The sequence below is a fragment of the Lissotriton helveticus genome, chromosome 9 (genome assembly GCF_964261635.1).
Source record: "Lissotriton helveticus chromosome 9, aLisHel1.1, whole genome shotgun sequence".
In the NCBI taxonomy this organism is placed as follows: domain Eukaryota; kingdom Metazoa; phylum Chordata; class Amphibia; order Caudata; family Salamandridae; genus Lissotriton; species Lissotriton helveticus.
In genome coordinates this window covers 147,411,874-147,556,052 of record NC_136070.1, presented here as the reverse complement: position 1 = coordinate 147,556,052, position 144,179 = coordinate 147,411,874, and the positions used below count along the sequence as shown (strand labels likewise).

Genomic DNA, 144,179 nt, shown 5'->3' with positions numbered 1-144,179 from the left:
ACCTAACTCGTTTCAAGATTGGGCAGCGGGTGAGTGTCGTACGGTAGCAGACCTCTTCGCAGAAGAGACTTTTAAAACATTTGACCAATGTAGACAGGACTACCATCTTCCCCCTAGGGCACACTTTCAGTATTATCAAATTAGGCACTGGCTACACACCCTGAAATACACTGGGAGCCACACGCACCATGACCCCTTGTGACCTGATCTCTCGTACCTACAAGATCTTGCAGAGCTCCCACTCCCTGCCTCTGAGGAAAATTGAATTTTGCCCTGCTATGTCTCCCTACGTGTTCCCCAACATGTAATATATATATGCATGATTTCTATGCATTTCCCCTCCTTGGCCGATAATAAAGACGCATTTACAGTTGCGTCCAACGTTAGTATGTCAGTTATCCAGTCCTCCGTGAAAGCAACGTGAATTAGGCTTCCAGGCCTATGTTGCCAACGTCTTTACATGGTGCACATTAAATCATCGAGATGCACCCGTTCTAAGGCCCCACAGGGCCCGGACACCAGACCCAGGCCTCAAGTCTCCTGTAACGCTCCTAGAGATGCAGCCCCGCCCGCATCCCTGACCCTTCCCTTACTTCTTGCCAAGCAACGCGGTGCCCGGCTCGGCCTGGCCTGCCTGCCAAGAATATGTTATGCCTACAGTTATCTGTTCAGCTCCCCGGATTCACATTCCTAGCTAACGAACAGCATAAACATATCCATCTACAGTCTAGTCTTTCTGTCTTCATACAAGTAAAATTACTGAATTAGTATCCATAGAAGATCCATAGCCCACGCAATACATAAAGAAATATATGCATACACTAGCATACACTAGCCTTTAGTGACAAGTAGCTTTTGCCCTGATGACTTTTAGAATCAAGCAACATGTTCTCTAAACACAAGATATCAGATACGCTATAGGTACAGGTCGTTCTGACATCCCAGACTTTAGTCTCCTCTACTAGTGCTAGAAGTCAGCGCCCCCCAGCTCTCCCCAGTTACACGTCATGACTCGTTTTGCGCGCACCAGTAGGTTAAAGGTTCCAGCTGCCCATGAAGCCCCCTCCATGTGTCCACCTACTTATGACACTTCTGTGACGTCTACATCACATGCCTCCGTGTACGCCCTGTGCACGCCTTCTTTCACGCCCATATGTTCTTATCTTTCGTTTGTCACTTGTTACGCCTACTGTATTCAATACAACTGTACGGTTTTACTATATATATTGTATGATGTTAAAGAAATGTTGAATGTCCCTTCCTGAACCTTAGTAGGTGATGGAACACGATGTCCATTGGCTCGAGCCACTTAATTAAAGCCCGTATGACTCAGATACCACGGACTCTGCCTCTCATTTATTGAGCTATCCCTTTCATTTAATGCATAGAAAAATAGTACAGGTAATTTATTTATTTACCACATAATGGCGCCCGAATAGGGACGAGCCCCTTCCCCACGCGCCGGCGATGTAACGCAGGCCCCCTGACCCCTTCTACAGCCGTGACGGACCCCTACTGTGCACCTGCAGGTTTTCCTGCTAAAACTCCCTCAGGCCCACGGAGGAGACGGAGACTGCGGTCCAGCATCCAGACGAGGCGGTGAGGAAGGCGGAGAGTCCCGACCAGAGCCCAAGCCGAGAGAGCAAGGTCCGAGGTATCCGGAGGTCCACCTGTTTCCGAAGCCCGAAGCGCATGCGTAGTGCGTAGCAGTAACCAGACGTCGTAGCAGTTCAGTCCAGTCCAGTCCGAGGCCTTCAGTTTTGCTTCCCGGTGAGTACCATTGCTGGGAACGCATCTAGACGGGTTCATTAATTTGTGCCCGGTCCAGACGGGGTTGGGTACACAGATCCGGTCCGACGTGTCCACCTAGGTGGATACGGTATGACGTGTCTCTTTATGAGACCGGTATGTTCTGTACTGTTTTAGCAGTGCATCCAGTAATTCTGTTTTCTAGTATAGTCTCTCGAGATTTCCAGTATTGTTTTCAGGGTACTAGGTAGTATCTGTTCGAACTGTTTTTAATGTGTTTTGATGTCGTGGTATGAATGATTTGTTTGCTATTCATTACTGTGTTCATTATGTTCAAGTTCATTGTACGTTCAAATATGCCTCTGTTCTCAAAGTTACGTCAGATAGGAACCAGAAAAGGGATACTCGAAGAATCAGTTCCTGTCCCACCTAGGGACAGTCCTGGACATTTCATGTATCATAAACATGGCTTAGATGCCATACTGTACTTAGACTTATGGGTAGATTATACCAAACATCTAGAAGAGAAATATAGATGGCCTGTTTCAGGAACTTGGGATGCTGAGTGCATCATGAGAGTAGAGGAAGCATTATGGAAAAAGAAAGCCCGACAATCCCAGAAAGATGCCATAGAATTGTGGCGTAAAGAATCGCATAAAAGAACAGAAAAAGAATTCAGAAAAGCAGAACTAAGTAGGGAATCATCAGAAAAAGCCCAAGAAAGGGAACTACGAGAAGAAGGTGAACGAGTTAGAGCAGAACAATTAGACAGACAAAGAAATGCCCTTATTAAAGGCATGTATCCCCTTCTCGCCGAGGGCCTGCCTAAGGCGACCCCGGAAGCACCCTGTAATTTACCGCCACCATTGGTCCCGACTAAGCTACGTCATAAACCGACCGCAGCTGAAATTTTCCTTTCTTCCTATTTGGACGACACTGTCCCAGAATATGCTAATACGAATCCTACCCCGCCTGCTCAACCTCACAACCCGGTTAATAACGCGATTCCTCCAGCCACTGGTCCCGGGAATCCTTTTAATCCGCCAGTAACCCAGGACCAACCCACATTACGCTTGCCTACTTTACCAGTCACATTACCAGCAACGGCGCATCCAGTATTAGTTGCCGATTCTAGTTCAGGAGGAGCAGGGGGAGGTATCCCTATCACCCCGCCTCAAGTAAAACGAATGACGCTGAGAGACGCAGCATTACAGCGTACGCCAAAAGTGGCTACATACTCAGCCCTCAAACAATACCTTACTGATTGTAGATATGATCCAGTGCCAGGCGAAGAACAGATGATATTATATTCCGTACGTTTACGACGAGTTACAAACTATTTGACTATCATGCCAGAAATGAGGGAACATTTAGACAGAATATATCATTTCATCAGAACAGGAGAAGGACCAGAAAGTATTCACGAGGCTATGGCACACAGGAAAGTCGAGACTCAAAATATGATCTTGCAGTTTTTGATAAACTGTTTAATAAGAGAACAAGACCAGCCTGGTAAAAACAAAGACGAGATGATGGCCCTGATAAAATGGAGTGACAACATAGCAGACGGAAAACACAGTAAACAAGGTTGTATAGAATCCATGTATAGAAAGATTCGTAAAGAAATTCTAGGCATACACGAAAGGGAGAAAGCAACAAGAGAAACCGAGAAAGAGAATGACACCTCAGACGATGATGCAGACATAGAGAATCCAGATAGAATAGCGTACATAGGTAGGACGAGACCTTTTGACAGACACACACGCCTAGAATGCAAGAAACCTTTTCTTCCTCCCGTACCAGAACAGTGTTCTCTTGAGCATTTATTCCAAGCTACCGATAGAGTTTTGAAACAACGAATAGGTTACAGTGAGCTTAGTACCATGCATGAACAGGAACTAGCCCGATCAGCAGTTCAATGGACTAGTGATTCTAGCACATTTTCAGATGAAGTAGTGGCCCAAACGTTTCTGAAACTTTCCCCAGACGAACAGCGACTGGTGGGTATGTACATGATCCAGCACCTCATTACACTATATGAAAATCAGCATTCTGATCCAGGTCCCCTATATAATGTATTGGACGAGTTACTCCTAAACAGATGGAAAGGCCTAGGTACCGATTTGATAAATGTCATTTTAGAACAACGCCATAAATACAGAACGTTCCTGACTCCACATTTCGTTCCTGTTCCACCCCCAGTAAGGAAGACATTTTACATAGACAGACAGAATCCCTTGCGAGAAGTCCATCCTGTTAAGGGAACGGGAGGTACCCTCGAACGAGTATTTGTTTATACCCCTTTAACGAAAATAGAACTACTGGAAATGAAAAAGTTAGTGCCCTGTCACGATAAAGATCCAGCAGGGTTCCACCGTGAATTAAAAGACATGCTCCGTATGGGAGAATACACGTATCCCAATATCATTAAAATGTTAAAGGTCCTGTTGCCTGCGGGCATATATGAAAAACTTAAAGAAAAAGAATGGGAGGTGGGAGAGAAAAAGATTGACTGGGCAGAATTAGAAGACGAAGATAAAACACGAGTTCCTGGTACGGGTCTCGGGGAAAAAGCTAAAGCATTGCCCGAGTTGTTAATACAAGTTTTGCCAAGATTGCTAGCCACGAAAAAGGAAGACTGGGATGCCATCTCAGCCTGTAAACAGAAACAAGACGAAGACACTAGTGATTTTTATTCCAGATTTGAGAAATGTTTCATTATTAATAGCGGCTTGAAAACAAGTAGTGAGTCGTATCCACATCTTTTTGTTACCAAATTAGTAGAGAATTCTTTACCACAAGTTAAAAATCGAGTACTGAAAGTTGAGAGTACCTGGCAAGCTAATACCCCGTCCCAAATGTTACAAATGTTACAGTACCACCAGAACCGAATCAGAGAAGAGCAAGAACACGAAAGGAGACGTATGAAAGACACGAAAATGAAAGTACTAGTGGCACAGTCTGTTCCGGTGGATAGTCAGAAGAGGGGTACGACTCAAACCAGTCATTCTGCGGCTCCCGTTAAAGGGACATGCAATTACTGTAAACAGCCAGGTCACTATATAAACGAATGTGCAGTTCTGAAACACAACATAGCTACTGGTAAGACGAAAGAAAGACCACGTCCTCCTAGACAGGAACATGTTCCACAGAATACGCAACCACCGCAGAACGCACAACGGACAGTAACAGTACCGCAGCCTATAGCTGCCACACAACACGTTACACAGCAGATGTACCAGTACGCACAGTCAGATTATCCAGAATATCAGCAGTATTCATGAAACAGCCTAGAGAGGGAGGTTGGCTTGCCTCTCATCGAAGTTCCTGTAGATCAAGAGGGTCCCTATGTACACAGTCAGGTATTAGGGAAAGACAGAAAATTTCTGATTGATACAGGGGCAAGTAGGACTACCATCAGTCATGACGAGGTTCCAGGGGCTCCTCTCTCAGGCTCAAGAAATGTTTCCCTGGGATTTTCAGGAAAGCCTATTGTTAATGAAATATCGAAGCCAGTTTCCCTGGAAGTTGGTCCATTGTCCCGAACTACAGACTTGTTACTTACGAAGTCATGTCCAGAAAACTTACTTGGTATTAAAACATTGAAAGTACTGGGTGCAGTGATTTGTTGTTCTCCGGAAGGAGTGAGTTTGTTTTTACGTGATTTTAAAGGACATTATGTGTTAAAGAAATGTTGAATGTCCCTTCCTGAACCTTAGTAGGTGATGGAACACGAGGTCCATTGGCTCGAGCCACTTAATTAAAGCCCGTATGACTCAGATACCACGGACTCTGCCTCTCATTTATTGAGCTATCCCTTTCATTTAATGCATAGAAAAATAGTACCGGTAATTTATTTATTTACCACATAATGGCGCCCGAACAGGTGTTAAGAGATTTTGATCCAAGATTATTGAATGTACCACAGCATTTATGGGCGCAAGGTCCAACTGATGTAGGTTGTATGCACATTACACCATACCGTGTCACTCTGAAACAAGGAGTTGTATTACCACGAATCCGACAATACAAGTTGCCACCTGAGGCTGTTGCAGCCTTATCGAAAATCATTGACGAGCTCATTGCTCAAGGAGTGGTTGTAGAAACTGACTCCAATGTATGTAATTCTCCGATCATTCCGATCCTTAAACGTACTGACCCAAATGCACCTCCAGTTTATCGACTAGTGATTGACCTTCGAGAACTTAATAAATGTATCATACCCCAGTACCCAGTAGTTCCAGATATCTCTTCCCTATTGACTGCCATTGATTCCGAAGCAGCGTTCTTTACTGTTATCGATCTCAAGAACGCCTTCTTTAGTGTACCCATCCATCCAGACAGCCAGTTCCTTTTCGGATTCTGTTTAAATGGAAGAAGCTATAAATTTACACGTGCACCTCAAGGGTTCACAGAAAGTCCTAGTATTTACAGTCAAGCACTGAAACGACAACTAGATAGTATTCACATGCCAACTGACACTGCCCTGCTCCAGTATGTTGATGATCTATTAATTACAGCCCGTACAGAACGTGACTGCGAACGTGCGTCACTGACAGTCTTGTATTTTCTGGCAGAAATGGGGCACAAGGTGTCCCCTTCGAAACTGCAATTCTGTGTCCAGCAAGTGGTATACCTTGGACACTTGCTGTCCAAGAGGGGTAGACAGTTGACACCTGACCGTATCCAGTTAATTGCACATCTTCCAAAGCCCAAGACACAGAAGGAGGTACGAGCTTTTATCGGCCTCACTTCTTACTGTAGACAATGGATCCCTCAATACGCATATCTAGCCAAGCCACTGATACAGTTGACAACACAGGAGGCAGCGACATCGACTGTCCTCCCTTGGACCCAGGAACATACACTTGTTTTCGACGAATTAAAGAAAGCTTTATGCCAAGCACCTGTCTTAGCGACGCCAAACTACAGCAAACCTTTTACACTTTTCGTCACTGAACGTGATGGTACGGCATTATCTGTTCTCACTCAAGATCAAGCAGGACAACACAAGCCTTGTGCTTATTTTTCTAGTACATTAGATCCAGTAGCCCAGGCTTTGCCTGCGTGCCTCAAATCAGTTGCCGCCACAGCTTTAGCTATCAGACAAAGTGATTCCATAGTGTTAGGACACTCCTTGACAGTACAGGTTCCACACTCCGTGGAAGTTCTTTTTAACCGAACACAGACTCAGCACTTGACAATTGCACGATTGACAGGATATGAATTGACACTGTTTCAGCCACACATAGAGATAAGACGTTGTAACATATTAAATCCTGCTACACTGTTACCCTCGATTACCCCAAATCCTACAACACATGACTGTGTGGAAGTTATTAACACCATGACGAAGCCAAGACAAGACTTGACGGACATTGCATTACCTGATCCAGACCTGACACTCTATGTGGATGGCTCATGTATGAGAACAAGTACAGGAGAGTTAGTGGCAGCATATGCAGTGACTACTGAAACTGAAGTTATAGAAACACATCGTATTGACACCCTGTCTGCTCAAGCAGCAGAGCTCATCGCTCTGACCCAAGCCTGCATACGAGCCAAGAACCTGAAAGTAAACATATATACAGATTCACGTTATGCATTCGGAGTCGTTCACGACTTTGGAGTCCTCTGGCAAGAAAGAGGTTTTATGACCTCTCATGGAGCCAAGATTCAGCATGGCCCCCTCATTCAAGCTCTGTTAGAAGCAATACATTTACCTACAGCTATAGCGATTATGAAGTGCAAAGCACATACGAGAGTTACTGACACCATTTCCCAGGGTAACGACCTGGCAGATCGAACAGCCAAGCTTACAGCTCAGACTCTAGACATTCCAGCTGACACGACAAAAACAGACGTTTTAGTCCTGACGACTTGTATGACAGTCAAGGACCCTACACAAGATGTACTAGACATACAGACACATGCTACTCCAGACGAAATCAAGAAATGGACTGAACAAGGAGGGGTCCTGACAGATCAGGGATGGTTGACGAAGGGAAAAGCCACATGGTTTCTCCCCGACTCTATGGTTCAAGTCATTATTAATACAGCACATAGTCCAGCACATTTAGGAGAAAAAGCCATGTTAGACAGCATCCAGAACCTCTGGTTTAACAAGCATTTACGAGCAGCAGCGAAGCAGAAAGTGCGTACCTGCATGATCTGTTGTCAGTTCAATCCAGGTAAAGGTGTTCCCGTGGAACAAGGTGGATTTCATCCTCCTGACTATCCTTTTGAAGTCCTCCAGATGGATTATATCCAGATGGATCGATGTCGAGGATTCAAGTATGTCCTCGTAGTTGTATGCGCTCTGTCCAGATGGACAGAAGCATATCCAGTCCCAGATTATACTGCCGCGACCACTGCCAAGCAGTTGGTTCGTGAGTTCTTCCCTCGATATGGTTTGCCCCGGGTCGTGTATTCAGATAATGGACAGCCATTCTCGTCCGAACTCATGAAACAGGTATCATTTCTGTTAGGGTACCAGTGGAAATTCCACTGCGTACGACACCCCGAGGCAGCTGGCCTCGTCGAGCGACACAATCAAACTCTGAAAATACGAATAGCGAAGGTCTGTGCAGAAAAAGGTGTAGATTGGATGGTAGCCCTGCCGGTTGCCCTCTTCTATATGCGAATGGTCGCTCATTCCAGATCTGGTTTGTCACCCTATGAAGTAGTTTTTGGTCGTCCCCCAAACATGTGGGGTACACCTATGCCTCGTAAAATCACCGATGTTGACAGTAACATGCTGACAGATTACCTGGCTTCCTTGATGTCTGCACTACTCTCTTGTCGTTCACAGGTCGCGGCTGCCTTTCCGGACAACACCCAGGTGAAACCGCACGAGGTCGTTCCCGGTGATCTCGTTCTGGTTCGAAATTTTGATCGCTCAAGCCCTCTGGAGCCCCGCTGGAAGGAGCCAAAACTCGTTCTGATGACCACAAGGACCGCCGTAAAGCTAGAAGGAAGAAAAGGCTGGCTCCATTCCAGTCACATCAAGCGTTTCCATGGACCGTGTCCAAAGACTTTTTTCAAGGACTGCCCCGATACTGACTCTAAACTTCCCCTGTTAGAGAAAACTCCGCAGCAGGAGTATAAAATGAAACTAAGGTCTAGTAAGTCAGACAGCTTTTAATTGTTTAAGTCCCCCTCGGGTGAAGCGGTTAGACAGGTTTCTGACATGTATAAGATAGACCCACATAGTGAGAGAGATAGACGAAACTTCAAGAAAATGAAATATTGTAAAAGTCTCCGAAGCAGATGCATCGTTACATTATTGTTTATGTTTATTCTGAGTCTTACGATCACATGTATAAGTTGTATGTTACACATATTTCTTCCTCCTCTCGGTTCGCATTCACACCTTTCCTCTAATGATACTGTAGAGCACACATTTAGTGAACTACCCCCTCACGAGTTATCCTATCGACTTGCAATGCGCAACAATACTTTTATTCGTATGTTACACTATACGCATCAGACCATCAATGCCACTAATTGCTGGGTATGTGGTCGACTCCCCCCTTACCAGACAGTGAAGGGAGTTCTGCCACTCTTTCCCTATCCATTTTCACACAATGGTTCGTGTGGAGCATGGTTTACATTGACGTCATCTTTAGACGATAAATCCACAGTTTCCCTTCTGAATACAGTTATGAATGAAACCTGTTTCCCAGACAAGGACGGTCTTCCCCATAGGACAGGGATAGATCTAGAAAATGAAGTATATGATCTAGGTAATTTCTCTTCTAACCTCATGGTTCTGAATGTTCAGTCCGAGACCAATCCAGACTTGCCTTCTATAACAGTTCTACCAGTAAAAGGCGAATTATGTGTTAGAAAGAATGGTTCAGTACACCTAGGACACAGTGATTGTACTACTGCGGTCGAGTACAGTGACAGTGGGAAGTCTACTTTCAAAGCCTCACGTCATTCCTATTTTATATGTGGTCAGACCGCTTATGTACGTTTGCCCCTAGATTGGGATGGAACCTGTTACATTGCATTCCTATTGCCACCAGTTTTCCTAGCCCCATCCGATTATCACCGAAATACCCATCTAGTACACGTTAGACATAGAAGGGAGATCGAGTCCCCAATTGTCGATCAGACTGAAACTGCATTGGAACAGTATACGGATTTCAATAAAGGTTTCTTTTTCTTCATAGGTCCTGTCCAGAATAGTAAATTAATACGCAGGTTAACCAGAACCCTTGAAGCAGTAGTGAATGAGACTACTTCCGCCCTAGGTAACTTAACAGAAGAGCAGTCTGCTATGAGATTTGTTGTTCTTCAGAACCGCCTTGTCCTTGACGTCATTCTGGCCGATAGGGGCGGAGCTTATAGAGTCATCGGATCTAGTTGTTGCGTTTTCATTCCTAATAACGCACCGTCTGTGTATTCAGCAATAACTAGACTTCATAAGATAGCTCATCAGCTACACCAGAATCCAGGCACCTGGACTTGGTCCGGCTGGCTCTGGAGTATAATATCCGCATGGGGATGGAAAGTACTGTCATTCCTGGGAGTGATAGTAATGATCATATTCAGTTGTTGTCTCTGTTTACAATGTGGCCCAGCGATTTGCGGCTTGTGCGCTACATCTTGTATTCCACATTCACAATCCCATTCCCGAATGAAAAAAGACGAGCAAATGATGCTGTATGAACAGATAGATGGTCTCATGAATATTGATGTTTCCTGAAGGGAACGTAGGGAACAAGGAGGGAATGAGGAAAATTGAATTTTGCCCTGCTATGTCTCCCTACGTGTTCCCCAACATGTAATATATATATGCATGATTTCTATGCATTTCCCCTCCTTGGCCGATAATAAAGACGCATTTACAGTTGCGTCCAACGTTAGTATGTCAGTTATCCAGTCCTCCATGAAAGCAACGTGAATTAGGCTTCCAGGCCTATGTTGCCAACGTCTTTACATGGTGCACGTTAAATCATCGAGATGCACCCGTTCTAAGGCCCCACAGGGCCCGGACACCAGACCCAGGCCTCAAGTCTCCTGTAACGCTCCTAGAGATGCAGCCCCGCCCGCATCCCTGACCCTTCCCTTACTTCTTGCCAAGCAACGCGGTGCCCGGCTCGGCCTGGCCTGCCTGCCAAGAATATGTTATGCCTACAGTTATCTGTTCAGCTCCCCGGATTCACATTCCTAGCTAACGAACAGCATAAACATATCCATCTACAGTCTAGTCTTTCTGTCTTCATACAAGTAAAATTACTGAATTAGTATCCATAGAAGACCCATAGCCCACGCAATACATAAAGAAATATATGCATACACTAGCATACACTAGCCTTTAGTGACAAGTAGCTTTTGCCCTGATGACTTTTAGAATCAAGCAACATGTTCTCTAAACACAAGATATCAGATACGCTATAGGTACAGGTCGTTCTGACATCCCAGACTTTAGTCTCCTCTACTAGTGCTAGAAGTCAGCGCCCCCCAGCTCTCCCCAGTTACACGTCATGACTCGTTTTGCGCGCACCAGTAGGTTAAAGGTTCCAGCTGCCCATGAAGCCCCCTCCATGTGTCCACCTACTTATGACACTTCTGTGACGTCTACATCACATGCCTCCGTGTACGCCCTGTGCACGCCTTCTTTCACGCCCATATGTTCTTATCTTTCGTTTGTCACTTGTTACGCCTACTGCATTCAATACAACTGTACGGTTTTACTATATATATTGTATGATGTTAAAGAAATGTTGAATGTCCCTTCCTGAACCTTAGTAGGTGATGGAACACGATGTCCATTGCCTCGAGCCACTTAATTAAAGCCCGTATGACTCAGATACCACGGACTCTGCCTCTCATTTATTGAGCTATCCCTTTCATTTAATGCATAGAAAAATAGTACCGGTAATTTATTTATTTACCACACCTCCCCACCCATACCAACGGAAGTGGCATATAGATATTGCAGAGGATACCCCTCTGAACACTGCGACCAGCTATGGAGAGACATCCTTTACACTTTTAAAAGTATCACACAACAAGAATCTGCCTACAAAGTGATGACAGTGGAATTACCCCTCTTAGGGCCATATGTATCAAGCTAATTAGCATTCGCAAAGGCCAAAATTCTGCGAATTTCGGCCTTTGCGAATGCTAATTAGCAAAATGGTATGTATGTAACATGTTTGATGCAAAATAAGGAATCGCAAAATTTGCTATTCCTTATTTTGCGATTGCACTTAAGGAATCGCAAATTTTGCGATTCCTTAAATGCAATGTATCAAAGAAAAAATATTCAAAAATGCCCGTAAGGATTCGTAAATTACCACCAACTTCTAGTTGGTGGTAAGTTGCGAATTCTTTTAAAAAAGCTTTTTCAAAAAACCCAAAGGTGCCATATGACGCTCATACATGCCCTTAGGGAATGTATGTGCGCCATATGCCCCCAAATGTCATTTTCAGGGGTGCAGCAGGGTGTTCTTGAGACACCCCTGCACCCTTGAAAAATTCCTAATTTGCGATTAGCAGTTTGCTAATCGCAAATTGCCCCTTCATTCCTATGGACCTCCTGGCCCATAGAAATGAATGGGTAATTTGCGATTAGCAATTTGCTAATCGCAAATTAGGAATGGCAAGGAATCCCTATAAAAAAGCGATTTTGTACATACATACCGTTTTGCGAATTCTAAATAGCGATTCCTTAAAAATCGCTATTTGGAATTCGCAAAACGGAACTATGATGCATATGACCCTTAGTCTCCAGAAAATTGTTCCGCACTTCCATGGCACTGTGTTGACGATGGAGGGCAGACACGGGTCGTTCGTTCACATATGGTGGTCCTGTCCACTCCTGATGATCTTTTGGAAAGAGATGCTGAGCCACATTAAGGATGTAATAGAGTTTCCCATTCCGAATACTCCTGGGGTGGTGGTTCTGGGACTTCAACATCAGTCTCTTAAGGCCATGACTCATTCAGATTGGCGTTTAATACTTCATATGTTAGGAACAGCAAAACAGATCATCGCACTCCACTGGGAAAAGGCCTTACCCTCCCCCTGTCCGCGGTGTGGGTCACCTGCCTCGGGCATGTAATGGCGATGGAGCTTTTCTCCAGCTGCCTTGTGAACGCTGATGCCAAATTCACACATATCTGGCAACCCCTGGTACAACATCTATCTAAATTAGAACACGCTTGCTCTGTTGCCAAGACTCATGGGGAACATCTTGAGAGAGATCCCTGGCGTCCTATTCTACCAGGATGATGTGCTAGTATTCGCTAAAGACCATGAGGAACACAACAAGAGGTTGAGACAAGTGCTGACCAGGTTTAGGTCGCAAGGATTAACCGTGAGAAGAGAAAAGTGTGTGTTTGCCTGCAAAGAACTAAATGTTTTGGGACATAGGGTAACAGCAGAGGGGATCCGTCCGAAAGAGGAGCTCCAGAACACCATTACGAACTTGGTGCCCCCGAAGAGCAAAGACGAAATCAAGTCCTTCATGGGAATGCTGGAATTCTACAGCAAATTCATACGGAACTTTGCAGGAAGGACATTTGCAATGCGACAGCTACTAAAAAAAAAACACAGTGTTCGAATGGTGTGACGAGTGCCAAAGAGAGTTTGAAGAAGTGAAGAATGCACTCGCAGAAGCTCCCAGCCTGAAATCATTCATACCTGATCGTGTGACTGTAGTCACCACCGACGCACGTGCCAAGGGGCTAGGGGCGGTCCTCACCCAAGTAGGAACAGGCAGAGAAGAAACTATAGCTTTCGCCTCAAGATCTCTACAGAAGTCAGAGAGCAATTACTCTGTGATTGAGAAAGAGGCCTTGGCGGTGTTCTGGGCATTGGGCAAATTCAGAGACTTCCTATGGGGCACAAAGTTCATTCTTCGAATGGACCACAAGCCATTGGTGGAGGTTTTCGGCAAGAAGGGCCTGGATGCGATCTCTAGCAGGATTAGACGTTGGGTTGTAAGTCTCCAAGAATACACATTCCGTGTCGAATATGTCCCTGGAACACAAAATCTTGCAGCAGACTGCTTGTCACGACTGGTGAGGGAAAATGATGGGAACGAAACGAAGGGAAAAGTGGAAGAGGAAATGGAAGACTACCAAGAGGAAAATGTGTGTGCAATAGTTCAGAGAGCCATAGGAGAAGAAACTTGGAAAGAAGCACTAAAGTCAGACGAGGTCTTGGATGTGGTGTGCAAAAGAGTAAAAAGCAGATGGAAACCTGAAGATAAGCGGGACCACGCTCTACGGCCATTCTGGATGGTCAAAGATGAGCTGTCTGTGGTCGAGGAATGTCTGTACAGGGGGACGAGGTTGCTACCTTCCACGGCTGTGAGGGAAAATCTGGTGGATATGCCTCATGATGGCCACCTAGGCATCACCAAGACCAAACAAAGATTGAGAGAAGACTACTGGTGGCCGCGCATGGACCTCGCCATTGAAAGAAAAGTAAGAGACTGCATCTCATGCAGCATCAGCGACAAGGTACTGAAACAACTCACGCCTCCAATGGTGTGTAGGCCACCCCCATCAGGACCTTGGGAAGAGTTGGCGTTGGACATCGTGGGCCCGCTGACAGGAGAAGTGCGCACGCCGTACATTCTGGTGCTCATGGATCTCTACTCCAGATGGCCGGAAGTGAAGTTTGTAAGCGAAATCACAACGAAGATCGTCATTGAGTTCCTTCAAGAGTTATTCAGTAGGGAGGGACTACCTAGAAGTCTACTCACGGACAATGGAGTGCAACTGTGTTCGAAAGAGATGGAAGACTTCCTTGAGGAGAGGGGGATCACACACAAACATTGTGCTTTGTACCACACCGAGACCAATGGCATGGTCGAGCGCTTCAATAAGACTCTCAAAGAGAGCATTCAGTTGGCCAAAACCAGTGGCATGAACTGGAAGGAAGAAGTGTGGAGACGGGTAGAAGCATACAGGTTCACCCCCCACCAAACAACAGGCGTCACCCCTTTTGAGTTGCTCCGAGCAAGAATACCCAACACAAAACTATCGCCAGGCTGGATGGGGTGGCACAAGGGATGGTCGGACCACTCCAAAGAAGCGAAGGGACTAGAGAGACAGAGGGAAGCAGTAGTTGAGAGGAAAGAAAGGTTTGACAGACTCCACTCTACACAAGAGGCAGGGTTCAAAGTCGGAGACGATATCAAGATCAGGACACCCACTGGCAGGGCAAGTTGGTCCGAATACAGTAGGCCCACTAAGATTACTAAATTGTTTAGGAATGCCGTAAAGACCCAGGAAGGAAAGATCTGGAACCTGGGAAGAGTTGTGAGGTATCACCCCCCGGGCAGGATTCCTGTAGAGAGGGAGGGCGTGAAAGCAATTCTGAGAAGAGTATGGGTTCCCCTCCCAGGGAACAGGGGACGGTCCCACACCCGGGTGGTAGGACAAGCCGGAGAGTGACCCGACCACCCAGACATTTAGAGCAATATGTGATGATGTAACTTTTTGTTGTACACCTGTTTTATAATGTTTCATTTCTGATGTCTCATTCAGTAGGGAAGGGGGATGTGTGGTATCTCCCACCCGCCTTTCCCCCCCCCTCCCGGGCAGCTCAGCATGGAATGGAACTGCTCGCGGTGACATCACTTAGAATGTCACCGTGACCAGGGTTCCAAGGCGAGCGCCGCGGAGGCAGAGTTTAGCTGTCACCTGCTGTGGCTGGGGTCGTTTCATCTTACGCTGACAATTGTGAATAAACTTTGGTTTACCTTTCATCCCACGGTGTCCCCCATCCGTTATTACCAATGTTACAGTAGGCTTCTGTGGTACATACTTTAAAACTCTGGTCTCCATGTGTTTGAAAGGTAGCTTGACGGGCGCCACTTTACCCAGTTTCTGGGTAAACATTTACAAATCCCTAAGCAGTCGAGTTTTCTGTAAACATGCGGATAGTGAGGGAGAAGTCCAGTTCTATTAGGTTCAGGTGCCATGACTGCTTCCACTGAAAAAGCCAGAGAACCTCACCTGGAATTCATTGAAGTGGAAACTCGAGGGCCACACTTAGTCAAAAGTGACAAAAGCTCCAGGCTCGGACAGTGTACCAACTGATGTTTATCGAGATGACTTGTCTGCTTGGGCACCTGTCCTAACAACGGCGTTCAATATAGTTGGTGACCACGAGGTGGTACCTGCATTCTGGATACCACAATTAGAGTTCACCTTCACAAAAAAGGTCCTTGCAATGACCTGGCGGACTATCGTCCAATCTCCTAACTAATATGGGAAACACTTACAGTAAAATAGTACTCACAAGTTTAGAAGCAGGACAACAACAAATAGATCCTGTCACCTCTACACGCCAGTTTTAGAGAAGCTCAAGGCACAATCAATCATGCCATGAGGTGTACAATAGAAGCTTGAAATATGTACGTATTATAAAATGTGACTCTGTTTAGGACTTTTAGTGGCCGAAAAAGAGCCTTTGGCTGGGGTCAATAGAACTATTTCGTGGCAGAATTTACTCAGCGTAGGCCTCACATATAAGCGCGCACCTATCCTAAAGCAACTTCATCTTGGAAATAGAGTTTCAGTCAAAGGGGCGATCACCCCCAGGTTTTAAATAAATCCCGGTGTATGGTAAGGTTATGTCCTTGCGCTTCTCTTATTTAATCTTTATTTTATTGACGTGGACAGAAGTCTTTTAGATTCGAACCTGGACGCCCTAACAACTGGGGGAGAAAGAATACCGATTCTGTTAGCCTATGATGGTTTTCTCTTGTCCTGCAGTACATTGGTGATGCACAAGCTACTCAGAGGAGTTGAGGAATAACGCTTGAAGTGGAACTTTACAATGAACAAATAAAGAAAACATATTTACATTTTAAATGCACAGTGATATTTGAAGAATACATTCAAAACCCTTATCTCCTTGTATAGCGTTGAATATTATGACTAGCTGGGGATTAGATTCAACGAGAAATTGTCTTGGGAAAGGAGCTAGTAAAAAGTGAAGTCAGTATCAGCCATTACGCTAATTCTGAATTCCGGCTGGAGATTAATCGATCCCAGTATTCAAGTCTAAATGAAACCAGTGGCTGAAAGCGCGTATACGTTACACAAAACAGGGTTAGACCCACTAGAGTCAAAGGGACCTGGGTAATTATGTGGTACAAAGGGAAGGGGTCCCAGACAAAGAACAAGTAATTTAAATTTGATACAATTATTTCAAGAAACAAAATTACTAAATGCAAAAGAGTTTATTTCAAATTTGCATATATTACCTTGCATTGGTTAAAACACATCACAAAGTTTCAACACACTTTTTGTACATGTGCCCACATACACAACGGGGAGGGGAAGTGAAGTGAGGGAAAGTGTCAAGGATAAAGTAGGATGGGGGGGATAGTCTGAATCACTCAGTGACAAATATTGCTCACAATTTCAAAAAACTAAGTAAATGTGGTTCCTTGAACCAAGGGCCACAGCATAAGGCTCATAAAGAGTCCTAACCGAACTGATGTAGACAACCTAACTCGCCTTCAGCCGCTAAAGTCTAGCTTGGGGTAGGAGTTGGTGATAGTTGTGTGGTCTACGTTTCGACCCAAGATACGTGTAGGATGGTAGTCCTTACAAAGCGGGTCTTCTTCAGGACAGAATAGTTGTGGGTGGGCGACTTCCTATCGCAGAGGGCGAGAGGAACAGAATAACCAGGGGGTGATGATATCTCCCGGAACTTGTAGTACGATCCTTACGAGCGCTTGTGTGTTGTCTGGAAGCACGAATCAATCATATGTGGCATGGACCTGAATGCTGTCTCTCAAAATGTTCAAACCTCACATGTGCTTCTATAAAATCCGGAAGCGCGTATATTTCATGTGTAATATGGACCTGAATACCGTTTCTCTTGAACCTCAAAGTTAATTCGTATTTGTCCGCTCGTAAGGCTTGGTAAAAAACGCCTCTGAACACAAGGGGTTCTGGAGGCGTCTTGCCTAAAGATGAATTTTGATTGATCACAAGATCTTCTGCCTCAACATCTACGTTGTAGCGGTAAGATGAAATGAATTGGACACCGTCACCTATTTCGGCAGCCAAGCGCGATGTACTCTGCGTCAAAGCCCCGGGACCTTAAAGGCTTACTCGAGGGATATGTCTGACTGCATGGTTGCACGTATTATTCCAGCAGAACCTCTTCTTAAACGCTTGAACAGACGTCGGTTTGTTTTGCCACACACCGCTCGAGAGACTTAGTTTTTTTAAATTGTGAACAATATTTGTCACTGAGTGATTCAGACTATCCCCCCATCCTACTTTATCCTTGACACTTTCCCTCACTTCACTTCCCCTCCCCGTTGTGTATGTGGGCACATATACAAAAAGTGTGTAGAAACTTTGTGATGTGTTTTAACCAATGCAAGGTAATATATGCAAATTTGAAATAAACTCTTTTGCATTTAGTAATTTTGTTTCTTGAAATAATTGTATCAAATTGGAAAGCGCGTATACAGCAGAACTCTCTGGGCTTATAAAGGCCACCAGAATGGGTTAAGTTGAAAACAGATTTGTGTGTAGTTTATTACACTTAGGATAAGGGACACCCAGGGCCCCATTAAGCATGGAACTGGGCATGAAGAGTGTGGAGACCTCTTTAGCTTTTAAACCAATCCTGCATTGGTTGCAAATTTGGAAAAAATCCAGAGCGGACTTTATTTGAAAGCCCTGTGTGAAATCTGGCTAAGCGAGAGTTGTAGTAAACTGCCTTGGTTCAGCCACATTGCGATTGCTCTAGTGGCTTTGGGTTGCACTGAATTTTGTACCAAGCATGAGATAAGGACCCCCTAAGAATGCATTTAATCAAAGGCAAATACCGGACTTGTATAAAAGCGAGGCTCGGGTGGGTGGGCGGTGCGGATTGTTGGTAGCGAACTAATGTCACTTTTTTAAATTTTAAACCAAGCTCACAGTTTAAACACTATGGGCCAGATGTAGGTAAATTCAATTTAGCGAGTCCTTAATAGCGATTTTTACCGAATCGCTATTAAGGACTCGCTAAATTGAATGTAGGTAGGAATCGCTAAAATATTAGCGATTCCTTAATAACGAATCGGTAATTGAGATTCGTTATTAAGGAATACCTAGCCATTCATTCCTATGGGCTAGGAGGCCCATAGGAATGAATGGGAAGATATTCACTATTTGCGATTCGGTATTACAGAATCGCAAATAGCAGGAGCTATTTCAAGGGTGCCAGGGTGTCCAAAGGACACACTGTTGCACCCCTGAAATGTGCACTTGTGCATATGTGGCGCACGTAATGCCACATGGCCCTTTTAAAAAAGCAAAAAAGTGCTTTTTTTAAAGGAAATCACTAGTTACTACCAACTTGAAGTTGGTGGTAATTAGCAATTCCTTAAGGCTGGAGTGCACTTTTTTTAGTGCTACTTACATTGCATTTAAGGAATCTGTATTCCCGAATCCTTAAAAGCAAGAGCAAAATAAGGAATCGCAATTTTGCGATTCCTTATTTTGCAAGTAGGTTTAAACTCACCTACATTGCTCTCAGCCAAATACCGGTCGGTAACGCAGAAATTCTGCGCATTTCTGCATTACCGCTCAGTATTTTGCCCACCTACATCTGGCCCCAAATGGACAGGTTATTTCCAGAAATGAAACGGTTCTGTGCATAAGGTTTAGTTTAAGTTCTCAACCAGTAAAGTCCCATATTAATAACTGGTCTAATAAAGTGTTAGAACCAATGACTTGCAAATGTAAACAAGGAAGTGACAAAACCATTTTGCACTTCATGCAACTTTGCACCAACTCCTTGCACACAAAGAGGCTTTATCTACGGATCTTCTTTATTAAATACAACATAAGACACCTCAAAGATGCACGGTCTCTATGCCTCCGAGCAGATGCCAATGCATTTTTTTAGTCCGTTGGTTTCATACATCTCTACTGCTTGGAAAGTTACCAGATAGCCAACCAGGAAATATGCAGATTTGAAGACAGCACTAACATAACATAATACAACTCGTCTAAAATGCATACTTCTTAGCAAAGCTGGGAGTTTTGTTCGATGGGACAATGGAATGTTACACCTCGTTTATAGGGCTGTGCTTATTCTCTAGTAGAAGGAAATGAATGAGTAGATCTGGCATATGAGACCTTACTGTATTTAGCCTAGAAGGGGAAACAGCAATAATGTTTTCAGTATTTGATAAGAAGCACTTTATATTAGCTCATATACACACCAATTGTTTTTCCAACAGCAGGGAGGAAATATTAGATCCATTATCTGAGACGATTTCATACTCAGCCTCTCAGGGGTGAGATCTAAAATGGAAAACGAGCAAGTAGATTCAGCACTTTAGATCGATCATATTGCACACAGCCTCGCTGGGTGACACATAATATTTTTTAGCATTTGACAGAAGCACTTTATGTCAGCTCATTGGAACTCTGACTTTTTTTTTAATCACAAGCCGTTCATAATCATTTACATAGTCTGGTGTATAATTGTCCAATTTTACCTGAGGAGAAATGTTGTATTTATTGCAAACCTGGGGCCTCATTTATGAGAAATGACGCATCGCTGCCTGAAAGTAGCGATGCGTCACTTCTCAGTGCGCACTCCTTGCGACATACCTGATGCGTCATATTTAATGTTTGACGCATCATGTCGCAAGGAGTTACAGATACGTCAGTATTTCTGACGTATCTGTAAGCGCAAAAGTGACGCATTGCTGGAGTGTGTCACAAAAGTGACGCAACTCCAGCAATGCTTCCTTTCACATGGGGCAAGCCCCATGTGAAAGGGCTTGCGTCATTCTTACGCCTGCTGTGAGGCAGGCGCAAGATTTTGACGCAACAGTGTCCTAGAAGTGACGCAGTGAAATCTCAGAGATTTCACTGCGTCACTTCTACGCCCCCCCCCTGCAAACATTACACCTGACGCAGGTATAATGTAGCGGAGGGGCTTACAAAGTGACACATCTGCTTAGATGCGTCACTTTGTAAATAGAGCGCAACAGGAGGCATGTTTTACGCCGCCGTGCGTCACAAAAAGTGACGCATCGGAAGCGCAAAACTGACGCAAGGCCTCATAAATGAGGCCCCTGGTTTTACGTTCTGGCGTAAGAACTGCTTATTTTTTATGAGGAAGAGTCGCAATTTGCATGTTTTTGTTGTTTGCTATGTCAATCCTGCGCAGGTTTAGCAATCTGTTTAACACCACTGGTTAGCTAGCAGGTATAAGATTCAAAAGGTGACAGCATCTTCTGAAATTATAGTCATTATTTTCTTTGTTGAATGATTTAGTATTGATGAGTAGTTGTTTTTTTGAATATGGATAGGACTCATAGTAATTTTATATGTTATGGTAATTCACTTATTATTTTTTTTTAAAACATCTTTATTGCATTTTGTCTTTTTCCGATACATATAATCTAAGCATCGGTACATGTTGCACTTATAACAAAATTATTATTGCTATGTCGCTGGGTACATAAATCAAGGTACTTCCATCTTACAATCATAGCATACGTTGCATCTGCAGAGCAGGGTTTGACGTGCATTTGTAAAATAACATTGGCTTCAACAGCCCACACATACTGTCATCTCTAATTGAGGAGCAGGATGCGTCCACCATGTGCACCTCTTCCCAACAGTGGTTATCAATGTGCAAGTATATCAATGTTCACAGAGGTGCATGGCCCATACGCAGCTCAACTTTGGAATCACAATATACAATGTTTCATGGGCAAAAAAAATGTGTAAAAGCCATAACTGATTGCTAGATATTCTCATTTTTTTTTTTATTCAAATCTTTTTTATTGAAGAGTAAAGATGAAAATAAAGACAATACAATAAGTCTTACAGTGTACAAATGGACAAAAATGTTGGCATAAGGACGCTTACACTAATAAAAAGCAAATCAAAGAGAAGGATAAGAAGAAAAGGGGGGAGAGAGAAAGAGGGAAGAGAGGAGAGAAGAGGCGAGAGAGAGAGAGAAGAAAAGAGGACAGGTGTATCCATAGAGCAATAGCAACTGGTTTACCCAGACCTAACACGTTGCATGCGTAACAGGAAATATACAGTAGGCATATATAATCAAACACACCAAATTCTATATAGATCCTATATTGGGAAGCTAGCTATTGGGATGCGCTTCACGGGGGTTCAAAGTGGGAGGATGACGCATCCAGGGATGACCAGAGTTTGGAGTTCGAGGGCTTCCAAGTGGCTGACTGTAGTGCAGGATTGTCCGCCCCTCTTAAGAAGGAGATCCATTCTAGCCACATTTTGAAGCTGACTCCAGCAAAATCTTTCCATTTGTAAAGTATGACCTTGCACGCCAATGTCAGCATAATATCAAGCAGTTGTCTGTCATGAATGTCCGGCAATTGCGCTTCCAGAGGGCCCAAAATGACGTATATAAATTCTTGGGTAGGTGTGATTCCAAGCACTTGTTGTATATACGTAAATATTTTACTCCAAAATGGTCGCAATAGGGAACAATTAAAAAGCATGTGTGCCAAGTCACCAGGTGCTTCCTGACAGTTCCAACAGTTAGGCGTATCCCTCAGTTTACATTTAAACAATCTCTGAGGGGTCCAGAACACTCTATTTAACAACATATATTTCGTTTGACATAGGATCGGGGATACCTTGTTTGTTAGCGCAGTGTTGTGTATCACCTCCCAGTCTAACACAATGCCTGTGGAGTTAGGCTCCGACTCCCACTTACTTTCGGTTAACCTATGTGGTTTCTTGGGCAGGGGGAGGAGTAGTTTATATATTCTGGAAACAAAATGATCAGCATGGTACAGTATTCGGAGGCGGGTCACCAGCCAGGGCGAGTCTTTATTGAGGGAGCATTTGGAGATAGCAGCTTTTAGTTTCAAGAACTGGTAGAATTCTATGGGTGGTAAATCAAATTTTTTTTTGCAATGTCGAAAAGGGTAGGGGCCTACCATTATCATAGAGGTCATTCACTATGTGTATACCTTTTGCAGCCCATAGTTCCCAGAAAAGGGTCTTCCCTTCTATCCGGAGCATAGGATTATGCCATAATGAGAGCAGGGTGGATCTCTTGACCACCAAAGCAGTTTTATGGGACTGGTCGAGTCGGAGAAGTGCTCTTCTGGTATTAAGTAGGATGTATTTAGAGTGGGGTACATGGGCCAAGTCCATGGTGAGGAGAGCCGAGAGGGGTGCATGTGCCATTAGCGAACGTTCAATAGTTAGCCATACTGGAGTGTAGGATGTACCATCAACCAGCCAGAGGGCTCCCTGTTTACAGAGGAAGGCTGTTTGGTAGTTCCTGAACGAGGGCAGGCCCAGGCCGCCCTTTTCTTTTGCTAGTTGCAGCTTTTTTTGTGATATCCTGGCTTTTTTCCCTCGCCACAGGAACTCTCCGAACAACCTGTCTACCTTCTTGATGAATTCTTCTGAGAAAGTCATGGGGAGCATGCAAGCTAGGTAGTTGACTAGAGGCGTGCACATCATTTTAAGAGTCTCAACCCTACCCCACCAGGACAAAAATGTAGGTGACCAGCTGTCTAGCAGCGTGGATATCTTTTTTTAACGTTAAGTCTTCATTTAATTTCAGAGTTGTAATCAAGTCCTTCTCAAAATCTAGCCCCAAATATTTAAAAGCTTTTGGTTGCCAAGTAAGACCGGATGATCCCAGGATTTCCTTACCCCCGATGTTGTTTAGTAACGTAACTTCTGTTTTATCTTTATTCAGTTTATATCCTGATACTCTAGAAAAACCCTCAATTGTGTTCATCAAGGCCGGGATAGCCTCGTCAGCTTTTTCCGTTAGTATCAGCACATCATCAGCGTATGCAGTCAATTTCACAGTACAGTCATCAAATGGGACCCCAGCAATGGCGTCATTATGTCTAATATGCCACAGTAAGGGTTCTATTGCTAGTAAGAACAGAGATGGTGATAACGGGCAACCTTGTCTCGTCCCTTGTTTTAAACAAAAGGAGGAAGAGAAGGAACCACCCGCTCTGACCTTAGCATTAGGGCCGGCATACAGAGCCATTACAAGTTTAGTAAACGTCTTTCCTAGATTAAAGTTGTGTAAAACTGCCTCAAGGAAGGACCAATCTACCTTGTCGAAGGCTTTCTCTGCATCTAGTGTAACAGCTACCGTGGGAGTTTTCAAGAGTTTTGCTTTCTCTAGGGCATGGGCTAGTACTCTAGTGTTGTCACTAGACAGTCTATATTTTAAGAAACCCGCTTGAGACGGGTGTACGAGGGTAGGGAGGACTTTTTGCAACCGGGTTGACAAGATCATGGCTAGCACTTTACAATCCAGATTAATCAGGGAAATCGGCCTATAATTCTTTGGTAATGACGGGTCTTTGCCGTCCTTAGGCAAAACTGCAATAGTCGCTTCTGCCAACGTGCCCTTCACCTCCCCCGACTCCGTAAACTCATGAAAGAGGTTCAAAAGAGGATCAACCAAATCTGCTGCGAAGCTTTTATAAAATTTAGCCGTAAAGCCATCCGGCCCCGGTGCTTTCCCACATTTCAATCCCCTGATCGCTGTTTGCACCTCTTTGGCTGAGATCGGTTCATTAAGACTAAGTTGCTGTTCAGGTTTTAACTTTGGTAATTCACACTCCTGTAGGTATTCCTGAATCTTATCTCCAGCTACCAATTCGTTTTTAGCATATAAGTCCTCGTAGAAGTCTTTAAAGACCTCAGTAATTTTTTGGGGGTCCGAGTGAGCAACTCCCGCCGAATCCCTGATAACATTAATAGCATTCTTTTGCACTTTGAATTTTAAGTATGCCGCCAGGCTCTTACCGGCTTTATTAGATTCACATAGCTTAAACCTTCGCTTCCTATCCAGCCATACCCCCGCTCTTTCGCTCACTAGTTTGTTATATTCGTACTTCCTGTTGGTCATGATATTTAGCGTTTCCCGGTCCCTTGTCATTTGGTGTTTGTTCTCTAGGGCAGCTATCTCAGCCTCCAGCCCTTCCAGCTTTACATTACAATTTCTGTTCATTGCTGAACGGATTTTGATGCACACCCCCCTTATTGTACTTTTTAGAGCCTCCCATCGCACTAGGTCTGAAGTGTCCCCTCTCGCATTAATCTCCAAATAAGATCTAATAGCTGCCAGAATCTCAGCTCTATATTGTTCTTTGTGTAGGATTTCTTCATTGAATCTCCAAGACGTTTGTTTAGGTGATGGTTTAGTGTTACTGATGGATAGAGAAATGCACGAATGGTCCGACAGTACCCTTGGTTCAATTGATGTATCCTCTATCCTTGCGACGCCATTTTGTGTAATGAAAATGTAGTCAATGCGGGAGAATGAGTCATGAGGGGAAGAGTAAAATGTGTAATCCCTATCTGTAGGGTTTTGAATTCTCCAAGCATCAATTAAATGAAATTGTTGACATAATTTAATGAAGGCATTATGCGACTTGTTGGGTTTGAATGCACACTTAGAATCCCTATCTAAGGCTGGGTCAAGTGGAAGATTAAAATCACCCCCAATTATATGTACCGCCGTATCGGGTATCGTTGCAATCTGCTTTACTAAATCCTGCCAAAATTCTAAATCATTAGTGTTAGGTGCGTAAACATTAGTGACAAAGAATTCAGTGTTATCCCTAGAGAGTTTCACCGTGACCCAGCGACCTTTTTCATCTGATGAGGATGACAGTAATTCTACCTTGGACTTTTTTGACAATAAAACCAGAACTCCATTCTTTTTACCGAGTGCACTAGATCCTACAACCTCCGAATAAAACTTGTTGCGCAGAGTGTAGAATTGTTTAACATCTAATTTGGTCTCTTGCAGCAGAACAATGTCCCCCTTCTGCCTACACAGATAGTCTAATATCTTTTGTTTTTTAACGGGCTGATTCAGACCCTTAACATTCATGGACAGAATTTTCAACCGGTCAAGTGAGGTTGTACCAAGTGGAGTGGACAGTGGTGGATGTGACATTTACAGTAGTATATGTATCATGGTTATTCCATGAGAACCAAGGAAAGACATCTTACACGGTGTATTATGTAAAGAACACATTGTTTTGCTCCATATGATGGAAAACGGTTGACAGTCATGAATACACATTCGGGTGCCTAGGGATATATCACGAGTGGCCTGAGTACAAGTATACAAACACATCATATGCATGATACAACTTGTCCAATCAAGAATGAAGAGACAGACCAGAAGAGAAGGAAGAGAAAGAAGAGATAGAAAAGAGAGAAGTGGCACAGAAATTAGAAGAAGAAGAGTGGAATAGAATGAAGGAAAAAGAAGAGAAAATAATACGGACCATAAAACACAACACCCATCCCCCCCAATCCCCCACAGCCCCCCACCCGACCCACCCCAACTGTAGTACAGAAGCATGGCGACGTGAGGAAAACCGCAGTAACCCTCCCGTCTAAACTAGTCATGTACAGACATTGGAACTACTATGCATAACACAAAGTGCATACAAACATTACACAAGTGGAACGATGAAATGGTATGGCTGAGCCAACATGCAATGAATAGCACGCTTCCACTGTATATTCCTTATAAATCGGAAAAATTCCTGAGCGCCCACTAAGCTATGGTTATTGAACAGAAATTTGATAATACAACAACATGGCCCATTGTAAGATATTATAGCATCATATCCTTCATAAAAGGCTCGTAATGGTTAGCAGTTTCTAAGTCAACGCATCAGCGGTGAGCAACCTAAGCAAAAACAGTAGATCATTAACAATCATTCCCTTAAACAGAGAGTTTTCAATGCTGCCGGAGCGTAATCCGGTCTACTCCGAGTAACCTGCCAGTGTACCGGAGTCTGGAGTTAAGCAACACGTTGGAATTTATATCTTACCATCCACCACCTCAGTGGAGTCAATGAGGCGAGTCTGCTCAATTCAAAACGAGAGAAGTAAAGTGAAGAAACTTCCTGAGCTTTAATTCAACCCCTTACGCCATATTTCAGTGTATCATAAATTTCCCAGTGCAAGAGGGCTTCCGTAAACTTTATGCCTCATCATGTAGTAACCTAGCAACAGATAGGACCATTAAACTTTAACATGAACAGAGCATAGAGAGCTTGATGGGAGTACTAAAGCCCAGACGTGTTCATTTGTATCCTGAAGCTGAAGCCGAGGTTGCTAGACCATTCGGGTTGTTAGTCTCCATGTCGCGTTCCATATCTCGTTCTTCCACGTCTTCAAGCATACGTTTGAGCTTCATGGGGTCCGTGAAGTAGTGAGACGACCCTCGTATTGTCACCCTGTACTTCGCTGGGCCCACAAACCCAAATTGGTATCCCTTCACTGACAGTTGTGGACGTAGGGCAAGGAAAGCCTTCCTTATTTCCACGGTCTCCTTACTGTAGTCTTGAGAAATGTATACCTTGGAGTCTTTCCACAGAATATGGTTGTGCTTTCGCACGAAGGCTAGGATTTGCTCCACGTGCTGGTAGCGTAATGGTTTGCATACGATGGGCCTTGGTCCTCTCTGCGTTTTAGTGATTCTTCCTGGGACTCTATGCGCTCTGTCAAATTCAAGAGGGTTTGTAAAGGTCATGTTCGTGGCTTTAGTGAACCAGGATTCCAAGAACTTAATGCATGAACTTTCCGATTCTTCTGACCCTTCCGGAATTCCAAAAATGCGTAAGTTCCCCCTCCTGTTCCTGTCTTCCAACTCCGCCAGTCGTCTAGTTGTCTGGTCAGAGGAGATGTGTAGGTGTTTCAGAGCCGTTGAAGTTTTAGCCTCTATGTCTACAATTATCCTCCTCAGTTATTCCCTCCTTTTTTAGGACAAGGCCGTGGATCTTGGCGACCCCCACGAGGAAGAGGCAATTCATGGCCCCGTGGTCAGAACCAACGTGGCTCCCAGCAGCAACAAACCAACTGGAGTGGAGGTCAAGGACAGCCGTCCAAACAAGTCCAATTTCAACCAGAACCTCACGGCGAGAGGACCACTCGCAACAAGACGTACCGTTGGTAGACCCATCGGAGCCCGATGCAACATTAAATCCCATTGTCAATATCTCAAAGCAACAACTAAGTGACACTGAAGTTCAAGTACTCAGCAAGGGACTATCATATGTCCCCACACACAACCCTGACCACTTCGTGGTAAGAACTGAACTGATCAAATTTTTTCGGAAAATCCGGTTAAAGTACTTTTTTCGCAATTCCGACACACAGTCAAAAACATCCGTAACAGGCTTACGACCACCTTCCACATTTGTCCCCTATGCCAGCACGATGTCCAACCAAATCCTAGCCTATGAAACGGTAGTTTGGCGTGATGTACAACGGGCCTTACAAGACAAAACCTTTGTTCGTTACAACATTAGCAGATCTCAGAAAACTGCTCTACAGACACTGGCTAAGAATACCCAAGTTGTCATCAAACCGGCCGACAAGGGCGGGGCGATTGTGATCCAGGATCAATCTGCGTATAAAACTGAAATTTTGCGCCAACTACAAGACACCAGTTGTTATCAAGTACTAAGATCGGACCCCACCAGATCCATTGCTACAGAGATTCTAGAGATCACACAAGAGGGATTGGATCTTGGTTTCCTCTCTGAGAATGAATTCCTTTTTCTTAACAATAAACATCCACGCCTGGCAACAATTTACACCCTACCCAAACTCCACAAAAGCATGACTAATCCACCCGGCCGACCCATCGTGTCAGGGTGCGGCTCCATCTTGGAACCATTGGGAAAGTATATCGACTTTTTTATTAAACCACTAGCAGAGGCCACTCCATCCTACCTCAGAGATACAATGCATACCATCAATATAACTGAAAGTATACCATATGATCCATCTCAGCAAATACTAGCTACCTGTGACGTCGTCTCCCTTTATACCTGCATCCCCCAAGAGGAAGCCTTGACGGTTATTGACCGCTGCCTTCGGACACGTCCAGCACCTGTTCAAGTGCCATCTGAGTTCATTGTAGCCTTACTCAAAATTGCGATGACCCGGAATTTTTTTCTATTTGATACCAACTTCTACTTGCAAACCTCTGGAGTGGCTATGGGGGCTCCATTTGCACCTGACGTAGCTATATTATACATGGCAGCATTTGAAGAGGACACTGTTCTCAGCCAACATAACCCATTCAGAGATCAAGTCGGCCTTTGGGTACGGTACATCGACGACATCCTTTTGATATGGAATGGTAACCAAGACCAATTGAACATTTTCTTTACGTGGCTCAATGAGCAATCCCAGCACGTTAAATTCACCATCACATCAGACAGCAACTCTATCGACTTTTTGGATGTCACAATATATCATGAATCTGGTAGACTTTGCACCAAATTGTTTCGCAAACAAGCTGAGAGGAACTCCTTATTGGCTTACAGCAGCCATCATCCGCGTGCCCTCAGGGATAACCTCCCCTTTGGGCAATTCCTCAGGATACGCCGCAACTGCTCCACCAAGGATGATTATTTCTCTGAGTCCCAGGATCTATCGAACCGTCTACTGAGCCGTGGCTATCCTAGACGTTTGATTAAAAAGGCCCGTAAACGAGCTTGGTTCTACCCCCGAGATGAACTACTTGTACCCAAAAACAGAATGGAAGAGCAAGAAAACCGAATTGTCTGTGTGACGACGTTCAGCACTAAGAGCAATAGCATCAAAAAAATTATCAATAAACACTGGCATTTGGTTGCCGATGACATTAAACAACCCCAGACTCCTCTTCATGCATTCAAGAAAGCCAAATGCATCAGGGATCATGTCGTAAATTCATTCCTATCTCCTGAGAGTCAACCCACGCTCAACACTCTGTGGAACTTACCACCTGTAACGGGTCACTCCAAATGCGGCCACTGCAAGGCCTGCGATCTGACGATACAGACCAAAGACTTCATTTACCTTCATCTAACTGTGAAATTGAAATGTTTCAGTAATTGCAACTCCAACAACGTCATTTATGCCATTCTATGTCCATGCCAGAAGATCTACATTGGGCAGACCCAACAGAAAATCAAGGCACGCATATTGCAACATATGAGCCGCATTCGTTGTGAGGTCGAAGGGGCACCACTGGTGGAACATTTCAAAGTGAGCAACCACCCACCTGAGAGCCTACGATGGTTGGTCCTTGAAAAAGTCACACTGGGACCACGTGGAGGAAACATTTCCAACATTCTCAATATACGAGAAATAAAGTGGATGTACTTTTTCAACTCCATTGAAACTGGCCTTAATGAATCCGATAGTTCATTCTCCCAATTGGCAACATTACCTTAGTTAATCTGATTTTTATTACAAGCTGTCTGCCTTGCTTTACCTTCCATGATTGGTCCACGCTTCAGCCATTTCATTGTCATATATTGCTGATCATATGCTACATCTGCTCACGTACAGAGCCTATACCCTCATGTCTGAGAGGTACGCTCTGTTAACCACAGCAACTGACTTGAGGTTACTTTGAATTAATCGCTGAATACTTTTTAACATGTTGCCCTTCTGTTACCAATGCCAAATGTTGAGCCTTTGTTTATATGTCTGTTTACATAATTTGCAATTCATTTCGTATTTTTTCACAATGTTGACCATTCGACAACATCTGCCTTTTGGTTCAGTCTCACCGGGAACATGCCTGACCTGTTAGTCTTTTCACTAGCTTCATTCCCCCCATCTGACCCGTTTCCATGACTCCCATATCTAACCAGGAAACGCGGCACTCTTACTGCATCTCGCTCACGGATTAACACAGAGCCATTCACCGAGTAAGTCACTTTCCTTTGCCAGCCCGCTCCCGTTTCCCTCTGATAAACAATACGATTTATCATCCTTTCCCGTCTCATTTCCCACAGACTCAACTCGCTTAGAAGTCGCCGACCCAGAATATTAACGATCACTGTGCAACTCTGTTGCCGCCCAAATCGGTAAGCCGCCCGTTTCATTTTATTTTATTTCACATGGGGGATGATTCCGTCTACCGGCCCCGCAGCTTCTTCCAGATAGCCGCGACCGGCCCCAATTACTTTATTTAATATTTTTATCCCTTAGACCCACCCTGCAGAGCATTAAGCCTGCCATTGACGACTGTGTAATCCTGTTCAGTGTCATCCGATGGACCGCCGCTAAATGGTAAGGTGCCGCCTTTTCCATTTAAATGCAATCGTTCACCTAAGCGTTGAGCTTATAATCGCAAAGTGGGTGAATTGGATGTTCCAATCAGCCACTTTCGGACCTTAGTTTACAATGCTTGCTCTCTTACAGATGCGGTTTTCATCCACCTGTTTCCAACCCACTATATTCGCCGTCTGAGAGCCAAGCAACACGCAGACTTGCGGTAAGCGTCTCCCAGTTGGCCCTGTATAGCCATCAGCTATTCTCCCATGTGCACAATATAGACTATGTTCCTAGTTAAACCAACTCGGCGGCTCCACCACGCGCTGCCTTTTGTAGCAATCCATGTTTTAATTTAAACGTTAATTATTCATGCGGACTCCCGGCCTCATATACAGGTCCCTACGACACATCTGCTTGTTTCTAATCAACTCCCTTGCACTCAATTTTGTGTCAATTTTGTGTCATGGCTGTCTGCTAATGCAATTGTAGCGGCGCACGTGGTTTTCTGTTCCACAAGGATTATGTCGTTTTTATTGCATGGTGATGTACATACATATCCCCCAGACATGTTGGATGGTCTCAATTGGGGTGCCATTGTCTGCAAATGCTGTTGTAGCGGTTCGTACAGTTTCCCATTTCCAGGCTCATTCTTAAATCTGGTTTAACTGCATACGTAACGGTTATTTTTCAACTAATGATACAAGTCGGTCAACTTTTGGCTCGACTTAATTATGTCTCTACCTATGTGTTAATTCAGAGGTTGATTACCACCCTCTAATTTGGAATTACCATATCCCCATTAGGTCCTTTGCCCCCACCCCCTGGTCCTGATGAAGACCCTACAGCAAGGTTAAAACGATCCTGCAACTTCAAGAGGGTCGAAACGTCGACTGTTTGGTTTTATTGTGGCAACTACACACCAATATTGTATATATGTTGTACCTGGTGTAGTATGCCTGTTTTCAAACGAGTTATTTTGTGATATACAAGTTGTTGCCACCACATTGGTGTCACGTATATATGCCTAAACAACTGATTTTACTGTCACCTAATCCCTTCACTTCACGCTATCCTCACCATCACGTTCCCTTTCCTATTTTGGGGCACTGTATGACGTTAATACAGTTTATTGCATTCTATTATGTGTATATGATACTCTATCCCACTGTGAATTAAACCGTGTGGATCTGAATACATTTGTCTTTTGAATGATTACGTTTCAATTATTTAATTAGTTCCCTTGATACACTGGGACCCCTTCCTTCTAGTATCTATGTCTTCCAGGCGACTGATCCGGGATTCTGTTTCTGTTAGGCGTGCATTAGTATCTCGGATATCTTGACGGATCGCCACCACTTCCTCCTTAGTGGCCTTGGCTAGATCCTTCACTTCGTCTAGCCTATTCAATATCATGTCTAGTGCGTCTGTAGGAACATTCCTTGGTTTGTCTGGTGATCCCGGGTTCGAATTGTTTGTTTTAAGTCTCTTAAGGGTTCCCTGATCTTTGGTACCCATTGCGACCACTTGATCCTTTCCTGGGATGCTTAAAAGGTTGGGCAGCGCTTTGAAAGCTCCCCTTCGGCACTCACGCGGCGCAAAATAGACAGCACTAGCCTAAATAGGAGATTGGTCAGCCAGAAACCAGGTCACTGATAGTAATAACACTTCGCAAAAGGCATCTGAGGAACAGAGCGTCCCATCCATTCATTCATTAAGTGCACGTGGTGATTGTTGAAACTGGAGCATTAGGGAGCCCACTGTGATTTGATGTCAAGCAATCCATGTGATCGTTTCAGCAGACTTAAGCCTTCATGGACATATCATCAGCATTGCATTGTAGCCTTTAGATTAATGGTATGCACTCCAGGTACACAGCGTGGCAACATTCATCTCCCCCTGGCCAGATCTGGAATGTGTGACTAATGTGTGACTAATTTCTTCCCCATATGTCGGATTGGGTTACAGCAATGCTCGTCTGGCATCAAAACCGGCTGATTTGGGCAGAGTTAATGAGGGGAGATACTTTGCCTCAGTCTTCCAGGCATTACCGAGTGGCGGCCGCCATCTTGGTAAAGGTTAGGGAAGTCTCAGCATGGCCGATCGCACTGTACTCACGCGATCGGTAAATTCAGCTGTCCGCCCCGGTGCGCCAATTTCTGTAGACGTGCCCACCTACTTCAGTCCCTCTTATGATGTCGGGTTTTTCGCTGCGCTCCGCAGGAGCTCACTTCGCGCTCCGTCTTCCTTCCTTCAGTCACGCTGCCGCCATGGACGTCCGGAGCCTCACTCGGTGTAGCTCTAGATCCGCTGCAGCCCCGGACACGCAGGTCAGCTCATTACAGTCAGGGAGTGATCCGATGCTTGAATCTTCGGTCACATCCCAGCTGTGAGCACATAAAGGCGTTCCAAATTCAGGTGAAGACGCTCGTGACGGGAGGAGAGACGCTCTAAACCGCCATCTTCCTCGGCGTCCAAGCCACGCCCCCCTAGATATTCTCATTTTTAACATTTTAACCACAACTACTGAAAACAAATACAATCAAAAGAAAAGGAGATATCAATCAAGTAAAGGAAGAGGTATTCAGTATACAGAGTGCCGTTCGAGTTTCGTCGTGCCTAGGCTTGTGTGCTCGAAGTGGATGTGAGCTGCTTTTTCTGTACTAAGGGGTCGATTAGGATCGCGGACGGACTTTAGTCTGTCCGCGACCCCTGAGGAGGAGGGAACGTCCGCATGGGCTGCGGCGTTCCCTCCGAGCTGATTAGGATGTGACCGCCAGGGTGGCGGTCACATCCTCTATCTTTAACATTGCGGCGGGTGCAGCTTCAAGCTGCACCCGCCGCAATGTTAAAAATGCATGCCATGCATTTGCATGCACAAAGCGGCAGGCACCGCGCGGTGCCTGCCGCTTTGTGCACGCAAATGCAGGAGGGTACCATAGGTACCCCCCATGTGCATCCCGCACCCCCCCTTCACCCAGGGGCCCGCAACGGGCCCCCGAAGTGAAACTCCGTATGCTCTTCCACGGCGGAAAATCCACCGCGGATAGACACCGCCAGCCATGTTAGAGCCTTTCCGCCGCGGTCGGAAGGCGACCGCGGCGGAAAGGCTGCGGACGGAATCCCAGACCCACCGCCATCCTAATATGGCGGTGGGTCTTTTGAGGCTCCGCAGCGGTTTTTCCGCATCCTCCGGGCCAGCGGTGGCTTCCCCCGGCCCGGAGGATGCGGAAAAACCGCTATCATAATCGGCTCCTATGTACGGTTGCATGGACGCTATGGCATCCATCTTGTGAATAAAGTTGTGTCTATGAAATGTTATTAAGAAATGTGGGGTCATTGCCTAACCAGACAGCTATAGCTGAGTTGTCCTGTGATTGAAGCGTATCTGTTTCACCCAGGCGACATGCTAGGCATTATCCAAATGTTATGGTAATTCATATGTTAGGATTTATGCCTTAGATTTGTGAAGCGAAAACAATAACATTGAAAGATGCAAGATTTGACATTTTCCTTGACCAATGATTTAGACTCTCTAATCGTTTTATTGTTCCTTGATTGTGATGATACAAATGGAAGACAGCTCAATGTGTTAATTTTTAATGGAGCATTTGGCAAGTGAGCTCAATCCAGACAGGGCAACTTCTTAGCTTTACCGTCCTTTTAAAGTCGATGCATTTTACTACCATTAAGATGGGTAATAACAGCATGCATTACTGAAATCTCTAGAAATGTACTGTGTAAAAATAAGGTTTTATTTATGGTTTTCCAAAGATTCAATTTTATTAACGTCACAAACGATTACGTTATTTAATTAAAGCAAACAATACTACATCTGCAATGCAGAAACAACCAGCTGATAATGATCATCTATTTATTTAATATAAAAGGACTAGCCGGGGTCACTTAAAACACATAGGTGGTAAAAATACTTTTTTTTGGTTGATTTTAATAAAATAACATCAAGAACTTTTGCATGACGAAACAATCTGGCATTGTCATTATGTAATAGCAATAAATTGAAATGGCAGTGGTGAGGACATAAGGAAACACTCTTTTTGGATACATAGAAGTCCACAGTACTGGCGGGCATGACGCTTCGCTCCGCGGCACCGCATAATTGAAAAAACAGCCAATAAGATCAGGATTACCAAATAATGTATTAGCCATTGTTCCCCAAAACTCCTTCCCCTGTGAGGTACCTGCAACTGCAAGTTAAGTTAAAACTTGAACAGAAAAGAACACAGGAAAAAGAGAGAAGGGGGGGATATAAAAGAAATGGGGGAAAAAAAGAGGAAACTAAAACTGATCTCTTTGTGGAATCGCAGTCATGGGTATGTCTGACAAATAAGTGGAGCAATGAGTAACATTTATGTGGTTGCAGAGATGGGTTAGGTCATGCACTAATGTATATCACAATATGTATATGGTGCTGGTGCGGCCAGGAGAAGAAGGGAAGCGACGGGAGGAGGGATGTACAGTTGGAATGAGTCTATGAGGGAGTGGGGATGTACAGCTAATTTAGTCTCAATCACGGTCAAATATTTCGCCATTGTATAGGGGTCTGTCGTGGAGGTGCTGAAGCACGTGCCATAGTCTCCAGCTGATTGGTGTACTCAGAGAGTAACGCCCTACGAAGGTCATGCATCCATGCGTTGACATTGGGGCCCGTTTGCGCTTTCCAGGCCATAGCAATCTTACGTTTGGCCAGGCCTAGAGCAAGGTATAGGTGGTAAAAATACTTAAAACAGAATTTAGAGGCAAATGAAACCAGTTATGAACATAGAAAATTTAATTTAAAAATAATATACAGATTTAGCTAAAACAATTTTTACATTTCGTGTTAACATGCTTAAACATTCTAATTTTCGAATCCTAGAACATTCAAAGCTGAGAAAGTAAATAGTCAATATTTCTTCACCCCGAGATAGCAATTATTCCAATACTTTTTAAATAAATTAAGGATCCACGTTCCGACTATTTCTCTTTAATTGGTTTACCAAAATCATCTGTTGTTTTCCCAACAAGGTATTGCTGCAAACCAACTTTTGTAATACTGCTCTTCATATATCTTAGGTTTTATGCTTTAGATTTGAAAAGCTAAAACAATAACGTTGAGAGATGCAATATTTGACAATTCCCTTGACCTTTGATTCAGACTTTCTAATTGTTTGATTGTTTCTTGATTGCGATGATACAAATGGAAGACAGCTCAATTAGTTAATTTTTAATGGTGCATTTGGCAAGTGAGCTCAATCCAGACAGGGTAACTTCTCATCTGGCCATCCTTTTAAAGTCTATACACTTTACTTCCATTTAGATGGGTAATAACAGCACCCATTACTGACACCTCTTGGAATGTACTGTGTAAAATCAAGTTATTAATTATTATTTTCCAAAGATTCCTTTTTATTAACGCCACAAACAATTAAGTTACTAAAGCAAACAATACTAAGGGCCAGATGTAGGAAGCCTAATACCGGCCGGTAACGGCCGAGATTACTGAATTTCGGCCGTTATCGACCGGTATTAGGCTTTTCAGATGTAGGGGCCTAATTTAAGGATTCGGTAATTTGCCGAATCATTAATTTAAGGAATCGGTAAATTACCGAATTCTTAAATACAGATTCGGTAAATTACTGAATCCTTAAGGTAGGAAGCACTCAAGTGAGTGCTTTTCACTTGTAAGGATTCGTTATTTACCACCAACTACAAGTTGGTGGTAAATAACGAAAACCGTTAAAAAAGCAATTTTGTGCTTTTTTAACAGTGCCATGTGGCAGACATACATGCCCTATTCAGGGGTGCAACTGAGTGCCACCCTTGAATGTGTTCCCCATTTTACTGAATCTGTATTTACTGATTCGGTAATTCCCATTCATTCCTATGGGCCTGGAGGCCCATAGGGATGAATGGGTACAATCCATTTAGCTACATATCATTTACCGATTCTAAAATACCAAATCTGTAAAATTCGGTATTTTGGAATCGGTAAATGATATTTACCTACATCTGGCCCTTAATCTTTAATGCATGAACAACAAGCTAATTACGATCCCCCATGTATTTAATATGAAAGGACTAGCCGGGGTGACTTAAAACACATGTGATAAAAATACAACAAAATTTAGAGGCAAATGAAACCAGCTACGAACGTAGACATTTTTATTTCAAAATAATATACAGGCTCTGACTATTTCTCTTTAATTGGTTTACCAAAATCCTCACATAATAAGCATCCATTGTTTTCCCAACGAGGTAGTGCTGCAAACCTGTTTTTGTAATACTGCTATTCATATTCCACAAGAAGGCTGGCTGCAAACAAAAGGGCATAAGTAACAAAACTCATTTTAGGGCTAGTGTTTATAGCACTGTGTTGGCACAGTTTGGCCTTGACAGCTAGAAGACATTGTGCCAGTGGCTTCTGAGCTCATTGCTTCAAAATGGATGTCTGCACAGCAAGCTAAAAGGCCTGACAAAAAACACATGCTTACGAGCATGTGTGGTGGTTGTTCATGCACATAAAAGCAAATGCATATATACGTAAAATATAAATTTATCAATATGTACATATACCCGTAAACCTGTGAACTCGACTGTACAATCTATTCCCTATCCTCTCCACCTTTTGACTGACAAAATGTCCTAGAATCAATTTTAGCCTTGTTGAACTATTAATAGAGGATCAATGCATAAAACAATCCAGTTTCCCCACCGAAAACCACTACTGGATTATAAATGAATTCCTGTTGTTGGTTACCTTTCCATAAACAAGAGAAGGGATTCTATGATTTTAAATAATCAAAAGAGAAAAAAGTAACAGTATTTTAATTTGCTTATTAATGCCATAAGAATCCATGCACAATTATGCAAATTGTAGGTAGGAAATATTGGTTTAGAATTTCTTATGACCGTATTTAAAGGAAAATAAATTGATGTTAATAAAATATTGGTAAAAACGCCTCAGGATTCAAGGAATCATGGTGATAATACTGGGAGGAAAGCTTTGGAGGCCATCCACTTTTTTGAATACATGAAATAGGACTTTGATCGAAGAAAAGTATCTGATATGGGCTATGGGTATTATTATGCTGTCTACACTAATTAACCTTGATGTGGGTGCCAGGTAGGTGAACAAGACTATAAACTAGGATACAAAAGGGGGAACGATGGCAAGGTATCCCAGTAGAGTATTACACGCACTAGGCCTCTGCATTCTCAGTGATATTCTTGGTGACATTACATTAAGAGGTGGACATTAAACAGAGGTCTGCAGCAGAGCTAATACTGCAAGGCAGTGACAAAATGAAGCCATGTCTCAGACAAATGTGAATAGGAGTCAGAAAGTTGACATTACATAAAACTGGGGAAGATGTTGGAGGCCTCATATAGTACACAGCTCTTGAAGTTATTTCACCTAGCTATACCAAGGTTTCCAAACAGTAGCTCAAGGCTGTGTTGAGACAAAGGAATGATGAGTTGCATAGCCAGTTCTCAAGAGGAAGCCATGTTTACACTTAAGTTGTTTATATTGACTAGAAGGGGGGGGGGAGTATATGCCATGCAGTGCACTATTTGTGTAAACAACGTGTCAGGGCCCTTATCAAGACACAACTACTAACCATTACACACCTACAAGAGCGATAATTCAGACTATAACAGGTCACCCAGAGCTACAAGAATGGTATAGGTGGCAGCTGTAGGGAGGTGGGATCCTTCTGCGTGGTTATCTCCACTTTTTGCCTGGTGCTATGCTGGTTTTGGACTAGTCTGACCTGTGATCCTGCTAATCAGGACCACAGTCTATCTGCTTTCTCCTTTAAATTGTTATGTTCAGTACTTCGCTACATCCCAGAATGGATACTGGGGTACCCTTATATGTCCCTAGTATATGGTACTAGGGTACCTAGGGCATAGGTACCCCAAAGGTCCCCCATGGGCTGAAGCATGCATTATGCCACCCATGGGAGACCATTCAAAATGGAACTATAGGCCTGCCATTGCAGCCTGGGTAAGCTGGCGCTAGCACCACTTACTAAAGATATAGGTTTCCTATATCTGGGGTCACAGCACTTAAAACCTAGAAGTCACCCCATAGCAGACCTTATCAATCCTGAAGGCAGGGTGCTTGGTTCTAAGTGTGAGGGTGCCCCTGCATGAGCAGGACACCCCTACAGCATCCATTCTCCCGGGTTGTAAGTGAAGCAGCCATATACTATATAGAGGGGCACGGTGTAAATACGCAATGACCATCTCGAAACTGGCTGCAATGATTCCTATCATGTTTGGTATCAAACTGGTTGGAATCATAACCCCACACAGTAAACTGTGTGGGAGGTATGATTCCAACCACTGGAAGAGTCCTCCGTTAGGCTCTCAGTGTTCCCGGTACCAGAATTCTTGAGCCGGACAGCACAAAAAGGTTTCTGCTGACCAGAGACACGATTCTGCCCCCATGCTGTTGAGCCAAGCTCGAGCAGGGGAAGGCAGAACAATAGGTATCCAGTCACTGGGAGATGTGACCACTTCCCAGACAGGATTTAGTGTATTGGGGTAGGGTGGGTGTGCTTGCCAGTGCCACTCAATCTGCATGTGAGGGGCACATTTGGTGTCCCCATGCATAGTCAAGCTCAAACCAGTCCTGAAAGCCGTTGAACAAAGGACATGGTAACGTCCCCCCTATCCAGACCCTCCCCTTGGAGGGTCCCCTGAATCGTCCCAACCCTTTCCCTAGGGTACTGAAGGGATTACCAGGGTGAGTCCTTAGATTCGTCGTGGGACAAGATTCAGACCGGACACCACTTCTACTTCTACCGTCTGGGCACACTGGACTTCGTTTAGGCTCGACTTTCCAGTCTGCTGCATCGTCTGGGCCTGTGCACCATACAGGAACCTTCCAAGGCCTATGGGCATCAAAGACACCTGAAGGAATCTCCCTTGGAGTCAAGGAGTCACTCCCCTGCATTTGCAGGCACCGCAACTAGGTGGACCGGTCTGCTGATCCGAGCTCCTCCGGACTCCGTAAGGTTCTGCAACACAGGTGGTGGTTCTCCACAGCTCCAGAGGCCTGCCCTGCCCTCTCAGCAAGTTTGAGGCCAGTTTCCCTCCTGGGGTTGCAATAACCAAACCCCTGTGCACCATGTCAACTTGCAATTGCAGAGGCTTGTTGGCTTCCTTCCAAGTAGATCTTCGGGCTCCAAGTAGCCCCAACCTCGAGCACCTCCAGTGACCAGAATCTACAGCCACACCGCATTGTGGCCTGCATCTTTTGGTTAGCTGCTTGATGTCCTCGCGAGACTCCAGTGCCTCCAGCCTGTGGGTCCATTTGAGGGTCACAGTAGTTTCTTTTGGGCTCCCCTGATTGCTTGGGACCTGCCCTAACTCCCCTGCTTGTGGTGAGTCCCCTGGACCTTGCTGGTCGCCCGGTCCTTACAGCTGCAGAGTCAAGGTCATTGTCACCCATTTGCAACACAGACATCGGAGGGCATTTGTCTTCCAAGTCTTCTGGTCACCAGAGAGACACAGACTCTGTACCCTCTGCTTGCAGGTACCTCTCATCTAGAATCCACCTTCGGATTCCACCCAACACTTACTCCTTCACCAGCGGCACTTTCCTGAACTCCTCCATTGGGTTCGACTGCGGTTTCAGACACCACTTCACACATATGCACCCGGCTTCCCTGGGGTAGGTAACGTGGGTACTAGAGTATCCGCGGGTGGGGTGGCTCTCCAACCTTCTGTCTTCCACGGGGTTTCTTCAGGGTACAATGGGAAGAGTCCTTAATCTTTAAAAATCCAACCGCTACTTACACGTAGAGTTGAATGGAGCATGCAGTCGTGTTTCCACATTGCACACGCTCTCAATGGGGTCCCCATCTACTCAACTTAGGTGGTTCCTTGGGTCCCCAGCACTTCTACGTCCTCTCGACCTTGTCTTGACCCGAGTTGTGGTTCTTATACCACTTTCTTAGTATATGGTATGCCCCCCCCCAGGGGTCCACTGTTTATTACGTGCTATTTACTCTGTTTCTTTGCTAAAGTATTGTGTGCATTGTGTTTATTTCTGTGTAGGAGATATCTAAACATGTCAGAGAGTATATTATAATAAATACATATTTTTATAAATACCTTGTGTGGTTCTTTTTACTTAATCTATTCTATAAGATTGCATTCTGGTAAAACAAGCTGCTTTACACTCCTTCTGGACTAAGCCCGAAAGCTGCTCTCCACAGCTACCACTTAGAGGGCTTTCTAAGGTTGTCTAGGACTTCTTAAATCACCACAAGGATTGTCAGGACTGGTGTTAGGTGTCCATTTACATGAGTCTACATAAAATTCCAGGCCAGCTTCTCACAGCAAGTATAATTAATATTTAATGTATATTAAAGTATTTACACTGTTAAGAATTAAGTGCTGGTGCCAAACACTGGAAACCACTAGCCCAAATTAAGCACTGATGACAACTAATCCAATAGTACAGTGTTGTGAGGAGGAAACACATTTATTAAGGATGTCTAAACTGCCTACCAGCAGGAGTAACAAGGGGACAACATCAGTGACGGAATAACAATAAATGGGCAACTATTGGACTATTCAGTGTATGATTAAGCTTTGCCTCTATGGTGCTGAGTTAAACAGTGAAAATATGCAACAGGAAAATAACTTAAATCAATGTCATGAAAGAATCAGATTCGACACGCTGCATGTTGTACAAAAGCAATGTATGTTAGAAACTGTCTCCATTGTGTTACAATAGCATCCAAGTTCTCCGAACTCTAACAGTTTGCTTGGAAAGTAAATAAAGCATATCGATCATTTCTTTGCCCCCAATAGTGGCGTTTACCATTCAGGAGCAAAGAAACGTATATTAATACAAGCCCAATTATAGTTTACTGGGTAAAGGTTCCTTATCCAAATGTTTTCGGAAAAAGGCTTGTATTTTCTTCCAAGCCCCCTCCTGTGCGCGAGAATGGGCTCCCGGTTCTCCTCCCCACACGACCGGCATGCCCACAAACAAATGCATTGAGGCAGCACACATTGGAAAATATGGAGGTTCAATGTAATGCCCCGCCCCGGGGTAGACAACAACCTCTGGTCTTTCCTTTCCATGTGCCTCTACAATGTCAGCAGCTGCATTAGCCATGAACTCACTCTTCCAATTCTGGTCATCCTCTCCGACAATGAAAAGGAATTTCCCTTCAGCCTTCTCGACTGGAATCAAACTTTTGCGGTTCTCTGGTGCCAAAGGGTCGTCCAAGCAATTTACGACGTTTGCAATACCAGGCTGTGGTAAAGTGATGCGTTTTTCATCTGTGCCGATTGGGGGTAGAACTAGATCTTTGTAATGTAGCGCAGCACCGACAGTGGTGATACCACCATTAATAGTGGCAGCTGCAGTTATTCCTTCCAGGAGAGATGCCATGGTGAGGACAAGGTCACCTCCTTTGGAGTGTCCGAGAAGCCCGATTCCTGGACCCTTGACCTGGAAGGAAGACAAAAAGATTATACAACATTTGGAACAAGAAATATTATTGAAGCAAAAATAAAGGTTGGGTGAGCAGGGGTTTAAAGACACTACGGGTGCCAGAAGTATCTTGTAGGAAAAAGGGGCCATGTCATTTATACATACTAGGCACTACCGGTCTGCCCTTCTCACAATTTCTAACATGCAGCAGTTAACAGGGCAATTAATGTGTTGTGGCTGTCGGGTCAGGTTGTGCCGCTGAAGCATTAGGTATTACATCTTTTTCTCACCTTTGGGAACAGCTGTCGGTTAGTTTCCTGACCCTATAAAGCGGCTCTACCTCAGACCCAGACAGACTGCTCAAGCGTGTCCATACTTCATCACGCAATACCAGATTCTAATTCACCATTGAATAACACTGCTTAGAAAATGAGGGACCTGAGACGACAGGCCAAAATAGGTAAACACAGAGGTTAACTATTGATACTGGACATTAGGTTAGTGCAGGTAGAATCGAGGAACCAAACCACCAAATTATATTTCAATGACACAGAGGATATACATATGTAGGGAACTACAACAAAAACTGCAGTTGGGAAAGAGATACATTAAATACACAATTTGACCGATGGACAATACATAGGGCCTGATTTAGAGTTTGGTGGTTATCACATCCTCCTTATTTCAAGTGTATTAGGATACAATGCACTTGTAACTGGCGATGGAATATCTGCCACATATGTGACGGAGTCCTCTTCCACCAAACATTAAATCAAGAACTTACGTTTGATAAACTGAGCACAAAATATGCAAATTATTAATTACTGTTTACGTGAGGCTGACAAGACACAAGCAGTCTCTCAAGCTTGATGAAGAGATATATACAAGACTTTATGTACCCCATTCTGTTTTTAGGTCTCACTGAGTCAGCAAGCATGCGCTGCTCGGAGAAACATTTAGTAGGGGAGTTTTGAAAGTGCTGCTGGCTGGCCTAGTGCTTGCGTTCACGCAAGCGTGCAAACGCGAACCGCAAGACTTCAGCGCCATCTGTCTTTCCTCTCGCTTGCTCCCTGCCTCCGCCCTTCCCCCTCCCCCTCACTTTTCTCTCGCTTCCATGCCTCCTCCGACGATCCACACTAGCAGCGCGGAGATCACAACAGCAACCTTGCTAATACTTTCGATGATTGCCAAGGTAGAGAGACACACCCACACACACACACACACATACAACCACACATACACACACAACCACACACACACACAGCCACACAACCACACACAAACAACACACACAACACATACACCACAACACATACACAACCATACCCACAAACACAACCACACACAACCACACCTACAATCACACCCACACAACATCACACAACCACACAAAATCACACACAACCACACCAACAGCCACACACACACTACACACAACCACTCACACAACCATAGCCACAACCACACAAAACACCACACACAACAACAAAACCCACACCCAAAATCACAAACAGCCACACACACCAACCACACACACACACACCCACACACAACCACAGCCACACACAACCACAGCCACACACACTCAACCACGTACGCACACCCACACACAACCACACACACCATACCCACAAACACAACCACACACATAACACACACAACCACCCACACCACACACATACAACCACACACCACCCACCCACCCACATACACAACCACAACCACACCCACACCCACATACGCACACAGAACCACACACACACAACCACACACACACAACCACAGCCACACACACCCACAATCACACACAACCAAAAACAACCACACAAAACCACAACCACCGACAACCACTGGCAACCACACACACACAACCAAACACACACAACCACACATACACCAAACACACAACCACACACCCACACACCCACAACCACACCCCACAAACACAACCAAATCCACACAACCATACCCACACAACCACACAAAACCACAACTACACAAAACCAGAACCACACCCACAACCACCCACAACCACACACACACAACCACACACAAAAAAAATCACACAACTACACAGACACACACAACCACACACACACAACACAACCACACACCCACAACCACACACCCTCAACCACACCCTCAACCACACACCCTCAACCACACACCCTCAACCACACACCCTCAACCACACACCCTCAACCACACACCCTCAACCACACACCCTCAACCACACACCCTCACCCACAACCACACAACCACAACCACACAACCACAACCATACCCACACACACACAACCACACACAAACCCACAACCCCACACACACAACCACACACACATGACACACCCACCCATGCAACCACACACACACAACCACACACACACACCACCACACACAACACCACCACACACATACAACCACACCCACACAACCACACCACCACACCTACTCAACCACACATACACACAACCACACACACAAAATCCACAACCACACACACAAAACCAACAACCACACACAACCACACAACCACACAGACACAAAACCACACAACCCTACAGACAAAACCACACACGCACACAAAACCACACACGCACACAAAACCACGCAACCACACAAAAACCACACAAAAACCACGCAACCACAACACAAACAACCACACAAAACCACACAACCACACACAAAACCACACAACCACAACACACACAAAACCACAAACACAACCACAAACACAACCCCACACACACAACCACGCACACAAACACAACCACACCCACACAACCACACCCACACAACCACACCCACACAACCACACAACCACACCCACACAACCACACCCACAACCGACAACCACACCCACACACAACCACACACAACCCAAAACACAACCATACCCACACCCACAACCACACCCGCACACACCACACAACCACACACACAACCACACACACAACCACACCCACACTACCACAACCACACAACCACACACACACACACCACAACCAAACAACCACACACAACCAAACACCCACAACCACACACACACACACACACACAACCACACCCAAATACGCACACACAACCACACACACAACCACAAACACAACTACACACACAAACACACACACACAACCACACACACACACACACACACAACCACACACACAACCAACGACAACCACACCCACAACCACACAAACGCCACACACCCACACAAACACACAAACACACACCCACAACCACACACACAACACAACCACACACAACCACAGCAGTCACAACCACACACAAACCACACACAACCCACAACCACACACAACCACACACCCACACACCCACACACCCACACACAACCACACAACCACACAGACCAAACCACATAAACAACCACAGCCACAAAACCACAAACGCACACAAAACCACACACGCACATAAAACCGCACAAAACCACACAACCACACACAACACACACAGCCACAACCACACACACAACCAAACAATCATACACAACCACACACAACCAACCAAACACATCCACATACACACACAGCCACACACACAAAACCACAAACACAACCACAAACCACACACACACACCCATACACAACCACAACAGCCACAACCACATCCACACAACCATACCCACACAATCACACACACAACCACAACCACACACACACCCAAACACCACGAACAACCACAAACCACATACAGAACCACAACCACAACAGCCACAACCACACCCACACAACTAAACACACACACACACACACCACAACCACACACACACACAACCACACACACCCACAGACACAACCACACACACACAACCACCACACACACCACACCCACTCACACAACCACACCCAACCACAACCACACAAAACCATACCCACACCCACACCCACCACACCCACAACCACACCCACACACAACACATAACCACACCCACACACAACACATAACCATACCCACACACAACCACACCCACTGTCACAACCACAACCACACACACAACCAGAACCACACACAACCACACACACACACCCAAACACAACCCCAACCACACACAACCACACACACAACCAAACACACAACCACACGCACACACCACAACCACATACACCACAACCACACACAGCCACACACACACATAACCACACACACCACACCCACACAACCACAACCACACACAACCAAATACACACAACCCCACACACAACCACACCCACACACAACCACACGCACACACAACCACACGCACACACAACCACAATCACAACCACACACGCAACCATACCCACACACAACCACACACACAACCACCGACAAGCACTCACACACCCACACAAACACCACACACCCACACAATCACACACAAACACCACACACCCACACACAAACACACACCCACATAAACACCCACACCCACACAACCACACTCAGACCCACACAACCACACAAACACAACCACACCCACACACCCAACCACACACACACAACACAACCACACACACAACCCACAACCACACACCCACACACAACCACACACAACTACACAGACAAAACCACACAACCAACCACAGCCACAAAACCACAAACGCACAAAAAACCACACACGCACATAAAAGCACACAACCACACACAACACACACACACACACAACCAAACAATCATACACAACCACACACAACCAACCAAACACAACCACATACACACAGCCACACACACAAAACCACACACACACAACCACAAACCACACACACGCCCATACACAACCACAACAGCCACAACCACATCCACACACACACACCCACACTACCACACTACCACACACAAATACCACGAACAACCACAAACCACATACAGAACCACAACCACAACAGCCACAACCACACCCACACAACCACAACCAAACACACACACACACACACACCACAACCACACCCAGCCACAACCACACACAACCAAACACACACAACCAACACACACCACACCCACAACCACACCCACAACCACACCCAACCACAACCACAACCACACCCAACACACAACCGTACCCACACACAACCACACACAACCACAGCCACAACCACGCACACAACCACAACCACACACAACCACACACACACCCACACCCAAACACAACCCCAACCACACACAACCACACACACAACCCCAACCACACACAACCACACACACAACCGAACACACAACCACATACACACACCACAACCACACACACCACAACCACACACCACACCCACACACAACCAAACACACACACACAACCACACCCACACACAACCACACCCACATACGCACACACAACCACACACACAACCATACACAACCACACACACAACCATACCCACACACAACCACACACACAACCACCCACAACCACCGACAACCACACACACCCACACAAACACAACACACGCACACAACCACACCCACATACACAACCACACACACAACCACACCCAGACCCACACAACCACACCCACACACCCAAACACACACACACACACAACACAACCATACATACAACCACACACACACACAACCACAACAGCCACACAACCACACCCACACACAACCACACACACAACCACACAAACCACACACACAACCATACCCACACACACAACCACACACACATGACACACCCACCCATGCAACCACACACACACAACCACACACACACAACCACACACAACCACACACACACAACACCACCACACACACAACCACACAAACCACACACACAACCATACCCACACACAACCACCCACAACCACTGACAACCACACACACCCCCACACAAACACCCACAAACACACAACCCCACACACACAACCACACACACATGACACACCCACCCATGCAACCACACACACACAACCACACACACACAACCACACACAACCACACACACACAACACCACCACACACATACAACCACACAACCACACCACCACACCTACTCAACCACACATACACACAACCACACAAACACAACCACACACACAAAACCCACAACCACACACACAAAACCAACAACCACACACCCACAACCACACAGACACAAAACCACACAACCCTACAGACAAAACCACACACGCACACAAAACCACACACGCACACAAAACCACGCAACCACACAAAAACCACGCAACCACAACACACACAACCACACAAAACCACACAACCACACACAAAACCACACAACCACAACACACACAAAACCACAAACACAACCACAAACACAACCCCACACACACAACCACGCACACAAACACAACCACACCCACACAACCACACCCACACAACCACACACACACAAAACCACACACACAACCGACAACCACACCCACACACAACCACACACAACCCAAAACACAACCATACCCACACCCACAACCATACCCGCACACACCACACAACCACACACACAACCACACACACACAACCACACACACACAACCACAACCACACACACACCACAACCAAACAACCACACACAACCAAACACACACAACCACACACACACACACAACCACACCCAAATACGCACACAACCACACACACAACCACAAACACAACCACACACACAACCACACACAACCAAACAACCACACAACCAAACACCCACAACCACACACACACACACACAACCACACCCAAATACGCACACACAACCACACACACAACCACAAACACAACTACACACACAACCACACACACACAACCACACACACAACCAACGACAACCACACCCACAACCACACAAACGCCACACACCCACACAAACACACACCCACAACCACACACACCCACACACACCCACACACACAACACAACCACACACACAACACAACCACAGCAGTCACAACCACACACAAAACCACACATACACAACCACACAAACCACACACCCACACACAACCACACACCCACACATAACCACACAGACCAAACCACATAAACAACCACAGCCACAAAACCACAAACGCACACAAAACCACACACGCACATAAAACCGCACAAAACCACACAACCACACACAACACACACAGCCACAACCACACACACAACCAAACAATCATACACAACCACACACAACCAACCAAACACATCCACATACACACACAGCCACACACACAAAACCACAAACACAACCACAAACCACACACACACACACCCATACACAACCACAACAGCCACAACCACATCCACACAACCATACCCACACAATCACACACACAACCACAACCACACACACACACACCCAAACACCACAAACAACCACAAACCACATACAGAACCACAACCACAACAGCCACAACCACACCCACACAACTAAACACACACCCACAGACACAACCACACACAACCACCACACACACCACACCCACTCACACAACCACACCCAACCACAACCACACAAAACCATACCCACACCCACACCCACACCCACCACACCCACAACCACACCCACACACAACACATAACCATACCCACACACCACACCCACTGCCACAACCACAACCACACACACAACCAGAACCACACACAACCACACACACACCCACACCCAAACACAACCCCAACCACACACAACCACACACACAACCAAACACACAACCACACGCACACACCACAACCACACACACCACAACCACACACACAGCCACACCCACACATAACCACACACACATAACCACACACACCACACCCACACAACCACAACCACACACAACCAAACACACACAACCCCACACACAACCACACCCACACACAACCACACGCACACACAACCACAAGCACAACCACACACGCAACCATACCCACACACAACCACACACACAACCATCGACAAGCACTCACATACCCACACAAACACCACACACCCACACAATCACACACAAACACCACACACCCACACAACCACACACAAACACACACCCACATAAACACCCACACCCACACAACCACACTCAGACCCACACAACCACACAAACACAACCACACCCACACACCCAACCACACACACACAACACAACCACACACACACAACCCACAAACACACACCCACATACAACCACACCCACACACAACTACACAGACAAAACCACACAACCAACCACCGCCACAAAACCACAAACGCACAAAAAACCACACACGCACACAAAAGCACACAACCACACACAACACACAACACACACACAACCAAACAATCATACACAACCACACACAACCAACCAAACACAACCACATACACACAGCCACACACACAAAACCACACACACACAACCACAAACCACACACACGCCCATACACAACCACAACAGCCACAACCACATCCACACAACCATACCCACACAACCACACACACAACCACACACACAACCACAACCACACACACACCCACACTACCACACTACCACACACAAATACCACGAACAACCACAAACCACATACAGAACCACAACCACACCCACACAACCACAACCAAACACACACACACACACCACAACCGCACCCAGCCACAACCACACACACACAACCACACACAACCACCACACACCACACCCACAACCACACCCACAACCACACCCAACCACAACCACACCCACACCCAACACACAACCGTACCCACACACAACCACACACAACCACAGCCACAACCACGCACACAACCACAACCACACACAACCACACACACACCCACACCCAAACACAACCCCAACCACACACAACCACACACACAACCGAACACACAACCACATACACACACACACACCACAACCACACACACCACAACCACACACCACACCACCACAACCACACACACCACAACCACACACCACACCCACACAACCACACACAACCAAACACACACAACCACACCCACATACGCACACACAACCACACACACAACCACAAACACAACCATACACAACCACACACACAACCACAAACACAACCACACCCACAACCACACCCACACACAACCACACACACAACCACCCACACACCCACACAAACACAACACACGCACACAACCACACCCACATACACAACCACACACACAACCACACCCAGACCCACACAACCACACCCACACACCCAAACACACACACACACACACAACACAACCATACATACAACCACACACACACAACCACACACACAACCACAACAGCCACACAACCACACCCACACACAACCACAAACAACCACACACAACCACACACACAACCACCCACAACCACTGACAACCACCCCCACCCCCACACAAACACCCACAAACACACACCCACATACACAACCACACACACAACCACACACACACCCACACAAACACAACCACACAAACACAACCACACACACAACCACACACACACAACACAACCATAAATACAACCACACACACACAACCACACACACACAACCACACACAAAACCACACACTAAACCACACACTAAACCACACATACACAACCACACACACACACACAACCCACAACCACACACCCACACACAACCACACAGACAAAACCACACAACCAACCACAGCCACAAAACCACAAACGCACACAAAACCACACACGCACACAAAAGCACACAAAACCATACAACCACAATACACACAACCACACACAACCAAACAACCATACACAACCACACACAACCAACCAAACACACAAAACCACACACACAACCGACAACCACACCCACACACAACCCAAAACACAACCATACCCACACCCACAACCATACCCGCACACACCACACAACCACACACACAACCACACACACACAACCACACACACACAACCACAACCACACACACACCACAACCAAACAACCACACACAACCAAACACACACAACCACACACACACACAACCACACCCAAATACGCACACAACCACACACACAACCACAAACACAACCACACACACAACCACACACAACCAAACAACCACACAACCAAACACCCACAACCACACACACACACACACAACCACACCCAAATACGCACACACAACCACACACACACACAACCACACCCAAATACGCACACAACCACACACACAACCACAAACACAACCACACACACAACCACACACACAACCACACACACCCACACAACCAAACACCCACAACCACACACACACACAACCACACCCAAATACGCACACACAACCACACACACAACCACAAACACAACTACACACACAACCACACACACACAACCAACGACAACCACACCCACAACCACACAAACGCCACACACCCACACAAACACACACCCACAACCACACACACCCACACACACAACACAACCACACACACAACACAACCACAGCAGTCACAACCACACACAAAACCACACATACACAACCACACAAACCACACACCCACACACAACCACACACCCACACATAACCACACAGACCAAACCACATAAACAACCACAGCCACAAAACCACAAACGCACACAAAACCACACACGCACATAAAACCGCACAAAACCACACAACCACACACAACACACACAGCCACAACCACACACAACCAAACAATCATACACAACCACACACAACCAACCAAACACATCCAAATACACACACAGCCACACACACAAAACCACAAACACAACCACAAACCACACACACACACACCCATACACAACCACAACAGCCACAACCACATCCACACAACCATACCCACACAATCACACACACAACCACAACCACACACACCCAAACACCACAAACAACCACAAACCACATACAGAACCACAACCACAACAGCCACAACCACACCCACACAACTAAACACACACACACACCACAACCACACACACCACAACCACACACACACACAACCACACACACCACACAACCACACCCAACCACAACCACACAAAACCATACCCACACCCACACCCACCACACCCACAACCACACCCACACACAACACATAACCATACCCACACACAACCACACCCACTGCCACAACCACAACCACACACACAACCAGAACCACACACAACCACACACACACCCACACCCAAACACAACCCCAACCACACACAACCACACACACAACCAAACACACAACCACACGCACACACCACAACCACACACACCACAACCACACACACAGCCACACACACACATAACCACACACACATAACCACACACACCACACCCACACAACCACAACCACACACAACCAAACACACACAACCCCACACACCACACCCACACACAACCACACGCACACACAACCACAAGCACAACCACACACGCAACCATACCCACACACAACCACACACACAACCATCGACAAGCACTCACATACCCACACAAACACCACACACCCACACAATCACACACAAACACCACACACCCACACAACCACACACAAACACACACCCACATAAACACCCACACCCACACAACCACACTCAGACCCACACAACCACACAAACACAACCACACCCACACCCAACCACACACACACAACACAACCACACACACACAACCCACAAACACACACCCACATACAACCACACCCACACACAACTACACAGACAAAACCACACAACCAACCACAGCCACAAAACCACAAACGCACAAAAAACCACACACGCACACAAAAGCACACAACCACACACAACACACAACACACACACACACACAACCAAACAATCATACACAACCACACACAACCAACCAAACACAACCACATACACACAGCCACACACACAAAACCACACACACACAACCACAAACCACACACACGCCCATACACAACCACAACAGCCACAACCACATCCACACAACCATACCCACACAACCACACACACAACCACAACCACACACACACCCACACTACCACACTACCACACACAAATACCACGAACAACCACAAACCACATACAGAACCACAACCACACCCACACAACCACAACCAAACACACACACACACACCACAACCGCACCCAGCCACAACCACACACACACAACCACACACAACCACCACACACCACACCCACAACCACACCCACAACCACACCCAACCACAACCACACCCACACCCAACACACAACCGTACCCACACACAACCACACACAACCACAGCCACAACCACGCACACAACCACAACCACACACAACCACACACACACCCACACCCAAACACAACCCCAACCACACACAACCACACACACAACCGAACACACAACCACATACACACACACACACCACAACCACACACACCACAACCACACACCACACCCACACAACCACACACAACCAAACACACACAACCACACCCACATACGCACACACAACCACACACACAACCACAACCATACACAACCACACCCACAACCACACCCACACACAACCACACACACAACCACCCACAACCACCGACAACCACACACACACCCACACAAACACAACACACGCACACAACCACACCCACATACACAACCACACACACAACCACACCCAGACCCACACAACCACACCCACACACCCAAACACACACACACACAACACAACCATACATACAACCACACACACACAACCACACACACAACCACAACAGCCACACAACCACACCCACACACAACCACAAACAACCACACACAACCACACACACAACCACCCACAACCACTGACAACCACCCCCACCCCCACACAAACACCCACAAACACACACCCACATACACAACCACACACACAACCACACACACACCCACACAAACACAACCACACACACAACCACACACACACAACACAACCATAAATACAACCACACACACACAACCACACACACACAACCACACACACACAACCACACACAAAACCACACATACACACACAACCACACACCCACACACAACCACACAGACAAAACCACACAACCAACCACAGCCACAAAACCACAAACGCACACAAAACCACACACGCACACAAAAGCACACAAAACCACACAACCACAATACACACAACCACACACAACCAAACAACCATACACAACCACACACAACCAACCAAACACAACCACATACACACACACACACAACCATACACACAAAACCACACACACACACACACACACACACACACACACAACCACAAACCACATCCACACACCCACATACACAACCACAACAGCCACAACCACATCCACACAACCATACCCACACAACCATACCCACACAACCACAACCATGCCCACACCCACACAACCACACACACAAAACACCACACACAACCACAAACCACATACAGAACCACAACCACAACAGCCACAACCACACCCACTCAACCACAACCAAACACACACACACCACAACTACACACACACAACCACACACCCACAACCACACACACCCACAACCACCCACAGACACAACCACACACACATACAACCACCACACACACCACAACCGCACACATCACACCCACTCACACAACCACACCCAACCACCACACAAAACTACACCCACACCCACACACAACCACACCCACACACCCACACCACCACACCCACAACCACCCACAACCACACAACACTCACAACCACACACACAACACTCACAACTACACCCAACCACAACCACACAAAACCACACCCACAACCACACCCACACACACACCACAACACACACACCACAACACACACACCACAACACACACAACCAGAGCCACAACCACAGCACCACACACACACACACACACACAACAATACACACACAACACACACAGCCACAAACACAACCACACACACACAACACACACACCAACACAACACACCACACAACACAACACACAACACAACACACAACACAACACACACAACACAACACACGCAACCACACACCCAACCACACACCCACACGCAACCACACACCCACACGCAACCACACACCCACACGCAACCACACACCCACACGCAACCACACACCCACACGCAACCACACACCCACACGCAACCACACACACACCCACACACAACCACACCCACACACAACCAAACCCACACACAGAACCATACCCAACCACAACACAACCACACACACAACCACACACACAACCACACACACAACCACACCCAAACAACCACAACCACACCCACAGAACCACAAACAACCACACACACACACAACCACAACCACACCCATCCACACACAACCACACCCATAACCACACACAACCACACAGACACAAAACCACACAACCACACAAAAACCACACACAGACTGAAAACCACACAGACAGGAAACTATACAAGCACACAAAACCACACAACCACAACACACCCAACACACACAACCACACACACAACCACACACAACACAACCACACAACTACAACCACACACACACAACCACACACAACCACTCACAACCACACCCACGTATGCACACACAACCACACACAAAACCACCTACAACCACAAAACCACCCACAACACGCACCACACACAACTACAACACACACCACACCCAACCACACACACAACACCACACACACCACCCACACAACCACCAAACCATACAACCACACACACAACCACACAACCAACCACACAACCAACCAACCACACAACCAACCACTCAACCACACACAACCACACACACAACCACATAACCCCCCACACACACAACCACACACACCCACATACGCACACAACCACACACACAACCACACACACAACCACACACACAACCACACACACAACCACACACACAACCACACACACAACCACCGACAACCACACAACCACACAACCACACACACACCCACAACCACCAAACCACACCACACACAACCAACCACACATGCACAATCACACACACACACACCACACACACAATCACACACAACCAACCACACAACCAAATAACCCCCCACACAACCACACACACACAACCACCGACAACCACACAACCACACACAACCACACACACAACTACACACACCCACAACCACCAAACCACACCACACACACCCACACACAACCAACCACACATGCACAATCACACACAATCACAAACAACCACACACACAACCACACACACAACCACACACACAACCACACACACAACCACCGACAACCACACAACCACACACAACCACACACACAACTACACACACCCACAACCACCAAACCACACCACCACACACAACCAACCACACAACCACACATGCACAATCACACACAAACACACCCACAACCAAACCCACAAACACAACCACACACACACAACCACACCCACCGCCAACCACACAACCACAACACGCACCACACACCACACCACACACCACACAACCACCCACACACAACCACACATACACAACCACACACACACCAACACACACAACCACAACCACACACATACAACCACACACAACCACAAAACCACACACAACCACACAACCAACCACACAACCACAAAACCACCCACACACACACCCACACACACACTCACAAACATAACCCACACAACAACACAACCACACACAACACAACTACACCCACTCCCACACCAACCGAAACCACACACACACCCACAACTACACAACCACACACCCACACACCCAACCACACACAACACACACACCCACACACACAACCAAAACCACACACATAACCAAACACACAACCACAACCGCCACTACCACAACCACACCCACACAACCATACACCACAACCACACACACACCCACACCCACACACACAACCACACACACCACCACACCCACATCCACACCCACAACCACATCCACACCCACAACCACACCCACATCCATACACACAACAACTGTTAGAAATGGGATTTCCAGTTGGCTAAGGCTTGCGCCAAAGCCAGGCAGAAACCACCACTCTAGTCAGGGCAAGGGAATTACACGCCAAGGATAACCCCTGCTCACCCTCTAGGTAACGTGACACGAGCAGTAAGGCTAATCCCGGAGGCAATGTAGGTTAAGTATTTGCGCACGCACCCAGCAACAACACCCAAGGCCCACCACAAAGGAAACTCCACACAAGGTTATATATAGAAATAGCATTTGTATTATACCAAACACATTAGATGATTAACACACCATTTACAATGTGCGAGAGGCACGGGCATAATTTACAGGTGATTATATACATGGGACAGGGCCACATGTACCACTGTCAGGAATATGCACTTTTTGAACTAGCCCTTGGTAGAATTAGCACTTTGTAGGAATAACACTTAGAACATAGAACATATAATAACTGTAGCACCAAATAGCAAATGTAGCACACAACCAGTAGTCACAGGTAAAAGGTAAGTACCACCTACGCAATCCTAACCACCTTAGGAAAATATCACGCAGGGAACAATGAGCTCACTAGCATAACTATACTAGGAAAAACAACCTCCTAAGCATAAAAACACATTCAGAGGTATAGGCAAGCAGCTTTGTACATGATGCATAAAAACACATTCAGCGGTGTAGGTAAGACACATGATGCATGAAGACACATTCAGAGGTGTAGGTAAGACACATTTGCGCAAAATGAAACACCTAGAACTGACCCCAGGCCAACTTGGCCTCTCGGGCTGAAACGCCCTGTGTCCAAAATGTCAGGGCAGGCTGCGCAGGCAGCCAAACATGAGGATGCGCAATGGCTCTCGGGGGCCCTAAACGTGGCAGCTGCCCACTAAGTGCTGGGCAGCTGTAGAACCTGAGCCTGGCACCAGCGTGCCTCCTGGCTCTCATCTGGATTCCAAACAATGGGGCCCAAGAACACGGGGGAGCCTCGTGGGCTCGAATGAGAACTGTGTGCCCGGGAGCCTCGTGGGCTGTGAAGAAAATGCTGCCCACTGTGGGGGGAGCGGCCCGCTGCCAGCTGGGGCCGCTCTACCTCCCGAAATGCCGCCTTCGTGGTTTGAGCCTCATGGGCTCTGATAAACAAACTGCCCCCGTCGTTGGAGTCCCCCCTCTGGGGACTCGAAAAGACAATGGCACCGGGAGCCTTTGTGGGCTTTGAACAAATATGCCCCACACATTGGAGCCACGGGCTCTAGCACACAAATGCCCGCTGGGCCCTCGTGGGCCCGAATAAACAATGCCCCACTACGCAGGGGAGCGACCCACTACCATCCGGGGTTGCTCCTCAACTGACTCGGTGCCCCTGCTTCGAGACGCCCACACTCACCGGGCCTCCTGGTAACTCCTGTCTCGCGATGGCAGGGGAAGCGGCGCACGCGACTCTCCTCTCTTCACGGGGAGCCCCCTCCTTACCGCGAGACTGCTGGCGCCGGCTTCCCCTGGTCCCCCGTCATGGGACCGGGCCTTCCGTGTGGAGCCGGCGAGGCTCCAAGCTGCTGCCTCTTCTTCCAGCCGGATTTCAGACCCCGCCCACGTCACGGGCAGGAGTGCTTGACTTCCTTTCCGGGCTACGTTTTCGGCACTCCGGGGCTGCGGCGGTGATACGGGGAAGGCAAACAAGGGGTAGGCTCCCTCCGCGTCCAGACACAAGCACGGGGTGGGCACCCGTATTGTAAATATATATTAAACCAAAAAAAAAAAACCACTCTGCAAATAGGCGGTGTAGGAAGGTGGATATCTGACTATGGTTACCCCCAAACTTTTTGCCTGGTGTTTAGCTGGTTTTTGACATAGTTGGCCTGGGATCCTGCTATTCAGGGCCCCAGGCTAATTGCTCTCTCCTTAAAATGGACTCCATGTACCTTAGGTACATACACAATTGGAATTGGTTCACCTTATTGGCCCCTGTAACAGTGTACCCAGGCACCCAGGGCATAGGTGCTTCCAAGGCCTACCAGGGGCTGCAGCATGTATTGTGCCACCCCTGGCCTGGCCTCCATATTTTGACACAACTGGCTGATCACTCAGCTGGGGTAAGTCGGTGTAACCACCCCTTACTTAGGTGTAGTATGCCTTTACCTAACCTAAAATGGACACATATGTTCCTATCAGTCACTCCTATGGAAGGCCTCATCAATCCTGGAGGCAGAGTGCTTGGAAATATGTGAGATGGTGCTCTGGCATGAGCTGAGCCTGTCTGCAGCTTTCGGAACCATGTCCTTTAGCTGTTTCAGGATACTGCCATACCATATACTCTTAAGTGCATTATGAACCTCGCGGTTAAATGCTATCTTGGGTTTGGCTTTATCAAAACATGTCGAGTAAGGTGTCATACGAATTGGAATACTACCCCCTCGCCAGTTCTGGCGACGGGGGTAGCATTCCACCCTTCTAGAGGGACACGACATGTACCTAGCCTGAACCCCGGTTAAAGTTAAACAGAGCCTCAGCATCACAAAAGGGATGCTGCCACCACAGACACAAGTCTGACCTCCTGCTGCTGGGAGTCCTTCCAGCGAGGGCAGCTTGGACAAAGGGTTTCCTGCCTGGGGAGGTGCTAGCAACACCCCAGACAGGATTTTGTGTATTGGGTAGGACAGGGCTGTATAGAATCAGACATGCCTGGGGCACACAAGGTGTCCCTGTGCATAGGCCAGTTCAAACCGGTGCTGGGGCTTTCCAGCCCCAGTCCTGGCGCGAAACTGGACAAAGGAAAGGGGGTGTAACCACCCCCCTTCCTGCTTCCACCCAGAGGAGGGACCTAGTAGGTGATCCGGCCCCCCAGATTCGAATAAGAGTGGGAGCTGTGTCCTGAGACTTCAGATCATCCCGAATCAACTTGAAATACAGAAGAAGACTGGACTTCGACATTCTGCTGCACAGAAGACGGAAGAGAATCTCCCTTGTGGCCAAGGAGTGACCACCCTGTGAATACAGGCACCAACCAGCAACTCGACGTCTGCTTTGCCGCCGCCTCCCACCGGAGCCCGAGCCCAGAGCCTGACAAGACCCAGACTCCCAGACTTCTCACAGCCCGATCCACAGTCCCTGCAAAGAAGGGACCCGTGGAGGCACCGAGAGACGTGGGACCGGACCTCTTGAAAGACCCCCGAGAAGCTGACTGCGCAGCACCTGAGGCACCCTCAACGCTGTGCTTTGGGGTTTGAGAAGCCCCAACCTCGAGCAGCCCTTGCACCGAAGATCAGCCCCCCAGCATCTCCACGATCTGCGTGGGGCCCTTTTGCACTGTGCCACTCGACGCGCCATCCCGGCGACGAAATCTTCAAACTACACCGCTGGTCTGGTTGCTCCAGATTGGCCCTTGCTCCCCTGAAAAGGAGCACCCGCTCTGACCTTGCTGGTCCGAGTGAGAAGCTTGAATCACTTCCTGCGTGGCTTGCTTTAGCCAAGGCCTGTTTGCTCCAATCAAGTTGCCGACACCGCCATCAGCGAGAGCCTACGTGGGACAGCTCGTGACCGACTCCTGGACGTCCTTGACCTCTTCGTGTCCACGTGGCTGCAGAGACAATCTTCACGACATCGCCTGTTTGCACCCGACATCGCCTGGTTCCAGCCTGGTTCCACTGTAGTCACTGGCTAGTGACTTTGAACATTGTCCCCTCTGCTTTCAGGTCTTCACCTCTTCAGATCCACCCTTGGATCCACCGGAACTCTTCACATCGAGCCGCCTGCAGCATCTTCAGCTCCAAGCACCATCGACCTGCGTGACGAAACCCGACACTACTTAGACCCTATGCACCCGCTTCCTGTGGGTGAGGTAACTCAGCACCGCCGGTGTTCCCACACTGGTATACACCTCTAGTGTCTGTGTCTAAAGTTTCATCCTTCTAGGTCACTCGGAAGGTTCCTTTTTAACTAACTTTGTAACTTTTACGCACCATTGACATTGCATTGGTAAAGCGTGCACTTTCTGCACTGCACCCGAGTCCCGCTGGCCTTTCCCGACTTCTTCACTGCTAGTCCCGAACAGCTCCAGCGATTCCCCAGGCCCTAGGCCTCTTCACTTTCCCCATAGTGGTTCTTATACCACTATTTTAGTATATGGTTTAGGTGGCCCCTAGGGCTCATCCATAATTGTGCAACTTTTGTGTATTTAAACTGTGTTTTGTTTTAACGCATTTGCTTCTGTGCTCATAAAGAGTATCAGGGGTATTTGTAGAAATAAATCTATATATATTTTCAATAAATATCTGTGTGGTGTCCTTTCATTTGGTATTCAAGGGATTGTATATGGTAAAACAGCTTGCTTCACATGCCTTTACAGAGTTTAGCCTAAGACTGCTTAGTCCATGCTACCCCTAGGATAGCTTGTCTATAAGGTTGACTTTACAACCTGCACCATAAGGGTTGCTTGGCATGGTACAAGGTGATCACTAGAACTAGTGAGCATCATATACCAGGCCAACTTCTCACAGGCGGCATGCGGGGTGGGCACCCGTGCCACAGATCGGCCAAAAGGGGGATCCCCACGCCGGGGAAGCCCTCGGGATAGGTCTCGCAGCACCAGCGGCGCCATGCGCTATTCTTGGGGGGAGGGGGGCCAGCACTCCCTAGGCGCTGGCAGGCCACCAGAGCCCTAAAGTTGCAGGGACAAGATCCAAGAAGTAAGGCAGGAGAGGGGGGCAAGGGCTGGGCCCAGGGGCCAGCTCACAGGGTCCTCCTAGGCAGGGAGGCAGTCCCAGTGGCATTTCCTCCTGGCGCCCAGCAGCAGCAGCAGGCCCCCCTCAAATTAGGATCAGGAGAAGAACATTTTACAAGGGGTCACAGCCCCTTTTTACATACACATTTCCTTTGTCTGAGGGTGCAGGGTGGCCGAAAAACAAGTTACAGCTGGTTTTGGAGCACTCTGATGTGCTCAGCTCCTCTTCCCATTCACTAGTCAGGCTAGGGTCATCAGTCACACCACAGGGGGCGGAGCCAGCATTGTGTGGGAAAAGCCCAGCCCTATTCAGGTCCCAGGTGCACCCCTCCCTCACATTAACATGCAGATCTCCCATTCACCAACGGGGCAGACCCATCCTGACTCCTGGAGCCAGGCTCACCAGCCAGCTCCAGCCAATCACAAGCCAGACAGCTAATTCACATAAATTAGACAGACATGCCAAGTTCCAGAAGTGACACTTCCACACTAGGCACAATAACGCCGGACACATCAACGCGCAGCATTTAATCACACGAGTCCGCACATACCAAACTCGACCCTGCACTCCACACGCATCAGGAACTAACATGGACATATACATTCTCCATGCATTCCTATGGGAGGGCAGGCCAACCTCCCTACACGCATGCACTTTAACCTGGGACACAGTGGTAAAGTGCGCAGAAGCCAAAAATCACTAACACCAAGTCACAATGTAAAAGCAAAAAGTTTAGGGGTGAACCTGCCAGAAAGGCCAAGTGCAACACAACCCCCTTCCAGTCAAAACGCAGGGCAGACCAATCACCACCGTGATGTGCTTCCTTGCTTTGGGCGATAGAACACGGACGCGGGCCCGCAACTGCAGAGACACCCTCCTCTTCTACGCCACGGTGAACCTATGGGGTTCCTTCTAAAACCACTATCTGGAACAACTGGGCTACTCCACTGGTAGTGTGTGGTTGTGTGGTTGTGGGTGTGTGGTTGTGGCCTTGCCCCCCCTGTCTACCTTCCTACAGGACTTTGCCTGGACTTGAGGCTGTGTTTCCCTCCAGCGCCTGGGAGCGCTGTATTTTCCCTCCAGCGCCTGGGAGCGCTTTATTTTCTCTCCAACACCTGGGAGCGCTTGATTTGCCTTTTTTTTTTTAATTCAGAGCAGGTGCCCACCCTGCATTTCGCCCGAATTTTGCCCTAATCTGCGGCGCGGGTGCCTACCCCGCTCATTGCCGCATTTCTGCCGATTTCCGGGAGTTCACCCCGGTTTATTATTTAATTAGCTGCAGCCTACCCCACGGATTTCGCCTTCAGGGGACCCCTGACAGGTGCCCACCCCGCCAGGGACTTGCGCCTTATCTCACGGGAGCCTACCCCGTATTTTGCCAAGAAGAAGTTACTTCCGGGCCGCTGCCTAGCGCGACCTGGAAGTACTGTGCCAAAACTGGAAGCGGACGGGAGCCCACCCCGCGCTCCTGTAACCAGAAGAAATACGAAGGCGGCGTTGGCACCCGCCCCCCCCCCCCCGAGAGCGAGGGAGAGCCCCGTGGTGCCACGTGTGGCCGGAGGAAAATCCGGAAGCGTTCTGCCTCCCAGCGAGGCTCTCCCGAGGGAGAGAGCCCCGCCCATCGCCGACCAGAGAAGCCCAGCGGCCTGACCGGTTCCGCCGCCAGTGAGGACGCCCAACCCCAGGATCAGGACCAGGTGAGCAGAAGAGCCCCGCACCTTTGAGTCCCCGCATTGCCCCCGGGAGGAAGGAGACCAGCGAGACGCCACCCAGGAGTCCCGGTGAGTGGGGCTCCGTTTTTGCTGTCCTGGGGATATTGATCCAGTCCGAGCCCCGTGGCTCCTACATTGCAGGCAATCTCCTATTTAGAGCCTGTCGAGGCTCTTCCGACGACCTGGGAATTCTTTCTTTCGAGCCCCGAGGGGCTCAGGGGGCATTTGTAATTTGGAGCCCCGAGGCTCCCAGGGGCCATTGTCTTCTTGAGTCCCCAGAGCGGGACTCAAACGAACTTGGGGGCATTTTGGAGGGTAGAGCGGCCCCGGTTGGCAGCGGGCCGCTCCCCCCAGTAAGGTGGCATTTGTTCTTAGAGCCACAAGGCTCCTGAGGCACAGAGGAGTTCTACAGCTGCCCAGCACTTAGTGGGCAGCTGCTACGTTTAGGCCTGGGGTAAATCTTCTTTGGCTGCCTGCGCAGCCTGCCCTGACTTTCTGGACACAGGGTGTTTCAGGCCCTGAGAGGCCAGTTGGCCTGGGGACAATTGATGTGTTTATGCCCTATGTGATCTTTTGCGCAATTGTGATTACCTGCCTAATGTCATTTCTGCATCATGTATAATGTCTTTCTGCCTATACCTCTGAATGTGTTTTTATGCTTAGGTGGTTGTTTTTCCTAGTATAGGTATACTAGTGAGTTTGTGATTCCTTGCGTGATATTTTCCTAAGGTGGTTAGGGTTGCGTAGGTGGTACTTACCTCTTACCAGTGGCTACTGGTTGTGTGCTACATTTGCTATTTGGTGCTACAGTTATTATATGTTCTATGTTCAAAGTGCTAATTCTACCAAGTGCTAGTTCTAAAAGTGCCTATTCCTGACAGTGGCCCACGTGGCCCTGTCCCATGTCCATACTCCCCTGTAAATTCTGCGCGTGCCTATGGCACATTGTAAAGTGTGTATTTATTATCTATTGTGTTTGGTATAATACAAAGGCTATTTTCATATATAACCTTGTGTGGAGTTTCCTTTGTGGTGGGCCTTGGGTGTTGTTGCTGGGTGCGCGCGCAAACGCTTTACACCTTGCCTCCGAGATAGGCCTGACTGCTCGTGCCAAGCTACCAAGGGGGTGAGCAGGGGTTATCTTGGCGGGTGACTTCCTTGCCCTGACGTAGAATGGTGGTTTCTGCCTGACTTTGGCGCAAGCCTTAGCCAACCAGAAATCCCATTTCTAACATTGTTGGTCAGCGGTGGGGAAAGGACTTGCGTTTGCGCTGTACCACAGTGGCAACTGGCTGCACCACAAAACTCTGCATTTTAGATAATTACATTTTGGGGATTATTGTTTTTTGAAGTCCATTATTTCTTCTCCTAAGAGTGTCATTTTCAAATAGTATCCAGTATATTTGTTCCCCGCCCCGCTCCCAGAGTTTGGTACCTGTGTCACGTGTGGTCAGGTTGAGAAATTAGGGGCGGTAGAAACTGCCTTACTAGTCTGAGAGAGGGGGTTGTGTGTGGATGAATGGTGTGTTGCACTAGACCAGTGAGTGTGAGTTCTCTGGGACAGGGTGCTTGCTGAATACTTTGTGAATTGTGTACTCCTGTGTTAGCTCAGACACCTAGGTTCCCTGTGTTAAAGTTTTCTCAAGAACGTCTGCCAAAATGGAGCCTGCTTTTGATGTCTGTGTTCTGTTTAGATACAGTATGTTGGAGTTGGTAAGGTTCCGTGAAGAGAGAGACATAGAGGTGGGTGAGTCAGACACTCCGCCCGAACTTAAGAACAGCCTGATCCTATGGCAAAAGGGTCAATGGGATCTTGATCGCAGTGAGGAAAGGGCCCGGGCCTCACGCCATGAGGGTGGTGGGTCTGTGGGGAGCCCTGAAGAGGAGGAAGAAGATGACACTGCATGGGCACAAGCAGATAGAGAGAAGACCCCATAGATAGGGAGTCCCTTGCTGGGTCCAGTAGCGGAGGCAGTGCCTCATCCCTTTCCCTGTCCCCAGAGGAGAATAGGAAGTTAGCTTTAGAGGAGAAAATGGCATTATGGGCTCATGAGTTGAGTCTTAAGACGTTGGCCCTTGAGCAACAAAAGCTAGAGACTGAGAGAGTCTTAGCGCAGGAGAGGATAGAGGAGGCTGAGAGGGCCTTTGCCAGAGAGAGATTAGCTCAGGAGGGTAGATTGTCCCCTGAGCGCATTTATAATTTTCTGGACTCCCCAGGGAGGGTTGAGTCCACTGGTGGCAGCGATATAGACTTCAGTGCAGGAAGTCCCATTCCCAGAGTATGGTACCTGTTTCCCAAGAAGAGGAGTATAGGTTGAGATTCAGGGGCAGTAGGAAACTGTCTCACCAGTCTTGGGAGGAGTTTGCGGAGGACTGTCAGGTGGCACTGATTGAGTGGTTAGAGGTTCCCACGGGACCTGATTTTGACAAACTGTTTGATCTGGTTCTCAGAGAGCATTTGCTAAGTTGTTGTTTGCCAGGGCTGCGCCAGCACCTGTTGAGGTATGAAACCTTTGATCCTTGGAAACTTGCAGAGGAAGCAGAGCGCTGGGAAAGTGCTAGAGGTTCTGAAGAGTCCTTGCTGAGTGATTCCAAAAGTAGTGTTTCAGGTATCTTCCAGCCCAGCATGGTGGAAGAGGTTCAGAGTAGCGCAGCTAGGTCCCAGTATAGCGAGGGGGGTGTAGGGGCTTACTACCCGTCTCAGTGGAGTGGGAGTGAGTGGGTGGCTGAGAGTCCCCAGATGCTCGAAGCCCTATCTCAGAACCTGGATGGTTTCTTTAGGGAACACCAGGTTGGGGACCTAGGCTGTCCTGTTAGTCCACTTGAGGAAGATCACCTAGTGTCTAGGGAACCTGGAGCATCTGTCAATAGAGCTCCAGTGGTTCTAGTTTCTGGCAGTGTCACTCCAGTTGGGAGGGCAGAGGAGTCCGAAGTGAGGAGTGAATGGCGGATGTGTTCCCCAGTGGAAGAACCAGTGGGTCAGGGACTACCCAGTTGGGCTAAGTTCCCGTGTAGTGACCATGGTGACACCACTTCTGTTCTGGGGGATCTTCGCGCACTGTCCGATGGACAGGGGACGGGAGATCACACGACATATGAGTCATGTGTCAGCCTCAGGGGGATGGTGTGTAAGTCTCCAGAAGTCCTGGAGTGCCAGGCAGTTATTCCTCCAAAGGTTTTAGACCAGAGGTTGGGAGGCCAGGTTCAGGATCAGCCTGACCTGAAGGATAGGACGTCTGTAAACAGCGTCCTGACCGGTTCATCTTCCAGGGGTACCGCTCCAGTTGGGAGGGTGCAGAACTCTGGAAGGGGGTGCAGAGGGTGGGAGAGCCCGCCTCTGACCCCGGTGCAACCTGAGGGGTTAAACCCTAGGTTGAGAGAATGGTGTTCTAAGGGTACCCCTCGCAAGAGGATGAGGAACCCTAGAAGGAGGGGTAGGCTGAGGAGAGCCTACCCTGTGACTCCTGGTCTGCCTGAGGGTATAGCCCCCAATCTGGAGAACCAGTTGCAGTCTAGCCCTGTCCTACAGACAGGAAGAGTGGAGAATGGCGGCGGCAGGGCCACGGGGAAGGCAAACGAGGGGTAGGCTCCCTCTGCGTCCAGACACAACAATGGGGTGGGCACCCGTATTGTAAATATATATTAAACCAAAAAAAAAAAACACTCTGCAAATAGGCGGCATGCGGGGTGGGCACCCGTGCCGCAGATCGGCCAAAAGGGGGATTCCCACACCGGGAAGCCCTCTGGACAGGGCTCGCAGCACCAGCGGCGCCACGCGCTATTCTTGGGGGGAGGGGGGCCAGCACTCCCTAGGCGCTGGCAGGCCACCAGAGCCCTAAAGTTGCAGGGACAAGATCCAAGAAGTAAGGCAGGAGAGGGGGCAAGGGCTGGGCCCAGGGGCCAGCTCACAGGGTCCTCCTAGGCAGGGAGGCAGTCCCAGTGGCATTTCCTCCTGGCGCCCAGCAGCAGCAGCAGGCCCCCCTCAAATTAGGATCAGGAGAAGAACATTTTACAAGGGGTCACAGCCCCTTTTTACATACACATTTCCTTTGTCTGAGGGTGCAGGGTGGCCGAAAAACAAGTCACAGCTGGTTTTGGAGCACTCTGATGTGCTCAGCTCCTCTTCCCATTCACTAGTCAGGCTAGGGTCATCAGTCACACCACAGGGGGCGGAGCCAGCATTGTGTGGGAAAAGCCCAGCCCTATTCAGGTCCCAGGTGCACCCCTCCCTCACATTAACATGCAGATCTCCCATTCACCAACGGGGCAGACCCATCCTGACTCCTGGAGCCAGGCTCACCAGCCAGCTCCAGCCAATCACAAGCCAGACAGATAATTCACATAAATTAGACAGACATGCCAAGTTCCAGAAGTGACACTTCCACACTAGGCACAATAACGCCGGACACATCAACGCGCAGCATTTAATCACACGAGTCCGCACATACCAAACTCGACCCTGCACTCCACACGCATCAGGAACTAACATGGACATATACATTCTCCATGCATTCCTATGGGAGGGCAGGCCAACCTCCCTACACGCATGCACTTTAACCTGGGACACAGTGGTAAAGTGCGCAGAAGCCAAAAATCACTAACACCAAGTCACAATGTAAAAGCAAAAAGTTTAGGGGTGAACCTGCCAGAAGGGCCAAGTGCAACACAACTCCCTTCCAGTCAAAACGCAGGGCAGACCAATCACCACCGTGATGGGCTTCCTTGCTTTGGGCGATAGAACACGGACGCGGGCCCGCAACTGCAGAGACACCCTCCTCTTCTACGCCACGGTAAACCTATGGGGTTCCTTCTAAAACCACTATCTGGAACAACTGGGCTACTCCACTGGTAGTGTGTGGTTGTGTGGTTGTGGGTGTGTGGTTGTGGCCTTGCCCCCCCTGTCTACCTTCCTACAGGACTTTGCCTGGACTTGAGGCTGTGTTTCCCTCCAGCGCCTGGGAGCGCTGTATTTTCCCTCTAGCGCCTGGGAGCGCTTGATTTGCCTTTTTTTAAAATTCAGAGCAGGTGCCCACCCTGCATTTCGCCCGAATTTTGCCCTAATCTGCGGCGCGGGTGCCTACCCCGCTCATTGCCGCATTTCTGCCGATTTGCGGGAGTTCACCCCGGTTTATTATTTAATTAGCTGCAGCCTACCCCATGGATTTCGCCTTCAGGGGACCCCTGACAGGTGCCCACCCCGCCAGGGACTTGCGCCTTATCTCACGGGAGCCTACCCCGTATTTTGCCAAGAAGAAATTACTTCCGGGCCGCTGCCTAGCGCAACCTGGAAGTACTGTGCCAAAACTGGAAGCGGACGGGAGCCCACCCCGCGCTCCTGTAACCAGAAGAAAGACGAAGGCGGCGTTGGCACCCCCCCCCCCCCCCCCCGAGAGCGAGGGAGAGCCCCGTGGTGCCACGTGTGGCCGGAGGAAAATCAGGAAGCGTTCTGCCTCCCAGCGAGGCTCTCCCGAGGGAGAGAGCCCCGCCCGTCGCCGACCAGAGAAGCCCAGCGGCCTGACCGGTTCCGCCGCCAGTGAGGACGCCCAACCCCAGGATCAGGACCAGGTGAGCAGGAGAGCCCCGCACCTTTGAGTCCCCGCATTGCCCCCGGGAGGAAGGAGACCAGCGAGACGCCACCCAGGAGTCCCGGTGAGTGGGGCTCCGTTTTTGCTGTCCTGGGGATATTGATCCAGTCCGAGCCCCGTGGCTCCTACATTGCAGGCAATCTCCTATTTAGAGCCTGTCGAGGCTCTTCCGACGACCTGGGAATTCTTTCTTTCGAGCCCCGAGAGGCTCAGGGGGCATTTGTAATTTGGAGCCCCGAGGCTCCCAGGGGCCATTGTCTCCTTGAGTCCCCAGAGCGGGACTCAAACGAGCTTGGGGGCATTTTGGAGGGTAGAGCGGCCCCGGTTGGCAGCGGGCCGCTCCCCCCAGTAAGGTGGCATTTGTTCTTAGAGCCACAAGGCTCCTGAGGCACAGAGGAGTTCTACAGCTGCCCAGCACTTAGTGGGCAGCTGCTAAGTTTAGGCCTGGGGTAAATCTTCTTTGGCTGCCTGCGCAGCCTGCCCTGACTTTCTGGACACAGGGCGTTTCAGTCCATGAGAGGCCAGTTGGCCTGGGGACAATTTATGTGTTTATGCCCTATGTGATCTTTTGCGCAATTGTGATTACCTGCCTAATGTCATTTCTGCATCATGTATAATGTCTTTCTGCCTATACCTCTGAATGTGTTTTTATGCTTAGGTGGTTGTTTTTCCTAGTATAGGTATACTAGTGAGTTTGTGATTCCCTGCGTGATATTTTCCTAAGGTGGTTAGGGTTGCGTAGGTGGTACTTATCTCTTACCAGTGGCTACTGGTTGTGTGCTACATTTGCTATTTGGTGCTACAGTTATTATATGTTCTATGTTCAAAGTGCTAATTCTACCAAGTGCTAGTTCTAAAAGTGCTTATTCCTGACAGTGGCCCACGTGGCCCTGTCCCATGTCCATACTCCCCTGTAAATTCTGCGCGTGCCTATGGCACATTGTAAAGTGTGTATTTATTATCTATTGTGTTTGGTATAATACAAAGGCTATTTTCATATATAACCTTGTGTGGAGTTTCCTTTGTGGTGGGCCTTGGGTGTTGTTGCTGGGTGCGCGCGCAAACGCTTTACACCTTGCCTCCGAGATAGGCCTGACTGCTCGTGCCAAGCTACCAAGGGGGTGAGCAGGGGTTATCTTGGCGGGTGACTTCCTTGCCCTGACGTAGAATGGTGGTTTCTGCCTGACTTTGGCGCAAGCCTTAGCCAACCAGAAATCCCATTTCTAACATTGTTGGTCAGCGGTGGGGAAAGGACTTGCGTTTGCGCTGTACCACAGTGGCAACTGGCTGCACCACAAAACTCTGCATTTTAGATAATTACATTTTGGGGATTATTGTTTTTTGAAGTCCATTATTTCTTCTCCTAAGAGTGTCATTTTCAAATAGTATCCAGTACATTTGTTCCCCGCCCCGCTCCCAGAGTTTGGTACCTGTGTCACGTGTGGTCAGGTTGAGAAATTAGGGGCGGTAGAAACTGCCTTACTAGTCTGAGAGAGGGGGTTGTGTGTGGATGAATGGTGTGTTGCACTAGACCAGTGAGTGTGAGTTCTCTGGGACAGGGTGCTTGCTGAATACTTTGTGAATTGTGTACTCCTGTGTTAGCTCAGACACCTAGGTTCCCTGTGTTAAAGTTTTCTCAAGAACGTCTGCCAAAATGGAGCCTGCTTTTGATGTCTGTGTTCTGTTTAGATACAGTATGTTGGAGTTGGTAAGGTTCCGTGAAGAGAGAGACATAGAGGTGGGTGAGTCAGACACTCCGCCCGAACTTAAGAACAGCCTGATCCTATGGCAAAAGGGTCAATGGGATCTTGATCGCAGTGAGGAAAGGGCCCGGGCCTCACGCCATGAGGGTGGTGGGTCTGTGGGGAGCCCTGAAGAGTCTGAAGAGGAGGAAGAAGATGACACTGCATGGGCACAAGCAGATAGAGAGAAGACCCCATAGATAGGGAGTCCCTTGCTGGGTCCAGTAGCGGAGGCAGTGCCTCATCCCTTTCCCTGTCCCCAGAGGAGAATAGGAAGTTAGCTTTAGAGGAGAAAATGGCATTATGGGCTCATGAGTTGAGTCTTAAGACGTTGGCCCTTGAGCAACAAAAGCTAGAGACTGAGAGAGTCTTAGCGCAGGAGAGGATAGAGGAGGCTGAGAGGGCCTTTGCCAGAGAGAGATTAGCTCAGGAGGGTAGATTGTCCCCTGAGCGCAGTTATAATTTTCTGGACTCCCCAGGGAGGGTTGAGTCCACTGGTGGCAGCGATATAGACTTCAGTGCAGGAAGTCCCATTCCCAGTTCCCAGAGTATGGTACCTGTTTCCCAAGAAGAGGAGTATAGGTTGAGATTCAGGGGCAGTAGGAAACTGTCTCACCAGTCTTGGGAGGAGTTTGCGGAGGACTGTCAGGTGGCACTGATTGAGTGGTTAGAGGTTCCCACGGGACCTGATTTTGACAAACTGTTTGATCTGGTTCTCAGAGAGCATTTGCTAAGTTGTTGTTTGCCAGGGCTGCGCCAGCACCTGTTGAGGTATGAAACCTTTGATCCCTGGAAACTTGCAGAGGAAGCAGAGCGCTGGGAAAGTGCTAGAGGTTCTGAAGAGTCCTTGCTGAGTGATTCCAAAAGTAGTGTTTCAGGTATCTTCCAGCCCAGCATGGTGGAAGAGGTTCAGAGTAGCGCAGCTAGGTCCCAGTATAGCGAGGGGGGTGTAGGGGCTTACTACCCGTCTCAGTGGAGTGGGAGTGAGTGGGTGGCTGAGAGTCCCCAGATGCTCGAAGCCCTATCTCAGAACCTGGATGGTTTCTTTAGGGAACACCAGGTTGGGGACCTAGGCTGTCCTGTTAGTCCACTTGAGGAAGATCACCTAGTGTCTAGGGAACCTGGAGCATCTGTCAATAGAGCTCCAGTGGTTCTAGTTTCTGGCAGTGTCACTCCAGTTGGGAGGGCAGAGGAGTCCGAAGTGAGGAGTGAATGGCGGATGTGTTCCCCAGTGGAAGAACCAGTGGGTCAGGGACTACCCAGTTGGGCTAAGTTCCCGTGTAGTGACCATGGTGACACCACTTCTGTTCTGGGGGATCTTCGCGCACTGTCCGATGGACAGGGGACGGGAGATCACACGACATATGAGTCATGTGTCAGCCTCAGGGGGATGGTGTGTAAGTCTCCAGAAGTCCTGGAGTGCCAGGCAGTTATTCCTCCAAAGGTTTTAGACCAGAGGTTGGGAGGCCAGGTTCAGGATCAGCCTGACCTGAAGGATAGGACGTCTATAAACAGCGTCCTGACCGGTTCATCTTCCAGGGGTACCGCTCCAGTTGGGAGGGTGCAGAACTCTGGAAGGGGGTGCAGAGGGTGGGAGAGCCCGCCTCTGACCCCGGTGCAACCTGAGGGGTTAAACCCTAGGTTGAGAGAATGGTGTTCTAAGGGTACCCCTCGCAAGAGGATGAGGAACCCTAGAAGGAGTGGTAGGCTGAGGAGAGCCTACCCTGTGACTCCTGGTCTGCCTGAGGGTATAGCCCCCAATCTGGAGAACCAGTTGCAGTCTAGCCCTGTCCTACAGACAGGAAGAGTGGAGAATGGCGGCGGCAGGGCCACGGGGAAGGCAAACGAGGGGTAGGCTCCCTCTGCGTCCAGACACAACAATGGGGTGGGCACCCGTATTGTAAATATATATTAAACCAAAAAAAAAAAACACTCTGCAAATAGGCGGCATGTGGGGTGGGCACCCGTGCCGCAGATCGGCCAAAAGGGGGATCCCCACGCCGGGAAGCCCTCTGGACAGGGCTCGCAGCACCAGCGGCGCCACGCGCTATTCTTGGGGGAAGGGGGGCCAGCACTCCCTAGGCGCTGGCAGGCCACCAGAGCCCTAAAGTTGCAGGGACAAGATCCAAGAAGTAAGGCAGGAGAGGGGGCAAGGGCTGGGCCCAGGGGCCAGCTCACAGGGTCCTCCTAGGCAGGGAGGCAGTCCCAGTGGCATTTCCTCCTGGCGCCCAGCAGCAGCAGCAGGCCCCCCTCAAATTAGGATCAGGAGAAGAACATTTTACAAGGGGTCACAGCCCCTTTTTACATACACATTTCCTTTGTCTGAGGGTGCAGGGTGGCCGAAAAACAAGTCACAGCTGGTTTTGGAGCACTCTGATGTGCTCAGCTCCTCTTCCCATTCACTAGTCAGGCTAGGGTCATCAGTCACACCACAGGGGGCGGAGCCAGCATTGTGTGGGAAAAGCCCAGCCCTATTCAGGTCCCAGGTGCACCCCTCCCTCACATTAACATGCAGATCTCCCATTCACCAACGGGGCAGACCCATCCTGACTCCTGGAGCCAGGCTCACCAGCCAGCTCCAGCCAATCACAAGCCAGACAGCTAATTCACATAAATTAGACAGACATGCCAAGTTCCAGAAGTGACACTTCCACACTAGGCACAATAACGCCGGACACATCAACGCGCAGCATTTAATCACACGAGTCCGCACATACCAAACTCGACCCTGCACTCCACACGCATCAGGAACTAACATGGACATATACATTCTCCATGCATTCCTATGGGAGGGCAGGCCAACCTCCCTACACGCATGCACTTTAACCTGGGACACAGTGGTAAAGTGCGCAGAAGCCAAAAATCACTAACACCAAGTCACAATGTAAAAGCAAAAAGTTTAGGGGTGAACCTGCCAGAAGGGCCAAGTGCAACACAACTCCCTTCCAGTCAAAACGCAGGGCAGACCAATCACCACCGTGATGGGCTTCCTTGCTTTGGGCGATAGAACACGGACGCGGGCCCGCAACTGCAGAGACACCCTCCTCTTCTACGCCACGGTAAACCTATGGGGTTCCTTCTAAAACCACTATCTGGAACAACTGGGCTACTCCACTGGTAGTGTGTGGTTGTGTGGTTGTGGGTGTGTGGTTGTGGCCTTGCCCCCCCTGTCTACCTTCCTACAGGACTTTGCCTGGACTTGAGGCTGTGTTTCCCTCCAGCGCCTGGGAGCGCTGTATTTTCCCTCTAGCGCCTGGGAGCGCTTGATTTGCCTTTTTTTAAAATTCAGAGCAGGTGCCCACCCTGCATTTCGCCCGAATTTTGCCCTAATCTGCGGCGCGGGTGCCTACCCCGCTCATTGCCGCATTTCTGCCGATTTGCGGGAGTTCACCCCGGTTTATTATTTAATTAGCTGCAGCCTACCCCATGGATTTCGCCTTCAGGGGACCCCTGACAGGTGCCCACCCCGCCAGGGACTTGCGCCTTATCTCACGGGAGCCTACCCCGTATTTTGCCAAGAAGAAATTACTTCCGGGCCGCTGCCTAGCGCAACCTGGAAGTACTGTGCCAAAACTGGAAGCGGACGGGAGCCCACCCCGCGCTCCTGTAACCAGAAGAAAGACGAAGGCGGCGTTGGCACCCCCCCCCCCCGAGAGCGAGGGAGAGCCCCGTGGTGCCACGTGTGGCCGGAGGAAAATCAGGAAGCGTTCTGCCTCCCAGCGAGGCTCTCCCGAGGGAGAGAGCCCCGCCCGTCGCCGACCAGAGAAGCCCAGCGGCCTGACCGGTTCCGCCGCCAGTGAGGACGCCCAACCCCAGGATCAGGACCAGGTGAGCAGGAGAGCCCCGCACCTTTGAGTCCCCGCATTGCCCCCGGGAGGAAGGAGACCAGCGAGACGCCACCCAGGAGTCCCGGTGAGTGGGGCTCCGTTTTTGCTGTCCTGGGGATATTGATCCAGTCCGAGCCCCGTGGCTCCTACATTGCAGGCAATCTCCTATTTAGAGCCTGTCGAGGCTCTTCCGACGACCTGGGAATTCTTTCTTTCGAGCCCCGAGAGGCTCAGGGGGCATTTGTAATTTGGAGCCCCGAGGCTCCCAGGGGCCATTGTCTCCTTGAGTCCCCAGAGCGGGACTCAAACGAGCTTGGGGGCATTTTGGAGGGTAGAGCGGCCCCGGTTGGCAGCGGGCCGCTCCCCCCAGTAAGGTGGCATTTGTTCTTAGAGCCACAAGGCTCCTGAGGCACAGAGGAGTTCTACAGCTGCCCAGCACTTAGTGGGCAGCTGCTAAGTTTAGGCCTGGGGTAAATCTTCTTTGGCTGCCTGCGCAGCCTGCCCTGACTTTCTGGACACAGGGCGTTTCAGTCCATGAGAGGCCAGTTGGCCTGGGGACAATTTATGTGTTTATGCCCTATGTGATCTTTTGCGCAATTGTGATTACCTGCCTAATGTCATTTCTGCATCATGTATAATGTCTTTCTGCCTATACCTCTGAATGTGTTTTTATGCTTAGGTGGTTGTTTTTCCTAGTATAGGTATACTAGTGAGTTTGTGATTCCCTGCGTGATATTTTCCTAAGGTGGTTAGGGTTGCGTAGGTGGTACTTACCTCTTACCAGTGGCTACTGGTTGTGTGCTACATTTGCTATTTGGTGCTACAGTTATTATATGTTCTATGTTCAAAGTGCTAATTCTACCAAGTGCTAGTTCTAAAAGTGCTTATTCCTGACAGTGGCCCACGTGGCCCTGTCCCATGTCCATACTCCCCTGTAAATTCTGCGCGTGCCTATGGCACATTGTAAAGTGTGTATTTATTATCTATTGTGTTTGGTATAATACAAAGGCTATTTTCATATATAACCTTGTGTGGAGTTTCCTTTGTGGTGGGCCTTGGGTGTTGTTGCTGGGTGCGCGCGCAAACGCTTTACACCTTGCCTCCGAGATAGGCCTGACTGCTCGTGCCAAGCTACCAAGGGGGTGAGCAGGGGTTATCTTGGCGGGTGACTTCCTTGCCCTGACGTAGAATGGTGGTTTCTGCCTTACTTTGGCGCAAGCCTTAGCCAACCAGAAATCCCATTTCTAACATTGTTGGTCAGCGGTGGGAAAAGGACTTGCGTTTGCGCTGTGCCACAGTGGCAACTGGCTGCACCACAAAACTCTGCATTTTAGATAATTACATTTTGGGGATTATTGTTTTTTTAAGTCCATTATTTCTTCTCCTAAGAGTGTCATTTTCAAATAGTATCCAGTACATTTGTTCCCCTCCCCGCTCCCAGAGTTTGGTACCTGTGTCACGTGTGGTCAGGTTGAGAAATTAGGGGCGGTAGAAACTGCCTTACTAGTCTGAGAGGGGGGTTGTGTGTGGATGAATGGTGTGTTGCACTAGACCAGTGAGTGTGAGTTCTTTGGGACAGGGTGCTTGCTGAATACTTTATGAATTGTGTACTCCTGTGTTAGCTCAGACACCTAGGTTCCCTGTGTTAAAGTTTTCTCAAGAACGTCTGCCAAAATGGAGCCTGCTTTTGATGTCTGTGTTCTGTTTAGATACAGTATGTTGGAGTTGGTAAGGTTCCGTGAAGAGAGAGACATAGAGGTGGGTGAGTCAGACACTCCGCCCGAACTTAAGAACAGCCTGATCCTATGGCAAAAGGGTCAATGGGATCTTGATCGCAGTGAGGAAAGGGCCCGGACCTCACGCCATGAGGGTGGTGGGTCTGTGGGGAGCCCTGAAGAGTCTGAAGAGGAGGAAGAAGATGACACTGCATGGGCGCAAGCAGATAGACAGAAGACCCCATAGATAGGGAGTCCCTTGCTGGGTCCAGTAGCGGAGGCAGTGCCTCATCCCTTTCCCTGTCCCCAGAGGAGAATAGGAAGTTAGCCGTAGAGGAGAAAATGGCATTATGGGCTCATGAGTTGAGTCTTAAGACGTTGGCCCTCGAGCAACAAAAGCTAGAGACTGAGAGAGTCTTAGCGCAGGAGAGGATAGAGGAGGCTGAGAGGGCCTTTGCCAGAGAGAGATTAGCTCAGGAGGGTAGATTGTCCCCTGAGCGCAGTTATAATTTTCTGGACTCCCCAGGGAGGGTTGAGTCCACTGGTGGCAGCGATATAGACTTCAGTGCAGGAAGTCCCATTCCCAGTTCCCAGAGTATGGTACCTGTTTCCCAAGAAGAGGAGTATAGGTTGAGATTCAGGGGCAGTAGGAAACTGTCTCACCAGTCTTGGGAGGAGTTTGCGGAGGACTGTCAGGTGGCACTGATTGAGTGGTTAGAGGTTCCCACGGGACCTGATTTTGACAAACTGTTTGATCTGGTTCTCAGAGAGCATTTGCTAAGTTGTTGTTTGCCAGGGCTGCGCCAGCACCTGTTGTGGTATGAAACCTTTGATCCTTGGAAACTTGCAGAGGAAGCAGAGCGCTGGGAAAGTGCTAGAGGTTCTGAAGAGTCCTTGCGGAGTGATTCCAAAAGCAGTGTTTCAGGTATCTTCCAGCCCAGCATGGTGGAAGAGGTTCAGAGTAGCGCAGCTAGGTCCCAGTATAGCGAGGGGGGTGTAGGGGCTTACTACCCGTCTCAGTGGAGTGGGAGTGAGTGGGTGGCTGAGAGTCCCCAGATGCTCGAAGCCCTATCTCAGAACCTGGATGGTTTCTTTAGGGAAACCCAGGTTGGGGACCTAGGCTGTCCTGTTAGTCCACTTGAGGAAGATCACCTAGTGTCTAGGGAACCTGGAGCATCTGTCAATAGAGCTCCAGTGGTTCTAGTTTCTGGCAGTGTCACTCCAGTTGGGAGGGCAGAGGAGTCCGAAGTGAGGAGTGAATGGCGGATGTGCGCCCCAGTGGAAGAACCAGTGGGTCAGGGACTAACCAGTTGGGCTAAGTTCCCGTGTAGTGACCATGGTGACATCACTTCTGTTCTGGGGGATCTTCGCGCACTGTCAGATGGACAGGGGACGGGAGATCACACGACATATGAGTCATGTGTCAGCCTCAGGGGGATGGTGTGTAAGTCCCCAGAAGTCCTGGAGTGCCAGGCAGTTATTCCTCCAAATGTTTTAGACCAGAGGTTGGGAGGCCAGGTTCAGGATCAGCCTGACCTGAAGGGTAGGACGTCTGTAAACAGCGTCCTGACCGGTTCATCTTCCAGGGGTGCCGCTCCAGTTGGGAGGGTGCAGAACTCTGGAAGGGGGTGCAGAGGGTGGGAGAGCCCGCCTCTGACCCCGGTGCAACCTGAGGGGTTAAACCCTAGGTTGAGAGAATGGTGTTCTAAGGGTACCCCTCGCAAGAGGATGAGGAACCCTAGAAGGAGGGGTAGGCTGAGGAGAGCCTACCCTGTGACTCCTGGTCTGCCTGAGGGTATAGCCCCCAATCTGGAGAACCAGTTGCAGTCTAGCTCTGTCCTACAGACAGGAAGAGTGGAGAATGGCGGCGGCGGTGACACGGGGAAGGCAAACGAGGGGTAGGCTCCCTCTGCGTCCAGACACAACAATGGGGTGGGCACCCGTATTGTAAATATATATTAAACCCAAAAAAAAACACTCTGCAAATAGGCGGCATGCGGGGTGGGCACCCGTGCCGCAGATCGGCTAAAAGGGGGATCCCCACGCCGGGGAAGCCCTCTGGACAGGGCTCGCAGCACCAGCGGCGCCACGCGCTATTCTTGGGGGGAGGGGGGCCAGCACTCCCTAGGCGCTGGCAGGCCACCAGAGCTCCAAAGTTGCAGGGACAAGATCCAAGAAGTAAGGCAGGAGAGGGGGGCAAGGGCTGGGCCCAGGAGCCAGCTCACAGGGTCCTCCTAGGCAGGGAGGCAGTCCCAGTGGCGTTTCCTCCTGGCGCCCAGCAGCAGCAGCAGGCCCCCCTCAAATTAGGATCAGGAGAAGAACATTTTACAAGGGGTCACAGCCCCTTTTTATATACACATTTCCTTTGTCTGAGGGCGCAGGGTGGGGGAAAAACCAGTCACAGCTAGTTTTGGAGCACTCTGATGTGCTCAGCCCCTCTTCCCATTCACTAGTCAGGCTAGGGTCATCAGTCGCACCACAGGGGGCGGAGCCAGCATTGTGTGGGAAAAGCCCAGCCCTATTCAGGTCCCAGGTGCACCCCTCCCTCACATTAACATGCAGATCTCCCATTCACCAACGGGGCAGACCCATCCTGACTCCTGGAGCCAGGCTCACCAGCCAGCTCCAGCCAATCACAAGCCAGACAGCTAATTCACATAAATTACACAGACATGCCAAGTTCAGAAGTGACACTTCCACACTAGGCACAATAACGCCGGACACATCATCGCGCAGCATTTAATCACACGAGTCCGCACATACCAAACTCGACCCTGCACTCCACACGCATCAGGAACTAACATGGACACATACATTCTCCATGCATTCCTATGGGAGGGCAGGCCAACCTCACCACACGCACGCACTTTAACCTGGGACACAGTGGTAAAGTGCGCAGAAGCCAAAAATCACTAACACCAAGTCACAATGTAAAAGCAAAAAGTTTAGGGGTGAACCTGCCAGAAGGGCCAAGTCCAACACAACCCCCTTCCAGTCAAAACGCAGGGCAGACCAATCACCACCGTGATGGGCTTCCTTGCTTTGGGCGATAGAACACGGACGCGGACCCGCAACTGCAGGGACACCCTCCTCTTCTACGAAACGGTGAACCTATGGGGTTCCTTCTAAAACCACTATCTGGAACAACTGGGCTACTCCACTGGTAGTGTGTGGTTGTGTGGTGTGTGTGTGTGGTTGTGGCCTTGCCCCCCCTGCCTACCTTCCTACAGGACTTTGCCTGGACTTGAGGCTGTGTTTCCCTCCAGCGCCTGGGAGCGCTGTATTTTCCCTCCAGCGCCTGGGAGCGCTTTATTTTCTCTCCAGCGCCTGGGAGCGCTTGATTTGTCTTTTTTTTAAATTCAGAGCAGGTGCCCACCCTGCATTTCACCCGCATTTTGCCCTAATCTGCGGCGCGGGTGCCTACCCTGCTCATTGCCACATTTCTGCCGATTTCCGGGAGCTCACCCCGGTTTAATATTTAATTAGCGGCAGCCTACCCCACGGATTTCGCCTTCAGGGGACCCCTGACAGGTGCCCACCCCGCCAGGGACTTGCGCCTTATCTCACGGGAGCCTACCCCGTATTTTGCCAAGAAGAAATTACTTCCGGGCCGCTGCCTTGGGCGACCTGGAAGTACTGTGCCAAAACTGGAAGCGGACAGGAGCCCACCCCGCGCTCCTGTAACCAGAAGAAAGACGAAGGCGGCGTTGACACCCGGGCCCCCCCCCCCCGAGAGCGAGGGAGAGCCCTGTGGTGCCACGTTTGGCCGGAGGGAAATCAGGAAGCATTCTGCCTCCCAGAGAGGCTCTCCCGAGGGAGAGAGCCCCGCCCGTCGCCGACCAGAGAAGCCCAGCGTCCTGACCGGTTCCGCCGCCAGTGAGGACGCCCGACCCCAGGATCAGGACCAGGTGAGCAGGAGAGCCCCGCACCTTTGAGTCCCCGCATTGCCCCCGGGAGGAAGAAGACCAGCGAGACGCCGCCCAGGAGTTTTTGCTGTCCTGGGGATATTGATCCATTCCGAGCCCCGTGGCTCCTACATTGCAGGCAATCTCCTATTTAGAGCCTGTCGAGGATCTTCCGACGACCTGGGCATTCTTTCTTTTGAGCCCCGAGAGGCTCAGGGGGCATTTGTAATTTGGAGCCCCGAGGCTCCGAAGGGCCATTGTCTTCTTGAGTCCCCAGAGCGGGACTCAAACAAGCTTGGGGGCATTTTGGTGTGTAGAGCGACCCTGGTTGGCAGCGGGCCGCTTCCCCCAGTAAGGTGGCATTTGTTCTTAGAGCCACAAGGCTCCTGAGGCCCGGAGGATTTCTACAGCTGCACAGCACTTAGTGGGCAGCTGCTACGTTTAGGCCTGGGGTAAATCTTCTTTGGCTGCCTGCGCAGCCTGCCCTGACTTTCTGGACACAGGGCGTTTCAGCCCCTGAGAAGCCAGTTGGCCTGGGGACAATTTATGTGTTTATGCCCTATGTGATCTTTTGCGCAATTGTGATTACCTGCCTAATGTCATTTCTGCATCATGTATAATGTCTTTCTGCCTATACCTCTGAATGTGTTTTTATGCTTAGGTGGTTGTTTTTCCTAGTATAGGTATACTAGTGAGTTTGTGATTCCCTGCGTGATATTTTCCTAAGGTGGTTAGGGTTGCATAGGTGGTACTTACCTCTTACCAGTGGCTACTGGTTGTGTGCTACATTTGCTATTTTGTGCTACAGTTATTATATGTTCGATGTTCAAAGTGATTATTCTCCCAAGTGCTAGTTCTAAAAGTGCCTATTCCTGACAGTGGCCCACTTGGCCCTGTCCCATTTCCATACTCCCCTGTAAATTCTGCCCGTGCCTATGGCACATTGTAAAGTGTGTATTTATTATCTAATGTGTTTGGTATAATACAAAGGCTATTTGTATATATAACCTTGTGTGGAGTTTCCTTTGTGGTGGGCCTTGGGTGTTGTTGCTGGGTGCGCGCGCAAACGCTTTACACCTTGCCACCGAGATAGGCCTGACTGCTCGTGCCAAGCTACCAAGGGGGTGAGCAGGGGTTATCTTGGCGGGTGACTTCCTTGCCCTGACGTAGAATGGTGGTTTCTGCCTGACTTTGGCGCAAGCCTTAGCCAACCAGAAATCCCATTTCTAACATTGTTGGTCAGCGGTGGGAAAAGGACTTGCGTTTGCGCTGTACCACAGTGGCAACTGGCTGCACCACAAATATCTGCCTATTAGATAATTACATTTTGGGGATTATTGTTTTTTGAAGTCCATTATTTTTTTCTCCTAAGAGTGTCATTTTAAAATAGTATCCAGTACATTTGTTCCCCGCCCCGCTCCCAGAGTTTGGTACCTGTATCACGTGTGGTCAGGTTGAGAAATCAGGGGCGGTAGAAACTTCCTTACCAGTCCGAGGGGGGGTTGTGTGTGGATGAATGGTGTGTTGCACTAGACCAGTGAGTGTGAGTTCTCTGGGACAGGGAGCTTGCTGAATACTTTGTGAATTGTGTACTCCTGTGTTAGCTCAGACACCTAGGTTCCCTGTGTTAAAGTTTTCTCAAGAACGTCCGCCAAAATGGAGCCTGCTTTTGATGTCTGTGTTCTGTTTGGATACAGTATGTTGGAGTTGGTAAGGTTCCGTGAAGAGAGAGACATAAAGGTGGGTGAGTCAGACACCCCGCCCGAACTTAAGAACAGGCTGAACCTTTGGCAAAAGGGTCAATGGGATCTTAATCACAGTGAGGAAAGGGCCCGGGCCTCACGCCATGAGGGTGGTGGGTCTGTGGGGAGCCCTGAAGATTCTGAAGAGGAGGAAGAAGATGACACTGCATGGGCACAAGCAGATAGAGAGCAGATCCCATAGATAGGGAGTCCCTTGCTGGGTCCAGTAGCAGAGGCAGTGCCTCATCCCTTTCCCTGTCCCCAGAGGAGAATAGGAAGTTAGCCTTAGAGGAGAAAATGGCATTATGGGCTGATGAGTTGAGTCTTAAGACGTTGGCCCTTGAGCAACAAAAGCTAGAGACTGAGAGAGTCTTAGCGCAGGAGAGGATAGAGGAGGCTGAGAGGGCCTTTGCCAGAGAGAGATTAGCTCAGGAGGGTAGATTGTCCCCTGAGCGCAGTTATAATTTTCTGGACTCCCCAGGGAGGGTTGAGTCCAGTGGTGGCAGCGATATAGACTTCAGTGCAGGAAGTCCCATTCCCAGTTCCCAGAGTATGGTACCTGTTTCCCAAGAGGAGGAGTATAGGTTGAGATTCAGGGGCAGTAGGAAACTGTCTCACCAGTCTTGGGAGGAGTTTGCGGAGGACTGTCAGGTGGCACTGATTGAGTGGTTAGAGGTTCCAACGGGACCTGATTTTGACAAACTGTTTGATCTGGTTCTCAGAGAGCATTTGCTAAGTTGTTGTTTGCCAGGGCTGCGCCAGCACATGTTGAGGTATGAAACCTTTGATCCTTTGAAACTTGCAGAGGAAGCAGAGCGCTGGAAAAGTGCTAGAGGTTCTGAAGAGTCCTTGCTGAGTAATTCCAAAAATAGTAGTTCAGGTATCTTCCAGCCCAGCGTGGTGGAAGAGGTTCAGAGTAGCCAACCTAGGTCCCAGTATAGCGAGGGGGGTGTAGGGGCTTACTACCCATCTCAGTGGAGCGGGAGTGAGTGGGTGACAGAGAGTCCCCAGATGCCCTTCCCCACTGGCGGCAGTTGACTTTGGGAACCTCGAGAGCCCTGCTGACTTTGTCGCGGCTCTGTCGACTCGGACACGGACCTCCGGAGACCTGCTGGCGCTGTCGCGGCTCCTGCAACCAGTAATACCAGTGTGCCCCGTACCTGGACCTCCGGAGCCCTGCCGACACTGTCGCGGCTCCTGCAACCAGTACGGCCGGTATGCCCCATACTCTTTTACGCACCCGCTGGTGTGCATCCTTGATCTCCATCCTGCGAGTACGGCTCGTACTCCTGCACGCACCCGCTGGTATGCATCATGGATCGCCAGTCTGCCGGTACGCTCCGTGCCCTTACACGCACCCGCTGGTGCGCATCCTTGATCTCTAGCCTGCGAGTACACCTCGTACTCTTGGACACACTCGCTGGTGCGCAGCATTGATCTCCATCCTGCGAGTACGGCTCGTACACTTGCACATACCCGCTGGTGCACATCCTTGATAGCCAGCCTGCCGGTACGCTCCGTACCCTTGCACGCACCCGCTGGTGCGCATCCTTGATCTCCAGCCTGCGAGTACGCCTCGTAGTCTTGGACGCCCCTGCTGGTGAGCAGCATTGATCTCCAGCCTGCGAGTTCGCCTCGTACTCTTGGACGCACTCGCTGGTGCGCACTGCTCCATTAATACCAACCGCGAGTACGCCTCATACTCCTGGACGCACCCGCCGGTGCGCAGTGCGTCTTCACCGGTAGCCTGAAAGGACTACCCCGACCAAGGAGTGCGGGCCGTACACTGGGTACGCCTCGCACAAGGGCACCTTCTTATCACACGGCTCAAGGATTGGGAGCCGTACGCCTGATACGGCCCGCAACCGTCTTCTACCAATACCCACGGGGCTCGAGGATTGAGAGCCGGCCGCCAGGCGACCACTCCACTGCTGCTCTTCACGGTCTTGCCGGACCAACCCGGGCGAGGGACCTCAGGCCCGTGGACTGCGAGTACTGGGAAACCACCGCATCTGTATCCTGATCGGACTGTCCCCTGGTCCCCTTGCGCCGAGGGATGCCCCTAACCCCTATCCTGATGACATAGCTTGCTGACCCCTGTAATATAAAGAGTCCCTTTATGTCTGTATTAAACTGGTGTGTTGTCCTTTTGTGGTAGGGTGGGATCTCGCTTGTTGGACACGGCCTCGTGGCGTGGTCCTACCCCTCCCGCATGGCGGGCCCCGGACGACATCGGCCCTCCATCCAGCCCGGGTCGGCCTCGGGCACACCTCTGCACGCCCTCCAAACCACCAGATCCGCCACCCGGCGGCCCACAACCACTGACACGGCACCCTCGGGCCGCCCCAGCATTACCGGTCCGGTGCCCACCCCGGAACCTCATTCCAGGCCCGACGCCATCTTGGGCCCATCACGTCACAGACACGTGGTCCCGGACCAGCCGCGGCCACGGCCCCAGCGAGCCCGCCATCGAGGCACCAAGAACCCTCCGGGTGGTACAGTGGCCACTCCACCAGAGACAAGGAGAGGGGAGTTTCGATGGCTCTCCAACCATCCCCGGATGCCTGGTTTCGATCACCCTCCGGCCTCTGGCTCCACCGCCCTGCTGGGTGTCTGGACACCATCATCCCGGCCCCTCTGACCCCCGGGCGAGAGGGTCCGGACATCAAAGGACTCCAGACCTATATCTGGGCCAGCCCCGGAGTAGGAGGGCAGTTGTATCCCGGAGTCGAGAAGCCCTGCTGACGCTCTCGCAGCTGACCCTGAGACGAACTCCCCTTGCTGTTCTACCTGGAACCTGCTGGCGCTGCCGCGGTCCATCTTCGCTGTAACCCCTTTGGAGCCTGCTGGCGCTGCCGCGGTCCATCTTTGCTGTAACCATCTTGGAGCCTGCTGGCGCTGCCGCGGTCCACCCTCGCTGAACCATCTGGGAACCTGCTGGCGCTGCCGCGGTCCACACTCGCTGAACCATTCTGGAACCTGCTGGCGCTGCCGCGGTCCACACTCGCTGAGCCATCTTGGAACCTGCTGGCGCTGCCACGGTCCACACTCGCTGAACCATCTTGGGACCTGCTGGCGCTGCCGCGGTCCACACTCGCTGAACCATCTTGGAGCCTGCTGGCGCTGCCGCGGCCTAACCTCCCGGAGCTCCCCAGCTCGAGGATTGAGAGCTGTGCGTAGAGTCTCCTTGCGACCGACCATCTATAAGACTGTCCCGCTACCTTGCCCCTTTGTCACGAGACTTTCCAGATCTCGGGATCTGCTGTATATATTGAAACGATACTTATTGCCAGATAAAGATTGAAAACTCTATCTACGTGTGGTGTATATTTGTAGTGGTGTGGTTACTCTGCTGTACGATTATAGGAGAGGGCCCTCCCGTCGGAGGCCTCTCGACATCGCTCGGTCCCTTCTCTGAAGGAGGGGTAGACCTAGGGGTGGCCAGTCAGACACCTTCTGCCTCCCCCGGGTTAGCCTTTCTAACATCGCTGTGTGCAACTATCAATGCTTAACCTTCCCATCTGAGGGTCAGACCCCAAGTGCTCGGCAACGTTCCTGGGAGAGGGGGGGGTCCCTGTGTGGTCCGCAGTAACTACCTCGGCCCCCCGGAGACCAACCCCTTCCAACACCGGAAGCAACGGAAGGACACGAACCGGCATTGCTAGTTGCTGCACAGTGAGTTACTGACCTGCTACCTCGCAAAGACAAACCCTAACGCAGCCCTGAGGTGGTGAAAACAAGCCCTATTTGTCCGAAGTTCGCCATAAATAGTTAAAGGAGAGTCTTACACCCTGACAGCCATGAGTCTTACCGACACCAATGTGAACCAGACGTTTCAGGAAAACCAACTAGAAAATTACACCCATAGGGAGCTAAAACAATTCTGTAAAGACTTACAAATCCCTACCACTGGCCTAAGCACCAAGGAAGATTTCCAAAAAGCCCTGAGGGCCTGGGTAGAGTCCAGGGCCCCTCCCCCCCATGTAGAAGGGAACGGTGTTGGGGATGGGGGGGCAGGACGAACCCGGGGGCCCTGGGAGAGAGAGAGAGAGCACTCTCCCCTGCGCGTAGCAGCGCGTCAGAAAGAGGCCTGTCCCCAGAGGAGCTGGCAGACCGAGAGATGAGCAGAGCCCACGAGTTAGAACTAGCTAAGCTCAAAATCGAAGGGGAATTGAAGTTAGCAGAGAGGAAGTTAGCGATGGAGGAACTAAGGTTGCAAGGGGAGTTGGAGGAGAAAAAGCTACAGCGGGAGCATGAGGGCAGGAAACTACAGTTAGAACATGAACGGAGCTTGAGGGAGCTTGAGCTCAAGGCTAGGAATGAAGAAGCCGGACCCCCGGGGAACCTAGGGGCCTCTCCCCCTGTAGAAGCTAAGGTACACATCCCCAAAGACGTAGTAAAGTAATACTATAGGAATGACGACATTCAACAGTGGTTTAAAACCTATGAGGTAGCCATGACCTCCCACCAGGTCCCTGAGAAGGATTGGGGGGCCGGGTTGTGGGGGCGGTTCCTGAGCGAGGGGTGGGATACCTTGCTAGAACTACCGTCCACGGTACTGAATTCCTACAGCCACATGAAGGAGGCCCTGTTAGCTAGATATGGGCTCAACCCCGAGATGTACTGACAATGATTCAGGGACCGCACAAAGCTCCCTGGTACCACTTGGGTAGAGCATGTTAACTTTTACAGCAGAGCTTTAGAAGGTTGGATCAAGGGCAGCAAGGTCACCACTTTTGAAGACTTATTTGATTTGATCGCCTGGGAACACTTGTCCTTAAATTGCTTTGTAGAACTGCACCAGCAACTACTCGACAGCAAACTTACTGACCCTAGGAGGCTTGCTTTGGAAGCAGACCGCTGGTGAACACCCGGGTCCCCAGGGGTCCCGTGGGCGACTATGCCAGGAATGGGTAGGGTCCCCGACAGCGAGGAGGGGGAGGCCAAGGCAGGCAGAGGGAATCCCAGCCTGGGCCCCAGCGTGGTCCCCAAGGGCACCAGCAGCAGAGTGCACACTCTCCCACGGTGGCCAGTCCCGGGGCCCCACCAAGCCGACAAGGCCTAAAGACCGCCATGTCTTGTTACAAATGCCAACAACCAGGCCACTATTCCAGTGATACCCAGTGTCCCCTCTACAAAAACCCAGCCACCTCCGGCGCCCCAACCCGCCAGGTAGCCACTGTCGCCCTAGGGGAGGAAGTAGAGGATACCGAGGAGTGGGAACCCGTAGCAATGTCCTTGGTCTCCCTGGGGGATGGAGAAATGGTCCCGGGGACCCCACTGCCGGCCAACACTAAGAAATACCGGCAGTGGGTCACCATCAATGGACACCGGGTAGGGGGCCTCCGTGACACCGGTGAGAGTGTCACGACTGTCCGCTGTCACCTGGTCTCTGAGGAGCAAATTATACCTCACGTCTTCTGTCCTGTTATTTCGGCGGACAACTCTGAGAGGCTCTGCAAAATGGCCCAAATTCCCTTTGAGTGGGGGAGGAGTCTCAGGCACCTTGCAAGTAGCTGTCAGACCCGCCATGCCGGTAGATTGTTTACTGGGCAACGATCTAGAAAGTTCGCCGTGGGCACAGGTGGAGCGGGAGGCTCACCTGGGCATGCTGGGACTGCCCGAGTGGGAGTGTGCCACCACTCGGTCCATGGCCGCCAAGGTGGGTGCTCCAGAGGACTTGGAGCCAGAGAGCCCAGACCCCCATCCTAGCGGAGGGAGAGGGGGAGCATGAGCAACCGGACCCCTCCAGCTCCGCCCCTCAGGAGGAGGCAAACCCTGAGGGGGATGCCCTGGACCTTACAGAAGACCAGGTCACGGAACTGGGTGACCTACCTGGACTCGCCCAGTGGTGACAAGAGGGCCGACCTTCCCGGGAAGAGTTCTGCCAGGAACAGACCTCAGAGGCGAGCAGCAGCAGGCCCCTGCCCAGGCGGCCGGCGACCAGTCCGGGTCCCACTGGATCTACTGGGAGAATGGCCTCTTATATAGCGAGCCGAAGTCTGCGGAGCTAGGGTCAGCCCGGGTGCTGTAGTACCCCTACGCCTTAGGGACTTCCTACTGAACCTGGCTCATGACGTGCCCTTAGCAGGACACCTGGGACAGGATAAGACCTACCACCGGCTTGTCACCCATTTCTATTGGCCCCGGATGCGCCTAAACGTAGAAACCCACTGCAAGTCCTGCCTGACTTGCCAGGTAAGTGGGAAGAGTGGGGGAAGGCGCAAGGCTCCACTCCAGCCCTTCCCGGTTGTCAGTACCCCATTTGAGCTGGTGGGGATCGACATTGTGGGACCTCTGGACCCCCGGACTGCCCTGGGCCACAGATTCATCTTAGTCCTGGTGGACCACGCCACCAGGTACCCTGAAGCCATCCCCCTCCGAACTGTGACCTCCCCCTTGGTGGGGCGGGCCCTAATGGGGGTATTTTCCCGGTGGGATTCCCCCGCGAGGTGGTGAGCGACAGGGGGACCAACTTTCTATCCAAATACATGAAGTCCCTGTGATAGGAAGGTGGGGTCACTTACAAATTCACTACCCCAATACCACCCCCAAGGCAATGGTCTGGTTGAGAGGTTCAACCAGACCCTCAAGGGGATGATCATGGGCCTCGAAGAGCCCCTGAGGCGTAAGTGGGACATCCTCCTCCCCTGCCTCCTGTTCACCTACCGAGAGGTTCCCCAGAATCTCTTGGGGTTCAGCCCTTTTGAGCTGCTCTACGGCCACCCCGTCCAAAGACTTCTCAGCCTGGTCAAAGAGGGCTGGGAAACAGCCCTCCGGAATCCTCCCCAAGATGTCTTCCGATACATCCTGGCCCTAAGGAATCAGACTCGGAAGTTCAGGGAACTCGCCGAGGCGAACCTAGAGGATAGCCAGGAGGAAATGAAGCGCTGGTACGACCAGAATGCCACTCTGGTAGAGTTCCAGCCTGGTCAGCAGGTGTGGGTGATGGCCCCGGTGGAACCTTGCGCTCTCCAGGACAAATGCACCGGTCCCTTCAAGGTAGTGGAACGCAAGAGCCAGGTCACCTACCTAGTGGATGTGCAGTCTCCAAGGAACCCCTTGAGGGTCCTCCATGTGAACCGCCTCAAACCCCACTTCGAGCGGTCTGAGGAGAGCATGCTCCTAGCCACCGATGGAGGAGTGGAAGAGGAAACGGAGCATCTACCCGATCTCCTGTGCGCTAAAGAAAAGGATAGCTCTGTGGAGGTGGTAGTTCTCTCTCCCTCCCTGACACCGGAACAGCACGAAGACTGTCGCCAGTTATTGAGACAGTTCGCTGACCTATTCTCCTTGGTCCCCAGTGTCACCGATTGGTGTGTCCACGATATAGACACTAGGGACAGCCCCCCGGTGCGACACATAGCCTACCGCGTCACATACAGAGTTTGGTTCTGTATCAAGGAGGAAGTCTCCAAAATGTTTGCCCTAGGGGTAGTAGAATCCCCTGACAGCCCTTGGGCCAGCCCAGTGGTCCTGGTCCCAAAGGTGGCCGCGCCTGGTACCACCCCCAAACTGAGGTTCTGCGTGGATTACCGTGGACTCAATGCGGTCACTCGAACAGATGCGCACCTCATTCCCAGAGCAGATGAACTCATTGACCGCCTGGGTTTGGCACTCTACCTCAGCACCTTCGACCTGACCTCGGAGTACTGGCAAATCGCCCTCACAGAGGGGGCAAAGGAGAGGTCCGCCTTCTCCACCCCCGATGGGCACTACCAGTTCCGGGTGATGCCCTTCGGGATGAAGAACGCCCCTGCCACCTTCCAGAGACTGGTCAACCGGGTACTGGTAGGGCTGGAGGGATTCAGCGCCGCGTACCTGGATGACATTGCCGTTTTCAGCACCGACTGGAGAGAACACTTGCGACACCTCTGGGAGGTGTTGATAACCTTGCGCCGGGCCGGACTCACCATCAAGGTCAGTAAGTGTCAGATTGGACAAGGGTCAGTAGTCTACCTAGGGCACCAGGTAGGTAGCGGCGAGGTGGCGCCCATCCGACCCCAAAATCGACGCCATCTTGGCTTGGGAACCCCCCTCGACCCAGACAGAGGTGAGGGCCTTCCTAGGCCTCACCGGTTACTACCGGAGATTAATCAAAGGGTATGGTGGCATGGTGGGACCACTCACAGAATTGACCTCTAAGAGACAGCCTAAGAAGGTGCACTGGACCCCCACCGGTCAGAAGGCTTTTGACACCCTGAAGACAGCCATGTGCACAGCCCCTGTACTCCAGGCCCCTGACTACTCCCGGGAATTTGTTGTCCAGACAGATGCCTCAGAGCATGGCATAAGGGCAGTGCTATCACAGCTGAATGATGAGGGCCTAGACCAGCCAGTAGCATTCATTAGCAGGAGGTTGCTACTCAGGGAACAAAGGTGGAGCACCATCGAGCGGGAGGCCTTTGCGGTGGTCTGGGCCCTGAAGAAACTGAGGCCCTACCTGTTCGGAACTCACTTCCGGGTCCAAACCGACCACAGGTCCCTCAGGTGGTTAATGCAGATGAGGGGAGAGAATCCCAAGCTGTTGAGGTGGTCCATTTCCCTCCAGGGGATGGACTTCACCGTAGAACACCGCCCTGGTACCGACCACGCCAACGGGCATAGTCTGTCCAGAAACTTCCGCCTTAGTGAAGAGAACTCCCAAGGGGATGGGTAGATCGCCCTGCCTTTCAGCTGGGGGGGACGTGTGTTAGACCTGGCGGGCTTGGCGTCGGTCTCCTTACATTCTTTCCCCCTACACACAACCAACCACACATAACCACAAAACCACACCCACACACACACAACCACAAAACCACACCCACACACACACAACCACAAACACACACAAACACATACAACCACAACACCACACACACACAACCACACCCACACACAACCACACCCACACACAACCACACCCAACCACACAAACACAACCATACAAACACAACCATACAAACACAACCACACTAACACACACAACCACACATACAATCACACACCCAGACAACCACAAAACCACACACACACAACCACACACACAACCACACACACACAACCACACCCACACTACCACACCCACACTACCACACCACCACACACACCACAACCACACACAAAACCACACATGCACACAATACCACACACGCACACAAAACCACACACAAAACCACACACACACACAAAACCACACACGCACACAAAACCACACAACCACAACACACACAACCACAAAAAAGCACACCACACAAAAGCACACAACCAAACAACCACACACAACCAACCACACACCACACACACACACCACACACACAACCACACACACAACCACACACAACCACACACACCCAACCACACACACCCAACCACACACACATACACAGACACAACCACACACACACACAACCACACCCACATATGCACACATAACCACACACACAACCACACACCCAACCACACACCCACACACAACCACACACATACTACCACACATGCAACCACACACACAACCACACACACAACCATACCCACACACAACCATACCCAACCACACAAAACCACAACTACACAAAACCAGAACCCCACAAACCACACACCCACAACCACACACACACACACACACAACCACACCCACAACCACACAATCACACAAAACTACACAACCACACACAGACAAAACCACACAAACATAAACCCGCACAACCACAACACACAACACACACAACCACACAAAAGCACACAACCAACCAACCACACACAACCACACACACAAAACCACACCCACAAAACACACCCACACTGACAACCACACCCACATACGCACACACCACACACAACCACAAACACAACCACACACAACCTTACACAAACACACACACAACCACTGAAAACCACACACACAAAACCACAACACACACCACACACAACCACACACACACCCACCACACATACAACCACCACACACACATAACCACAACCACACATATAACCACCACACACAACCACACCCACCACACCCACACAACCACCCCACACACAGACAAAACCACACACAGACAAAACCACACACACACAAAACCACACACACACAAAACCACACACACACACAAAACCACACACACAACCACCACCACACACAACCACCACCACACACAACCACCACCACACACAACCACCACCACACACAACCACCACACATACAACCACACACACAAAACCACACACAACCACACACACAAAACCACACACAACCACACCCACAAAACCACTCACAACCACACACTCACAACCACACACTCACAACCACACACTCACAACCACACACTCACAACCACACACTCACAACCACACACTCACAACCACACACTCACAACCACACACTCACAACCACACACTCACAACCACACACTCACAACCACACACTCACAACCACACACTCACAACCACACACTCACAACCACACACTCACAACCACACACTCACAACCACACACTCATAAGCCTCCCCGTGTCTGTCCCATTCTTCCAGCTAAACTCCTTCGTGCCTCACCCCCAAACACCATGTGAGGCCGCATCCTAATCAGTTAACCCCGGACCCCACACATTCACCCGACCCCGGGGAGCTAACAGTAACTCCAGAATAGCGCCCCATCCCCCGGGTCCATGAGACCTACACGTAGCATAGACCTGTAGCAGCCCCCAGCGGAGGAAAGCCCGGTCCTGTAAGATCCATAACTCCCTATCACCCCCAACGTGCTCCGGGCCATGAGAAACATAGGGCCGGAAACACTCGGCTAATTCGTCTCCTAGCCTGGTGTTAGCATGCAGGCGCTAAGTGAGGGGGTGGAGGAGTTTCGGCCAAAAGTCCCGTCTCCCCCGAGGCCGGCCCCGCTGGCCGTCTGAGAACCCTGCCCCCAGCTGGAGAGGAGCCAGATGCCATCTGGCAGGATGCCCGGGCCATGAGGGGGGAGGACATCAAGGAAACCCCTGGCCGATCAAAGAACTTCAAAGGGGTGAGGCCCTATAACTGGAGGCCCTTTCCCCACTGGCGGCAATTGCCTTTGGGAACCTCGAGAGCCCTGCTGACTTTGTCGCGGCTCTGTCAACTCGGACCCGGATCTCCGGAGCCCTGCTGACGCTGTCACGGCTCCTGCAACCAGTACTACCAGTGCCCCCCGTACTCTTGCACGCACCCACTGGTGTGCATCCTTGATCTCCATCCTGCGAGTACGGCTCGTACTCCTGTACGCACCCGCTAGTGCGCATCATTGATCGCCAGCCTGCCAGTCCGTACCCTTACACGCCCCCGCTGGTGTGCATCCTTGATCTCTAGCTTGCAAGTACACCTCGTACTCTTGGACACATCCGCTGGTGCGCATCCTTGATCGCCAGCCTGCCGGTACGCTCCGTACCCTTGCACGCACCTGCTGGTGCGCATCCTTGATCTCCAGCCTACGAGTACGCCTCGTACTCTTGGACGCCCCCGCTGGTGCGCAGCATTGATCTACAGCCTGCGAGTATGCCTCATACTCTTGGACACACTCGCTGGTGCGCACCGCTCCATTAATACCAACTGCGAGTACGCCTCGTACTCCTGGACGCACCCGCTGGTACGCAGCACGTCTTCACCGGTAGCCTGAAAGGACTACCCCGACCAAGGAATGCGGGCCGTACACTGGGTACGCCTCGCACAAGGGCACCTTTGTCTCACGCGGCTCAAGGATTGGGAGCCGTACGCCTGATACGCCCCGCAACCGTCTTCTACCAATACCCACGTGGCTCGAGGATTGAGAGCCGGCCGCCAGGCAACCACACCACTGCTGCTCTTCACTGTCTTGCAGGACCGACCCGGGCGAGGGACCTCAGGCCCGTGGACTGTGAGTACTGGGAAACCACCGCGTCTATATCCTGATCGGATTGTCCCCTGGTCCCCTTGCGCCGAGGGATGCCCCTATACTGATGACATAGTGTACCCGTGGACTTTGCAAGCTTGCTGACCCCTGTTATATAAAGAATCCCTTTATGCCTGTAATCAACTGGTGTGTTGTCCTTTTGTGGTAGGGTGGGATCTCGCTGTGTGCAACTATCAATGCTTAACCCTCCCATCTGAGGGTCAGACCCCAAGTGCTCGGCAACGTTCCTGGGAGAGGGGGGTCCCTGTGTGGTCCGCAGTAACTACCTCGGCCACCCGGAGACCACCCCCTTCAAACACCGGAAGCAACGGAAGGAAACGAACCGGCATTGTTAGTTGCTGCACAGTGAGTTACTGACCTGCTACCTCGCAAAGACAAACCCTAACGCAGCCCTGAGGTGGTGAAAACAAGCTAAGTTTGTCCGAAGTTCGCCAGAACTAGTTAAAGGAGAGTCTTACACCCTGACAGCCATGAGTCTTACCGACACCAATGTGAACCAGACCTTTCTGGAAAACCAACTAGAAAATTACACCCACAGGGAGCTAAAACAATTCTGTAAAGACTTACAAATCCCTACCACTGGCCTAAGCACCAAGGAAGATTTCCAAAAAGCCCTGAAGGCCTGGGTAGAGTCCAGGGCCCCTCCCCCCATGTAGAAGGGAACGGCGTTGGGGATGGGGGGGCAGGAGGAACCCGGGGGCCCCTCGGCCACCCCTTTCCAACACACACATAACCACACACACACATAACCACACAACCACACACACAACCACACACGACCACACCCACACACCTCACCCACAACACACACAACCTGACCCACACAGAATCACACCCACACACAACCACACCCACACACAGCCACACTCATAACAAAACACCCACATACGCATACACATCCACACATAACCACTACACACAACCACAACCACACACATACCACACCCAACACCCACACAACCACACACACAAGCACACACACAAAACCACACAAACACAACCACACAAACAGAACCACACAAACAGAACCACACACACAGACACATAACCACACACACAGACACATAACCACACACACACACAACCACACAACCACATGCACATATACAACCACACACACACACATAACCACACACAAACACCACCACACACACAGAACCACAAAACCATACACACAACCACACACACAACCACACACAAACAACCACACACAACCAACCACATGACCACAAAACCACACACACACATAACCACACACACATAACCACACACAACCAACCACATAACCACAAAACCACACACACACACACAACCAACCACACACAACCAACCACACATAACCACACACAACCAACCACACATAACCACAAAACCATATACACACAACCACAAACACACACAAACATAAAAACACAACCACACAACCACATCCACACACCACACACAACCACACCCACACACAACCACACCCAAACACAACCACACCCACACAAACACAACCACACCCACACAAACACAACCACACACACAACCACACACAAAATCACACACCCAGACAACCACACACACAACCACAAAACCGCACACACACACAACCACAAAACCACACACACACACAACCACAAAACCACACACAACCACACACACACAACCGCACACACACCCAACCACACACACAACCACACACACACCCAACCACACACACACCCAACCACACACACACCCAACCACACACACAACCACACAAAACACCACACACACAACCACACATCCACACAACCACTCCCACACACACACAACCACACACAAAACCACACACGCACACAAAACCACACACGCACACAAAACCACACACGCACACAAAACCACACACGCACACAAAACCACACATGCACAACCACACACAACCACACACGCACAACCACACACGCACAACCACACACGCACAACCACACAACCACAACACGCACAACCACACACAACCACACACAACCAACCAAACACACACCACACACAACCAACCACACATGCACAACCACACACGCACAACCACACATGCACAACCACACACGCACAACCACACACGCACAACCACACACAACCACACACAACCACACACAACCACACCCACATATGCACACACAACCACACACACACCCACATATGCACACACAGCCACACACACCCACATATGCACACACAACCACACACACAATCACACACACACACCACACACACAGCCACACAACCACAAAACCACACACACAACCACACACACAACCACACACAACCACACACAACCACACACAACCACACACAACCACACACACCCCACAACCGCACACACACCCAACCACACAACCACACACACAAAACACCACACACAACCACATATCCACACACACAACCACACCCACACAACCACACCCACAACCACATCAACAACCACACAAAACCACACACAATACCACACACGCACACAAAACCACACATGCACACAAAACCACACAACCACAACACACACAACCACACAAAAGCACACCACACAAAAGCACACAACCACACACAACCAACCACACACACAACCACACACGCTGTTGGACTGGGTCCTTCTGGCAGGTCCACCCCTGAAGTTTTTGCTTGCTATATGTGACCTGGGGATGGTGATTCCCACTCTGAGTGCGTGTAGATGGGAGAGGCCTGCCCTCCCATAGGAATGCATGGGGAATGTGTGTGTCCCTGATGCGTGGGGGGTACAGGCTCGAGTCTGGTATGTGTGGACTCGTGTGATTGAATGCTGCAAGATGATGTATGCGGCATGTGTGTGTCTAAAAGGGAAGTGCCACTTCTAGACATGGGTGTGTGTGTGCAGTAGGTGTGCTGGCGCGTGATTGGCTGAAGCCGGCTTGGGAGCCTGGCTCCAGGAGTCTGTGTGGGTCTGACCCGGTGGTGAATGGAGAGATTAACATGCTGATGTGAGGGAGGGGCTGTGCCTGTATCCTGTATGGGGCTGGGCTTTCCCCCACAATGCTGGCTCCACCCCCCTGGGGTGCGTCTGATGACCCTAGCCTGTCTGATGAATGGAAGGGGTGGCTGGGGAAAACAAGATACTCCCAAAACCAGCTGCGACTGGTTTCTCCCCCACCCAGCACCCTTAGACAAAGGAATTTCATGTATAAAAAGAGGCTGTGACCTCTTCTAAAATGTTCTTGTTCCCAACTTGAATCTGCCAGGGGCGTGCTGCTGCTTGGGCTCAGGGTTGGCTTGCCTCCCTGGGCCCTGCCCTGCTCCTGGACTTCTGATGGCCTTTCCCTCCTAGGAGCGGCTGTGCTCCACCTGAGGTCCTGGACTTCCTATGGACTTTGCTATTTTTCCTCTAGCGCTTGGGAGCGCTTTCCTTTGACCCCCAGCGCTTGGGAGCGCTGTTCCTCCTGCCTAGCGCCTGGGAGCGCTGATTCTTGCCCTCTAGCGCTTTGGGGCGCTTCCTTCATGTTACTAGCGCTGGGAGCGCTATATTCTACAAGCCGATGCCCACCCGGCATTTGCCCTGTTCCACGGAGGGTCTACACCCCCAGCGAGTACCTACCTCGCTATTCGCCATTAATTCTCGAGGGAGCCTGGCCCTCGTCATTTCCCCCGAGTCACCGCCTCCGGCCCGGGACCCCTCGTGATGTTATTCCCGGTCCGCGCTGGGATTGGCTGCTGGCCCGGGATTTGCTGCTGACGTCTCCCCGGGCCGCGCTGTGATTGGCCGGCGGCCCGAGGAGCTTGAGAGGCGGCCGGAGAGAGCCGAGAAGGCAGGGGGCGGCGGGAGCCTACTCCGCGCCCCTGCTTCCCCCCAGGAGAACTGCCGCTTCCCCCCGGGGCCCCCAGGAGCGAGAGGGAGCCCAGGAGAGCGAGGAGAGACCAGCGCCGACCCGGTGAGTGCAGCGAAGGGGAGGGGGGGTCGGGGCACATTGCCGGTGCCCGCCCCTCCCCTCCAATGATCCTTCTGTGGTGCTGCCAAGGCCCGTGGGGCCCCCAGTGAGATCAAGTCCCCCGAGAGGGACTCCTCCTTTGTTCTCGAGCCCCGAGAGGCTCCACCATTGTCCCTCTGTCCCCGAGCCCCGAGAAGGCTCCCACGTGTCCCTCTGTCCCCGAGCCCCGAGAAGGCTCCCACGTGTCCCTCTGTCCCCGAGCCCCGAGAAGGCTCCAACGGGTCGCAGTATTCTCGAGCCCCGAGGGGCTCCCCCTTTGTCCCTTGTTCTTCGAGCCTGCGAGGCTCAGCCCAGCATCTTGTTCTCGAGCCCTAGAGGCTCCTCCATGGCACATTTATTCCCCCGAGCCTGCGAGGCTCCCACGATGCTCCTCAGCTGCCCAGCACTTCGTGGGCAGCTGCCACGTGTAGGTTTGTCCCTGGCTACCTGCAGCCTGCCCTGAACACCGTGACATTGGGGCGTCCTAGCCCCAGAAAGGTCAGCTGGCCTGTGGAAAGTTATTGGCTAATGTTTATGTGATCCCTGAGAGTATTCTGTGGTGCACCCCTAAAAGTCCTCCTGTTATGTTATGTGCTTTGTCATTCCTTCCCTCCTGAATAGCCGATGTCCCATGTATGTTGTTCCTGGTTAGAGTGAGTTCTACTGCTACTTCCCGGAAGCTCCTGGTTGCTATGTGTTCTAGCGCTAGTTCTAGGAAGCTCCCAGTTGTTATGTGTTCTAAATGCCAGTTCCATCATGTGCATATTCCTGGCAGTGGTCCCATGGCCCTGTCCTGTATATAGTCCCTTGTAAACTCTGCCCGTGCCCCTGGCACTTTGTAAATTGTGTATTTATATCTAAGTGTGTTCTTCAATACAAAAGCTATTTTCATATACATCTTGTGTGGAGTTCCTTTTGTGGGGGCCCGGGAGGTTGTTGCTGGGGGTGCGTGCGCAAATGCTTTACACATGACCTCCGAGATAGGCCTGACTGCTCGTGCCAAGCTACTAAGGGGGTGAGCAGGGGTTGTCTTGGCGGGTGACTTCCCTACCCTAACTGGAAATGGCGATTTCTGCCTGGCCTTGGCGCAAGCCTTGGCCAACGAGGGATCCCATTTCTAACACACGCACAACCACACACGCACAACCACACACGCACAACCACACACGCACAACCACACACGCACAACCACACACAACCACACCCACACACACAACCACACCCACAACCACATATGCACACACACAATCACACACACACCACACACACAGCCACACAACCACACACCCACACACAACCACACATGCAACCACACACACAACCACACCCACAACCATACCCACACACACAACCATACCCAACCACAACCACACACAACCACGCAAAACCACAACTACACAAAACCAGAACCACACAAACCACACCCACCCACAACCACACCCAACCACACACACACAACCACACAATCACACACACCCACAACCACAACCACACCCACAACCACACAGACACAAAACTACACAACCACACACAGACACAAAACCACAACAAACCCGCACAACCACAACACACAACCAACACACACAACCACACAAAAGCACACACAACCAACCAACCACACACACAAACGACACACACAACCACACCCATACTCACAACCACACCCACATACACACACACACAACCACAAACACACACACAACCATACACAACCATACACACAACCACTGAAAACCACACACACAAAACCACAACACGCACCACACAACCAACCAACCACACAACCAACCACACACAACCATACCCACCACACACACACACAACCACAACCACCACACACACACAAAACCACACACACACCCACAACCACACACACACACACCCACAACCACACACACACACACCCACAACCACACACACACACACCCACAACCACACACACACACACTCTCACCCACACACCCACACACACTCTCACCCACACACACTCTCACCCACACACACTCTCACCCACACACACTCTCACCCACACACACTCTCACCCACACACACTCTCACCCACACACACTCTCACCCACACACACTCTCACCCACACACACTCTCACCCACACACACTCTCACCCACACACACTCTCACCCACACACACTCTCACCCACACACACTCTCACCCACACACACTCTCACCCACACACACTCTCACCCACACACACTCTCACCCACACACACTCTCACCCACACACACTCTCACCCACACACACTCTCACCCACACACACTCTCACCCACACACACTCTCACCCACACACACTCTCACCCCCACACACTCTCACCCCCACACACTCTCACCCCCACACACTCTCACCCCCACTCTCACAACCACACACACTCACAACCACACACACTCACAACCACACACACTCACAACCACACACACTCACAACCACACACACTCACAACCACACACACTCACAACCACACACACTCACAACCACACACACTCACAACCACACACACTCACAACCACACACACTCACAACCACACACTCTCACAACCACACACACTCACAACCACACACTCTCACAACCACACACTCTCACAACCACACACTCACAACCACACACTCACAACCACACACTCACAACCACACACTCAAGCACAACACACACAACCACACACACAACCACAACCACACACATAGCCACCACACACAACCACACACACCCACACCCACCACACCCACACACAATCACACACACAACCACACACACACACAACCACACACACAACCACAACCACACACACACACACACACACAACCATACCCACAACCATACACAACCACACACACAACCACTGAAAACCACAACACGCACCACACACAACCACACAACCAACCACACAACCAACCACACACATAACCACCACACACAACCACACCCCCACACACAACCACACCCACACACACACAACCCCCCACACACACACAACCACAACCACACACATAACCACCACACACATAACCACCACACCCACACAACCACACCCACACAACCACACCCACTCACAACCCCCCCACACATAACCACCACACACAACCACAATCTCCCCACACACAAAACCACACACACAACCACACACAACCACACACACACTATGTTGGACCCGGCCTCGTGGCGTGGTCCCACTGCTCCCGCCTAGCGGGCCCTGGACAACCTCAACCCTTATCCCCCGGCCGAAAAGCTATCCCCTCCAAACTTCACGAGAGCCGCCACCCCTGGCGATCCCCGGCTCTCCCCCTCGGGAGCCCGACGACCCCGATTCTAGCCCACCATTTCAGGTCCGACTCCATCTTGGACCCTACACGTCCGGACCACGTGGCCCCGGCTCGGCCTCGGCCACAGCCCCAGCGAAGCCCAGACATCGAGGCACCAAGATCCAACCAGGTGGTAAAGCGGCCACTTGACGGATCCAGGAAGAGAGGAGTTTCGATGGGCCTCCAGCCGTCCCCGGACGCCTGGTTTCGATCGCCCTCCGGCCTTCCTGGGCGCTGGCTCCACCCCCCTGCTGGGTGTCTGGACCCTCTCATCCCGGCCCCTCTGACCCCCAGGCGCGAGGGTCCGGACATCAAAGGACTGCAGACCTATATCTGGGGCAGCTCTGGGATGGGTCGGCAGTTGTATCCTGGACTCGAGAGCCCTGCTGACGCTGTCACGGCAGACCCCTAGAAAAACTCACCACTCGGAACCCTGAAGCTCTGGAGTCCTGCTGGCGCTGCCGCGGCCCAACCTCGCTGAAACCATCTTGGAGTCCTGCTGGCGCTGCCGCGGTCCAACCTCGCTGAAATCATCTTTGGAGTCCTGCTGGCGCTGCCGCGGCCCAACCTCGCTGAAACCATCTTGGAGTCCTGCTGGCGCTGCCGCGACCCAACCTCGCTGAGACCACCTTCAGAGCCTGCTGGCGCTGCCGCGTCCCAACCTTGCGGAACCCCCCAGCTCGAGGTTTGAGAGCTGAGCGTAGGGTATCCCCGTGCTAGACTGGTATTGATACAAAAGGGGATGATGGACGGAGCGATTGAGCAAATCAAACACTCACCCCCAGTCAACTGATCTGGGTTTAATCCATCACCATTCTTTAGCCCACTCAGCCACCCCATTTTAGACACGGCTATATGCAAATCAGTCTGACCCTGTGCCTCATGGGAACAGTCCAGCCCGAACTGCTAAGCCATGTCTTCCATGGACCGGAAACAAGCATCCTGGGACCGGTTTCGGATTCATAATCCTCATCAGCCAGGTTATCTTGAATCCAGTGGCCAAGTGAGCAAGGGACTCACGTCTGAGCATACCCTGCCACACTTAGGGCGAACAAAGCGATACAAAAGGGCATGATAGACGGAGCGTTTGAGCAAATCAAACACTCACCCCCAGTCAACTGATCTGGGTTTAATCTATCACCATTCTTTAGCCCACTCAGCCACCCCATTTCAGACATGGCTATATATATGCAAATCAGTCTGACCCTGTGCCTCATGGGAACAGTCCAGCCCGAACTGCCAAGCCATGTCTTCCATGGACCGGAAACAAGCATCCTGGGACCGGTTTCGGATTCATAATCCTCATCAGCCAGGCAATCTTGAATCCAGTGGCCAAGTGAGCAAGGGACTCACGTCTGAGCATACCCTGCCACACTTAGGGCGAACAAAAAGCGATACAAAAGGGGATGATGGACGGAGCGTTTGAGCAAATCAAACACTCACCCCCAGTCAACTGATCTGGGTTTAATCCATCACCATTCTTTAGCCCACTCATCCACCCCATTTCAGACATGGCTATATGTAAATCAGTCTGACCCTGTGCCTCATGGGAACAGTCCAGCCCGAACTGCCAAGCCATGTCTTCCATGGACCGGAAACAAGCATCCTGGGACCGGTTTCGGATTCATAATCCTCATCAGCCAGGCTATCTTGAATCCAGTGGCCAAGTGAGCAAGGGACTCACGTCTGAGCATACCCTGCCACACTTAGGGCGAACAAAGCGATACAAAAGGGGATGATGGACGGAGCGTTTGAGCAAATCAAACACTGACCCCCAGTCAACTGATCTGGGTTTAATCCATCACCATTCTTTAGCCCACTCAGCCACCCCATTTCAGACATGGCTATATGCAAATCATTCTGACCCTGTGCCTCATGGGAACAGTCCAGCCCGAACTGCCAAGCCATGTCTTCCATGGACCGGAAACAAGCATCCTGGGACCGGTTTCGGATTCATAATCCTCATCAGCCAGGCAATCTTGAATCCAGTGGCCAAGTGAGCAAGGGACTCACGTCTGAGCATACCCTGCCACACTTAGGGCGAACAAAGCGATACAAAAGGGGATGATGGACGGAGCGTTTGAGCAAATCAAACACTCACCCCCAGTCAACTGATCTGGGTTTAATCCATCACCATTCTGTAGCCCACTCAGCCACCCCATTTCAGACATGGCTATATGCAAATCAGTCTGACCCTGTGCCTCATGGGAACAGTTCAGCCCGAACTGCCAAGCCAGGTCTTCCATGGACCGGAAACAAGCATCCTGGGACCGGTTTCGGATTCATAATCCTCATCAGCCAGGCTATCTTGAATCCAGTGGCCAAGTGAGCAAGGGACTCACGTCTGAGCATACCCTGCCACACTTAGGGCGAACAAAGCGATACAAAAGGGGATGATGGACGGAGCGTTTGAGCAAATCAAACACTCACCCCCAGTCAACTGATCTGGGTTTAATCCATCACCATTCTTTAGCCCACTCAGCCACCCCATTTCAGACATGGCTATATGCAAATCAGTCTGACCCTGTGCCTCATGGGAACAGTCCATCCCGAACTGCCAAGCCATGTCTTCAATGAGGCACAGGGTCAGACTGATTTGCATATAGCCATGTCTTAAATGGGGTGGCTGAGTGGGCTAAAGAATGGTGATGGATTAAACCCAGATCAGTTGACTGGGGGTGAGTGTTTGATTTGCTCAAACGCTCCGTCCATCATCCCCTTTTGTATCGCTTAGACTGGTATTGAGACTGTCCTGCTACCCTTTTCCCCCCTTGTTACCGAGACTTTGAGGATCCCTCGATCCGTTGTATATATTACCGAAGGAACCGAACCATTAATGCTGATAAAGATTCTAAGAAGTACTCTCTTGTGTGGTGTCCCTGTGTAGTGTGTGAATACTCTGCTGTGACGATCCTAGGAGAGGGCCCTCGCTCAGGAGGCCTCTCTCGACGGCGCTCGGCCAACTCCTTAAGGAGAGGTGGGCCTTGGGGTGGTCAGTCAGACCTCTTCTGCCTCCCCCGGGACCGCCTTTCTAACATTGGTGGCAGGCGTGGGATAGCTTTTCGGCAGGGGGATAAGGGTTGAGGTTGTCCAGGGCCCGCTAGGCGGGAGCAGTGGGACCACGCCACAAGGCCGGGTCCAACACACTACCACACACACAACCACACACACACATAACCACACACACAACCACACACATAACTTCACAACCACACACACACACATAACCACTGACACAAACACACACACACACAAACACAACCAACCACATAACCACACAACCACACACACGACACCACACAACCACACACATACAACCAGACAACCACACACAACCACACACACACACCCACATAACCGCATAACCACACACACACACCCAACCACACACACACAACCACACACACACACATAACCACACATACACACACAACCACTCACACAACCACATACACACAACCTCACACACACAACCACACACACACACAACCACATCCACACACAACCACATCCACACAACCACATAACCACATCCACACACACACACACACAACCACACATAACCACACACACACATAACCACACACACACACACAACCACACACACACAACCACACACACACAACCACACACACACAACCACACACACAACCACACACACACACACAGCCACACACAGCCACACACACACACACACAGCCACACACACACACAGCCACACACACACACAGCCACACACACACACAGCCACACACACACACAGCCACACACACACAGCCACACACACACAGCCACAACCACACAGCCACAACCACACAACCACACACAACCACAGACACACACAACCAAAGACACACACAACCAAAGACACACACAACCAAAGACACACACAACCAAAGACACACACAACCAAAGACACACACAACCAAAGACACACACAACCACACACACACACAAGCACAGACACCCAACCACACACACATGTTGGACTTGGCCCTTCTGGCAGGTTCACCCCTGAACTTTTTGCTTTTCATGGTGACCTGTTGATAGTGATTTTTGGTTTCTGCGCACTTTACCACTGTGTCCCAGGGTAAAGTGCGTGCGTGTGGTGAGGTTGGCCTGCCCTCCCATAGGAATGCATGGGGAATGTATGTGTCCCTGGTAGTTCCTGATGTGTGGGGAGTGCAGGCTCGAGTTTGGTATGTGCGGACTCGTGTGATTAAATGCTGCGCAATGATGTATGCGGCGTGATTGTGTCTAGTGTGGAAGTGCCACTTCTAGAAGTTGGCATGTTTGTGTAATTTGTGTCTGGCTTGTGATTGGCTGGAGCTGGCTGGTGAGCCTGGCTCCATGAGTCATGATGGGTCTGCCCCGGTGGTGAGTGTTGAGATTAGCATGAGTGATGTGAGGGAGGAGTACACCTGGGACCTGAATAGGGCTGGGCTTTCCCCACACAATGCTGGCTCCGCCCCCTGTGGTGCGTCTAATGCCCCTAGCCTGCCTAGTGAATGGAAAGGGTGGCTGAGGAAAACAAAGTGCTCCAAAACCAGCTGCGACTGGTTTCTCCCCCACCCTGCACCCAAAGGTTTTTACTGTATAAAAAGGGGTTGTGTCCCCTTACAAAATGTTCTCTTCCTGGATCCTTTTCCTGAGGGGGGCTGCTGCTGGGCGCCAGGAGGACCGCCACTGGGGATTGCCTCCCTGCCTAGGAGGACCCTGTGAGCTGGCTCTGGGCCCAGCCTTGCCCCCCCACCTCCTGAAGGACTTTGTGCTGTGCTCGTCCCTGGACTTTGGGGGCATTAGAGCATGAGAAGCGCTTTCCTTTTACTTGCTGTGCTCGTCCCTGGACTTTGGGGGCATTAGAGCATGAGAAGCGCATTCCTTTTACTTGCTGAAGCCCTACAGCGCCTGGGAGCACTGGATTTGCCCCCTAGCGCCCGGAGCGGCGATCCTCCATTCCTCGAGGGTTTCCCCAGCGTGGGGATCCCCCTTTGTGCCCCCAAGCGAGTGCCCACCTCGCATTTGTGCTGCTTGTGGCATCATTTAGCTAGCGGGTGGCCAGCCCGCTTTATATTTAAATTAAAGAGGGAGCCTACCGTTCGTGTGGCCCCGTTTATTATTTAACTCGAGGGAGCCTACCCCTCGGTTGATTTGTCCCCCAGCCTGCTGCCTGGAAGGGCCGCCGCGCTGCCCGCGGCGACCCGGAAGTACTGCCTCCAAAAACCGGAAGTCGAAGGGAGCCCACCCCGCGCTCCGGTCTCAGGAGGAAAAGTGCCAGAGGAAGAAGTGCGGCCGGCAGCGAGGCTCCGGGGCAGGAGAGCCACGCCCGCAGCCCCCGAGGAGAGAACCCCAAGCTCCAGCCGAAGAAGGAGACCGCCACCGTCCCCGCCGCCTCCTGAGAGCAGTCCGGTTAGTGGAGCTGCCCGGGAGGAGGGGGGGGTTCGAGGCCGAGGCTCCTGGGAGCATTTCCCTGTTCTGAGTCCCCCGAGCGGGACGGCACCAATTCAGGCCCCATCTGTTTGGAGTCCACGAGGGACTCCCACGCGCCTAAATTTCTTTAGAGCCCCAGAGGGCTCCAGAGGCATTCTTTTCTTCCGGGTCCCCCGAGAGGGACCCCAACAATACCTGGGCACGGAGGAGGGTAGAGTGGCCCCAGCTGGCAGCCGGCCGCTCCCCCCCCACCCGGGGCATATTTGTTGAAGAGCCCAGAGAGGCTCAGGGGCATTGCTTTTTTTTTAGCCCTAAGAGGCCCCAGGGGGCATATTTGCTTTAAAGCCCCGTGGCTCCCGGGCACCATTTGGATACTTCGAGTCCCCCGAGCGGGACTCCCACGACCTGGGGGCATTCTTTGTTCGAGCCCTGAGAGGCTCCTACCTTCCGCCGAAGGGGCACAGTGGTAATTAGAGTCCACGAGGCTCAGGGGGCATTTTGTTTCTAGAGCCTACGAGGCTCCCACCTTGTGCTTGGGTCCCATTGTTTGTACAGAGCCCACAGAGGAGGCTCAGGAGGCACGCTGGTGCCAGGCTCAGTTCTACAGCTGCCCAGCACTTAGTGGGCAGCTGCTCCGTTTACGCCCCCTGACATTTGGGACACAGGGCGTCCTAGCCCCAGAGAGGTCAGTTGGCCTGGGGACAGTTTATGAGGTTATACCTTATGTGATTTCTGCGCAATTGTTTTTTGCTGCACCTCTGAATGTGTTTTTATGCGTCATGTGCTTTTCCCTACACCGCTGAATGTGTTTATGCATCATGTGTTTTCTTCCCTACACCTCTGAATGTTGTGATGCATCATGTGTAATGTGTTCATGCCTATACCTCTAAACGTATAGTGATACTTAGGTGGTTGTTCTTCCTAGTACAGGTGTTGCTAGGGAGGTCCTGGTTCCCTGCGTAATATTTTCCTACGGTGGTTAGGGTTGCGTAGGTGGTACTTACCTGTTACCAGTGATTACTGGTTGTGTGCTCTACTTTTTATTTTGTGCTACAAGTTATTATTCTATGTTCTACAAAGTGCTATTGCTAACAAGTATTCTAAAATCTACAAGAGCATATTCCTGACAGTGATCCATGTGGCCCTGTCCTGTACATACATCCCCTGTAAATTCTGCCAGTGCCTGTTGGCACATTGTAAAGTGTGTGTTTTTATCTAATGTGTTTGCTACAATACAAAGGCTATTTTTATACATAACCTTGTGTGGAGTTTCCTTTGTGGTGGGCCTTGGTTGTTGTTGCTGGGTGCGTGCGCAAACGCTTAACTTACATAGCCTCCGAGTTTAGCCTTACTGCTCGTGTCACGTTACCAAGGGGGTGAGCAGGGGTTATCTTGGTGTGTAACTCCCTTGCCCTGACTTAGAGTGGTGGTCTCTGACTGACTTTGGCGCAAGCCTTGGCCATCCAGAGATCCCATTTCTAACAACACACACAACCACACACACACACAAATAACCACACACACATAACCACACACATAACCAAACACACACACACACACATAACCACACACACACACACACACACATAACCACACACACACATAACCACTAAAGGTGACTACCCACTACAAAACATAATAGACATCGCAAGGAAGGCAGAACTAACTGGTCGCTGGGCTAAAGCAGTTTTATCTGAAAGCAAAGAGAAAAAAGAGGAAAGTACTTTAAACAAGGTGACCGATTCTTGAAATTCAGCGAAACAAAATAGGAACTACAGGAACTACAAGCTGCATCCGGTAAAACTCAGGACAGCAACAAGCGGCGTTGATACAGACGCCGAAGCGCAACTCACATGGCTGATGATACAAAGTGCCCAGCACGAAGTGTGAAATGCTCATTGTGTAGCGTAATTGGACACTTTCAAGAAGTGTGTCATAGAAAAAAGGCAGGTTCAGTCAAAAAAGTTGAAGGTGAGGAGGCTTCTAATCCTGACACATCCGACAAATATGACGTAAACATGTTCATTTTAAACGTAGATGACAACTGCGTCACGAGAGTCAATAAGACGAGCACTACGAGGACAAAGAATCCAGTTTCTGAAATGACAATTGGGGGAGTTGAGGTTAGTATTGTAGCGGACTCTGGTTCTGCGTACACAATTGTGAACAATTAATAATTAATTAATTGTGGGTTTCTAAAGCGCTAGAATCGACTCCCGAAGGAGTAATCTCTGCGCTGTAGACCGCTGGGGAACCCGTCCTGGCTTTCCCTGTGAGATGGTCCCTACTGGGTATCTCCAAGGTGAAACCAGGCATCCCCGGCGTATGTGGGGGGCCGTTGTGGAGATGAGGCAAGCTAATGCCCAGAGTTGCAGAGTGTGATCCCTGGTTAGAGTAGGCACCGAGGCTAGAATTATCGAGTCCGCTGACCCTGGTCCTCGACCCTGCCGCGTCGGGAATAGAACCCTGGTCCCGGGCCGTCCTCTGCTTCCGGGTCTGCCGCCTCTAACCAGTGAGCCACACCACTCCACAATGATGTCTGGAAGGAGAAATGTGTTCCTCATCTAGGAAAACAGCTAGATAAAGCAGACATCTCAATAAAAACATTTACGGGGGATCCCATTGAGGTATGTGGATTTGGAAAACTACATTTTGCGCTCAAGGGAAGAGAGTCGGTTTGCAAACTATACGTATCTGCTGTGGGCCCATCAGTGTTAGGATGGATGGATCAAGGGAATCTGGGAATCATACTTGACCCCAGTAAGTCTGATCCTGTCTTGGTTGTGCATGACGACGATGATTACAGCAAGAGCCTGTTAAATAAATTTCCAAGTGTCTTCAGTGGTGAAATTGGCGCCCTAAAGGGGTACAAGTACAAAATTCTGGTCAAAATCAATGCCATCCCAACGGTGCATAAAGTACGTAACTTACCATTTTCAGTGAAAGAGGAAGTGAAAGCCCAACTTGACAAGCTTCTCCAGGACGGCATTATAGAACACGTTGAAGCATCTGAATGGGTTGCACCATTGGTCATGGCTAAACAGCCTAACGGAAGCTTGAGACTGTGCATTGACCTACGCGATCTTAATCGAAAACATCGTGATTGAGCAATTTCCACTACCAAAAATCAACGAAATGTTAGCTAAAACCAAGGGCGTGAAATGGTTTTCAACTACAGACTTGAAATCCGCGTATCACCAGGTCCCTCTGCATCATGAGAGCAAGAGACTTACAACGTTCGTAACCCCATTCGGGTGTTACCAGTTTAATAGAGTGCCGTTTGGTTTGGCTTCCGCTGCCGTGATGTTTCAGAGGTTAATGCAAAACATTTTTGCGGGTATCTCCGATTTATTGATGTTCCAGGACGACATCCTCATCATGGGAAAGACGAGGCAGGAGCACGACATGAAAGTAAACCAAGTACTAGGCATTCTTGAAGCCAAGGGTTTGACAGCAGAACATAAGAAATGTAAGTTTGCTTGCAGTAAAGTTAACTACCTGGGGCAGGAAATTACAGGAGAAGGGATCTGTCTGAAGAAAGAACTATTGGAGGCCATCAATGAAGCCCCAGTGCCAAAGAACAAAGATAAACTACGATCCTTCCTAGGATTGGTAGAATTTTATGCAAGATTCATAAAAAACTTCTCACAAAACTTATTCCCTAAGACAATTGCTAAAGTTGAAAAACAAATTTGTATTGGATGAGTGTTGGACCGGCCCCACGAAGGGCTCGCTCCCTCCCCGCATGACAGGGCCCAGACATCGGCTCTCCGGGTGCTACCCGCAGAAGCAACCCGCAACCCGTCCCCCTCCGGGACGCCGGCTCCCGGATATCTCTGTGCCACGGGCCCAGGCCCCCGTCAACCCCATTGCCCGGCCCAGCCGACATCTTGGACACTGCACCACGCGGCCGCGTGGCCTCGGCTCGACCCCCAACCCTGGGCCTGGCCGGGCCCAGACATCCCGGCACCACCATCCATCCAGGAGGTGAACGGACCACTTGGCAGGTTAATGGGAGAAAGAAGTGTCGATGGCTCTCCCCTGCCAGGTGCCGATCGCCCCCAGCCTCCCCGGGTGCTGGCTCCACCCCCCTGCTGGGTGTCTGGACTCCCTCATCCCGGACCTCCCAGTGCGAGGGTCCGGACATCAAAGGGCGCCAGACCTATAACTGAGGCAGCCCCAGAGCAGGAAGGCAGTTGTATCCTAGAGTCGAGAGACACCGAGAAGAACTCATCCTTGACGGACTGCTGGCGCTGCCGCAGCCCTGCCTTGTGAACTATCGTCCTGCCTGCTGGCGCTGCCGCGGCCCTGCCTTGTGAACTATCGTCCTGCCTGCTGGCGCTGCCGCGGCCCTGCCTTGTGAACTATTGTCCTGCCTGCTGGCGCTGCCGCGGCCTTCTGCACCGTTCATCCTCGTGGGACCTGCTGGCGCTGCCGCGGCCCGTTGTAACCGTCATCCTCGCTGGGACCTGCTGGCGCTGCCGCGGCCCGTTGCCACCTACGACCTCTTCGGGACCTGCTGGCGCAGCCGCGGTCTGACCCGTCCGAACGCCGAGCTCGAGGATTGTGAGCTACCACCGTTTCACCTCAGTACCTGTAGGTACCAAGACTGTCCCGCTACCCCCTTCCCCTAATAGAGACTAGAATTGAGAGGATCATCGTGTCCTGATCTCCTTGTATCGTACCACCTTACTCAAAGAATTGCCTATAAAAGGTGTTAAGCTGACCTTCGTGTGGTGTCCATCTGTGGGGGGGAAGTTACTGGTCTGTACGATCGCTGGAGACGGCCCTCACCGGAGGCCTCTCCCCTTGTGCTCGGCCGACCCTCCAGGTCCCCGTCTAACATTGGTGGCAGCGGCGGGATCCGAACCAACGCGTACCGTACAGAGAGTAACTCACCCTACGACTAATCCACAATGACGACCAGAGAGAGCGGATCTGCAGAGAAATTCCAGATGGAAAAACTGGAAGAGTACAACCACCGAGAGCTAAAACAATTTTGCATAGAACTAGGCATTGCTACCACCGGTATGAGCACGAAAGAGGACTTCAAACACGCCCTAGAATCCTGGGCAGAGACAAATACCGCCGGACCCCGGGACCTCGAAGCCCCGGAAACAAACACCACCCTGACAGAAGAAAGGAGAACGGATCTCTCCCGGGAAGAGATCCGAGAACGAGAGAAAAATAGACTTCACGAGTTAGAGCTGGCACGGCTCAAATTAGACGGAGAATTGAAACTGGCAGAACAAAAGATGAACTTAGAACACTTACGGCTCCAAGAAGAGCGAGAGGAGAAGCAGAGACAGAGAACTCGAAGAAAAAAGACTGACATACGAACACGAGTGCAAGCTAGCGGAGATAGAGATGCACAAACAGAACAAAGACCTAGGGGTGCCCGAGCAACCGCGCCCCCCAGGTACTACCGAACAGAAGGTCCACATCCCCAAAGATGTGGTCCGGGAATATGTCCGGAACGACGACATACAGCAGTGGTTCAAGGCCTACGAGATCGCCATGACTGCCCACCGGATCGCTCGAAGTGACTGGGGAGCCGGTCTATGGGGGAGATTCGTCAATGAAGGCCGTGATGCCCTGCTGCAGCTTCCAGACCATCAAATGACGTCCTATGACCACATGAAGGCCGCCCTCCTCAGTCGATATGGGCTGACGTCCGAGATGTACCGCCAGAGGTTCCGCAACTGCACCCGCATTCCGGGTACAACCTGGATAGAATATGTGAACTATTTCAGCCGAGCTTTCGAGGGATGGATCAAGGGTAGCAACGTAACCACCTACGAACAGCTCTTCAACCTCATTGTGTGGGAGCACCTCTCCAACAACTGCTTCGTCGAGCTCAGGCAGCACCTCCTCGACAGTAAATTGACTGACCCACGGCAGCTCGCCGCCGAGGCTGACCTATGGGAGAGCACCCGAGTGGCCCGAAGTGGGCCCAATGAGCAGAACAGACCCAACCAAGGTCATCATCGTCCCCGAGGAGGAGGAGGAGGCCCGGGCCGGGGCAGAGACACCGTCCCGGCCGCTCCCGCGAACTACACCCCGCCCCGGCCGGCCGGGGCAACCCCCCGATGCGCCCGGGGTTCCGAGCCAACATTACGTGTCATCGATGCCAGCGAGTCGGCCACTATGCCAGTGACCCGACCTGCCCAAAGAACCAGACCCCCGGGCCCCGCCAGGTGGCTGCCGCCGCCCTAGGAGAAGAGCAAGTCTCCGAGGAGCGTGAAGATTACGAGCAGGAGCAGCCCGAGTGGGAACCTGCCGCCATGACCCTGGCCTGCCTAGGGGGGAGAGACCTGATCCCGCGGGCTCCCCTACCAGCCAACACCAGGAAGTACAGCCAGTGGGTGAACATAAATGGGCGTAAGGCCGAAGCCCTGCGTGACACAGGGGCCAGTGTGACGGCCGTCCGTTGTCACCCGGTGACCCCAGAACAAATCCTGCCAAATGTTCTTTGCCCCGTCCGATCGGCCGACAATTCGGAGAGCCTGTGTCGGATGGCCTGCGTCCCCTTCGAATGGGGAGGAGTGTCCGGGATGCTAAAAGTGACTGTCCGCGACGATGCCCCCGTGGACTGCCTCCTGGGGAACGATCTCGAGAGCTCCCCGTGGGCAGCCGTTGAAAGAAGAGAGCACCTGGGGATGTTAGGCCTCCCGGGCTGGGCGTGCGTAACAACCCGGTCCATGGCCGCCGACACCATCCCTAGATCTGAAGAACCCGCATGGCCAGCACCTCCTCCCCCGATCGCTCCGGAGGAAGACTCCATCCCTACCGACACCCCGGAACAGACCCAAGAAGAGCCCGCTCAGCCCCAAGACCTTCCGGACCTGGCTCAGTGGCGTCAGGAAGGGGGGCCCACCCAAGAACAATTCCGGCAAGAGCAAAAGACCTGTCCCTCCCTCGAGGGACTGCGACAGCAAGCGCTCGCCCAGAGCGCGGGAGACACCGCAGGGGCCCACTGGATCTATTGGGACAATGACCTGCTGTACAGCGAACAAAGAGTAGCGGAGCTGGGGACCAGTCGGGTGCTGGTGGTGCCCCTCCGCTTCAGAGACTTCCTTTTGAACCTGGCCCATGATGTCCCCCTGGCTGGACACTTGGGGCAAGACAAAACATACAACCGCCTGGTGACTCACTTTTACTGGCCTAGGATGAGAAATGACGTCTCCAACCACTGCCGGTCCTGCCCGACCTGCCAGGCCAGCGGGAAGAGCGGCCGCAAACTCAAGGCCCCCCTGCAACCATTCCCCGTGGTGACCACCCCGTTCGAAAGGGTGGGTATAGACATTGTGGGGCCCCTGGACCCCCGAACAGCACAAGGGCATCGCTTCATCCTGGTCCTGGTGGACCACGCCACCCGCTATCCTGAGGCGGTTCCCCTTCGAACTGTAACAGCACCAGTGGTAGGGCGAGCCTTAATGAGGATCTTCTCTCGCGTGGGCTTCCCCAGGGAGGTCGTCAGTGACAGGGGCACGAACTTTATTTCAAAATATATGAAATCCCTATGGCAACAGTGCGGAGTCACCTACCGATTCACAACCCCCTATCACCCGCAAGGAAACGGACTGGTCGAGCGGTTCAACCGCACTCTCAAGGGGATGATCATGGGGCTGGAAGAACCCCTACGCCGCCAGTGGGACGTGCTACTACCGTGCCTCCTCTTCGCCTACCGAGAAGTCCCCCAGAAGTCCCTCGGCTTCAGCCCCTTCGAACTCCTGTACGGACACCCTGTTCGCGGGCCTCTCAGCCTAGTTAAGGAGGAGTGGGAAATGGCCCCCCTGAAGACCCCTCCAGACGTCTACAAGTACCTCCTGACCCTCCGTAATCAGACCCGGCGATTCAGAGAGCTCGCCAAAGCCAATCTTGAGGCCAGTCAGGAGGACATGAAGAAGTGGTACGATCAACATGCCTCCTTCATCGAATTCGAGCCTGGCCAGCAGGTGTGGGTGATGTCCCCCATCGAACCCTGTGCCTTACAGGACAAGTGGACGGGGCCCTTCAAGGTGATCGAGCGTAAGAGCCCCGTCACCTACCTCATCGACATGGAATCCCCCCGGAACCCCCTCCGGGTCCTCCACGCCAACAGACTCAAACCCCACTTCGTGCGCTCGGAGCTCAGCCTGCTGATGGCCACAGACAGTGGAGCTGAAGAGGACTCCGAGCCCCTCCCTGACCTGCTGGGGACCGGGGAAAAAGATGGTTCAGTGGACGGGGTCCAACTCTCCGAGGCCCTGATCCCGGAGCAGCGCCAAGACTGTCGGGCCCTCCTGCTGCAATTTGCACGCCTATTCTCCCTCACACCCGGGGTCACCCCCTGGTGCCTGCACGACGTGGACACCGGCGACAGTCCCCCTATCCGACACCGGCCGTACCGAGTACCAGAGCGGGTACGCACCTGCATCCAAGAAGAAGTCTCCAAGATGCTCGCCCTCGGAGTCATCGAACCCTCGGACAGCCCCTGGGCCAGCCCGGTTGTACTGGTCCCCAAAGCTGCGGCCCCGGGCACCACACCCGAGCTCCGGTTCTGCGTCGACTATCGGGGTCTGAACGCTGTTACCCGAACCGACGCTCACCCCATCCCCCGAGCCGACGAGTTAGTTGACCGCATGGGGGCGGCCCGCTACCTAAGCATCTTCGACCGGACGGCGGGCTACTGGCAGATCGGCCTCACCCCCAGGGCACAAGAACGATCCGCTTTCTCCACCCCGGATGGACACTACCATTTCAGAGTGATGCCCTTCGGCATGAAAAACGCTCCAGCCACGTTTCAACAACTTGTGAACCAGGTATTGGCGGGCCTCGAGGAGTTCAGCGCCGCCTACCTGGACGACATTGCGGTGTATAGCCGCCACTGGTCAGACCACCTCCGCCACCTCCGAGGGGTCCTGCAGGCCCTCCAACAGGCCGGCCTCACAATCAAGGCCAGCAAGTGCCAAATAGGCCAGGGGTCCGTGACCTACCTCGGACACCAAGTGGGGAGCGGTCTGGTGGCCCCCCTCCAGCTCAAGATCGCTGCCATCCAGTCCTGGCGGCCCCCCGTAACTCAAACCGAGGTCCGAGCCTTCTTGGGGCTCACCGGATACTATCGGCGGTTCGTGAAGGACTATGGCAGCATTGTTCGGCCCCTCACGGAACTCACATCCAAGACCAACCCAAAAACCGTCAACTGGACTCCCGACTGTCAAGCGGCCTTCGAGAGGCTGAAAGCCGCCATGTGCACCGCTCCTGTGCTCCAGGCCCCCGACTACAGCCGTGAGTTCATCGTCCAGACGGATGCCTCAGACCATGGCATCGGGGCCGTCCTCTCCCAACTGAACCCCGAGGGAGTCGACCAACCAGTGGCCTTCCTCAGCAGACGCCTCCTGCCCCGAGAACAGCGCTGGAGCACCATTGAGCGAGAGGCCTTCGCAGTAGTATGGGCCCTCAAGAAGCTCCGGCCTTACCTCTTCGGAACCCACTTCCGGGTACAAACAGATCATCGGCCCCTGCAATGGCTAATGTAAATGCGGGGAGAGAACCCCAAACTATTGCGATGGTCCATCTCCCTGCAGGGGATGGACTTCACTGTGGAGCATCGCCCTGGCCCAGACCACGCCAACGCGGACGGCCTGTCCCACTTTTTCCGCCTCGACGAGGAGAGTCCCCAAGAGGATGGGTGACTCTCCCAGCCTTCAGCTGGGGGGGACGCATGTTGGACAGGCCCCACGAAGGGCTCGCTCCCTCCCCGCATGACAGGGCCCAGACATCGGCTCTCCGGGTGCTACCCGCAGAAGCAACCCGCAACCCGTCCCCCTCCGGGACGCCGGCTCCCGGATATCTCTGTGCCACGGGCCCAGGCCCCCGTCAACCCCATTGCCCGGCCCAGCCGACATCTTGGACACTGCACCACGCGGCCGCGTGGCCTCGGCTCGACCCCCAACCCTGGGCCTGGCCGGGCCCAGACATCCCGGCACCACCATCCATCCAGGAGGTGAACGGACCACTTGGCAGGTTAATGGGAGAAAGAAGTGTCGATGGCTCTCCCCCGCCAGGTGCCGATCGCCCCCAGCCTCCCCGGGTGCTGGCTCCACCCCCCTGCTGGGTGTCTGGACTCCCTCATCCCGGACCTCCCGACCTCCCAGTGCGAGGGTCCGGACATCAAAGGGCGCCAGACCTATAACTGAGGCAGCCCCAGAGCAGGAAGGCAGTTGTATCCTGGAGTCGAGAGACACCGAGAAGAACTCATCCTTGACGGACTGCTGGCGCTGCCGCAGCCCTGCCTTGTGAACTATCGTCCTGCCTGCTGGCGCTGCCGCGGCCCTGCCTTGTGAACTATCGTCCTGCCTGCTGGCGCTGCCGCGGCCCTGCCTTGTGAACTATTGTCCTGCCTGCTGGCGCTGCCGCGGCCTTCTGCACCGTTCATCCTCGTGGGACCTGCTGGCGCTGCCGCGGCCCGTTGTAACCGTCATCCTCGCTGGGACCTGCTGGCGCTGCCGCGGCCCGTTGCCACCTACGACCTCTTCGGGACCTGCTGGCGCAGCCGCGGTCTGACCCGTCCGAACGCCGAGCTCGAGGATTGTGAGCTACCACCGTTTCACCTCAGTACCTGTAGGTACCAAGACTGTCCCGCTACCCCCTTCCCCTAATAGAGACTAGAATTGAGAGGATCATCGTGTCCTGATCTCCTTGTATCGTACCACCTTACTCAAAGAATTGCCTATAAAAGGTGTTAAGCTGACCTTCGTGTGGTGTCCATCTGTGGGGGGGAAGTTACTTGTCTGTACGATCGCTGGAGACGGCCCTCACCGGAGGCCTCTCCCCTTGTGCTCGGCCGACCCTCCAGGTCCCCGTCTAACAATGAGGATTGTCAGGACGCTTTCAATTCCACAGTACCATTGCTGCAAGGTTTTGACCCCCTACTTGAAAACATCATTACAACTGATGCAAGTTGCAAGGGACTGGGGGCTGTCCTTACCCAAAGAGACGCCAGAGGTAATGAGTGTACTATAGCCTTTGCATCACGCTCCTTGACGGCGAGTGAAGAAAGATTCTCAGTCATTGAGCGTCAAGCACTGGCGTGCGTCTGGGGCCTTGAACACTTCAGACAGTTTGTCTGGGGTAACAAGGTACTCTACGCAGCGACCATAAGCCGCTTACAAAAGTCTTTACCACCATGGGATTGTACGCAGCATCGCCTAGGCTTGCACGGCTATCTGTGCGATTGTTTGATTACAATTATGTTGCAGAGTATGTCCCAGGGGTAAAGAATGTAGTCGCGGACTTCTTAAGCCACATGCATACTAACCTACCTGAACTTGAGAAACATGATGAGGGAGATGAACTGTGTATTGCAAGTGTACACGGGGAACTACAGGGCATCTCTTTAGATGAATGGATCTCAGAGCAAGACAATGATTCAACACTATGTGAAGTAATTGATATGGTAACAAAAGGGGTGGAAATGTAAGAAAACATTGTCTGAAAGTTTAAGACACTTTTGGGAAGTAAAACATGAGCTCTCTCATGAAAACAGATTGCTATTAAAGGGGGGGTAGGGGGGAGTTGTCCCACCAAATACGCTAAGAAGGAAAATACTCGAGATTTGCCATGAAGGGCATCTGGGCACTGCAAAGAATAAGAATAGAGTCAAAACAAGCATTAGAAATGCAATAGGTCTCGCATTAGAAAAGTTGGAGTTATTGGTCTTGTAAATGACATTTTATTTATTTGTTGGTTTTTAAAATTGCTAAATTGATGGCTTTGTCATTTACAATGCCAATAGTTATAACTTTCGCGAATGTGACACCTATAGCATTTGGAATGCAACATGTTTTGTATTTACATGACTTAGATGGCAGCTCTGGTCGTTAGGCCACATCTCTAGAGAGCAGGAGAGTGCAGCAGGGGAGAGAAGCACAGCAATGCAATAGGTCTCGCATTAGGAAAGTTTGAGCTATTGGTATTGTAAAGGACACATTTTTTATTTATGTGCTTGTTTTGAAAATAGCGAAATTAATAGCTTTGTTATTTACAATGCCAATAGTTTTATCTTTCGCAAATGTGACACCTATTGTAACACAATATGTGTTGTGAGGGTGAGTGAGGGTGAGGGGTTGAGGGTGAGTGAGGGTGAGGGGTTGAGGGTGAGTGAGGGTGAGTGGTTGAGGGTGAGTGAGGGTGAGGGGTTGAGGTTGAGTGAGGGTGAGGGGTTGAGGGTGAGTGAGGGTGAGGGGTTGAGGGTGAGTGAGGGTGAGGGGTTGAGGGTGAGTGAGGGTGAGGGGTTGAGGGTGAGTGAGGGTGAGGGTGAGTGAGGGTGAGGGTGAGGGGTTGAGGGTGGGTGAGGGTGAGTGAGGGTGAGTGAGGGTGAGGGGTTGAGGGTGAGTGAGGGTGAGTGAGGGTGAGGGTGAGTGAGGGTGAGGGTGAGTGAGGGTGAGGGTGAGTGAGGGTGAGTGAGGGTGAGTGAGGGTGAGGGTTTGAGGGTGAGTGAGGGTGAGGGGTTGAGGGTGAGGGGTTGAGGGTGAGGGGTTGAGGGTGAGTGAGGGTGAGGGTGAGTGAGGGTGAGGGTGAGGGGTTGAGGGTGAGTGAGGGTGAGGGGTTGAGGGTGAGTGAGGGTGAGGGGTTGAGGGTGAGGGGTTGAGGGTGAGTGGGGGTGAGGGTGAGTGGGGGTGAGTGAGGGTGAGTGAGGGTGAGTGAGGGTGAGTGAGGGTGAGTGAGGGTGAGGGGTTGAGGGGTTGAGGGTGAGTGAGGGTGAGGGGTTGAGGGGTTGAGGGTGAGTGAGGGTGAGTGAGGGTGAGGGTGAATGAGGGTGAGGGTGAGTGAGGGTGAGGGTGAGTGTGAGGGTGAGGGGTTGAGGGTGAGTGGGGTTGAGGGTGAGTGAGGGTGAGTGAGGGTGAATGAGGGTGAATGAGGGTGAATGAGGGTGAATGAGGGTGAATGAGGGTGAATGAGGGTGAATGAGGGTGAGTGAGGGTGAGTGAGGGTGAGTGAGGGTGAGTGAGGGTGAGTGAGGGTGAGTGAGGGTGAGTGAGGGTGAGTGAGGGTGAGTGAGGGTGAGTGAGGGTGAGGGTGAGTGAGGGTGAGGGTGAGTGAGGGTGAGTGAGGGTGAGGGGTTGAGGGTGAGGGTGAGGGGTTGAGGGTGTGTGAGGGGTTGAGGGTGGGTGAGGGTGAGGGGTTGAGGGTGGGTGAGGGTGAGGGGTTGAGGGTGGGTGAGGGGTTGAGGGTGAGTGAGGGTGAGGGGTTGAGGGTGAGTGAGGGTGAGGGGTTGAGGGTGAGTGAGTGAGTGTGAGGGTGAGGGGTTGAGGGTGAGGGGTTGAGGGTGAGTGAGGGGTGAGGGTGAGTGAGGGGGTGAGGGGTTGAGGGTGAGGGGTTGAGGGTGAGGGGTTGAGATGGGTTCATATAAGGTTCCAAAGGCGAGGCCTATTGGCTATGCCAGTGCTTGTTTTATTATTACAGTTTTCTGTTTTATTTTTAGCAGTATTTGAATCACGAGTTAATTTCCCTGTAACTGTCTGACACGAACCTCGAACAATTATATGAGCTATGTGCATGTTGTACTATTTTGGAAATCTTGAAAAACTCAAATAACAGATTCAAACAAAAAAATCACTACATCGTTACGTGCTTCATGTGCAGATTTTGAACCCCACATCCTACTGCCTTGAGTCTATTGCGCGCGCTGTTCCAAGCTGTGCACGTCAGCCTCCTGAGACATTTGTGTACCAATGCGTGCCGTCATGGTTGTGTGACGTTTTCTCCGTGCATGCTGGGAATGTCACACACGCTCAGTATAATGTGCTTGAGTAGAGTGCGCTAAATATAGACAACCTTTCACTGCTCACACAGTTTATTATTGCAACAGAAGCTTATATGCAGGAACGCATTGAGGCAACTTTCAAGACTTAACTAGCTTTGAGGTGTGTTTGACTTGTTAAAGTATGGCTTCAAATAAGTTATTTAATCATTAACCCAGTCCATTTCTCCAGATTCCTGGTAAACCACAGGTCAAATGGCAACTGTGATTTAGAGCATATGAGAACTGTATTATCGCAAATGATGGAAAAGATATCTCACCTGAAAGAAAAACAAGAAAGGAAACAAGACGGAGGGCATTGCTGTGGGGAGGGGGGGGGAGGAGAAATGCACACGGCGGGCAGGGGAGGGGGCGGAGCGGGGAGAGCGGCATGAGGGTGTGAAGCAGCCGGGGCCTTTGAAGTGAAGCTAAGCTTCACTTCAAAGGTGTGGGAGGAGTGCGGCTGAGGGAACAGACGGCGATTTGGTGATGTGCACGCGCATTTTAGGTCAATGCGCTTGCGCATTGACCTAAAAGCCACGGGCACAGCACCAAATCGCCACAGTTAGGTAAACTTTGTTTAAAGCCCTATAGTCTCGCTTTTCTCAATGCGCATGCGCATTGATAGGTCACGAGACCTAAACAGTTACTAGTGGCCCGGAGTCAGCCTAACAGTTGAGAGAGTAGTCAGGGGCTGCACCTTATGTCTTAATCCTGACAAATTCCAAGTGACATTTAGACCACCATTGCAACCCATTCCCTACCCGTCCATGCTATGGGTGAGAGTTGGGGTGGACATTATGGGGCCCATAATGGAAAAAGGGGAACAGGTGTATATAATTGTCCTGATCGACCATTTCTCCAAATGGCCCGAGATTAAGTTTGTCACTCAACCAGGTTCATTGAGTGTTGTTAGGTTTCTTGATGAGGTCTGTACCCGTGAGGGACTGCCCAAACACATAATCAGTGATAATGGGCCTCAATTCACGCATGACACTTTCAAGAGCTACACCCATAGAAAACAAATCAGTCACATCACCACCTCAGTCTACCATCCCGCAGGAAATGGTGCCATAGAACGGTTCAACAGAGTCATCAAGGGCATCATCCAACTAGCCAACAGTAGCAATCGGGAATGAAAACAGGAAATACTTAAATCCATGTGGGCGTACCGCATTGCACTATATGTCACAATTTACCACAGCCCCTTTGAACTGATGCGAGGAAGAACTCTCTTGTCCAAGGACAATGTGGGTTGGGTCAAAGCAGCCAAAAGAGTCAAATGGTCATCAGAGCAAGTTAAGGAGCAGTTGAAGGTAGCACAAGCCAATTGCTAGGAAAAGTTTGATCAGAAACATGGGTGCAAACCAGTCAAGCTTGAAATCGGGGACACCGTCAAGGTTAAGAGAAGCGGTCACTTTAGCAAGGGCAAGGACAGATTCTCACAGCCCCTATCTGTACACAAGGCGTACTGCAATTCAGCCCTGCTTAGTGATGGCAAGGTGTGGCATTTCTCTGCCCTTTCACTGTGCAAACACACCCCTGTTGACTTTGACACCGATGCCCAACGCAACACCGCTGCCTTTGGCAGTACATTCACTGGGTTGTCGAACGAGGAAACGGACTGCGAACCTCACCTCCATAACACGGCTGGGCACACCACACCATTGCAAACCAATGCCATTCACAGAGGACCTTATCCCACAAGTACTGGTAGAGCTGGCAGAATATTACCTCCCACTCCCACACTTGACACTGCCCCTACCCATGGCAACAGTAGGGCAGGTAGAAGGTTACTACCACCCATAAAACTTTCAGATTGTGAGTAGCTCATTTTGAAACATTTTATGCCTAGTTCACTTTTGTTAATGCTGAATTGTAGAATAAACTTCACTTCTACCAAGTACGACTACAGGTGTATTCTTAACAGGGGGGTTTCGAACTCTAAAAAAATAACACGAAAATGTACACAATGAAAGGCCAAAAGCCTGTTTACAACTAGGGATTCCCTCATGAAAACCCATGCTTCAATCTCGCGGGTGTGCTTTCGGAAATGAAGAGCGGTGTAGGTATCTGTACATTTAGAAGTGTAGTCTACCTGAGGGTGTCGCAGCATGTAGTTTACAGCATCCTCAAAATATTCCAAATGGAATTCTTTCATTTGCTTTGGGAGGTCCTCATAGCCGTAGTACGCTAAGGCCAATGTGGCAAAGCCACGACTGGCTAGAAGACTCGCTCTGTACTCAGGAAGGCCCCCACCAGTGCCATAAATGTCAATAATACCAGGGAAGGGACCGGGCCCTGTAAGAACAAAGAAAGATTTGAGAAAGTCTGATCTTTAGAAACTCCATGTTAGCAGTTAGTCACTACGGATTTGTTATTTAACGTTTTTCAGCCATAAGCCTTACCCGTCACTCACCTGGAGGCTGGAAAAGGGTGGCTCTGACCTTGCCCTCGCGGACGGGGACCCTCTGCACCCCCTCTCCCAGGAAGCTTCGCTCGTTGGTGACCTGGGCAAGGAGCTGACCAGGGGGGTCGTGACCCTCGTACACTTCAAAGTCCACAAAGAAGGGGGTCAGGACGTCTCTCTTCAACAGGCGCCGGTGTGGGGTCTCTGGAAGCAGCGACCACACCAGCCCCATGGGCTCCACCCCCGTGTAGCTGCCCCCCAAGGCTGGGGAGCTAGTCAGGTCCAGCTCCCCGCTGCTGTCCGCCCTATACTGGGCGGAGGATCGGAAAGGCACCCCCGTCTCATCAGTGAGAGAAGCCCTGAGTGTGACCTCCTGCAGCGGCGAGAGGCCACTCACTGAGACCCGCACAGGGTCATCAAACAGGCACTTGGCGGAGGGGGCGATCAGCACGCTCACTGTAGACATGGTAGCTCTGCTGAGGGCGGCACGGACCCCCACCACCCTGCTGAACAACAGCGCAGAGGCTCGCCCGAAGACACACAGCATATTGTCCCCTTTCAAGCAGGAGTGGCATTTCTTAGTGTTGTGAAATGTGACCAGTCTGTGAGTAGCGTCTGCGAGGGCAGGCGGGGTCAACGCTCTGAGAGCTCCTGATGGAGGGTGATTTAGAGCCTGTCAATGGAGACGCTAATCACATCCTCCATGGTAGCAAACATCAACATAAAAGAGAGACTACACCGAGCTCCGTCCATTTGGAACTAGGACCCCCTCTGGAACTGTCGAGTGCACCTAATTCGAACGTCAAGTTGTATATCACAGAACAAGCATTGGCTTAGCAAGGCGTTTGGGACCTTATGCGTCTTTAGCCATGCAGCACAGTACTCTGTGTGCTACAACATCTACTGTTACTTCACGTGCCACTGGTGAACTGCCACACACAGCCAAGAATGGGCGCCCGTGCTATTTAATGAACATATGATAAAGTCTCTTGAAAGTTAAACAAAATGTCTATTTCTAACAAAGAAGCATTGACACTAATACGCACACTATAGCATTGTATTAAGAAGTACTTATTAAAGTGTTCTTTTTGTACAGCTGGTAGTCTGAACTTATTTTTTTTTTTTTTTTTATTAGAAATTTTTATTGGTATACAAAAGAAGGTCGTACAAAAATATATATATACAGATATAGGTACACAGACGACGGTCATATATATCTATTGTTCTCCCTCCACTGGAGAAGAAAAGAGAAGAGAGGGGGGGGGGGGGGGTGCGCACGTAGTTGTCTTTGATTGTCCTTTATTGGGTCGTCCTCAGGAGCTCATCAAGCGGGTCCCACATGTGCAGCTTGGCTTTGTGTTCTTTCGAGAATGTGCCTGTGATGTTGTCAGCTCCCCTCAGGAAGGTAATCCAGTTGATCCATGTTTTAAAGCTTGCTTTGGCTGTGTTTTTCCAGTTCGTTAGGATCATTTTGAGGGCTGCTGTGAGAAGTAGGTCTAGGAGTTCTCTTTCTTCTTTACTTTTTAGGTTCGCTGTTAGGTGCTCAGTCGCCAGGCTGACGAAGCTGATCTCCAGATCTGTTTTGAGCATATCGTTCAGGAAAGTGTTGATTTGTGCCCAGAACTTCCTGACTTTCACGCAGGTGAAGATAAGGTGTTCGAGGGTCCCTTCCTCTTTCAGACAGTTCCAGCATTTGTCTGAGTCTGCTATGCCGACCTTGTGGAGTTTGGATGGCGTCCAGTATGCGTTGTGGAGCAGCCAGTATTTTGTTTGCGCTAGTTGTGGGGTGATTTTGTTTGTTGTCGCTGAACTCCACATTATCGCTCGCTCCTTTTCATTTAATTGCCTGCCCAGGCGCATCTCCCATGTGTTGGTTGCTTTTTTGTTCTGCGCCATCTTGGATGGGCTGAGTAGTTTATAGATTTTTGCCGTTTGATGACCTGCTGAGTCGATGAGCTGCAGATACTTGATGATCCCCGGCTCTCCTCCGCATAGGTTAGCCTTTGTTATTGCTGTCTTAATTTTTAGGAAGTTGTAGAACTCTTGGTTCGGGAGGTCATGTAGCTGCTGCACGTTCTGGAACGTCAGCGGTTTTTTCTTTGTTTCCAGTTGACTGGGCGTGCTGATACCTTCTCCAATCAACGTATCATTGTGCAGTGTCGCCCCTTGGTAGGTCACTTTAGTGTTGAACCAGATGGATTCCCAAGCAGTGCCCTTCAGTTTCTGCGCCATGTGCCTGTCCACTTTCAGCAGGGCATCTCTGGTGTGTTTTAGTATGGCGCTCGTTTTCAGTGGGTGCCGGTTCGCTGTTAGGAGTGCTATTGGCTTGAGTCCTCCTAGGATGTCTTGTTCGACCTCCAGCCATACTGGCCTGTACGTTTGTGTGGCATCTACCCAGGCGATACCCTGTCTCGCCAGACAAGCCGTCTGGTATGTCTTGAAGTTCGCCAGGTTAAGGCCTCCGAGGTCTCTTGACAGTCTTAGTTTTTGTAGGCTTATCCTTGGCTTCTTGTTTTTCCACAGGAAGATGTTTATCAGCTGGTCCAATTTTTTGTGAAATGTCTCTGTCATTGGGAGTGGTAGCATTGATAGCGTGTAGTTTATTACCGGTGTTATCATCATTTTGATCGTTTCAATGCGTCCCCACCAGCTGATGAACTTTGGTGACCATAACTCCAGTCTCTCCTTTATCTTCTTCAGCGTGAGGTCCTCGTTGTGTTGCAGGGTTGACGTGAGATCTCTCCCAAAGTGGAGCCCTAGGTATTTCAGAGGTTTCGTTTGCCATGCTAGGCCGGAATCGCCTAGGACTTCTCTTGTGGTATGGACATTCATCGGCTTACACTCCGATTTCTCCTTATTGAGTTTGTAGCCTGAGGCTTCTGCGTATTCACCTATTGTGGCCATCAGAGCTTTTATCGACGTGGAGGGGTTCGCTGTTGTGATTAGGATGTCGTCGGCGTATGCTGCTAGTTTGACGGTCTTTCTCTTGAGCTTTACGCCTGTTATCTCGGTGTTGTCCCTGATTCTGGCTAGCAGGGGCTCTAGTGCGAGCAGGAATAGTCCGGGGGAGAGGGGGCATCCTTGTCTGGTTCCTCTGCCCAGCGTGAGCGTTTCGGATGCGCTCCCGTTTACCACTATTTTCGCCTTCGGTTTGTTGTAGAGGGCCATGACCATCGCCGTGTACTTCCTGCCTAGGCCAAACGCTCCCAGACAGTTACCCAGGAAGGGCCACGAGACTCTGTCAAACGCCTTCTCCGCATCCAGCGCTATCATGACTGCCTGCTCGTTGCTGCTTGCTGTGTGGTTGATCAGGTGGCACAGTAACCTTGTGTTGTCCTGCGACAGTCTGTTCTTTATATATCCCACTTGTGAGGGGTGGATGATGTTCGGCAGGATCCTGTTTAGTCTGTTGGCTAAGACTTTTGCGTAGATCTTGCAGTCGACGTTTATTAGCGATATTGGTCTGTAGTTCTGGGGATATTGTGGGTTTTTCCCCTCCTTGGGAATTATGGTGATGTTGGCCTCGCACATGGACTCTGTCATCCTCCCTTTCTGGATGCATGTGGAGTATGTTTGTGCCATCAGTGTCTTGATGTGTTCGCTGAAGGTTTTATAGAATGTCGCCGAGTAACCATCTGGTCCTGGCGCCTTGTTCCGTTTCAGTTGGCTTATGGCAATTCCAATCTCTTCCTCCGAGATATCAGCTTCGAGCGATTCCCTTTCCGCCTCGTCCAGCTTCGGCAGATTGGTTTTACTGAGTAGGTCACGTCCTGCATCTTTGCTCAAGTTTTGATCCTCGGTGTACAGTTCTTGGTAAAATTGTCTGAAAACCTCTAGTATTCCTTTGTTCGTTGTTTGGGATTTGTTCGTGCGGTCCGTTATCGCTGCTATCGTGTGTTGCCTTTGTTTTGCCTTCAAGTAGGACGCCAGCTGTTTCCCTGCTTTGTTTGCTGCACATAGGTTGACCGACTTGAACTTCGTCAACCAGGAGCCCGCTCTTTCGCTTAGGATCTTGTTCAGCTCGTACTTCTTTTTTGTGAGCAAAGTGAGCGTGTTTTTGTCCGTTATGTTAGCACAGTGACCTCTCTCCAGTGCTGTTATTTCCTCCTCGAGCTCACGGAGTTTTTTGTTCCGCCCTCTGTTCATCCTGGCCTTGATGTTTATCAAATTCCCCCTTATTGTCGCTTTGAGGGCATCCCATACAGTGTCTTTCCCTACCTCGCCATTGTCGTTGTGTTCGAGGTACTCTTTGATTGTGGCTTCAATTTCTTTGACGTTCTCTCTGTTCTGGAGGATGTCATCGTTCAGTCTCCACCTCCTCGTTGGGTTCTCATTGTGTTTCCCACTTAGAGTGAGTGTTATGTGAGCGTGGTCTGAGACGGTGATTGCGGCTATCTCCGTGTCTTCTATGAGGTGCGTGTGTGTGTTGGACATCAGTATGTAGTCGATCCTGCTGTAGGAGTTATGTGGGTGTGAGTAGAAGGTATATTCTCGCGCTGTCGGGTGTTGGAGCCTCCACGGGTCTGCCAGTTGATGTTTGGTGCATAAGTCTTTCAGGGTGTTGTTGTTGTTGTTGGAGTTGTGACTCGGTCTGTTTGGGTGTCTGTCTGTTGCCTGGTCCATCGTCTTGTTCATATCCCCGGCTATGATCAGGAGGTCCTCTTGGGGGAGATCTGATAGCTTGCTGTCCACTCCCAGCCAGAATTGCTTGTCTTCCGAGTTCGGACCATAGATATTGACCATGTGGATTGTGTCGCCTCCTCTCTGGACGCTTGCTATGAGCATGCGGCCATCATCATCAGTGTCTACTGCTAGTGTTGTCATGTTGGCCTTCTTGCTCAGGATAGTTATTACTCCTCTTTTTTTCCCTTTTGCCGGTGAGCAGAGTACCTCCCCTATCCATCTGGCTTTGAGTAGATTCGCCTCCTCTTTGGAGAGCTTGGTCTCTTGGAGCATGTACACATCTCCCTTTAGTTTGGACAAGTAGTCTAGGATTTTCCTACGTTTGACTGGGTGGTTCAGTCCTTTAACATTCATGGACACTACCTTCAAGTCAGTGGACAGGCCCGCTCTAGTTGGATTTGTCATGGTGGTTTGGCTTCGTCGCTTGTGCTTTGCGTTCTGCGGCCCCCCCCGGGGTGCTGGATGGGAAAAAAGAAATAGGAAAAGTATAGGGTGCCTGTGGAGAAAGGCAAGATTCTAGGTCCTTTGTTCATGACGCGACCGGCGGCTCTGCCATGTACTATCATATCCGCCGACTTCACTCCCCCCCCTGGCCCGACCCCCTCCCTCCCTCCCCCCTCCCCCCCGTCAGTAGTAAACCGGGTGTGCGACAGCAAGGGTCCTCACACTCCCCCCCCCCCAAGTTCTTCCTGAGTCTTTTAGTCCTTAGCATGTTAGCCAAACAAAAAAAAGAAAACCCCCGCCCCTCATGGTCAATTTCAAAAGAAAAGGATATGGTCAGCGGATTGCCCGCCCGTTCTTCCCCTGACCGCCGTGGCCTTGCTGAGGTAGGTATGGTTGTTCTTGCTGTTTGGTGGCTTACGGCATGTTCTGTATCCCGGTGGCTGTGGCCAAACTCGTTCTGCGGCCCTCTGAGGTAGTATGTTGATATCGTATGAGGTAGATTCTCTTTTTTTTTTTTGAGGTAAGTTGTTGTTACTGTCAGAGTCTCCTTGCATGGTTGCGCATGCTTGGTACTCCAGGCTATTGTTCGTAGCAGTCAAGAGTCTCGGTGGTTGCTGTTGCTCCTGTGTATGGTTGTCTGCGATACACGTGTTCCTTCAAACGCACTCCTTCTTATTCACCTCCTTCGTGTGTTTCGTCAGAGGATGCCCTTCTCTTTGCCCCTGGGCTCGGCAGCTCCATCTCCTCTGGTTCCGGGTCTCGTAGGTATCGGTGCAGGTCGTTGGGGTCGTCGAAGATTCTGCTTCCGTGTCTGTCTGTCACTCTCATCCTGGACGGGCCTGCAAATGTAAAAGCAATGTTCTTTTTTCGCAAATGTTCCCTTTGGGCTAGGAAGCCTTTCCTCACCTCGACTGTTAGTTTGGAGAAGTCCTGGGTGATGGTTACTTTGCTCCCGTTTATCATCATCGGGCGGCCCTTCCTGGCTACCGCAAATATCGCCTCTGTTTGGTTTTCTCTTAGGGGTTTGCATATAATGGGCCTAGGGGCATTGCTGTTCATCTGCTTCCTGGCCGGTATGCGGTAAGCTTTGGTAATCTCCAGCGGTTTGTCGAAGCTGAGTCCCGTTATTTTAGGTATTAAGGCCTCCAGCATCAGGGCGCATGCCCCCGGTGTGTCTTCTTCCTCCTCGGGAACTCCCAGGAGTCTTATGTTCCCCTTGCGGCTCCTGTCCTCCTGCTCCGCCATGGCCTTTTGTAGCGCCGTTGTTCTCTTTATCACAAGGCCCATGTCCTTATGCGTTATGTTTGCGCTGTCCTCCAGCATGCCTACTCTCTTCTCTACCTCGTCTATTCTGCCATTGGCTCTGCTTTGCTCAGCTCTGATTGCTATTAGCTCCATTTGGATGCTGTCTACTGTCTTTTTCGTGGCTTTCGCCAGCTCGTTCCCTTCGGTTATTTTCTTTAGGAGCGTGTCCAGCGTGATTGTGCCTTCCCCATGGTTGTTTCGCTCCTTTCCCGGGGACGGTGGGATTTCATTCTTGCTCTTCTTCGGGTCATTTGTGCCTTGTTTCCCATCTCTGCCTGCCATGGCCTCGGTCCCTCTTTTGACCTGGTTGATCTTGGGCTTCCCTTCTGCTGGTGGGCGTCCTCTTGCGGCTTTGTCTCCCCCTTTACCCTCTTTGAGCCTCAGGGTGTTTATCAACGTTGTGGTGTCGTCTCTAAACCTGGGTGGCCACTTGACCACTCTGGTTTTCGTTCTATACTCCGCCAGCCTCCTGCACCGTGCTCTCTGGTCCTTTTGCCTTTGTTCCGGTGGTCGTTTGTTGTGGTTTGTATGGTCACGTTGTTATCAGCGCCCCTGCTTGCCTGGCGCTGCTTGAGTTGCGCTTGAGTGATTGCCCCCCTTTAAATGCCGGCCTTAGTTCTGAGTAGCGCTCATCTGTTTGCGCTGTTTGTTGGGTTGTAGTGCGCTGTTCGGGTGCTTTGGCAGGATGGCCACCTTGTGCTTCCTCCCCCTCACCAAGATGGCCGCCTTGTTGTTGGCTTCACTACTGCCTTGGCTCCGCTTTGTAAATGTCAGCCTTAGTTCTGAGTTGCGGGTTGAGGGAAGACTGCCAGTGCGTTAACTGCGCTGATCTGTCTGCGCTGTTCACTATGGGCTGTGCTTGACTGATTGCCCCCTTTTTTTAAAAATTGAGATCTGAGTCGTGGGCTGTAGGGATCTCGTTTGCTGCGTTGATCTTTTTTTTTACACTGGGGGTGTACCGCTGTGTGGTGCTTTGGCAAGGTGGCCGCCCTGTGCTTCTTTCTCCCCACCAAGATGGCTGCCTGGCGCTGCTTGGGCTGTACTTGAGTGATTGCCCTTTTTCAGCCTTAGTTCTGAGCTGCGGGTTATAGGAAGTAACAAGGCTGCCGGCGCGCTTGTTTGCGCTGATCTGCTGTGCTGTTCCGCTATGCCGGGGCTTGCTTACTTGCTTGGTAGAGCGATGCTTCGGCAAGATGGCCGCCCTATGCTTCCTCCCCTCACAAAGATGGCCGCCTTGTTGTTGGTTCCCCTGCTGACGTGACGCTGCTTGGCCTTGGCCTTAGTTCCGAGTCTCGGGTTGTGAAAGATATGGCCAGCGCGCTCGCCGGTCTGTTTCGTGCTGTTCGCTGTGGGCTGTGCTTGAGAGAGCGCCTTTTTTTTGAAGTTTTACACTTCCGAGTTTTGGCTCGCGAGTTGGGAGAGGGCAGCCGGTGCGTTCTCTGCAACGATGTCTTCGCGTGTTTCCTGCGCTGGTATCTTTTGCGCTATTGCTGTTCTTTACCTTGTATTTGCGCTGTTCGTTGGGCTGAACATACACTGCGGGGCGTACCACTGTAGGGTGCTTTGGCAAGATGGCCGCCCCTGTGCTTCTTCCCCCCTCACCAAGATGGCCGCCTTGTTGTTGGCTTCCCCTGCCGGCCAGACGCTGCTTGGGCTGTGCTTAAGTGACTGTCCCCTTTTTTAAAATTTCCAGCCTTAGTTCTGGGTTGCGGGTTGTAAGCAGTAAGGGGGCGACTAGCGCGCTTGTTGCGCTGTTCTGCTCGCGCTGTCTCGCTATGCCGGGGCTTGTCTGCTTACTTGGTTGTCCCTCCCGGCGGTTGCTTCTGCTGCACCGATCGCTCGCCTTGACTGCCTCTCTCTTCTACTGGGGCGGTAGGATCGGGGCAGTCGTGTGTTGTGTCTCCGGGCTGGCTTGCTCGTCATCAGTGTGGCTTGTTATCTTCCCCGGGTCTGCTTGGTCACGCCGCCATCTTGGGGTCGCTCCTCTTTTCCCCCTGGCAGCTCGTCTTCTCCTCCGTCATCGCCTCGTTCCTGCACTTTTTCTTCCACTGAGCCTCGCACGGGGTGCCTGATCGGTTCCTACACACCTCCCTAGCTTTGGGGCCCGTTTCTCTCGCGTTGAACTATGATGCGCGCCGCTCGTTGGACTTGGGGGTCGGGAGCTCCGGACTTAGGTCTCTAGCCTCCTTGCCATCCAAGCCACGCCCCGGTAGTCTGAACTTATATATCTGGAAGTGCTTTTATGCGCTCTAATGAAGAAAAAAGAGTTTTACTGAAATAAGATCTAACAGAGGCGCGTTAAATCATGACATATTAAATACTCAAAACCCTTAAGCATTAGAAACGAAACAAATATATTGATTAAGATCTACTTAGAGTGGACGTTCTTTATTTTATTATTTTTATTTTAAGTGAATTTTATTGAGAAGTAGTTTTATATACACGGTACAGTATACAGCAGTAGAGTATAGGTCTCCCGAGGGGAAAAAGAAAAACTTGACAACATTACATTATATGCCGGTTTGGTTGCAGGAGGTGATGGAAATCTATCTCGAACAACGCGAGAGACCACACCGAATTCCCACTGCCTTCATTTTGGCCCTGGCCAAAATTACACTTAAAAGTAACTACTTTAAATTTGAAAACGAGTTTTATATCCAGACCAAGGGCACAGCCATGGGTTGTCCCTATGCTCCAGAGATGGCGGTGCTATACATGTCGCAATACGAGGAAAAATTCATTCACAACAATAACCCTTATAGCTCTAACATCAAACAATGGCTAAGATACATTGATGATGTCTGGCTCCTGTGGCAGGGGAGCCAGTCAGAACTCATGGCCTTCCATGAATGGTTGAATCTGAGACATCCAGATATCAAATTTTCCATTGACCATAGCAACCAGAGGATGACATTCCTCGATGTAGCCGTGGGCACAGAAGGAGGGAAGTTCACAACTACTCTGTTTAAGAAAGAAACAGACAAGAACACAATCCTGCACTATAAGAGTGCTCACCCTCAGGGTTTGAAACAGAACCTTCCTTATGGCCAGCTACTTAGGATCAGACGGAATTGTTCAGATCTTAATGAGTTCAACACTCATGCTGATACTTTCTGTGAAGAACTAGCCAAAAGGGGCTATCCTAAAAAACTCCTTAAACATTCTAAAAAAAGAGCACGTTTTACCCCAAGAGAAGAATTGCTCAAAATAAAAAAGAAAAAGGAGCTGGACAAACTCGTATGTGTCACGACTTATGGAGCGCACACAAACAAATTCCGCCAGATTATCCTGCGTAATTGGCATTTGCTGGAGGGGTTGGAATCCCCGTTGCAAAAACCCATTTTCGCGATGAGGAAAAATCTGAGCGTCGGCCAACAAATCATCAGAGCAGACAGCTTCATTCAAAAGCCCAAAAGTGATTTAATATCGAAATGGAACCTCAAACCCATCACTGGCCACCACAAATGTGGCAATTGTGCAGCCTGCCAAAGTGTTGTAGAAGGAGTTGTATTTAGCCATAATGGCTTCAAATGGAGACACAGTTTGCATACAAACTGTAGGAGTAAAAACGTGATCTATGGGATTGTGTGCGTTTGTAATAAATTGTACATAGGGAAGACATGCCAACAAGTAAATGTCAGGATTACACAACATCGCTCTAGATTATAGAGAAAAGTGCAGAATGCCCCAATGGTTGAACATTTTACCACTGCAAACCATAAGGAGACAGATTTCAAGTGGACCGTTCTAGCTGCGATTGACCCACAGCATAGGTCACCGAATGTAGAGGAGGCGCTGCTGCGAAAAGAGGCGTACCTAATACTTCGGTTTGATACTATTAACTCAGGCTTAAACACAATGAGTGAACTTTCTAGACTTTAAACTACTAGACTACATGCCCCATAATGCATCAGTTGGACCATACAAAACTCACTTGATTGTGATTGGTCCTCAACGAAGGCGTAGCCCGTTTAGTAGGAATGCCAGAAACTCACTCACTTCATGTGAAGGAATGAGGAAGTGATTCATGTCCGTGGAGTGAAAGGTATGTTGAGCATCTATGATGCCTCCTCACAGCGCGCTAACAAATCATGCCCAGCAGCCTCATACTGCAATGTTATACATTAATGCGAGCATCTTTTGCTATCAAAACCACCCCAGTATGCGCCGCCTTCAGAAAATGTTAAAGCGCACACTAGCAGCTCCCGCTTAACTCAAAGCGCGGGCTCATTTTGCAGCAATTATTTTGACCGCGGTTCTAACCGGTCTTAATGTAAACTGAGCCGCCCGCCTTCATGCAAGTACACGCATTAGCGGCTTCACCATAACTTAAAGTGCGGCTTGGAATTCTTTGCTGACTGCCGCTCGTTTTCCTACAGAGCCGCGGTGCCAACGGATGATTAATGGCGATGACACCGTTAGAGTGTTAAGCATACTGGTACAACATTGAGAACTAATAGACTGCACGAGAAAAACAATTCAAGTAAGTGCTATTCCTTCCAGGGCAGCAGCAGCATAAAATTCACTAAAGCACGCTGGCTCAGAAACAAAATAACACGAGCCCCCCCCTTTTCTTAATTACAGCGCTGCATTTTACAAATGATGAAAACTCTAAAGTAGCAGTAGGAGCAGATGGCCATTTCAACAATAGCCAGGTATGGGAACAACATTAATCTGTCTCACAGAAAATGGCGCCTTATGGCTAAAAACAGGTCTGACATTTAAAACCCCTGTTTTTTTAGAAACACGCACAAATCCTTAGAAATCCTTCGAAATTCCGCAAGGTATTTGGATGAACTAACCTACCTCGAGTCCCTAGAGGTATGTGTTATCTTTTTAAAAAAAAGTGTATATAGGAGGAGATTTTAGCGGGTTGATGGAAGCAGACAGCACTAAGTATCCATTATTTGTTATGTTTTCACTATTAGGTCTAACAAATGGGGAATGGAATTCATTTGGCCCTGAAGAGAGTTTGAGAAGAACCCTCACAAACTCGAAACGCGTAGGCGGACAGGATCAAGTCCTGTAAACATTTAAATTTGTTTAATTCTTCCCCTTGTTATATGTGTGAAATGATATCACATAAGGACAGTTGTGTACTATTTTTGCACATTTGCACAATTTATGTATGTTTTGGTAATTTTTTTGTTTAAACCACATTTTTTGCATTGTAAATATTGAATCTTTCATTGTAAATATTGGACACTAAATGGCCATTACGTTTAAGGCTTTGAGATTTCTCTTGACTATAGTGACATGTTTTCCTTTTTTGAAAATTGATGAATAAAACTGGCGCAACTAATCGCCAAGGTAAACACATTAAATAGTGCTTATCTTTTTTCATCCCTAAAAAATATATGGTATGAAAGTCATAGAGGTGCGGGTTCTTCCTTTTCGTGTAAGGTTTGGTTGCATACGGCCTTTTGAGAGAGCATGCGTGCTACATTCGTGTGTGTGGCGTTATCTACGGCGTGTGTCTGTACCCCCGGGTGAAGGTGAAAGAAAAGTGGGAAAGAGAGAAAGTGAGAAAGTGGGAGGAACACATTGTTCGAGTGTCGATGGAGTTGGGCCGGCTTCCCGCCAGCTATGCTAGTGGGTCTGTTAACCCCCTTGGATGACATCCTAAGGGGGCTTATGTGAGGACAGGTAATTGTCAAGGGAGAGCCACATTTCGCCTCTTGTGTGGGTTTTTGATGTGTGGTTTGAAGTAATGGTGTCCGCCCCCGCAGCAAGGTGATCCAGTTGAACCAGACCTTGAAGGATGCTTTCCCTGTGTCCTTCCAGTTATTTAGGACTGTTTTAACCGCTGCTGTGAGTAGGAGGTCAATCAGCTCTCTGTCCTCTTTGGATTGGATTGATGGTGCCATAAAGGCCGTGGCCACCTCATGGAAGTCTAGCTGTATTGAGAGGCCTAGAGCGTTGTTTAGGAAGTCACTTATTCTGTTCCAGAATCGTTTGACCGTAGGGCAGTGGAAAATTAGGTGTGCAAGGTCCCCTTTTTCCTTGTTACAATTCCAACACTCGGGAGAAGTGTGGCTCAGGGGTTAGAGGCAGCAGACCCGGAAGCTGAGATCAGTCCTGGACCAGGGTTCAATTCCCCGCCTCAGCGGGATCTTGGGCTAAAAATTCCACGGACTCGATAATTCTCGCCCCGGTGCCTCCTCGACTCACAGGTTCACACTCTGCGACTCTGGGCAATAGCTTGCACAGACGGCTCAGATCTCCACAACGGCCCCTCGCGGCGGGATGCCTGACTTTCACCTTGTGGATACCCTGCTATCTCACAGGGGAATACCAGGAAGGGTTCCCTAAGCAAGCGCAGGGAAACCCACTGCGGGTAGCTGTGCGCTATATAAGCTCAACTACATTTACATTTTACATTTACTGTCTCGTATCCCTATTTTAGCTAGGCGGGAGGGGGTCCAGTATATCTTGTGCAGTAGCCAGAATTTAGTTTGTGCTAGAGTGGTGGTGACTTTGTTGTGTGATGCTGACGTCCAGAGGTTAGCCTTTTCCCTTTCAGTGAGATGCCTGTGGAGGAGTGACTCCCAGTATTCTAAAGTTTTGTTATTGAGTTTGGATGTTCCCGGGCTTAGGAGCTTGTAGAGGTGAGATGTCTGGTGTCCTTACTTGTTTAGGTTTGCTGCGTATTGTAGGATGGGGGGGTCGCTTTGTTAAGTTCTGCTCTTGTGATTGCCACCTTTATTTTCAGGAAATTATAGAGCTCAATGTCGTTTAGTTTGTGTGTGTTTTTTATGGTGTCGAAAGTGATGTGTGTGTCTTGGTTGCTTAGTTGGTTGGGGTGGAGATGCCATGTTTGTACCAGGAGACCATGTTGAGCGTTTTCTCGCAGTATTTTATTTTTTGGTTAAACCATATCGATTTCCACCTAGTGTTTTTAATGCTAGCCTCTATTTGTTTGTCTACTTTGAGTAGGGCGTTTCTGGTGTTCTTCAGTATTGGGTTGTTGACAATCTCGGGATGTTTGCTCGCTGTAAGTAGGGCTAGGGGATCGAGGCCGTTTAAGATTCTTTTCTCCAGTGAGAACCATGCTGGTGTGTAGTCTTGTTCTGGGGTTAGCCAGTATAAGCCCTGTTTAGCTATGCATGCTGTTTGAAATGTTTTAAAGTTTGTTATGTTTAGCCCGCCCAGGCTTTTGCTTAGCCTTAGTTTATGTAGGCTTATTCTGGGTTTCTTGTCCTTCCATAGGAATTTGTTTATCAATTTGTCTAGGCGTTTGTGGAAGTCCTCTGTGTTGATCAGTGGGAGCATGTTGAGCATGTAATTAACCATCGGTGTTAGCATCATTTTGATTGTTTCCACTGTGCCCCATCAGCTGATGAATCTAGGTGACCACGTCTCTAGTCTGCCTTTCCGTTTGTTTAGTAGTGTTGATTCATTGTGGTCTAGCGTGGTCTTGAGATGCCCCCCGAAATGTAGGCCAAGGTATTTCAGGAATTTTTTCTGCCACGCCAGCCCTGAGTTCCCCAGCACCTCCTTGGTTGTGTGGATGTTAAGTGGCTTGCATTCCGATTTATCTTTGTTGAGTTTGTATCCTGAGGCCTGTGCGTACTCCTCTATAGTGGACATAAGCGTGGCTATTGACGGGCCTGGATTTTCAGTGGTAATGAGGATGTCATCCGCGTAGGCCGCTAGCTTAACTGTGTCCTCTCCGATTGGGATTCCCCTTATGTCTTTGTTGTTTCTGATCATGGCTAGGAGTGGCTCCAGGGCTAGCAGGAAGAGGGCTGGAGAGAGTGGGCAACCTTGTCTTGTGCCTCTTTCTAGGGTGAGTGGTTCGGATGTTCCACCGTTCACTACCACGCAGGCTTTTGGCTCGTTGTAGAGCGCTAGCACCATCCTTCTGAAGTTAGTCCCTAGACCGAATTTTTGCATGCAGCGATCTAGGAAGGGCCATGACACTCTGTCGAAGGCTTTCTCCGCATCAAGGGCGATCATGACTGCTGCATTGTTGCTGGTGGAGGCGTGGTCTATTAGGTGGCATAAGAGTCTAGTGTTGTCATGGGACATCCTATTTTTGAGGTAGCCTACTTGTGAGCAGTGTATAAGTTTGGGCAGGAACGCGTTTAGTCTTGTCGCTAAGATCTTCGAGTAAATCTTGCAATCTACGTTGATTAGGGAGATTGGCCAGTAGTTCTTGGGGTGTTGTGGGTCTTTACCTTCCTTCGGGATCACTATAATGTTGACTTCCGCCATTGTAGGTGTCATTTTCCCTTTTTGGATGCGGTTTGAGAACACTTGTACCATTGTTGGTCTAATTACGGGTAGGAATTGCTTGTAGAACCTCGCTGTATAACCATCTGGGCCTGGGGCTTTGTTGTCCTTAAGGCTCGCTACTGCCTTGTCTATTTCGTCACCCGTGATGTCTAATTCTAGTGTTTCTCTCTGTGCCTCTGTGAGTGTGGGCAGGGGGATCTTATCTAGGAGCTTGGCACGGCTATCTTTGTTGAGGTTCTGGTCCTCCCTGTATAGGTCTCCATAGAATTCTTTGAAAACCCTGAGGATCTCTTTGTTTGCGGTCTGTGATTTGTTTTTAGAGTCTGTGATAGCGGCCACCGCGTGTTGTCTTTGCTTGTTCTTTAGATAGTAGGCAAGTGCTTTCCCAGCTCCATTAGCGGTGCACAGATTGATGGCCTTGTATTTGTTGAGCCATGTTCCTGCTTTCTTGCTCAGAATTTTGTTCAGCTCGTATTTCTTTTTTGTTAGTGTTGTGAGAGTGTTCCTGTCTTCCAAGTTTGCTATGTTTCCTGATTGGGTTTTTTTCCATCACTGCCAGCTTTTCCTTGGAGAGAGAATAACCATCAGAACGTCCACTCTCTACTTAGAGTGGACGTTCTGATGGTTATTCTTTCTCCAAGAAAAAGCTGGCAGTGATGGAAAAAAAACAATCACCTCACACCCTTAAATAAACTCCCAGGGTGTGAGGGTCAATTTCTTTTTCTTCTTTTTTTTTTGTTGATAACTTTATTTCGGTCATTGACCATAAAAGTGCAGATAAAATATGTACAAGCACAATGATAAAATACATAGATAAAAACAGCTTTTAAAAAGAATTATTAAACAGTGAGTTATCAGAAGAAGGGGGCAATTAATTCCTGTAAACAAAAACAATTCTTCTACGCCACATACCATACAGGAAACGGGAAACAGAAAACAATAAGGGGGGAGGTATCAAATGTTAAAACTCTACAGGCCTGTGTGCATTGTCTGAGTCCCAAATTTCTACACAGCGGCATCAGCCAACATCTCCGAATTATACTATATGCCGGGCAGAAGAACATAACATGCGCAATGTCCTCTCTGCCATTGTTACAAGCAGGGCAACTACCCTCATTTGAATTGGCCCATTTAGAAGTTATTGCCCTAATAGGCAAAGAACCATGTCTCAATTGAGTGTATAATTTCCTTGCAAGCGGGGGCTGGACTAAGTCCAAGAATTCCTCTTTCTTGGATTCAGTTTTCATCAACAAAAACTCGGTGGATAACCTGCCAAAAGTTGTCGAACAATGTAGTAATTTAAAGTTGTAATATCTCACAGAGGCCAACAACTCTCACCTCTGGATCCTCAGGCAACTTTCCTCAGGGGTGTCCCATAGTTGTGGTTGGCCAATTTGGTAGGAGAAAGCTTTAATATGGGATAGCCACAGTATGTTTTTATTCTTTATGAGGCCCCAGGCCGCATCGAATTCTACTCCATAGGCAGCAAGCTCTGGTACAGACCAGAGCCTTCTCCAGTAGAGCAGTGGTCGTGCGGCCACCAGTTCTTTGATAGACTCCAGGCCCATGTCCAGCCGCAATGGTATAAGAGGGGTACTTTGGGGTAAGCCCACCAAACTACGCATGAAGGCCTGCTCAACCTTTAGTAGGCTCTCTATGTTCGTATGTCCCCAAAGTTCTGCACCCTACATGGCGGCTGACCTTGCTTGGGTACTGTAAATCTCAACAACAGGGGCAACTGGTTTAAATTGCGAGGATCTATGAAATTTACCAATGCCCCCCAAAATCTGCGAGAGTCTCAGGGAAGATTTAGATACTTGGTGGCCCCAATCAAAGTGTTCAGTCAGCGTAACCCCCAGGTAGACGAAAGTTTTTACCCGTTCAAGTGGAATACCACTTAAGACAGGGTTCGGACGGGTGTGCCTCGGGGGATTGGAGATCATAAACTTGGTTTTCTCCAAGTTTATCTCCAATCCCCTCGAGGCACAGAAGGTTACAAACCCGTCCAAGACCCGCTGGATGCCCGTTGACGTTTGGGACAGCAACAGAGTGTCGTCAGCGAACATCAGAGCGGGCACCCGACCAGTGGCCAACCGCGGGGCATCACTGTCCCTGACACCATTAAGTGCGTCTACCAAACCATTAATATAGAGGCTGAAAAGTGTGAGGGCCAGGACGCAGCCCTGGCGTACGCCTCTGGTTACAGGGAAACGGGCCGAGAGTTCACCGTTCCTCCCACACCTCACCTGCGCATAGTTCCCTGCATGTAGTCTAATTAGGACATCCAATAGGTAGGGCGGGAGACCTAGTTCTTCCAGCACCAGCCATAATCTCTCCCTAGGCACCAAATCGAAAGCGGCCCGCAGGTCCACGAAGACAAGGTAGAGGCTGCCACCCTCTACTCTTGCAGTTTTCCAGAATAGGACCTGCAGCCGGAAGATTTGGTCCAAGGTCCAGATGCCCGTTCTAAATCCGGCTTGGAGGGTGGTCAATGTATCGTGTTCCTCCATCCAACCCAATAGTCTGTCCAATAGTATCTGGCCCATTAGTTTCTGGGTGGTATCTAGAAGACTAATGAGCCTGTAGTTAGATGGAACTAGCGGGCAACCCTTCTTAAAGATTGGGACGATCTCTGCTCCCAGCCAGGTCTCCGGTAACACAGGGCCCCGGAGAACTGCATTAAAGAGGACTACCAGGTAAGGTGCCCACATTTTGGGCTGGGAGCGAAAGAGGTCACCTGGGAGCTTGTCAAGGCCCGGGGCTTTGTTTGGGAGCAATCTTTGAATAGCAGATTCCACTTCTTTGAGAGAAATGCTCTCCAAGCTTTCAGTAGGGATCGTCTCCCAACCATCCAGCAAGCCCGACCGGTATCCCGAGCTCGAGGCCCCCGCCAGTCTATACTCGTGGGGGGGGTCTATGGCCGGGGAAATCCGGGGGCCATGTCTGCTTCTGGCATCTTATCCCGACGTTGGGGCTCTTGGGCGCCAAACTCGGGGGTTGCGTAAAGTGCCATGAAGTGAGCCTCCCATACTGAGGGTGCAATTTTCGGTTGTACAGCCTCTCCTCCTTCCTTCACTCCAGAAGAGACTATAGCCCAAAATGTCTTAGCATCCTTTAAGAGAAGTGCATGTCTCAGGTCTTCCCACTTTGATTCCTCCCACTCACTCTTACCCCTGGTGAGTTCCTTCTTATACTGCAGTCTAGATGCCCGTTTTTTTACAGTGTCTTTGGTTTTAATTGCTGCAAGGAGGTCCCTCTTTGCTTTCTTGCAGGTGTGGTCAAACCAGGGGTGAATCGTAGACTTTTGCTGTTTGTTTCCACCTACAGTGTAGAATACATCCCCTAACATCACGGCTAACTGCCTATGAATTTCTATGGCCAGCCGGTGGGAAATCAAGTCACCCATCTCACTTATGTGCGGGATAGCGATCTGATAGATTTTTGGGAGCAGGGTGGGGGAGTTTACACAATGGGGCCATTTGATCCTTCTCCTATTGTTAGTTACCGTAAGGGGTATACACACCGTGGCGGGATTAGGGTCGGGGTTTGTTAAGCCAAAGGACCCAGGCTTAAGAGTTAAGACCAGGGCGTTGTGGTCACTGTCATGCCTTGGTACGACCCTGAATTCTTTAAGTCTGTCCCAGTGTTTAGCTTCCAACATGAGGTAGTCAATGATGGAAGAATTGTCAGTCCGATTAAACATGGATAGCCCTGAACAGTCGGGATCCAGCCTCCCAGAAAGATTTTATTTGGAGTACCAACTGAGTCCAGGCCCTAACCGGGATGATCTTAGGGGCGGGGATGCGCCAGAGTGAATCGACTTCATCCTCTTCGCACATCTCGGGGCTACCCAGGGGCTCGAACTGGCAATTAAAATCAACACCAACGTGCACGATTCCTGGCCATTCTTAGTTGGCCTAGAGTAGATGTTTATGATGGCTACTCGGGTTTTTTTTTGGGGCGTTAATAGTACACATTGGACATCCAGGGAATTTGTTTGCATTTGAGTAGCCTGGATACCCAAATGTGTACCAATCCATATTGATAGCCCGCCCGAAGGGCGGCCTCGACCCCTGACTACTGCCGGGATGTCAAATGTTGCAAAACCCGGACTAGCGCTCTCCTCCAGAGCCCAGGTTTCCTGCATCAAGCAGATGTCATGAGCAGACATGAAGGAGGACCACTCTGGCATGAGCAACTTATTTTTTATCTCGGCTATATTCCAGGAAAGGATTTTTAAGCCTTCTCCCACTATCTTGTCTCAGGCTAGTGAATCCCCCACTCCATTTACTAGACAACGATACAGGCTCCCCTCTTCTCTATTCCCCTCCCTCATCAAGGTGTTAAAAACTAGGTTGTCTCAAGTGGTGGCGGGTAAAGCATTTTTATTCGCTACTAGACCTCCCATGGGCTTTCCATTACTGATATGTGGTGAGGTATTTCCGTTCGGTGTAAGTCAATCTACTTCCTCCAACACAGTAAACCTGTTCCAGTGAGCTTGCAGCGGGTATGTGGGAGTGTATGGTAATAATCCCTCCCCGGGTGTCTGCCAGTGTTGCATTTTGTTAGAAGGGGAGTAGAGACCCCTGTTGTGGTACACCTTCTTGGGGTGGGTCGATCTTAAGTTGGGGATAGGGTAAAAATAAGACAAATGTAGCGGGTACATTTGAGAACTGACTCTGCAGGAGGGAGCGTTGCAAATATGGACCACAGCAGAGGTGTCCCTAAAATTTATTGTCACAACATCTCCTAACACTGTTTCTGGGCCCCTCCCAATCCACTCATTTCTTCTAACCGCCAGTATCTCCCTTGAAACATTTAGGGGTAGAGGTCTCTTTGTGTTCAGCCACTGAATACACTTATTTTTTAAATCGGTCTGTTTCTCTTTTCCCCTCACCTAGAGCCGGAACTCCTGTGAGGGCGACCACATATGGTAAAGCTTCTGGGGGCAAATTAATAGTTGGCAACTGACGAGGAGCGGTTTTGAATGGAGCGCTCCTCGTTGTTGGTGAACTGGTTTTACCTGGAATTACCCCCTCCTTGTGCATTAGTCTAGGCTTATCCATGTTGGGAGTAGGATTCCCCACTGGTTGGTGAATTTGAGAATGGGTACTAATAGTTTGGTGGGGGGGGAGCGCAACATGTACTTGCTTAGTAGCAGTTGTTAGAGTTCCTGGACTTTTATTCTGTAATGCAGAGTTTTTTGCTGGAGGTGCACTAGCAAGGTTTTTAGGTATACCATCACAAGCAGAAGGTGGTGGATTTCCCAGGGGATTTGCATAATTTGTAATCCCTACCCCCCTATTATTAAGGATAGAAGTTAATCTGTCCAGTTTTGACACCAGGGGTGTAATGTGGGTGACAATGGTCTGCTCCAAGCATGCCTGTAGGTCAGCGACCATATTGGTAACCCAGCACGGTATCCCCGAAGTCGGATGTGATGAGTTAACAATTGGGGTCACTAAATTATGGTTGGCCAGCTTCTTTTTGCCCGATTTTTTAGGAAGGCTTTCTTTTTTTTTCCTGGGGCATGTTTTGCCTACTTTTAGAGTTACCGAGGGAGAGGTACGGGTCAAAACAATGGGTGAATCTTCAACGTCAATGGGGTTCCCAATAGGGGCCTGCACTTTCTCAACG

At 50.1% G+C, this 144,179-nt stretch overlaps 1 protein-coding gene across 1 annotated transcript; it reads right to left on the bottom strand.

Annotated features, from left to right (window-relative positions):
- Nucleotides 1–36,956: 36,956 nt before the first annotated feature.
- Nucleotides 36,957–124,486, bottom strand: LOC144781043 (acyl-coenzyme A thioesterase 1-like). Its single transcript, XM_078659661.1, has 3 exons — nt 123,882–124,486; nt 123,561–123,763; nt 36,957–42,300 (listed from the first exon to the last, which is right to left on the bottom strand). The coding sequence occupies exons 1-3, from the start codon at nt 124,417–124,419 to the stop codon at nt 41,701–41,703; spliced, it is 1,341 nt and encodes a 446-aa protein (XP_078515787.1). The 5' UTR covers nt 124,420–124,486; the 3' UTR covers nt 36,957–41,700.
- Nucleotides 124,487–144,179: the final 19,693 nt, after the last annotated feature.

Excerpts from the sequence above, each read along its gene's own strand:
- LOC144781043 (XM_078659661.1), bottom strand. The coding sequence starts at position 124,419 with ATGCTGTGTGTCTTCGGGCGAGCCTCTGCGCTGTTGTTCAGCAGGGTG. Across the intron at positions 123,764-123,881 it reads CACCCTTTTCCAGCCTCCAG|GGCCCGGTCCCTTCCCTGGT; the intron begins GTGAGTGACGGG and ends TTGTTCTTACAG. Across the intron at positions 42,301-123,560 it reads ACATGCTGCGACACCCTCAG|GTCAAGGGTCCAGGAATCGG; the intron begins GTAGACTACACT and ends TCTTCCTTCCAG.